This window comes from Aplidium turbinatum, chromosome 1 (assembly GCF_918807975.1).
Source record: "Aplidium turbinatum chromosome 1, kaAplTurb1.1, whole genome shotgun sequence".
In the NCBI taxonomy this organism is placed as follows: domain Eukaryota; kingdom Metazoa; phylum Chordata; class Ascidiacea; order Aplousobranchia; family Polyclinidae; genus Aplidium; species Aplidium turbinatum.
The window spans coordinates 15,751,239-15,895,417 of NC_137472.1; the positions used below are offsets into that span (position 1 = coordinate 15,751,239).

The 144,179-nt window shown below is 37.8% G+C and overlaps 8 protein-coding genes across 8 annotated transcripts; 3 read left to right on the top strand and 5 right to left on the bottom strand.

The window, feature by feature from the left end:
- Window positions 1-17,404: 17,404 nt before the first annotated feature.
- LOC145782728 (retinoic acid receptor RXR-alpha-B-like) lies at window positions 17,405-21,810 on the top strand. The gene is made up of 7 exons (XM_082594519.1): window positions 17,405-17,417; window positions 17,690-17,935; window positions 18,240-18,380; window positions 18,694-18,839; window positions 19,681-19,810; window positions 20,610-20,834; window positions 21,494-21,810. Exons 1-7 carry the CDS (start codon window positions 17,414-17,416, stop codon window positions 21,808-21,810), a joined length of 1,209 nt encoding a protein of 402 aa, XP_082450645.1. The 5' UTR covers window positions 17,405-17,413.
- A 10,216-nt stretch (window positions 21,811-32,026) lies between these two features.
- LOC145782823 (growth hormone secretagogue receptor type 1-like) lies at window positions 32,027-71,980 on the top strand. The gene is made up of 9 exons (XM_082594616.1): window positions 32,027-32,139; window positions 51,664-51,792; window positions 61,488-61,617; window positions 62,062-62,190; window positions 62,425-62,564; window positions 62,940-63,076; window positions 64,095-64,220; window positions 66,212-66,350; window positions 71,674-71,980. The coding sequence occupies exons 1-9, from the start codon at window positions 32,027-32,029 to the stop codon at window positions 71,822-71,824; spliced, it is 1,194 nt and encodes a 397-aa protein (XP_082450742.1). The 3' UTR covers window positions 71,825-71,980.
- A 2,552-nt stretch (window positions 71,981-74,532) lies between these two features.
- LOC145768510 (long-chain specific acyl-CoA dehydrogenase, mitochondrial-like) lies at window positions 74,533-92,791 on the bottom strand. The gene is made up of 4 exons (XM_082580020.1): window positions 92,210-92,791; window positions 88,171-88,392; window positions 86,175-86,435; window positions 74,533-76,959 (listed from the first exon to the last, which is right to left on the bottom strand). The coding sequence occupies exons 1-4, from the start codon at window positions 92,756-92,758 to the stop codon at window positions 76,687-76,689; spliced, it is 1,305 nt and encodes a 434-aa protein (XP_082436146.1). The 5' UTR covers window positions 92,759-92,791; the 3' UTR covers window positions 74,533-76,686.
- LOC145775212 (uncharacterized) lies at window positions 89,644-90,065 on the bottom strand. Its single transcript, XM_082586463.1, has 2 exons — window positions 89,917-90,065; window positions 89,644-89,821 (listed from the first exon to the last, which is right to left on the bottom strand). Exons 1-2 carry the CDS (start codon window positions 90,063-90,065, stop codon window positions 89,644-89,646), a joined length of 327 nt encoding a protein of 108 aa, XP_082442589.1.
- Window positions 92,792-97,229: 4,438 nt separating the features above from the next.
- Window positions 97,230-102,029, top strand: LOC145782912 (uncharacterized). Its single transcript, XM_082594699.1, has 2 exons — window positions 97,230-98,792; window positions 101,829-102,029. Exons 1-2 carry the CDS (start codon window positions 97,230-97,232, stop codon window positions 102,027-102,029), a joined length of 1,764 nt encoding a protein of 587 aa, XP_082450825.1.
- A 6,288-nt stretch (window positions 102,030-108,317) lies between these two features.
- LOC145783091 (uncharacterized) lies at window positions 108,318-110,306 on the bottom strand. Its single transcript, XM_082594902.1, has 2 exons — window positions 109,985-110,306; window positions 108,318-108,829 (listed from the first exon to the last, which is right to left on the bottom strand). Exons 1-2 carry the CDS (start codon window positions 110,304-110,306, stop codon window positions 108,318-108,320), a joined length of 834 nt encoding a protein of 277 aa, XP_082451028.1.
- Window positions 110,307-122,508: 12,202 nt separating this feature from the next.
- Window positions 122,509-129,623, bottom strand: LOC145783183 (uncharacterized). Its single transcript, XM_082595019.1, has 6 exons — window positions 129,378-129,623; window positions 125,811-126,014; window positions 125,433-125,580; window positions 124,151-124,286; window positions 123,099-123,284; window positions 122,509-122,644 (listed from the first exon to the last, which is right to left on the bottom strand). The coding sequence occupies exons 1-6, from the start codon at window positions 129,621-129,623 to the stop codon at window positions 122,509-122,511; spliced, it is 1,056 nt and encodes a 351-aa protein (XP_082451145.1).
- Window positions 129,624-142,299: 12,676 nt separating this feature from the next.
- On the bottom strand, window positions 142,300-143,884 carry LOC145769517 (mitogen-activated protein kinase kinase kinase kinase 3-like). Its single transcript, XM_082581168.1, has 2 exons — window positions 143,793-143,884; window positions 142,300-142,548 (listed from the first exon to the last, which is right to left on the bottom strand). Exons 1-2 carry the CDS (start codon window positions 143,876-143,878, stop codon window positions 142,452-142,454), a joined length of 183 nt encoding a protein of 60 aa, XP_082437294.1. The 5' UTR covers window positions 143,879-143,884; the 3' UTR covers window positions 142,300-142,451.
- Between the last annotated feature and the right edge of the window lie 295 nt (window positions 143,885-144,179).

Consider the following 144,179-nt stretch of genomic DNA (forward strand, 5'->3'; position numbering starts at 1 on the left):
GCGTTGACCCATCCAATTAAACTTCGTCATAAGCGTATCCGTAAATACTCCAGAAAGAATTTGCTTTACGCTCTTTTTGTAGTCCGTCGAAAAATACCGACTAAAATAAGAAATCTGCAAAACAACATTTATCATATAAAATTTAGACTTCACGGTAATATTCCATAGAATAAAAGTAGAGCGCACTCATACTGCAAGCTGTTAAATTTCATTGTTAACAGTCAGGGCTGTGGAGTCAGAGCCGTAACAATGTTTATTGTTTAGCCAAAGGAGTCGGAGTCTTAAAAATTGCACTGACTCCGACCCCTATATAAAATTGAGGAATGCTCTACATTGCGAGGAATTTTAAAATTATCCATTGTCAAAGTGTCAAAAACTTAGGGAAATGTATAATTTTGACCATTTCCAAACAAATCGTTGTTTTGCTGCAATCAATGCTGGTTGAAAGTTTCAAGAAAGTTGCTGCAGTACCGACATTGCAAAACTGTTTTAAAGAGGATGAAAATTCAGTAGACCTGAACGGTTTTATATGACGTTGATTTGGTGAACCATTGTCGGGAACAGCTTTCGCTAAATTCATGACACTCTGTAAAATCTGTTTCTTTGATGCATGAAGATCAATTAAAAACGAGAAATTCTTAGCAACTCTTTTGTACACATATAACTTAGCTCTTCTGCTTAAATGAGAGCGAAGAGCATCAATCACTGGAATAAATGATTTAATCCTAAATTTATCTCTTGCAGCAGATCGAAGTTTCTAGCAAGTCTGCAGTTGCATTTACACTGTCATCATCAATGCGCGATTGTCTTCGCACGGTGCGCCTTTGGTAAAGAGACTTGTAGGCCTACTGTAGCCTACTCCAGGCAGAGTAGGTTGGTCTTTGCTTTTTTCCCAATTTCATAGAAATTTTTTCGTTCCGTGGATAGAAATTGCTCGAGTGCATTGTATAGGTTTGCAAACCAAGCAGAGGCTTTGTCTGTCCAAGGATAAAAATAAGGCCTAATTCAAAAGCATAATACGCTTTTCCAAAAATGTTTGTTACCGGTACTTTAAAAAAACGTAGCCGTACGAGATGTCGAGACGAGTGTATACATTGGTGGAAATACTGTTGAAAATGTAAGCTTTTACTATCTGGCAGTGTCACACTACACTTAGCCTACATTTTTGTAGAGGCTCTTACCGCAGGGCCGCTTACCGAGATTGGCGGAGTAAAGCTTCCCGATTGTTGAAGTGTTGCCGGGGAATTATTCCATTCACTACATGCCGCTAAACGAAGAGCAGTCCTAATAAAATGCGTTGCTCAAGCGTACACTCCGAGAGTCGAACCAGCGCTGCGTGATCTTGAGCCGGGCGCATAACCACTGAGCTAACGGGGCGGACTTTTGTATTTGGTCATTTCAATCAATCAATCATTTTATTTTTTGTCATTAACGCGTCCGGGACGAAAAGATAGCCTACTAACTACAAAAATCGATATAAACCTACCTACCAGCACGTTAACGAACTGGAAAAGGTGGCAAAACCTTGAAAGGTTTAAAACGTGCCTGAATGAAAAATTATGTAGTAGGCTATATATCAGTAGTTAGCACGGCCACAAAACCCAAAAAAACAAATAGCAAAAAATAAAACAAAAACAGAGAGAAGTACACATGTAGTAATGAATGACAGCCAAATGAAAAGTGTTGTGAATTGAATTTGCCAGTTTAATATTGATGTGGATGAGCAGTCATAATAATAATAATCAAAAAAATGGAGGCAATTTTTTATGTTTAATTTCGTTTGTTTTCGTTCGTTTGTTTAATTCTGCATGTTTTATTGATTATGAGAAAGCATTTGATAGAGTTAACCATGAGAAACTGATTCATTGTTTGTCCAATATTGGTATGAATGGCAAAGACTTACGTTTTATTATCAATTTGTACTGGAATCAAAAAGCATTTATTTGCATGGAAAAAGATTTGTCTAAAGGAATTGATATCAAGCGTGGAGTACGCCAAGGATGTGTACTTTCTCCATGTCTTTTTAATTTATATACAGAAATGATTTTTCGATCCATTGATGATATGAGAGGAGTAAAAGTTGGTGGCTTGAATTTAACAAATTTACGCTATGCTGATGATACTGTTCTGTTGGCTGAATCACAAGAAGATCTTCAAGAAATATTGGACAATGTTAACTCAATTGGTAAAGAATTTAATATGAAAATTAACGCTAAAAAGACCAAATCAATGATAATCTCAAAATCACCAGACACTTCTCAGTACTCCAAATTATAATTGACAACGAAATTATACAAAAAGTAAAATCTTTTTCATATCTTGGTCATTTAATAACTGAAGATGGGAGGTGTGACCATGAAATTCTTAGACGGATAGAAATTGCAAGAACTACATTTGGAAAAATGAAAAATATTTTAACCAATCAACGTTTAAATTTATCAACTCGTCTCAGGATATTAAAATGCTATATCTGGTCGACCCTATATACAATTCCGAAACTTGGACAATGTCACAAAAAATGGAGAAACGGATCGATGCCTTCGAGCTCTGGACATACAGGCAATTAAATGTTAAAAATTTCATGGAAACAAAAGATCACTAACGATGAAGTACTCTCCAAATTCGATTCAAGCAAAATGCTCTTACAAACAGTCAAAAGAAGAAAATTGAAGTATTTCGGACACACAATAAGGCAAAATTCATTACAAAGATCCTTAATAGAAGGGAAGATAAACGGTAAGAGAAATAAAGGCAGACCAAGAATGATTTGGACAACAAACATCACAAAATGGACAAAATTAACTTATGAATGTGCAGTACGCACAGCTCATGGTCGAGAACAATGGCGCATTGTATCCAACCCTCCATACGAGGAAGGAACAAAATGATGATGATGATGAATTTCGTTTCTAGAAACACGTTTTGTTGAAATAGCGACCGAAACAATCCTCATGAGTTTGGAGAGGACTTGAAACAGTATGGAGAAATATTTCTTGTGGGTTCTGGCAACACTGATAGGTCACCAGAGGGTTACTTGGCAAATTGAACAGGTGAAACGGGGACGGGGTTGATGATTTTGTACTTTGTGCTCACCTGATGTGTGTTTAATTTGCGATTTAATCTGAAGAAGAAAATGTATTTGTTGATTTATGAAGAGAGAGTTTTTCTTGGCTATGCACTTCAGGCTAAACACCATTGGTCATTGGTAGCTTCAATGTTGATTGATAGAAAATTAAATTTCTTATCATTCACCAAAGTGGAAAGCTATTTTGTCTTTGTGACAATGGTATTTGAGTTTCACACACCTGTCTTGATTAGCATCACTGTCTAGGTAAACATGACCATAGAATCAACAAAAAATAAATTTTAATTTCTTCCTTTCAAAACCCACACTTTTTACAGCTCATGATTCTCTTCATTGTTACACTAAATAAATTTTTATCCAATTATAAATTGTCTATAAAAAATCTTATATATAATAAAACTTCTTTCTTCTCGATTCTTTGGTCATGTTCTTTAGTGTTTGTCTACTGTCCACCCTTCAGAATGTGGTGTGTCACAAAATATAGATAAATCTAGGTCAATAATCTAGGTCCACAAACTATGTCAAGGCTGAGAAGCAACTTTTTCACAGTGCGTGTAGTAAATGCCTGGAATAATTTACCACCAACAGTCATAAGTGCACTTAGCTTGAATGCATTCAAGGCAAGGCTTGACAAGCACTGGAGCAGCGATCCATTGAAATTTACCTTGAAATCATCTTATGATGTTATGTATTAAGCGACAGTACTATTGTGTATGTATTTTTCATGTATATATCACCGTATTATTTTCTGGTCTCACTAATATGTCTTCTAAAAGTTTATATATGTTATCAGATGTTATTGACAGTTAGAGTTATTAGTTATTAAACTAGCTGTTAACCTAATTAACAGCAAATGCGTTATGTATATCAGAATGATGAAAAAGCACCTCGGTGCTTACAACATCAAATATTTATTATTATTAATATATATATACCGTAATAGATAAATCAGCTTGATGGTTTTGAATAGGTGAATTGGCAGGTCAGGTATCGTCTGTTTTGTTTATTGCAAGAATAAAGTATTATATATATCATATTCATAATCACCGGTTATATCATGAGTTTTCTACAGGGTCATGCATATGTGAAACTACATGTCATAGATTTGTAAGACTTTTTAGTCTGGTTCTTCTGGCATATAGATCAGTCCACAACATCACAATACTTTCTGAATCCCTTTTTTAACCTGAATGTCGCAAGGCCATTATGGCTTCTTACATAAATGCTCAAAAACATATGGTAATTTCTCAAACACAAATGGGTGCAACCTAGTTTGTACCTTGAACCATTCGTACAGTCAGTTCGTACCCTGAAAAGATCGAGAAAAAAAACTAAAAAAACCGAAGTCGCTGATCGCAGTTTAGTAGCACAAAGCTAAAGTCGCTTTTTTTTTGTTCTGTTTCCCCAAACAATTTGAAACAAACTCGAGGTTAGGGTTAGCGGAAACTGCGGTTAGCGGAGACGGCAAAACTGCGGAAAAATGTTTGCGGAAACTGCGATCAGCGAGGGTTAGGGTTAGAGCATAGATTACTTTATGGTTAGGGTAAAGGTTAGCGGAAACTGCGGGAAAATGTTTGTGGAAACTGCGGAGAAATGTTTGCGGAAACTGCGATCAGCGAGGGTTAAAGCATAGATTACTCTATAGTTAGAATTAGAGTAAGGGTTAATGGAAACTGTGGAAAGAATTTGCGGAAACTGCGATCAGCAAGGGTTAGGGTTAGAGCATACATTACTCTACGGTTGGAGTTAGCGGAAACTGCGGAAAAATGTTTGCGGAAACTGCGATCAGCGGACTTCGGTTTTGAGCTATTTTTTCTCTCGATCTTTTCAGGGGGAAAATTTTAAAATGATTGCGGAAACTGCAATCAGCGGCTTCGAATTTTTTTAATTTTTTTCTCGATCTTTTCAAGGTACAAACTGACGGTGCGAACTGTTCATGGTATGTACTAGGTTGCATTCAACACAAATACCGTAATGCAAGATTTCGTTATTTCTTAAACAGGTTGTGCTGTTCCAAGATATTTTTTAAATTGTAATTAATAGAATTATGACAAAATTACATGACTAATTCATACGAAAGCATGGTTTGTGACAATAATTATTTTTCTGTTTTTTCACCTTCATTGGTATGGTGACATATGAATTGTATTATTCAGGTTGAATTTTGTTACAAACTACATAACAAAACCTTATTATAAGGTTTAACAAACTAGGAATCGGAACAAAACTATAAGAAACAAATCAATAGGTAGTTAATACAACTCCAAGGGTCGGATGCACCAAACGTGGTTAAATTAACCGGCGGTTAACTTCAAGCGGTGGTTAAAGTTACCACCAAATGCACCAACCGCTGGTTAGGTAACCGTGCGAACAGTCGGAATTTGCTGAGTCATCAGCAGCAGTCAACCAGAAAACAGTTTGTTATTGCGTTTTTAGTGGCATTACGTGTTTTGTTAATATCATTTTAAAGGTTACACAGTCACTTTTATCAAATAGAAGAAAGCATGGCAGCGAGTCGTTCCGTTTGATACCGTAGGCTATGTTCTTACATTTAACATGATGTAGTAGCTTTAACAATAGGCTAATTCATTTGCACAGCAGACCTAAGGCGTTCACTAAGCTATACAAAACTGGTGGTGGTTTTCCCCAGAAACTTGATGACCCGATTTTGGATGAAGTTGAAGGTGAGTGGATTTATGCATACATTTTCAACCTTTATTTTCATGCAGCCTTAATGCTAAGTATAATACAATATTGTATTTGTGGAACAGGTATGATAACGGAACAAATAAATCCTCTACCCACTCAATATGATGACGACGCAGTGCTTGATGCTGGGAATCTTGAAGTACAGGATTGTGGAGGTAAATAGCTGAATTACTTCACTGTAACCAGGGCCCAATTAACCATGAGACACAGACCTAAGCCCCCCTGGTTTTTGGAGCCCCCAACTTTTTTTATATTAGGTGTAGGTAGTGAAAAGCTGTGCCATGCCAACCTTCCATCATATGCAAAAAAGTCAATGCTTTCACAGATTTCAAGGAACCATTAATAAACTCTGCTAGTTCAAATTCAAGTGACTGTAACAGTCATTTTACTTAACAGCTGAAGCACAATCTTTGTGATGTCAATTTTTTTATTGCAGAATGGTCACAAGAAGCAACAGACCCAGTGGAACTGGTTTCATACATGATAGCCCTGTGGCAAACAGTACCCTCATAAACACCACACAAATCATAGAAGCAAGTACCGGTGCAGAGATTGTGGAGTCATTACACAAACGAAAGAAAATAACAATGGATGATCTGTTGAAAAGAAAAATGGAAATGATAGAGCATGAAATCGACTGCAGGAAGAAAGAACTTTATTGGAAGAGGGAAGAACATGAAGTGAAAATGAAAATTCTGAAATTAAAATTAGAGAAAGCTAAAAAAGAAAATTTACAGTGACCATAACTGAATTATTGAAATTCATTTTTAATGTTGATGTCGCGATGTACAAACTTGTTGTTTATATAATACAAACACGTGGTCGTTGTCGTCTGAGCTTCTGGGGCCGAGTGTCTATCCTTTTACCACCCCAGATTCACAATGTTCCCGGACTACACTGGAAGGCTGCTAGAGAGCAGCCAGTCTTTAGTTTCATCATCCATGACGCGCAGACCTTCCACTTCGTTAGGTGGCTTGAAGATGGTACAGTCATTGATGATGTGGTCTGCGGTCTGTTTCTCGGCACCACATTCACAGGAGGAGGAAGAAGCCATTCCCCATTGGTGCATGGTTGAGCGGAAAAGCTTGACGCCCGTACGGAGACGGTTGAGGCGCACCCATGCCTGTCTCTAGTGTCAGGCCGATGGGGCGTGTGTCGGCGTCAGGGATGAAGAATGGAGTCTGGTGGTGCTTGACCTCCATTCAGAATTCCATTTATGGTCCGCCTAAGTAGCCGCAGAGATGTCTTGTTCATCAGCTTCGTTGATCAGAAGTTGAGCGGCTGGCACGAATGGGTGTCTTGATTTCAGTCGGCGGGGGTGCCCGTTTGGGAAGGAAGAGATCTTGTGGTGGAGAAGACGGTTAGGCTCCAGTGCCCGTCGACCGAGGGACAGAGTGGCTTCTTCGCGACGAAGCTCAGCAGGTTGGATGCCAGCGAGAATGGGGAGATTGTCCAATGGTGTGGGACGCAGGCATCCGGTCACTGTGCGCAGGGCGCTGTTTATGGCAGTGTCGATGTTGTGGCAGTGAGCACTGCGGCACCAAACAGGTGCACAGTACTCTGCAGAAGAGTAGACAAGGGCCAAGGCTGCTATTCGCAAAGTGTCAGCCCTCGCCCCTCAGCTAGAGCCTGCCAGGCAGGGTTGATCTTTAATCAAAACTGGGTTTTGACCACTAAGCGGTTGAAACCTGGTTTTAACCGGTCAAAACTAGGTTTAAACCGGTCAAAACTGGTCAAAACCCTGACCTGACTGGTCAAAACCCCGTAATGAGTTGCTTGATCGTGTTCGCCAGAAAATCACTGAAAACGTGAGGGAGATGAGTAGAAGGTGAGGGAGGAGGGAGATGGTAAGGGAGAAGGAAAAGATGAAATTGACTGGTGAATGAAGCATTTGAATATACTGGAAAGACTTGTTAATTCCAATTGTTCAATTGAGGTGTTCTAACTTGCATAAAGTAGATAGGCATAAGGCATCACAACTTGTTTCTTTTCCGATAATCCTTTCTTGGCTTGACGTGTACTTTGCTTCAAAGAACGAATCATAAACTATCCTGTCTTTAATTTTTAAAGCATCTTAGAATATGCATTCGCATTGTTTTATTTTGACTGGATAAAATTTGATGGCAAATGTTTTTCATAAAAAAAAACTGTTGGAATAAATTCTTGTACTTCAGTTGGCTGTGCAAATTGTTCATCGTTCTACCAAGCATTTTTTGGTTCATCAGAAACTTATTTTTAGAATTTGAATTTTCTCAATAATTAAAATAACCAACTGATTGAAATATCAAAAACAAACAGAGAAGTTGAATATTTTTTGTTCCAAATCCAGCATTTAGGTTATGTTGATCAAAACAAAATATAGTTGAACATGACTACTAATAACATGGAGGGTAATACTTTTAATTCAATTGAAAAGCAACTTGATTCATACACTAAAGGGGTTTTGACCAGCAATAGGTGGTCAAAACTGCATGACCAGCAATAGGTGGTCAAAACTGCCCGGTTTAAACCAGGTTTTAACCGGGCGCGGTTTAAACCGATCAACCCTGCGCCAGGCGCTTCAGTAGTGCAGTGCGGGATGTCAGTTTCTTGCGCAGTGACACCAAATGGTGGCAGTATGTGAGCGATCTGTCTAGTGTCACCCCAAGATACCTTGGCTCGGGGCAGAAGGACAGAGGTTTTCCGTTGTTGTGGACATGTAGCTCACGATCAGCTTCCCGATTGTGTAGGTGGAAAGCATTTTGTCGTAAACATGTGGTAAAATAAAGCTAATGATAATTAAACTCAGCAATCAGCACCAGTGCACCAGTAAGCTAACTGAAGCGAAAACAAACAACTTCATCAAGTTAACCAATGGTTAACCCACATCGTCTGTTGGGTTAACTTTTCGGTTAAGTCAGTCAAGTTAACCGGCGGTTAACTCATTGTCAGCATTGGTGCATATCACATTTTGGTTAAATGAAAGTTAACCGATTGGTTAACTTAACCAGCAGTTAACCCCGTTTGGTGCATCCGACCCTAAATGTACAGGGTGCGCCAAAAGTCCTTAGACAACTTAAAAACTGAATAATTCTTTTAAAAGTTACCGTAATGAAACAAAATAAAGTTTTAACACAGCGTTTCTTAACCTTTTCTGACTCTAGCACCCCCCAACTACCATTAACATACAACTACTACAGTGCCGGCCAAAAGTTTAGTAGAGGCTAAATTTTTGGCATGCTTTCACATCGCTGGCGATATTCTTTGTAATGAAGTCTCTTGTTGTCTAACAAACAAACTGTGCTGCTGTTTTGATTCAGGGTTTGGTATTTGACTTTCATTTACCAACAAAAATGCAATTATAACCATACGTAAGTGAATTAACCTTCTTAAAACAACAGCACAGTTTGTAAGACAACAAGATCTTCACTGCAAAATATACCTCCACCGAACAATAAGCATGTCAAAAGTTCGGCGCCGCCATTAAACTTTGGCCTGCATTATTGAAAGGAAAGCAATGTTAAAAGGGTCTCGAGAGTCTGTTCACGTTCTGCAGTTGGATGCTTCAACTGGTGTTGCCGGAGTCTAGCAGGTTTCAAATTTGAGTTGCAAGAGACAAAATGTCAGGTCATACATTGTGCCCGGTCTGGCCCTCCATGATTGTCCAGGAATACAGTAAAGCCATACTTGACATATTCGTCACTCCATTTGCGAATCTGCTGATACTGGCAGAAAGACAAAAAAATGCATAAAAGTAAAATGACATTTCTTGATATTATACTGCATGCATTTAGCACCCCCTACTGTCAATTCCAGCACCTCCATGGGGTGCTAGCACCCCCGGTTAAGAAACGCTGTTTTAACATGCATTAGAGAAGACAGTTTGCAACATATTTATAAAATTTCATTCAATATAATATAACCTCCTCTTGCCTGAATAACAAGTTCAAGTCTCTTGCGAAAACGCTTAGCAGAGTTTCCTGGGGTATTTTGAGCCATGCTTTTTTCAAGGAGCGTTTCACAGCATCCATTGACCCACAAGACAAAGCACAAGCATTTGCCTCCAAAATGGACCAAACAGAAAAATCCATGGGGTTCAGATCTGGTGATGCCAGGGGCCAAAGTTGCTTGCTCCAGAAACTTGGAAAATTGTCCTGACACCATTTTTGGGTTTTGCTTGAAGTGTGTGATGGTGCTCCATCTTGCTGGAATGTGAATGGCTTCTTCTTGAAATGTTTCTTGGCCTCTTGAAGTGCCGGAGTCAATATCAACTCAATGTAAGAATTTGTGTTCACTTTTGCACCTTGAGGGACAAAAATGAGAGGAGATTTCCATGTCTTGGATATGGCAGCCCAAACCATGACGGATGAGGGCTTTTGACGTCTGAAAACCCTCTTTACAGAATCATGAATGTCTGCTGATGATTTTGCAAGAATTCGATCATTTTGTCGATTGAAAATCGACTCAACTGTGAACAATTTCTTATCAGAAAAAGTGATTTCATCTGTGTCCGTACCATCTTTCAGTTTGTTGAGGATAATCTTCGCTCGAGTCAATCGTTTTTTTTTTGTGGAGATCCGTGAGGTGCTGGCAGGTTTGCATTTTGAGAGGCGACAACTTCAACTCAGTTTTAACAATTCTTCTCATGGATTTTTCACTCACATCCATGTCATGAGCCATTCTGCTCGTGGATCTCTTTGGGTTGCGCCTAACACGAGCTTTGAAAGCTTTGAAGTGCAAGCAGTTTGTAGTCTTCCACTTCGAGGTTGATCTGCAGCATTTCCAAGTTCCTCAAATCTCTTCACAGTGTGATAAACTGTTGATCTGGGAGCTTTAATCAGCTTTACAATATCAGAGTTTGTCTTTCTAGCGCGGTGGAGTTCAATAATGGTTTCACATTTAGCCTTCATACTATTAAGTTCAATTAAATGTTATCACCCAAGTAATGAAATCTGAAAGATAGGGTTTATTACATTTCATAATGAACAAGAGCAACGAGGTAAACACTAATTTACCTCGTTGCAAAGTCAATTTACAAAAGATGTCCAAGGACTTTTGCCGCACCCTGTATATACACATACTGTTCTAAACACAATTAAGCCATTACCTCAAATATCGTCTACCATGCACCAACTAGGATGCCACCGATGTTGTCCCCTGAACACATCGTCCCCCGATGTCGTCCCTTGAAAGCAGTGTTGCCAGATGTTCAACTTTTTTGTCCATTTAAATGTAGGTAGAAATTCGGGTTGTTCGAAATGAACTTTTTCAAGTCAAAATGAAATGTTTGCCACCTTTTTCTTTTTTCAGCAAACATCTGAAAAAAAAAACAATTAGCCTAGAAATTAATTTTTATTTTTGAAAGGTTATCAAATAAAATCAGAGACTTTAAAAATGATTGTTTTTTTTGTTTTTTTTTTCAGTAATCCCACAAGTTGTACCAAACTGAACGAATAACTTAACAAACACCACAATATCTATTTAAAATATGAAAACCTACTTTCGCAATTCTGCTTTTGTGGCCTATGCTTCAGCAAAGAAAGCGTATTCCCAAGGTATATTAAGTCTTTTTGGCAGCGTTATTCATAAACACTCACTGGGAATGACATCAGCATTGACGCTCGAGCTGAAATGCAATGTCCCACCGCATATGAAGTCTACTCGGCAATGTTATTCATAATTAAATTACTCATCGGGGACAACATGGGCATTGACACTCAAGCTGAAATCCAACAGCTCACCGCATATGAAGCTTTTTCTGGCGGCGGTAATGAATGCACGTGTCGATGTATGAGAGGACGACATCGTCGCCACCCCACCAAATATGCATTGTAAAATGAAAAAACTTTAAGAACACAAACAAGCATTTGCAGTGCGCGGACTGAGGTGAATAGTGAATACTGGCACCAAACTAAAACTTCTCATGTAACAACAAAAGAGATTTCATAACAGATTTATTTGTATCACCATGTCATATAAACTTGCTCCGGATTTTCAATCCTTAAAACTGTGGCATACCCATGCCTCTAAGCTCCTTTTTTTCCGGCAACCAAGCATGCAAGTCTACCAGAGTTTCCTCCCGGCAGCCAAAAAGAAAAGGCAAAATTTTAAAAATTTCTGTTTTTAAAAATCTGTTTTAAAATTGATATTGTGGTTGTGCGTTCACTTGGGTAAGAACAATGCAAACAAGGCTCTAAAACATATTTGCAATTGTATTTAAATGCACTGCTTTCCAAGCAGATGTAGAGCTAGTTTTTGAGTTTGCGCTCAGACATTTGTGAAACTTTTGTATTACCAGCTACTTGGATTGTACTTACCAGCTATTTGGATTAGTATGACACCAAACCCGTGAGAAGTGATGTTTAATCGGTGGCCATTCGATTGGTGGACAGACATTTGGTCAACAGGACGTTTGGTCGACAGACATTTGGTCGACAAGACATATGGTCGACATGGCGTTTGGTCGACAGACATTTGGTCGACAGGACATTTGGTAGACAGGACATTTGGTCGGCAGACGTTTGGTCGACACGACGTTTGGTCGACATGACATTTGGTCGACAGACATCTGGTCGACAGGACATTCGGTCGACAGGACGTTTGGTCGACAAGACATTTGGTCAGAAATGTACGTATACGTTGCTAATTCTGCGGCGTAGACGTTTTGTTTACGCTAACGCTTGCGGCAACATTTTTTGGATAGTTTGCGCTTGAGGCTACGTCGTAAGGTTTTCGCAGTTTTTTAGCGCATAGCATCAACGCATACTTTTTAATGTCTTTTTTTTTCACTACAACACGCCAATACCTTCCAGCGCTGCAGTTGAAAGAATGTTTTCAATGGGCAAAGACATACTGAACAAAGACGGTTATTTTTCTTACATGTATTAACAAAAGAAAAATGATTGAATTGCAATTTCTGCAACAAAATACACAACGTAAGATTGTTAAACTCAACACTAGAACTAGAACAAAAGAAGCTGTTGTTCGCTAGCCTGCCAGAATGAAATGATACGAATAAAACAGAGTACTGCATCGCGGAGTACACGTGACAAAAGGAGAGCAAAAGTAATCAAGGAAGCATGCTAACTGCAGGCATTTGTGCATACTGGAACCAAAACACAGCAAAATGTCAGATGAACACTTTCAGATGCTTGTATTTCTTTGTGGAAATTCAAAATAAAACTTGTTTGTTTTGAGTGGTTTATACCGTGTGAATGTTTGGCACCTAGCAAACAAAATTAGTTTACGCTAGTGTATGCGCTGATGCCGCCAACTTTTTTTACAAGTTACGTTGACGCATACGGCGTATGATTTTTCGAACGTTTGCGTTTACGCTGACGGCGTCATTATTTTTTGTATGCGCGTACATCACTGCATTTAGTCGACAAGACATTTAGTCGACAAGACATTTGGTCGATAGGACATTTGGGTTAGGGTTAGTTAACCCTATTCCTAAGATCAATCATTCTGTCGACCAAATGTCCTGTCAACCAAATGTCTTGTCGACCAATTGTCCTGTCGACCAAATGTCTGTCGACCAAACGTCATGTCGACCAAATGTCCTGTCGACCAAATGTCCCGTTGACCAAATGTCCCGTCGACCAAATGTCTGTCGACCAAACGTCATGTCGACCAAATGTCTGTCGAACAAATGTCCTGTCGAACAAATGTCCTGTCGACCAAATGTCTGTCGACCAAATGTCTGTCGACCAAATGTCTGTCGACCAAACGTCATGTCGACCAAATGTCTGTCGACCAATTGACCGGGTACCGTTTAATCGCAAGAAACTTGGTCAAAGGCCAGAAACATTTTTGTTTCTTCTCTCTTATGCCTTGTAACAATATCGTATTTTTCTTGCAAAGTTAAATTTTTTAGTTCAATAAATCTTTTTGGCATTGGAGAAAATTATGACTCCCAGCGACCTTAAGTTATGTGTTAAATAAACGTTTTCTTTTATTAAGGAAATAAAAATTTCAAATGAGAAGGAACACCAAGTTTGACTTTATTTGATTAGCCCATCATTCCAGTTATTTCTTTAACCAAAAACAGCTTGCATGCGTTGTGGCAACTAATCAGGTGGCTTTGTTGCAGTTTGTCTTGTCAAAATTTAAGAAAGCCCATTTATATCAGCAGACGGGTATCCTGACATCAGGTTTATTACGTTTAGTTTTTCTGAGCATTGTAACAAATTCTGAAACAACACAGTGGCAGTTATATTGGAAGATGTGTTAACTTCTGGTTTCAATCCAATTTACTATCGCTTTTTGTGAGTGGATTATTGGGAAGATCTCTGGAGGTGTGAATATCACAGATAATTCACGCTGTTAGTGTTAGGCTATGTGTTGTAAGATGCTGTATAATCATGGAAGCAATAAACAGGGGTCTTAATCCGGATTAACCACTAATCTGCATGTTGTTTTAGTTAGTTTTCTGAAATCCCCATACAAATTCAATGATTAATTCAAGGGGAAAATATGTTTGCGGAAACTCCAATCAGCGACTTCGGTTTTGTTCTATTTTTTCTCTCAATCTTTTCAGGGGACGAAATGGGGGTACAAAGTGTTCAAGGTACGAAATACGTTGCATTTTACAAGTCTCCTCCTGGTGAAAAATACCACAACGTCATACATTGCAATTGGCCAAAAATATAGGGGTAAACTACTTTATTTTTGTTTTTCTATTCACACACTTCACTCGATGTGTCCAAGTCAATTCCAATCTTTAACATATACAGTAGAATTTGCCTATAACGGCACCTCTAGGGGATTGCAACAACTGATGTTATAGCTGAATTGACGTTATAGACGAACTACCGCAAACTGTTTCAAAACTGTCTTTTGATTAAAGAAAGTGGTGTATAATCCAGTCAGGTTTACTGTGTACCACCAAACTGACAAAAGTCACGCAGAAAATACAGCAAACAAAGAAATTGTTTTAAAAAAAAACCCTACAGCGACTGCCAACTATACACTACTATACGTACAACTGTTGCTTTGAGTTGTTTAAAGGTCAACTGTAAAGCTGCTTTTTACACGTGATAGTTTTTCACGCGGAAAAAAAGTTAATTCAGTTAATTAAAGTCCCTGCTGCAAACAACGTAGCAAAATAAAGGGAATACATTTTGCAAGCAGTAGCTCTAACTGGATTAAAAGACTGACCGTTCGTGGTGAAGGTGATGGCTTAAAGTGACGTTATAAATGAACAAAAGACGTCTGGGGACCAATAAAGGGCGCTGTTACATGCGAATTGACGTTATAGGCAATGCTGTTGTAGCCGAACTACAATGTACGTAAAAGATAGAAATTCTGCCGGGACCGAGCGAAATGTGACGTAGCCTACTAGGCGAATTGACGTTATAAACGAAGCCGTTATAGGCGAATTCTACTGTATATATATATTCACGTCATAACATTTATGATCAGGGCGGAGACTTGTACACCACCTCCGAAAATCCTTTATACTGGTAATTGATCTTGGATTCTATCTATAGGCATAAACAAAACCTTGACTTTACACTTTCTTTGCTTAATTTCTATCAGTGAATTAGTTTCAATGGGATTGGTTGCTTATTCTAAATAATGTTTAACTGTTTTAGACTACATTCAGATAGTTGGCTATATGTTTAACAAAGTCCACTCTAAGTTATAGAATATTTTCTGTTTGATTTGGATGCGTGGAAAAGTTTGCTGTTCTCCAATTAGGCTACTTTTGAAACGATTTTCTGTAAAGTTAACTATGTCTGAGCAAAGTGCTATGCTACCTGATTGTTTTAGTTGTTTTTTTTTTTGTGCAGGAAGTATTTTTCACCTTGACAACTTGTTATAGTGTTAATGTGATGCTGGTAATAGTCTATCTACTATTAGATTAACATTATTGTGATGTCTTTACCACCCGGTAGAATGCCTAAAAGCAATCATTCGCCGATGCCTAATATGTTTCCACAATCCAGCCAAGCACCTGGGTTACCAGCAGGATTATCATTAATGGCAATGCGAGGAATGCCTCCTCACCCACAGCAATTCATGCTTAGCAACCAAGCTGGCATGTTGCAATTACCACATGGTGTAATGGCACCTGTCACAGAAACCCTTTCCATGTCAAGCCCAGCTTCTAATCCAAATTTAGGCTCTATCGGAAATGTGAATGAACAGGGAAATATTAGAGTAAGTTTTATAAAGATTTTTTATGTTTCAACAATCAGTTTGGAAATAGTATGCTTGTGACAATTTAAAATTAAAGTCAATAGGATGTTAAATGCAAAACTCTTGAAAACGTTTTTAAAACTAAACTGTTTCATCTTTTATGTTAAACTCGAATCAAGACGCCATCCATAATTTGTGTACCACTTGTGAGTGAGTCTTATGTATATTTGTTAGCCTATATAACTGTTTTATGCATTGTGCCTTTTAATCTGTATTTAGAGAAATGTTCCACACTGAATGTATTGTATATACTTGTTTTAATTATGTAGTGTTCTTCGTTTAATGAAACTTGGCAATAAAAACTTCAACAATCATTTTTTATACAGATATGAATGTACAATTGTACATACAATGATACATGTATGCATAACGGCTGTATTTCGGTGTGTCTAATTCCATTGTTTTTTGTTGTAATAAAATCTTTTCTCTAGTTCTTAGATACAATATATTATATCAAGAATATACCACATAAAAATACGCTATTGGCTTAGTGATGGAACTACCTCTGGCTCTGATCATTTTTTTTAACTTCGGGCTGGAGGTGATCTCTGTAAGCTGCGTATAGTTGTGGTCAGGATCATGACCTTGGATGAATCTAATTTTTTTGTATCAATGTGGTACTGCAATAATGCAAGAGTAGGCTACACATATATATTACCGATAACAATGGCCAACCTCATAGCACCCAAGTAACAAAGTCAAATTTTCAGAATGTTTTTTCTAAACAAAGTTTATTTTAAACAATATCGTACAGAATATTTATCTGTACAACATGTTGTAAATTTGCAAAATTGAGCAATAAAGGATTAATTGAAAGTTTTTTTTTTGTTTTGTTTTTTTCATCACGAATACATTCTACTCTCCCGAAGTCATGTAATTTCCAAAATCTTTGTTGCACACATTCAATATAGGGCGCTTTGAAGAAGTAAGATTGAAAACTGGATCAAGGAAGCCAGTCAAAAATCTTCAACATCATAAATACAGTTCTATATTGGGTCTGGGTGGATAGAAATCATTGCCTCATTTTAAAACTACCCAACTGTTTAGGCTTACTCTTGAATGAATCCTTTTAAAGGACGCTAAACATTGCCATAAGGCACCGTTCAAAAATGCTTGGTGAGAGTGGTATACAACTGCTCGTTAGAGCATTGATTATACCAAAAGGCAGGTGTTGCAATTCTTTAGTTGGAACATCCTGCTTCTGGCCAAAATGTTGTCTCCGGTGCATCACTAGCTATTGCTTATTCGTCATCTCACAATGTTAAGAGATTCTATTTTAAGTAGGCTATTGTACCACAGTGGACTCAGTATACCATGGCTGATAGCCTGATATTATGAAAATTTTATTTACAGCCGCCATCTGGAGGTTTAAATGAAAATGGCCATCCCTTATCGATACCAGTTCAACATCAAATTCCTGACAGCAGCTCCAATAACATGGGTACTGTTGTTGTTACTTTAATTCTAATTTTCAAAAATTTCACTAAAGTGTTATATATATATTTAAACAGATTTGTTTGAAATGTTTTCTGAATGAATTTATCATTAATTATTCATTTGCTTGCATGGTATTTGGTACGTCTGTATTTCCATATGATACAGAAAAAATATCTTTTTGAAAATTTGTAAAGTTTTGTAGTTTCAAGTGTTGACAGCGAGTTCCACAATTATGCGAGTTTCACAAGTTTTTAAGTATTTTCTTAATAATTGCAGTTGTACCATACGGAAATATACAAGTTAAACAAGAATTGGGTGTTCCAAAGTTGCCTATGACACACAGAGGCTCTGCCCCTGTGCAATTTCCGCAGCTTTCTTCAACTGAAAGCATGAATTCAGCAACGCGACCAAATCCTTTCTCAATTAGCACAAGTGTTCCTTTATCGAAACATGTGTGTGCTGTTTGTGGGGACAGAGCTTCAGGGAAGCATTATGGCGTGTACAGCTGTGAAGGCTGTAAAGGTAACTGCAATGTAAAAAAAAATATCGCCTATGAATTTCAACTCTGTTTGACTTATTACCTAATCTCTTGCCAGATAGTTGAGGTTTCGGTTTAATTTGACGAGTGATTCGATCACAAAGATTCAGGAAAACATCGACTATTTCATTGAACTGGCTAACATTTTAAATCTATCACAATCTTGGTGAAACGTTAATGGATCTTTATTACCAGTGAATTTGTTTTAAGTGTTTATTCTCCAATGTTTTTGGTGTTATTTTACATTGTTGTGTTATTGTACGTTGTGCTAATATTATGTACTTCTAGGCTTCTTCAAGCGAACTGTACGCAAATATCTAACCTACACATGTCGAGATGAGAAAGACTGTGTGATCGACAAGCGACAACGAAATAGATGCCAATACTGCAGATATCAAAAGTGTTTGACGATGGGCATGAAGAAAGAAGGTTTGCAAATGGTTTATTCTAAAAAATTACAGAAAAGTTGCTGATCTTTCACATTATTGTGTCTAAATCATACGGGAAAAAGCAATTTTTTAGGTAAAAATCAAGTATGTGGCTGTTCATTTGGTCTTATAGCTGTTTTTACATGCCCCACTTTAATTATTTCAATAGATTCTTGTGAAATATTCTGTTCAGTCAGTAAGCACAAGCAGTTCTGGTAACAACTCCCCAAACCACGTAGTAGACAGGCTCATTTCTTCCATAGTTGTAGGAGGAAAAACTCTCCATCTTTTAACCCGTACTGTAACCCGTCCAGCTGTTCAAGAGGAGCGCCAACGGAACAAAGACCAGGAAGAGTCCCAGGTGGATTTATCCTCCGTGGACGAGATGCCAGTGGACAAAATTCATGAAGCTGAACTCTCTTGTGACATCCAATCGGAAGATGTTAAGAGTTTAGATGAAGTTAGTTGAACGTTTACTGCTTAAATAAGACGTTATTGAAATATTGGAAATTAAAAAAGGTTCTGTAAATCGGGGGTCTGCAAATACTTATTGGCGCAATCTTAGAATAAAGTTCTAAATCTTCACAACCCAAAACGTTTCGGGAGCATATATTTTATAATTTAAAATTTTACTTACAAGACTAATATACACAGAAGCAATTTCTTTGTACAAAGTTGTATGAAACCTAACGGTCAGCTTGTGGTAGTCCACTGAAGAGCGAAGGCCTTTCCCTTTTCTTGCTAATCCAGTTGATCGTGTGTTTTTGTACAAAAACGTAGCACATGAAAGAGTAAATGTTTGTAGGCTTATCTAATTGCAACTTGGGCTTGCAAGTTTTTGCAACTTTTTTACAACTTCAATCGGTTTCTCAAATAAACAAAACTATTACATCAAGTTAGTTTGAATAATTACCACTGCAACTGTTTCCATGTATTATGCCCAAAAGAAGAGTAGCCCAATATAGAAAACGTTCTGTTGTGATTTTCGCAGCGATTAAGTTGGGATTAACTTGTATTTGATCCATCGGTTTGAACTGAATAGCGACTTAAACCGATTGTAGAAACGTCTCAACCAAACATTACTCAATACTCCAGCTTATATGAAAATATAAATAGCCCATGCCTACCGTTTCAGAGGTAATCCATTCCTTTGCCAACTTGCCGAGTGCCAAGCTAGAATTACAATCAGTACCACTTTTAAAAGGCTTTGGTATAACCAGAGGTAGCATCGAACCCACGTATACCGATTCAGAGGCGGGCACACTAAGCCACTGATGTCTCAATTTGGCTTATTTTTTCAGGTTTCTGATTGTGAAGCCGCCGTGTGCCACGCTGCGGACCTACAGCTGCAAGCGATGGTCAAATGGGCAAAGAAGGTTCCTCTTTTTTCAAGCTTACTTTTAGATGACCAAGTGGCGTTACTACGGGCAGGTAAGCCTTGTGGGATCGTGTATTTGGTAATCACGGGTTTCCAAAGTTTCTTAACATTTTGATCTGTTGAAACAATGTAAAAAGGCAAGTTTTATGTGTCGCTTCGTCTGGACTTTAAAGTTAATCTCGTTGCGTGAGTCACACCAAAACACAGGTTTCGTTCAATAAACATGCAAATAAAGCAGAACGTAGTGTAGACACTGAAATGAGTAAGGCAGCCGTAGGCGTGTCTTAGCCGACTTCGCACGGGTGTCTAGCTCTTCTGCTCAACCACCAAAGTGTGTAGTCTCCTTAACATGTAGCTCTGAAGAACAGACTGCGCACAGTCACTGGTGATGCGATCTGTGACGTGATGAAAGCTAAGGTCGTCCACGTCATAACAGCTCTTTGTAATCATTTAATCTGAGCAAACACTTGCAACGTCAAAAAAGTGACTGTCAGCCTCAGAGACTCAAACGTACAAAAGAAACTTATTGAGATTTCATTTTGTGAAGAGTCTGTGAACATGCTGCGTGTTTGATACAAATTTTTTTGACTCGGAGTCTGCTTTTCTTAATAGTACCGAACGTCTTGGGGCAATGACAATATAACTGTCGATTTGGAGTTGTTTTTCTGACTCTTTTCTGGCTGTAAGCGAACCCAATATTGATCAACTCATTAAAACCCTCATGTGAAACCATTTATAGGGAAAGTGAACCCACCTGACCAACTCATTAAAACCCTAATGGTAGACTATTTTTAGGGTAAGTGAACCTCAGAAGACACTTCTTGAACCCCTGAATTCTCTCCTAATTTTCAGGTTGGAATGAACTCCTCATTGCATCGTTCAGTCACAAAAGCACCGACGTGACCGAGGGAGTTATCCTCGCATCTGGCTTGCTTGTACATCGCCAGAATGCTAACACCGGTTGTGTTGGGGCCGTATTTGACCGAGTCCTCACTGAGCTTGTATCAAAGATGCGGGATATGCATATGGACAGAACCGAAGTCGGATGCTTAAAATCAATCGTGCTTTTCAACCCAGGTAGGTGGTGTTTGTTCTATGCTCTGGTATTGAGTTCAATGTAGCTGAAAAATTTTTGCTTCACAATGCAAATCTACCGGATGACTTGAGAAAAAAATGATAACTTTTTGTATTGTTTTTTTTTCACAATTAAGCTTCCCGATTGGTTATCAAGTAAAAACCAGTGTTGTCAGGTTAACGTTTTAAAACGTTTTTGTCCAATTGAAACCCTTGGAGACATCATTTCGAAATAAACGCTACCGACGTTTAAATATTTTGTTAATGCTTTAGTTGTTCCTTGTTTGTATTGATGGACGATGGTTACCCCGGTGCTTCTCAAGTATAGAAGAACTGACTTTCTTGCTGGGCTAATATCCTACACCGTTCATTCGAGAGGCACCAGGACTGTTGAATTGAGCCAAAAACAGATGACTTTTCGATTTATAACTCTCCGACTTCGGTTTCAGTGTTGCCAGTTTTTTTTTTGTTTTAATTTGTGTCCCTTTTCATTTTTTTAATCGAATTTCACATTAATTGCGATCGGCATTGAACGGTGACTTCCAAAAAAATGACAAGAACAAACAAGGGTAAGCCAAATGGTGAATGTAAAGTAAATTATATTATTGAAATTATTATTTATGCTTGTTAAAAGATGTTTTGACCTGCCAATGTTTGTTCAGATGTGAAGGATTTATCGGATTCGTCTTACGTTGAGGGGCTGCGAGAGAAGGTCTACGCCTCTCTGGAGGTCTATTGCAAGACCAAGTATCCTGATCAAACCGGCCGGTTTGCGAAGCTTCTTCTTCGGCTTCCCGCTCTTCGATCTATTGGGCTCAAATGTCTCGAGCACCTTTTCTTTTTCAAGGTTATGGGAAAGCTGTCAATCGAACAGTATCTCACGGAAAAACTGAATTCTGACAATTCTGACGTAGGTCTACGTTCATCATCGTCGACGAGCTCTTTCGGTTACGGTTCGTCGAGTATAGCATCACTCTAACATGACCAGATGTGCGTTGAAGCATGAAGTCAAGCTTTTGTCGTATTTTTGTTAAATATGCGTAAAAAACATTGATTTCCAGACCCACAACTGCTCTCAGACCAATCAGCGTTCCAAATGCCTTTTCCCATACACTTTAAAAGAGTGTAAGTTGTGCAGTTATAGCCAACAAACGTCAAAACTGAAGAAAACTGCTTTCTATCACGTTTAAACACTAACTTTCATACAGCATAGCCACTAAAAAGACAATGTTTGAGCTGTGCGACGTAACAAACTTTTCCAAACTCTGCATTGAGGGAGTTTCACTTACTTGTGCTGCTCTGAACAACATGTTGGGAGTTCAGTTTAAAGTTGAAATTTGAAAAGTGAAAACTCCTGCAAGGGATTTGGGTCAGCAACTGAACGTAGGGGCTGAATGGCCCCAGACAACAAATCCGTCTTTTTTTGCATTGATTTAACGTATACAGGCGTTGAATCGATGTAAAAAACGCCTGAGTTGCTGTCTGGGGCGTTTTACCGTTTTGTTTTTCTTTCACAAACAATCGTGTTTTTTGTGAAAGTTTGTAAATCATTGCATTTTTTCAACGTAAATCAACGATCCCCAAACGTTGCTTTTACAAGCAGAGCTGGCACTTGGTAACATATCCAGTAGGGTGTCTCATTTTTGGGTCGATGTTTCATTTTTGCTCACACCTTTCATGCCGTGCATATTAGTAAAAAAAGCTGCAGGTGTACAATTTTAGCTCAATATTTCAATTTTTAAGGGGTCCTCAAATGATTTGAAATTTAGCCAATTTTTACCAACAAGGGCACTATTTAAGGCACATAAGGACTTTCTACATTTAGTTTTTTTCCTTTAATTTTTTGATCAATGTCTTCTTTCCTTTTTACTCTATCATATTTTAATTGGGAGCAGGCATAAAAACTTTGTTTTACACAATTAATAAAAAGGTAAAGCCAGCCTGTTTAATAAAAAAAAACTGTGTTTCCCGTTGCTTTTTTGATTCGAATTATTTTTGAGCAGTTGCGCCAAATTAGTATTAAATTTGAGGATTTGACAATAACTGCACAATGTCACATGAACCGAAGTGTAGCAATAAATTTGAACCATAGCGATCAATATACACAGGCTTCCTCAACGTGCAAATCTGTGACTACGGTATGTCTGGAGGCTGATGTAATTCTAGTTTTGAACTCTTGGCTAAATGTGTTTTATATCCTTTTGAAATGATAGTTTTGAGAAGTCAAAGTGTGATTATAAATCGCAAATCACTGCAAAACTTGTAATTTCGCATTAAAAGCATGACAAAACTTCACCTGATACCAGTGCTGCCAGACCCGCTTTGGATTATAGCGCAAGCATCAAAATCGAGTTAATTATTTGTATGGTAACAAGAGCAAAAAAGCAGCTCAAAATATATAAAAAGACTACATTTATCAACTACCATTCAAAACATTTCATGTTGTCATTCAAAGCATTCAATTCCATTTCATGTTGTGTTTGTCCTATAATTAATCAATTTCAAATCTTCCCATTTGTCATGCAGAAGCAGATGATCATGTCTACTTGCAGAATGTAGATCTATACACTATACAGTTTAGAAATGTTCTTGTTGTGACTTTGATAGACATGGTGTCTAATCTAAGTAGAGTAACAGTTTACGTAATCGCTAATTCTGCTGCTTTTCTTTTATTTTCCCTGTGTTCAAATCGGTAGCATCACGCACCAGTCCATCAATGTTATTAGTCAGGCCATACTATTCCTATAACTCTAAAATTTCTTTGCTTTGGCAACCTCCAGTTGTATTTTATTGTTATACCTGGCTTTGTTTACGTAACTTATGCGCAATGTGCAGTTTTTAACTGTTTGTTAAATGCTCATATTTGGTGTAACTGCTAAAATCTTGGTCAAATTTAAAAAAACATGGTAATACTGTTTTTCAGTATATCATGCTATCTTTATCATTATGCTAGAGTTGTGTTTCACAAAGCTTTTATGACTGCTCTCAATTAAAATATGGTAGAATAAGAAGTAGAGAAGCCATTGATCAAAAAGTTGAAGTAAAATAATAAGTGTAGAAAAAAAAGTGCCCTTTTTAAAAAAAAGTGCCCTTTCAAAAAGTGCCCTTTTTTGGTAAAAAATGGCTAGATTTCAGCTCATTTGAGGACCCCTTAAAAATTGAAATATTGAGCTAAAATCTTACACTTGCAGCTTTTTTTACTAATAGGCACCGCATGAAAGGTGTGAGCAAAAATTTGAAACATCTACCCAAAAATGGAACACCCTCATATCCAGTCTTCAAATCAGTTCTTTTTTACATCCATCTGGAGACTTTGTATTAATGTAAAAACGAACTGATGTGCTGGCCTGGTAGGAAAGACAGGTTGACCGTGAACAAGTTCAAATGGACATTAGCATTTGATTGGTTTACTGAAAGCTTTTAGCTTATTGTGTACAATGTACGTTTATGTTTGTTATAGTCACTTGGTTATTATGTTGGATTACCTCTGCACATGAGAAACCATGTCTTTATCGACAAGCTGTTGTAGGAAATCATCTCTTGAAGATTTTTCTGTTTATTACGATGAAAAGAGTGACTTATAAAACAAGAACTCAAGACAACAATGCAAAAGCTTTTTAAAACACCCTAGGATGAGAGCAACACGATGTTGCACTCTTGCTTTGTTTTAAAGGGATAGTAAAGGAAAAACCTGACTTGGCGATTTTCCACGTTCTTTGTGTTTAACTTGCTACCATAAAACAATTTTCAATAAAATTTTCCCCCATTGCGGCCTGATCAGCATTCCGCGCCCGCTTTTGTCAGAGCTTTCAAAATGAGCATTGGCGTGAGCAGCGAAGCATGCGACTGTACTGTCTACGTCACTATGGGCGAGCAATCAGTTGATTGCGCAATAGTTGTTACTGCGGGCGATTTAACTGTAGGCTATGCATGTATGTACATCAAAACAGCAGATTTCAACATCAAAACATCAGACAGTTTGCTCAAAACATCAGATCTGATGTTGAAACATCAGATGTTGTAACGTGGCTTTTGTTATTGCTGTCGATAGTGACGTATTCTCGAGCAGTGTTTGCACTTTTTGGTCATTTTGAAAAAAAATTAAAAAAATTGAAACATTGAACTTTGGGCCTTGCCAGTGCCATTGAAAACATTTTTTTTCGGTGATTCTTTTTGAAATGTATTCTTGAATGCTCAGTTTACGCATTTTAATGCTTAATTCCCGTTTGAAAATTTCATTTACTATGCCTTTAACGTTGGCCAGGACAGAATCATCTCAAATAAGCCGCTTTTACATGGCCCTTTTTGCTTTCCATAGGATTTTTTTTAAGTGATTTGAAATTTTTTACCACGTATAGCATTGTATTGTGTTTGTTTCATTATACAGCTTCGGTAGAGAGTTTGTCTTGTTGAACCATAGGCATACGAAGCCGAGCAACGTGATCAAGTTTAACATATTAAAGATTATTATATTTACAAAAAACACAAAACTACGCAACAATTAAATATCAACACAAGATGTCCTCTTCAGGAATAATATACATACAACTTAACTACATCTGAATAAAATACAAAGGTTGTTTCATTATGCCTTTGAAAACTTTTCTGTTAAGCTTTTCCAGTCAAAAAACCAGTTGTTTTTACATTTATTCATCATCTATAGGCCTCAAATCAATGCAAAAGCAACTGATTTTACCAGCTGGGCTTTCGACAGTAGCATTGCATTGTTTGGTTCATGTTTTGTTTTTATCTGAATCGAAAGTATGGTCTAGATGTTATCTGGTCTTAATGAAAAAGGAATCGGCCATTTTCTTTACAATTTTGTAACTTGCAAGTCATTTCAACGATTGTTTACACGATATTTATGTAAAAAAAGACTCTCATTGTGTCAAAGAACTAATCAATGAGGTTGATATTTATAAAAACAAATAATGAAATATAAGCAAAAGACTTCTTCTTCTGGCTTTATTCGCACTTAAATTGTAATCAAAGTCTAAAGAGTCCAAACGGTAAAAAAAAATCTGTAAAAAAACGTTTCGAAAACTTAAGTTAAATTGCGGCTGACATTGCGATGGCCATTCTACAATTATTGTGAAAACCAATTACTTAATAAAAGTCTTCTTCATGTCGAAAGGCTTAGATCAAAATTAAGTCGAAGGTATTTATTTTGGGCGTTCCACCAATTTTGTTCCTAAATAATGAAATGTTTCTGAAAAGTCGAATAACTCAGTTGGTATCTGCTTGGTGACGGTATGCTTTTTTCTTTATCTTCATTCACGAGGTATAAGCTTCAATGTATCAACCCAGGCAGCAAAATCCGTCATTTTTACATTGATTCAACGTCTGCAGACGTTGAATTAACGTAAAAAGAACTTATTTTTTTCCTGAGATGTAAGTAGTTAATTGTGATAAGGGTTGTACTTCTTTTGCAACGAGCCGCTGTTTGCATCTGGCTAACCACCTTCTTTGACCCACATCTTGATATCTACACTACAGAGCTATCGTTTATTTTTCATGCTTATTGTTTCTCGTGGAACAATTTCTGCTCAAATTTCTTTTTTATTACAGTGAGAAGAAAACTGAAATCCAGTCTCTGTTTTAAATGCTCTCAGTAACAGAGTTGAAATACTCTGATATTACCATATCTACTTATCTTAGAAGACATAAGTTGTTATATCAGAGTGGATCACTGAGCTATCAATGACGACAAAAGCACTAAGACCTAATTATTGCCTTTACTAATTTCTTGTGGTTTATAAAGTTGGTAGCAGCGTATGTACAGTAATGTCGTACAGATGACCAGTGTTGCCATGCTTTTTTGCTTAAATTTAGTTGTGCCCTGCCGTTACGTGACGTTGGACTTCATTCGTATTATAATGTTTAATGAGCAAAACAAGCCACCCAGACAGCAAATCAACCGTTTCTTTACATTGATTCAACGTCTGCAGACGACGTAAAAAACGGTTGATTTGGTGTCTAGGCATGTGTGTGTGAACATTGAACAAGCACGGGGATGAGATGCGAAACTTTAAAAGTATTTTGTCATTCAACTGCTTACTTTTTGTGTTGTAATTCTTCTGCGTCTTTGAGGAATCATAAAGGCTTCAAATGTGCGTCCGGTAATATTGAAACTTTGCCTTTTTATATTGATCTTATACGTCGATCTGTCTGTATGTTACTCTTTGTCACCTTCGTATATTTGTATTGTTACTGAAACAAGCAATAACCTGGGATGGGAGATAGGCTTCATTCTACTTATGGCTTGGCTTGAACGGCCAGATAGTTATTAATTTGTCTTCGTTGCTTATGTTGATGAACAACGGAATGAATACTCATTGCGCGAGTTCGATTCCCCGGATGGGCGCCTTTTTCTTAATAATTCAAATGTATTGCTCTCGCTTATTCAAGCGTACGCCAGAGTTGCCCTATCTCCAATAATATACTTGCTACTTGTCGCATGTGTGTAATTTTTTACGCACGTTTTTTGCAAAGCTTAGATAATTACGTCACATGTGATTTACTGACATGTTAAAACTAAGTTCTTTTGTAAACTTTGATTAAAGTTAAGTATTTTCACATTGGCTTGACGTAATTTAAAGTTCTATCAATGCAAAAGTAGGTTTTTTTTGTAAAGCTACCAATTTCTACAACCACCTCACAAAATGAGATTAATCGCGTTTGTTTGCTTGCAAATCGTGTAAAGACATCTTATTACCGGATTGTATCCTTAAGTTGCTTTGTTAGTGATACAGTCTCCGTAAGTACAAGCCGGAGCACTGAAACAAACTGTTACTGAATCATGTGACATGTTGCTATTATGTTTAGCTCGAATGCATAGCTGAAATGGTCATAGGCAGCTACTGAATCGTTATTTTGCTGGTCATATAAAGACGATAGACCTATGTCTCAAAATTAGTCCTTATCACATTGATTTAACGTCTACAGACGTTGAATCGATGTAATAGGCCAATTCTGTTAGTTGTGGTCTGTGACTTTCTCAAATCAAAGAAGTTTTGTGCAAATCGTCGTGTGTAGTTTTTGCTGATCTTTTTTTTTTTCATCTCGTAATTCACTAGAACAATGTTTCAAAGCCATTCATGTCAAGTAAAAAGGTAAACAAGTCCTCGGGAAAAAGTCACTGATTTTGAAAGATCACTTTTGTTCTAAAATCCATACGCTAACCCTCCGTGCAATGTGCAGCAATCTGATCTCAACATTATTCATTTGAGGTAGTTTTTCTTTGGTAGTGGCTACCCAACTGCATAAATCCTTGTCTGTGAACTTATTGACAATTAGTACAAATTACTAAAACATGAAATGAAAAGTTCATCTATTGAAGAGTCATTTTAAAAACTCACTATTCAAGGTCTCTACTCGAAGATTGAGAGTTTACAGGTGTGATACTTTAAAGAGGTCCGCAGCTGTAAAAGGGCGGGAAACCACCAATACTTAGCAATAACTTCTACCAAGCTACCAGATTTTTGTAACAGTCTCAGAGTATTTCCCAGCCAATTCCATGTATGACATTTCACTTTAAAAAACGGCTGTAAACAAGGTTGCTTGCATCTAAGGTTTTTTTCTTGAACTTTTGCTTTGCTTCATTTAAAAACGCATTTAATAACACAAGGGAGCTTGACATTACAGGTAAACCTTTCAAAGTGATATTATCTGAGTGATTTCAAGCCTTTTTCTTAAAACTATAATTAATAATTGCTTTATATTAGCTACATATGAGACGTAGCAGTCACGTTATTAGCCTACATCCAAACACAGCAGCCATTGGACTGTAGCCTACTAGTACAACCTTTGACATTGCAGTCGTGGTTTGGTCACATAAAACTAGATATTTACATCACCATCACTCTTCATCAACGACATATCTGTCTGGCCAACAAAAGTTGTTCCGTCAGCTTCGCTTTATTTTGTTTCCATCAGTTCTGTATGTCTGATGGCTTTTGGTCGTTTTTAAGCTTTTTCCCGTTTTTTATCCATTTTGTAACTCGGTGTATAGGCCTTCGAAATAAAGTGTTTCAATCTCGAAAACAAAAAATGTGTTATTCGCGTGTTGTAGGGCTTAAGACGCTTTAATAGTCTACATCAGAAAGTATGGTATAATCTGAAGTGCATAGCCTTCAAACTTATACTAATTTTAAGAAAATGTATATTATTTTGAAACTATTGCAGTAGAGTCCGATTCAACAGTCAACACCTGAAGTGGTTGGGGAAAACCGTCCAGTTAGAAGAAACGTCGAGTAAAGCAGTCTCGTCAATTTTTCACCCAATTAAGACAGAATTTGCCTGTTTTTTGGTTGGTTGGCTTTGAATCTTTATCCTCGGACTGACAAAGCCTTGATAGGTGATTCCATTCCTGGTAGTTTCGCATAGCTACTTGTAGAGGTTTTTGACGCAGGGCCGGTTACCGAGATTGACAGAGTGAAATTTCCGATTGTTGAAGTGTTGTTGCCGGGGAATTATTCCATCCATTAGGTGCAGCTGAATGTAGAGCCGTTCGAAATGCGTTGCTCGAGCGCACATTCCGAGAGTCGAGCCAGCACCGCTTGATCTTAAGCTTCTTCGTTCACGAAGTCACGGGCTGATCAACTGAGCTATCGGGGCGTTTGTTTATAACCAAACGCTAGCGTCTACGCAAGATAGAACACGTTTGGAAAAGATTTGCATGTAATCATAAAAAAGAACACACACTGTAAACAACAGTTGCTCAAGGTCCACAATGGCAACAGCCTAATAGCGTGTGTTTTTATTAAAGCGCTGTATCCATTGCAGATATGCGTTGCTGCTCAGCGCTAGCCCTTGATAAGTTACTGTATTCTTGGTAGTTTCACGTACATGCAGAGGCTTTGAACCACAAGGTGTCAATAAAGAGATAATTTTGCTATCTGTTCATGTTCTTTTGTTTCGAAACATCACAACGACAAACAACACTTTCTACCATAATATCCTAAACGTCCAAAAGAGGTAGACGTGACAAAACGCGAACGTAGTAAAGTGCTTGAAACCGAAATCAGAAAAATCTAGCACACTCACGACACATTAACTTACTGGTGTTAAAAGTGTTAATTTCCAAATTGCACTGCCCTTTCCCATTTTTAGGCTTTTAGCACAATAATTTGCATAAAAACTAGCTTAAAAAGTAAGTCTAACGTTTTCGACACAGCATTGTTGTAAGAAACAGGGCCATGTTAATCGCCCCGGCTAGGAGGGCCATTCATTTTAATCTGTAGCCTATAGGTTTATGTTTTTTGACTATTTAAAATAGAAAAAGGCTGCCACAAAAACTCGACATAATCAATACCTTAATTCACGCAAGGCCGTATTTACTGCTTCTAAAACCCTGGCTGGGGTCCCGTCCCACACATATTTACTTCGTGCAGCGTTTTTCGGCTTGTAATTTTGCATGTAGCCTACAGTAGCCTAGCATTTAAAGTAGAATTCGCCTATAACGGCACCTCTAGGGGATTTGCAAAAACTGACGTTATAGCCGAATTGACGTTATAGACGAACTACCGCAAACTATTCCACAACTGTTTTTTGATTAAAGAAAGAGGTGTATAATCCAATCAGGGTTACTGTGCACCACCAAACTGACAAAAGGCACGCAGAAAATACAGTACTAAACAAAGAAATTGTTTAAAAAAAATAGCCTACAGCGAAAGGTACAGGAAATTTACGCAATACAGCTCGTTACATACAGTAGTAGAAAAGTTCATTGTTTATTAGCGAAAAAGGCATTGATCTTGAGCTGTTTCGGTTTTGACACGGATTTGACACAGCTGTAGAGCTGCTTTCTACACGTGATAGTTTTTCACGCGGGGAAAAAAGTTAATTCAGTTAAAGTCCCTGCTGCGAACGACGTAGCAAAATAAAGGGAAGACATTTTGCAAGCAGCAGCGCTAACTGGATTAAAAGACTGACCGTTCGTGGTGAAGGTGATGGCTTAAAGTGACGTTATAAACGAACAAAAGACGTCTGGGGACCAATAAAGGGCGCTGTTACATGCGAATTGACGTTATAGGCGATGCTGTTGTAGCCGAACTACAATGTATGTAAAAGATAGGAATTCTGCCGGGACCGAGCGAAATGTGACGTAATAGGCGAATTGACGTTATAAACGAAGCCGTTATAGGCGAATTCTACTGTAATATGGAAGTTTTTTCCAATTTCGCAAATTAGTTTCGCTGGTTTGCTTGCTCAACCATATTTTATTCACTTAATCAGCGGTGTTGGGCAATGGGCATGCATAATTTCGAAAGTGGTAAAGGGAATAAAACGTTTTCTGTGTCTCACAAAAAAAACTAATAAAATAATGTAACATTATGAAGTAGCCTAAGCATTGCTCACTCAAACATCGTAGTTGATTAACAATTAAACTGAAATGGATAAATTTCAGTGTTAATGGAGATAAGTCATAAAGTGAAATGACCGGCGAAATATTATAGCTGAAGCGAAAATCAGGACACCTCGGATAAATTTTCCAAGTTCTGGCCTGCTGAAAGGCTACAGTCAGTAGTTCTCAACCGGGGTGCCGCGGCACCCTGGTGTGCCATTAACAATTAGCCTAATACTCCGGAGTGCCGCGAGCTATTTCTCATATTTGTGTTTTATCTAACTGGGATCATTGTTGCTGATGGAATTTTTATGCACGATTGTTTTTCTGACATCTATGAGGGAAAATTTTTGTCATAGGCTACTGTAAGATGGGGTTATTGTGAACACTTTTTTGGGAAAACTTTGACTAAAATCATCATTTTGCGACTTTGTAATACGATTTTGTTCTGATTTTATGGGCTGAGATTCATTGAAAAAGCAGTCTAAATTTGAATTTGCTGAATGCTTTATTTCATAACCTTTCCGCCATTTTTCTTGGTGTTCATAATAGCCCCAACCACGGGGCTATTATGAACAAACATTGTATTACTGTTTTTGTTCAAGATAGCACCGCAATTGGGCTATGTTGAACATGCAATCGATGAACGGAGCGACAGCATTTAGAAAATTTTTCTTAATGAGCTTGAAGTTGACTTTCGGGGCCCAATTGTTTCCTTTTGCCTCTCTAGAGTTTCGCCCTGTCATTACTTGGCAAATTTTCCTTGAACTCACGAACTTTCCTGCCTTTTTCGCAAAGAATTTGCTTGGCAAACATTCTGACATCTTCAGAATTTCGAAAGGGAATCAGAATGTCGAAATCAGAATGTCGAAATCAGAATGTCGAAATCAGAATGTCGAAATCAGAATGTCGAAATCAGAATGTCGAAATCAGAATGTCGAAAGGGAATCCCCATTCCGCAAGGTAAACCAGGTGCTTTGCCATCACAAGCTCTCGTTTTGGCGTAAATACAGTGGGATGTCCTGCTTTCGAATATCCTTTGCCTTTTCCATGGTTTGAGAGGGCCCCAAGAGGAATTTCATATTTCTCGCTAGCCTTTCTCAAAGACATCCCCCTATCGGCTACTTGTTTCACGGCACTGTAAAGGTCTTCACCGGAGTAACTTTTTGTTCTTTTTCTTTTGTATTCTCGAACCATGATGAAACATGCAAAAACATGGCATTGATCTATGGATTTTTCTAAATGTTGTCAAATGGGCTTGAACTGTCGTGTGCATATGTTCAAAAACAAAGTATGGGACTATTATGAACACTGTTCACAATAGCCCCCTAAAATCCTACAATTTATGTTCTTCACAAATTCATGCTATTTTTTTTTTATTAAACCATTACACTAAATGTAAAAGATAACAATGCAATCATAACATATTGTGCCAGGAATTAAAAAGGTAGTTTCAAGTATTTTCTAAAGGCGATTTCTTGGCAATACAACAGACTAAATAAAGCTTCCAAAAGTTATAACTTACTTCTTACTTTATAACTTTCTATGTTCAAGAGTCATATACATGCAGATAACCTGCAAATATTTTTAAATAATGTTACGGTACAGGATTTGCAAAATTTCAAAAACAAACGTTTTCCTAAAATGTGTTCACAATAGCCTCTAGGTTCATAATAGCCCCACTCCACGGTACCCTTTATAATGTTTCATGATTACAAATTCTTGGTGTGACATCCTTCTATTGTTGTGGCTTTGTGATGTCACTGACACTGTCTATGTCTGTAGGCTACAAGTAGTGTTGATGTCGATTCGTATGAAATTTCGATTCGATTGCGCAGTGGAAAATAATGATGGGTTTGAAAGTGAACAAGAATTTGCTTTAACTAAATATTCAACCACATACATGAGCAAGATCGAGCCAATCAACTACTGTACTAGGATTCGAAATGTTTAAAAATACTTCAATGCTATTCAAGCTGCCTTTACTGATATAGAAGCAGTGCTTGCTATAACATTAAAGCTGTTAATGCCAGGAAGTTGCAAATGTGATTTTAAAGAGCGAGATGCTATGGATAAATTGTGCGTTTTGTCTCACTTCAGTCACTACGCTTCGGTTTTAATTCTGTATGTTATGCTACAACGGTAATTATAAATGTCACATCACAGCGGTTATTGCGCAGTGACAAACGGTTCTTTTCAATGACAGCCTGCCAAGGTATGGCAACGCAGACAAACAAATAGGCTTAGTAACACTTGATTATTACAACTTACATTGATATTAAACAAGATAACATTAACTCATTTGCTTGGCTACGTAATTTAAATAGAGAAACTTAGGCCAAGTTATTGCTTTACCTAAAAAAATAGTAAATATTGAACAGGTCACCATACAGTCATACTCTTGAAGTAGCCTACTCGGGTACCTTTTGTTGGCTGGCAAGTCTGTGTTGAACATAAACTAGCCAAACAAAACTAAAAGACAATCTCATAAAAACAATTCAGGAGATATACGTAAAACTTTATACCTAGTGAAGCGAACAAAATAGTTTCTCAAAACAGTGGAAAACCCAAGAAGAACAGATGATAAGGCATCAAGACAAGGCTTTGGCTCCACGCTATGAGAGTAGGCCTCAGCCATCTTCTTAGCACGATCGAAAAACTTCAGGGGAAGTGTTGCAAGTCTAAACGCTGAATCAGGTTGATAAATGTTGACACTTCGTCCAGTATTGTGAAGTTTATTAGGAAGTTGCAAAGCAAATAGCCTATTGTAAAGCAGAACAGTCTGTGATGTCCCTGTAACGCTTTGCTCTATAAAGCAATTTCTTCGTTTTTCCAAAAATGTTTTTTTGCAACTGGGTGAAAATTGAGTGCGATTGGGCACAGCTGGGAGAAACTGAATTAAATATTAAACTAAGAAAAATTGGACAAGGTTTGCTATCTTGTGATGCATTACCTATAAGTTAGTAACCTAAATTACTTGCTCTTAGAAAAGCTTATGTTACCGAGATTCTTGATACAGAAAACGCTGTACAACTGCAGATTACCGTGTCATGCATAGCGCTCCTAATCGAGATTTCCTTTGATAAAACAAGGCTTTGGGAAATAAATAGCTCAAATTATTGCTGCCTCATCGATCGGATTGTTCATTAGACAACACCTGTTAAGATTATCACTCGGGTTGTTACGTAACACCTTTCAGTTTCCCAAACCAGTGAGGACCTTTAATCGATCATACATTGCACCGACAAAGCAAGTAAATATTGCGTGGGAAAATTTCAATGGAATGACAGCCAAGGGAAAAGTAGTCTATTGCAATCAGTGGCTCCGAGAGGGGGGGGGAAATCGGGCCAATTTCCCCCCTAGCAAAACATTGTAAAGGAAAAACGAGTATTTTTTTGTTTTTGCACTTTTGAGGGGGGCCCATTTTTAGTACTAAAGTAAAAATGTACCAACTAAATAATCAACAAATTCTTAAATGAAGTGCGTAGTTCCAAGTATTTCTCAATCATTGTAAATGTCACTCTCGATGCTTCTCTTCAAAACGTAAAATCTGAAGCTAAAATGATTTCTGTATCACTGAACGGTTTCGATTGTATTGATAGTTTCAACTTGAAAATTGGCGCTGTTTTAGCTAAGCGGGAACTATTTTTGTTTGACAACTGAACCTTAACTTCAAAATCTGCGTTGGCCAGGCATAGGATGTTGTATCCAACATAACTTATCTGGGAAAGTTAAAGGTATCATTCCAAGCACGATTAAAGAAAGTAAATCCTGTATATTTTTTGTTTATGGATCATCATCAGTCATTATCTCCGCCTGCAGCAGATTGCGCATCAACATGAGTTATTTGCTTCCAAGAGTGGCGATTTTAAGCCAGCTCGCCCAGTGTCGCCAAGTTGAGTCCGGTCCATGATTGGATGTTGTCTTGCCATCGTTTTGGTTGTCTGCCACGTTTTCTTTTTCCTTTTACTTTTCCTTTTGTGCAAACTCTGCTGATTCCGAATTGTGATCTTTTAGTGTGGCCGAACAGTTTTAAAACTTTTGATTTTATTAACTTATTGCTGCAATTGGATGTAATTTTGTCATAGTTAAAAGATCTTTTGTTTTCGTGTGGTCAAGTAGCCTTTTGTTGGTCATGCTTCTCATGATGTGATTTTGGAAGGTAGTGAGTTTTTTTCTTTATTTGAGTTTTTTGTTTATGGATGTTGTTGCTTGAATCTAGTTGGAATTCATAATGTTGCCTACAGACAGCGTTGTTCAAATGTCTTATCATTTTTGGTGTAATTGATTATCTGTAAGCTTGTGGCATCTTTAAAGTTATAGCCCAGTCAGAGGAAAAATTTTGAAAAATCTAAAGAAAGCTGTCCTATCGTCTTGCAAAGAAAATTGACTTCGAGAGGGTAATCAAGGCGTGGTGCAGTCAAACCCAATGCTTTACATCATCCTTCTGCAATTGAAGCTCTAAAGACATTTCTTAAATGCATCAAGTTGGAACCAACAAGCAGTGTTGGGCGCGATAACTCATTTTTCAGTTAAGCGATAACAATAATCGATAAATGAAAAATGCCTAAAGCGATAACGATAAACGATAAATCAAAAAAAGTTAAGCGATAACGATAAACGATAAATTATCGCCGATAATGTCCGATAACGATAATTTTTTTTTCTTGATTGGCGCTGCCCCATCCCATGCAGCACGAACTGTTTTCATCAACATGACGAAAAATCGAACATAATATACTGTACTGTAAAGGGACAAAACTTTTTGTAAGTTATGCATAAATAGAATCGCAATAGCTGCAGTGGGTATCGAATCTTCAACCTCATGATCTGGAATCAAATCACTGAGGTAACCGCCGTGCTTATAATTATACCTTCAGATACCAGTTGGATGCTTTTATCAATTGAGTTACACTGCCGCTTACGTGCAGTAGGCAAAATAATTAAATCAAATGAAAATACCATAAAAAATTCCAAACTTTGTATTTTGCTTTCTGCTTAAATAACATAATTATCGTAATTTACTGATAATTTCAAATAATTTTTTTTTTTCTTTGTGAACACCATCATTAAAGCAATGGCAGAACGCTGAGCTGTTGAGATAAGAATTACAATGTAGGCACTGTATTAGTGGGAATAAAAATATTTGATTGAAGTAGGCTATGTCGCATAGCGGCTACAGTAAATGAGAAAGGTTATACTGTATTTAGCATAATTTTACCACGCAACTCGATCCGCCTATTGTCATGCAAAAACTATTACAAGATGCAAAAAATGTGATGCCGGTCTGCATGTTAAATGCTTCAAGCAATATCATATTCCGCAATGACTTGTTTCAGTGATGTTGTGTTACTTTGCTAATTTTCATCTTCATATTTTTTTAACTTTCATTTCAATAAAATGCTCGATGACAATAATGACATGACAAGACATGAATAAGACATTTCTCATTTATCACTTTGAGCGATAAGTAAAATGTAATAACGCTTAAGCATTACGCACAAGAAACTTGTGAAATTTGATAACGGATTTGCCTAGCGTCTTATATATAGGACGGCTTTTTTCTCAAAAAGTACAACTACAATTAGGAAAAAAATAATTGTGATATGTTTTTTAGGTCATAATTATGCAATATTTAAATTTCCCGAAAATCTTTTTAAGTACTTTCACTTTCGGCACAAATGGGTTAACTTTTTCAGTTAAATAGCACTTATGCATTTGGCTATTATTTTTGGATTAAAGTTATATCGCCAAGCTAGAAAAAATCGATCTTACAGTCTATAACCGATCTTGTGTTGTTATTGTGTGTGAATTTTGTCTTTTAATCTGAGTTTGTGACGTAACCGCACGTCTCAAGGCAAGTTCTTGCAATTTTAGTTAATCTACTCATCTAAAGATTTAATGCGCTTAAAACAGTAAGTTTCATGTTTTGACAAGAGAGATTTTATTTTTTTACGACAATTACTAAAAACTAACACTTCCAACGAAAAAAGAAAACACAAGAATAAAATAGTTGATCGTGAGGTGGCGCGAAACACCATGTTTCCGATGTAAAAGCGGCCTCGTATTGCGACACTTTCACAAACCACTTGCCAATTTCTTTCGCTTCGCTTGAAAGGAAGCTATTCCGCCTGTGCGCTTACATTTTAATTGTAAAATTCACTCGCGATTGCCCATTGCAGCAAAACAACAAGAGACTTGTTGCATGCATTTCATTGCATTGCAATTTGCAACACTAAAAATTATTGTGTTGTCAGGGCCGTCGCTGCAGAGGGGCGTGCCCCCTCCCCTGATAACGACCTGTGCACACACACTTTAGGCACTGAAGAAGAACTGGTTTTAATTTTAGTTTCATTAACTAGGTGGCTAGTAAAAATATTACTTTTCATGGTTTTTCCACTTGTGTGTTGATCCGAAATAAAATTTATCGGCGATTAATTATCGGCGATAATCAAATATTGCCTTTGGCGATAACGATAAACGATAACTGAAAAAATAATTGAGAGATAACGATAAGCGATAAAAATTTATCGCCGATAATTATCGCCGATGAATTATCGTCGATAATGCCCATCACTGCCAACAAGAGCTTGATCGGAAGCTGAGTCAATGCTAAAGTAGCCTACAACTAGCAGTTTTAAATTTGTGACTGCTTTGTATTATGTGGATTACGGTCCTAAACAAGATTCACTGATGAATTTAATGAAATTAAAGGAAGATGTAATCTAAGTAAGAGAAAGCTGAGAAGAGTAGGCTACTACTCGCAAGCTAAAGTTGCAGTGGCAATTATAAATTTAAAAAAAATGACTTTGTTTTCCTGAGGATAGAACGCTTTTATAAATCCACTTAACTAGCTGAATCATTCGAAGGAAATGTATTCTACCGTACATTGCAAAGGATTCGATAGTTGTTGGAATTGACAAATGTATGAACAAACTTGAACATATCGACGATGAGTTTGAAGTTCCATGAATATTTCATCGTATGTCTGTTGTGCAGGTGCGGGGATGTGGGACAAATTTAAACCATTTGTAGGCTACAACAATGACATTTTTCAAGACACATTGGATGAGTTGGTACTTTTGACAGAAAGTCACACAGCAAACTTCAGCTGAAAACCATAACGAACCACCCCATAATCTCTACACAAGGAATCATTGATTGCAACTTTCGAAAGATTTTTCCAAATAGTTTTGTTATGATTTTTTTTTTGTATTCCGGTAGCTACCTCCAACGGCTGTGCTTTGAGAACGTGGTTTTAGCAATTACTAAAATTTGTAAAGAATAGTTTGCGTTCCAGTAGGCCTATGACTCAAAACCGATTGAAAAGCCTAACTATACATGTTGTGCATCAATTCAGACGTCGCAAAATTTTATCATTTGATGCTATGATCCGTAACTTTGCATTGCAAAAAGTCCAGAAAAGGTTGAATTAAATCAGGGATGTCCAAAGTAAGTTTGAATTAAATCAGGGATGTCCAAAGTCCGGCGCGCGGGCAAACTCCGATCCACGAGACGTTTTGTATGGCCCGTACCTGTTGTTGTGCGATGTGTTATTTTTGGCCTGCAGACACACAAAAATCATGTACATTCAACATGCAGTTTTCAGAAAAATTATTGTGGCTGTTGGCCCGCGAACACTTATTATCAAATCTGGCTCGCGTGGGAAAAGTTTGGACACTCCTGAATTAAATGCTTGGTTGAACTATTTTCGTTGCCTGTCGGCCTATTGTGTGTTTACAAAGCTTTCTAGACAAAATAGTTTGCCTCAATGGCATTTTTGCTGCAAATGTAATCCAGTGATTATATATTGATGATTTTTACATTGAACGAAGTTCTTTTCATGCTGAGAAAAGTATGCTAATTTCAGCTTAACACGAACATGCAATGCAATATTTGCTAAAAAATATTATGGGGCCCAATTTTCGTGTTGTTTCCCGACCAGTGCTGATTTCTCTCGGAGGCCCTGATTGCAATATAGCAGGCCATGTTTCTGAGTTAGTTTTAGTTTCAGGCTTCATTGGCTGCAATACAACAAGAAACTAATTTTCATATACCATACCACATAATCTTTTATCAACGATATTGTAGTTTAACATTATTCATAATCACTTGATTTAAAAACTGTTTGAAACAAATCCTAATAAACTAAATTTCCTAGCTCTGTTCCAAGTTAACTTTTTTGTGAAAATTCTGTCTTGCTTCTTGTAAGCATACAGTAGCCTACCGTACCCTAAATAATTTCAGAAGCAGCACAATAACAGACAGCTGGAAGCGAAAGACAAAAGGCTACAGTACAGACATCGGGTCAGATAACTTCATTTTAGTGTACGCGAAGCCAAGACGCATCTCAGCATCAGGAATATTTATGCTTGTTCCTAAAAACCTAACAGTTGCACACAACACTGTATGGCACCGCAGCCTTAGCCTTACTTGCTAGTTGCTTTGCTTGCTTCAAGCCAGGCAAATCATCAACATCGCGAACAATCATGCCCTTGTTTGCAACTTACGTCGAAACCCGAAACAGACTTAGACGTTTGAATAACTGTGTAGTCTATACCACAGGGATTAGTTCGGGCTCATCTTATTTTTATGTTCTACGCCTAAGACTTTACAAGCACAATCTTCTCAAACTATGAAATGTGCATACGCAGATAATATAAAAATTCTTTATTGGAAAAGGTCGTGATATGGTATAATAGAAGACACCTTAAACCACGACACCAACATACCTTCAACTTATATTCAGAAATTACATCTTGTTTGGTAGAACCAAAACATCTTCCTATTCTTGCAAATGTAATGCTGAGGAACAGACCGAAAACTACATCATCAACCATTGCATCATCTTCAACTCACCTAACTGAGCAGGTTGCGTTTCTTGGAAGATAATAGATTGATGACTCTTTTTTTACTGTTTTGGTATAAGTTTAGTCTAGAAAATGTCGCCAATCTGGTGTGGTAAAAGAATAGACCTGACGTCCCCAAAGTTCATACGAAGAATTAAGAACTACATAATTTTGTCTAAAGCAGAAATATTTTGAACAAAAGTTGGGCTTTCTTGGTATCAATTCCTTTCAGACCATTCAAATATCGTGTGATAGGCTACTACTTAATGATACCATTCCTTTACATCAATATAATCGCTTTAGCATTCACCTTCAGAGTGTTATATTGTAGCCCAAGGTTACTGAACTAATGTTAACGAAGGCCCAATTTGACAAGTTGAATATTTTTAGCGGTCCGATAAATAAGTCATTTTCCACGCAACCACGAAAGTTAAATTATCTGTACCAAACCACTTTTTTAGGTAAAATGTAACTCGAATTGGATTTCTAAAAAAGTGTTGGGGAGTCTGGGAGTCGAAGCCCCCCAGCAACTAGGATAATCACAGTAAAAATTGCTTCCTCTCAGTAGAAATATGTTTAAAGAAGCCCTGAAACGTGGCAATGAGGTTATTCCTCGAAAAGGTCAAGGTCCGGATTCGGATCGACCGCGGTCCGCCAGTTGAGTAGCCCTGTTATAGCCTATTGCCCAGTGACGTATCCTGGTTGGTTGATCAAGGGAAGCAATAAAACTCGTGGGGGATCAGAGTGTGTCGAAGGCACTTGTTTTGTAGGGGGTCCGGGGGCATGCCCCCCCCGGAATTTTTTTTGCAAAATTACACTCAAATAATGGATTATAGTGCTTTCTGGAAACACTTTTAGGGTAATATTTGTATAAAATTTATAAGCAGATAAACAGCTATTAACTTATTAATGGTAGCTCTTACGCACGAACAGGCAAAAAATACGGCTAAAATTGGAAAACACCAAAAACTCAACTACAGTTACCTACTGCTGTAGTAGCTTAAGCCAGAATTCATTTCAGTCAAGTTTAGCCTCGACCTCACATATCTTGTCTTATGCCAAAGTTTATCCAGCCAGGATAGCAGTGTAAAGCCAACATTTGGCTCAAACTTTTGCTTACTAGGCCGATATTATAACAATAACAGTGCTTTAAATTTTTTCATTTTTAGCCGACGACGCAATATCCAACAGAGCAGAGTTGCCAGACTATGATAAGGTCTAAAAGCTAAAATAATACAAAAATAGGCCAAAACAAGGAAAATATTAGACAAAAGGGCCAAATGGATATATTTACCTGTTTCTATTAAAAATAATAAAATGTGCATACTTTTTATGACTTGTAGCGAATTTCAATAAATTGTAGCAAAAATAATTCTGCAAGTATAGCCCGAAAAATAGCAAGTGTAAAAAGACTGTAGTGGATGTGTTTTAATAGGCCACATTACGAGTATTAAACAAATATAGAACATATATTGAACAATGGTGAACATGGTTTCATCTGGTAGGGTTACAATATTTGAGAAATATTGATTATTATGCATTTTGAAGAAGTAATTTAAAAAAAGCCTAATTCGAGGAATTTAGCCAATCTGGTAACCCTGCGACAGGGAAGCGATTGAAAAGTTGCTTCCATGGATTAGACAGGAGTGACGAACCTGTTTGCGGTCTCGGGCCACTTTTTTAATTACACATGAGTTATCGGGCCGCACAACTATTTAATCGTAAGAATTCTTTTAGAAGCGACTCAAAATATTATTCATGAAAAGTAACAAACGGCAGATGAAAGTAATAAAACCCACACAGTTGAAATTATCTTACGCAGAATCGAAACGTACAACAGTAAAAAATAAAAACAAATCAGCTTAAGCAAAAAGGATAGAGCAACAGTACTTGCACTGATAATGAAGACAGTTTAATTTTCGAAGCGTTTGCTTTCATATGAGTATGATTTCTTCTTTTTTGGCTCTATTCTTTTTGCTCAAGTTGACTAAATGTTTCGACCACTATGCTCCGAAACCACAAATCAGTTAATGAAATTTCTTTTTCAAACAACCAACAGAAGCCCATACGAATAATACAGCTGAAGCTATCTAATGCAGCATTGAAGCATAAAATATTAAAAAATAACATTGAAGTATTGAATTTTTTTGCTTAGTGAGATTTTTGGAAAGTTTTTTGCTTGACTAAGCGTTCAATATTAGGTCGAACAGACGATGTGGCAACTCTCAACTGCATACTAAGATTTTCATTTGTCAGCCTCGCTGTAGCAATGGAAAGGTGTACCAGTGAAGGCATAAAACAGCTTGGAGATGTCTTTTGTCTTTAATGCATGAGCGATTGTCAAATTATTTTGCGGGCCGCACAAAATTCTTTGACGGGCGCATGCGGCCCGCTGGCCGCCAGTGGCGCCGGCGGGGGGGGGGGGCAGGCGGGGCAGCTGCCCCCCAATGTTTTGGGCATCATCTTTTTAATTTTTTTTATTTATTAATACATAGTAATATATTTTTTTTTAATATTTGGATCCTAACCTCAAGTAAGTCAACTCAAGTTGCAAGGGGGGGGGGGGGGGGAGGGGGGTAAAAGCTCTCTCTTTAAAAAAAAGTATGGAAAACCTTGATGACTAAATTGTACAGTAGATAGAAAGATTTTCCACAGAAGCAAAGACATAGACTTTTTAAAGTTTTAACTAACGTCACATTGATGTAGAAAAATAACAACCTGTTAAATTTTTGATATCTCACACTCCCATGACTTCTTCCGCGCGCATTTTGGCATTGGTTACTTGCAGTGATTCTTTCACTTGAACAAAACGTTTTGTTTCAGCAGTTTTGAGTTGTTCAATTCTTAAGTTGTAAAGGAAACTCAATTTCTCCAATATTTATCATTTATGTTTCTTCTTTAATCTCAGCAGAGTATAAAACTTGTAAAAGTTTTTCATCCATACGACGTCATAAATGAAATTATATCTCAAATCGGCGTAATGACGTGACATCATCTAAACATTTTACCGAATAATAAATTAACAAATTCGATCGTCAAAAGTGGTTTGGTGGTGGTAAATATTACGTAAGGAAAAAAATGTGATAAGGTTGGAAGACATTACGTCATGTAGCCTATTTTCAATACAAATTGAAGTTTAAAATTTATTCTTTTGTTCATAGTCGTAACTCGTAATCCACCTTCAAAGCGGTACTATAAACTATAAAGAACAATTTTCGATAAGGGGGGCATCAAGAATAAGTCGACATGACTTTTAACCCTTAGAAAGTTGGGCTCCTGGAGTCTTGCTCAGTTTTGGGGGGGGGGGCTGTCGATTCTTCTTATGCTTTAGGAGTGATATCTCTGTTATTTTGGCACGGTTTCAAAATTTGGGATTCACTTTGTAAAATTATTTACGCTGAGCATATCCGAAAATTAAAACTATGTGAATTTTAGAACTGCTCATATACGTTGTAATGTTGAGGTCACTTATGAGTGTAATTTGTAGCGTGAGTTTACACATTATTTTTTGGCAGAGTAATGAAGAACGTGCATTGTAATGTTGTGATTATTTTTTTTTACATTATTTTACATACAGCCAATGCCCTTCACGCTGTGAAACAGTTAGGATTAACGAGACATGGGCCAAATTAATTACTTTCATCCAGCTGGGGGGAAAATTTTTCACAATAAAATATGAAATATTTCAGAGGATGTGCTGAGAAATGCCTTATATCTTTCAATTTATAACCTTTATTCGCTCAAAATTTCAGCTCAATAGAGGTGAATAAAAGTTAGGAAAAGTCAAGAAATCTCGTAGTCGCAGCCTCAGTGGTTTTAGAGATATAACTGTTGATACAAAAAAAGTTGAATTGACAGGCCCCCCACAACCTTCAAAGGGTTTGCTTTGAGTCAACAGATCTATGCCTTAAGGTTTACGTCAGCTCCGGAGATCAGTAAAATATAAGGTTGTCATCTTCGGTGCAACAAGACCATTGATTGATTGGTTTAGTGAGGATTCGTAGTCCCATTGCTTTCATTTTGAGTGATCATACTGATTTTTAATTTATTCCTACAAGACGTTACATAATGAAAAAATATATAACTAAGGTTGGAAGACATTACGTCATGTCTTTTCAATTCAAAATGAAGTTTAAAATTTATTCTTTTGTTCATAGTCGTAACTCGTAATCCTCCTTCAAAGCGGTATTACAAAGAACAATTTTCGATAAGGGGGGCATCAAGAATATGTCGACATGACTTTTAAGGTTTACGTCAGCCCCCGAGATCAGTAAAATGTTAAGGTTCTCATTATCGTGATTGTAAGCCGCGGGAAATTTTTTCTCTAAAAAACAGATTCCCAGGAAGCTAAACATTTTTTCCAGCCCTGGTAGAAAACAAGAGAAATTAAATAATATACCACTGTCTTGCATGTCTTGCACCAGTGGCGTAGCCAAGGGAGGGGGGTTCGGGGGTTTCAACCTTTCAAATTGAATTTACGGATGTTAATACATTGTTTACAAGAAAAGCTTTAGCCTATGATGTAATTTCTCGTCAAACTGTGCAAGGATGCAAGCCATCTGCAACTGCCGAGATCGCTTGTTCGATCTAGATTAACATCTAAACGGCTATTCGTTATACAAAACTTGAATATATCAGAAATAGCCTAAAGTAATTTCATTGTCTCAAAGCTTTTTGTTTGACACTCATCAAGATGTATGACCTCTGTGACGTTACATTTTCTAAACTTTGGGTTGACTTAAGAGCATAAAAGTTAGTGACTTACCAGAATAAGATCGCTTTTTGAATCAACCAAGGAGAAACTTGATAAATAATAAAACTGAAATAATCTCACAAAAAAAAGCAATCAACCTATGTCTCTAAAACAAAGTTTGCCTACTTTTAAACGAAATTGCATTAAAAGAGCGAGTTTTGCCAATACCAAACATTTAAGTATTTCAGTGTGGAATTAGCAGCAGGAAAACATAGAGACTTAGCTTTATTTCCGAAAAATGCCGAAGAAAACATGATCTTATCCTTTTGCTATGCCACCGGACAGCACCATTTTACAGAAATATTTATACCCACAATTTTGTTGAAAATGCTCTCAAAATGCACCAAACTGAAAGTAATTTTTCAAAATTTTCTGGGGGAGGCCCCCCAGACCCCCCGCCGCTATGTGTCGCCTTCGGCGAATACGCCATCGGGCTGCGCCCGCCGGCTGTCAACACCCCCCCCTTTCAAAATTTTTGACTACGCTACTGTCTTGCACTGTCAATATTTTGCCCCCCCATTGTTGAAGGTCTGGCGGCGCCACTGCTGGCCGCAGGTTCGTCACCTTTGGATTAGAAGATACGTAACTCGCGCAAACTTTGCTCTGCTTTTTTTCCTTAGTCTCTCACTTGTTTCTTAGTGTAGCAAAAACGAGAGCAAGGGAAGCGATACGAACCTTCGCGTCCGTATAGCTTCCAACTTTTTTTAAAATTAAAACCGAGCTGAAATCACACGGTGACATGAGTTAGAAACCGTTCTAATTTGTATTCAGGTAAAGAAATTACGAAACCGTTTTACTGAAAAATATAGTTTTCTCTTTTTTGAATTTTGACAGGGGAAGCAATGCTTCCCTTGCTTCCATTGAGAATACGCCCCTGCTATTGCCTTACTCGAACAGTTTCCTTTGTTGATTTTTTTTGCTTGATGAAAGTTATTTCTTTGAATCTTGCCGCATGTACTGCCCACTCTGTTTAATACTTTGTACTTCTGTACACTTCTGTACACGTACACGTAACACTTTGTACACTTTTGTACAAATCGGCTGCCCAGAAACTTTTGTACTTCCTTAATCCTTAGAATAATATGGTGGCCTTAAAAGTGATTTTTGATTTGCTAATGAGTTTTCTGTTCTTCCGGTTGCATTTTTCGTTCTCTGGGGCAGAGGTTTTATCCCTTTACCACCCCAGATATACCCTGTTGTGTCTCTGTTTGTTGTCATTAGCCTGTTTTACAGTTACCTGGACCCACCACGAAGTGTTGACAACATGAGTCCCTCAACACGAGTTTCGCATTTTTTGTTGAAAAATAAACACTTGACAAATTTACACAAGTGTAAATTACGCAGAGATATAGGCTATAGGCTACCGATTTTTATTATGGTTAACACACCTTTTGAGGTTTGGCCGAGTCTTGTCTTTGATTGACAGTAAAATCACATGGCTAAACCACGCTAATTGAAATAAGTACATAGAATCAATCAAGTTGCGGTCAATATTTAAAGCCGAATAGTTATTTTTGTTTTCATTTATTTTAATTTGAAGGACATCCTAAAATTTACCAACAGTTTAAACAAAACAAGTGGTAGGTATAATTACCCAATGCACTACTTAGCCTAATTTATTGCCTCTCAATTTTTTATATCGTGGCAAGCTAAAAGGTCAAAAACATGTAATAATTAAAACATATCTGAGAACGATTATTTCAAAATTGTGACGCACATCAAACTATTACATGTTTTACCTTCTGATGTACAGACCCGGAAATTAAGACAGTAGTTAATTAAAAATGATATAAAAATGGTAATTGCTCTTCAGGTGTTGCCTCAAGAAGAACGTATAATTACTATAGCTAAAAACAAAATTTTATCTTGGCTAGGCTACACTACATTGCTGTTAATAAGCATTGTTTTGATGTAAAATTCATTTATTTTCCACTGCTAGCGGTTACAGAGTCATGTTGTTTTGGGATTTAAAACATTTCAGAATGTACCAATGAGTTGTCGGGCAAAAACGTTTGAGCAATAGATTCAAGTATTTATTGACACATACTAACAAAATTGCTGGTAAGATTCCAATATTGAAGAGCTCAGAAGTATAGGTTGCACTGTTGCAGTACCAGAAAGATTAGCATGCAGTTAGCCTAATCTTAACGGGGCAAATATGAAATAAAAATGGTAGCCTAAACTAAAGCCTTCTGCCCATAACTAAGATGGAATGGAGTTAAAATGGCTTTCTAGTTACTATTTTAATTCAAATAACAAGAAAATGGGCACGGACTGCATAAATTTCTTTGGTGAGCGGCATTTTTTGAACTGTAAGTTGTGCCCCTGTACATGATTAAACTTATGTATGTTTTTAATGCTTGATTTAAGACAAAAAAAATTGAAAATAACTATTTTGTATTGTTATATATAGATAAATTTAGATATAAAAAACATGTCATATTAGTAGAGCAATTTTGCTTTTGAATTTCCGTTTTGAAGAGAGTTCTGTGGTACGTCTTTACTGCTTGTGTTTGCTTTTATACGTAAGATAAATCGTCCAATAATGCACTAAATTACAAAGCTAGTTAATAACTGGTTTGAACTAGATTGATTATGTTTTGATCTTGATTGTGAGGTCATGTAAGTGGATCGCTTCAAGAAAGAAAAAAAGTTTTTTGAATCAACGTCATTCTTTCATCTTTGGAGACGTTCACGAAAAAGTGCCTTCTTAAAAGTATTTTACGTTTCGATTCAGTTGTAGTCTTTAAATCGTTAGAAACGACAGTGTGTTTTGATTCTGAGGAAAATGATTTTTTTAGGGAGTGGATCACAATCCTTCTTGCCAGAAAGAAACGTAAGCATGGTATTTGACGAAAACGCAAGTTGGACAACACCAAGGTATTCTTTACTGCACTTGTTTGAGGAATTTCATGTTATGTTAATTCAATTTTAGCCTATGTCTCAAGTTAACCAGCAATACGTTGCTAATTTTTTATCAGGCTGGCTCTAGTGCACAAAGAAACAATATAAGACACTCTTTTACGTATCGTAACAATATTTTTATGCACGTAACACCAAGCTGTTCTGATCCAACAATCGGGATGCTTTATCTGTGATTATATGAAGACCTCGTTGGTGCAAACCGGTTGAAGCCGGTCACTGGCTTTACGTAGCCTACTTGCAAGCCATTGAACATGAAATTGATGGTTATTTAAGAGAAAAGCAATAGATTTGTAATAGCCTATCTATGTATCTGCAAGTTTCTTTTCCTACTTCGATCAAAGGAAAGTTTTAAGTGACAACGAAGTGCCAGTCAATGCTGCAGGTAAAATTCACCAAAATCAAAAGGTAGTAGGATTTTCAAGAGGATTTGGGGCTGAACATATGGTCATGTAACATTTCTAAAAAAAAAAAAACTAGAAAGAGCATAGGCTACAACTTTTCAAATTGTTTTTGCTCGCTTTTTAATCTTAAACCCATTACAATAACCTAGCAGCAGCGCCAGTTTACCTAGCAATTAACGAAACCCAAATAAGTGTTATAGATGTATGAGATAAAGTATGTCTTGTTTATCACAAGGAAACAAGGGAAGGTTGAAACACCTTGGACAGATTTTTGAAATTTATTGGTACCATACGTGGAAACAATGAAGAACAGCGCAGAATGCAGACAAACGGTTTTGATCATTGCGTTGCAAAATTTGTGAAAATTTTCTAAAAGTAAACCCAACAGCCCCCCAGAAACATTTTTGTTTCTTTCGATCTTAACTTTTACTCTTTTCATTTGCAAATACGTTCGTCAATTTGTTATACCTAAATTATTCCCCTTTTTATTCTTGATTTGCTACTCTTTGGATTGCAATCAGACTTAGCACGTGAAATGAAACAAGACACAATACGTCCATATAGCCTAGTTTCAGAACTCCCTCATTAAAGCCGATGAAAGCCCGCAAGAAAAATTTCACCTCTTGTTAGAAATGTAAGATTTTTGTTACAAATATGGTGAACTTGTGAGTTAAGTCCAGCTTGGAATGTAGGCGGTTTTGTTTGTCAACAACAATGCAACAAAATTGTGTTTTTCTTGTGTAAAACAGTGTAAAGTTTATCATTAAGAAGATAATCTGCGCACAAGGCTGGAGATCAGTGTAATATCTTTTTTGTTGAAAGTAAATCTTAATAATCACGAGCATCATCGAAGTTACTTAATTTTATTTTTAAAATTAATCGCGAGTACCGTTCGTAGAAGAACTGTTTTAAGCCGTAACAAAACCGCAAAACTACTAAACAGAATTAGCAAAACCAAATCAGAGAGTGCACTGTGTTTTCTTGTAAAAGGAATGCTCAATAGAAATGCAACAAAATGTTGCTTTTGAAATGGTGACACGGGAAGTTGTACATCCACAATTAAAATATATAATGTCGTAGCCTTTGTTGATTTTTGCCAAGTTTTCAAAATTTAAAGATAATAAAATCCCAAATACTTTGACATATCAATTTTAGATCAAACTGTTGAGGACAATATAAAATTTAAATAAAAATTAGTCGTTGTATTTTTTACAAGAAATTATTCACAGAAAAGCTATATTTCCTCCTCCAGTTGGAAGTGCTTGACTGAACGTAAACGTAACATTTTATAAAATCAGAATTTTGTAAAACATTACTTTCGAAAGTAAGCAATGCTTTATGTGCATATGATATTCAAACTTGCTCGTGAAAGATTTAAGCCACTCATTTAAAATCGTTTGTTCAGTTTCTGCCCTTGGTTTTAGCTTAAACAAAAAATCGTAGACAATGACATTTTTTCGTGTCTTGCTTGTGTAGCCTAATTATTTTTAGAAAGCTATTTGATTTAGCTGCGTAGCTTTGACTCATTAAGTTGGCAAAAGATCTGCTTTTGTTTTTTCAAGATGAATCAATTCAGTATTTGTTTTGGGTTATTAAGTTTGGAAAAAATAACCAATTTCTTGGAAGAATTTAATTATTTGTGTCTGTGGTTTATTTAAGAGTAACCAGTAGTTTATTTGCTGTTTGAGTGTGTAAAAAAGTTCCTGAATATTAATTAATGTCAAAATCCTTCTATGCAAGTCATTTAAGCAGTTCGAAAAATGTGTATTTTACCCCTAAATATGTTTCAGTCTCGTATAATGAGGATACAAAGGAACTTTTATCACAGCTAATCTGCAATAAAAAGATTAAACGTTGAGCAAAAGATGTTGTTAATGCGTTTAAATCAAATGCGTTTCATTTACATATTTTATCAGAACGTTTCCGACAAATTCAACGTGAGCTTACAAGACTTACAGCAAGCTTACAATGTTTTTTCATCATAAAATTGAAACATGGAAACCTGATAAGCCAGACCCTTTCAACAACAAAAAAGTCTTTACTCAAACAAACTTAAATAAGTTTATCGCCGTGTTTTGACTTTTGTTATCCAAAGCAGTGGCGTAGCCAAAATGGGGGAATTGTAACTTTCTCCACTCTTTGAGACGTGTGTGACGTTACGGCAATTGGGTAAATGATAATCATATTGATGCAATTTTGGTAGAGAGGTGACTTTTTTTAACCATAGACAGATGAAACCAAGCAACCACACGGCATTTAACATCATACAATTAGAGTAAACATAAAACTATAAACTACGAACGTTTTCGCCATATTGAGAAGGGCTAACTTGAGTATGGCCGAAAACGTTTGTAGTTTATAGTTTTATGTTCACTCTAATTGTATGATGTTAAATGTCGTGTGGTTGCTTGGTTTTATCTGTCTTATTGATATTGATCCAATTATCGTAACGTCACGTAACTCACAAAAGGTTGTGTCATTCCTAGACCCTTATTTAACGGCCATTGGCTTGAAGAGTTGTAAAACTCAAAATAGCAAATTATTTTTATATGCATGCGTTAATTAAAAACTGTTATATGTTAATTAGATGAAACGTTAAAAAGACCGGAAAACGAAAAAGTAAAACAACGGTTTAAGTTTAAAAAGAAGATCCATAAGTCTTAATTTCTAAATTTTAAGTTTTTATATTTTTCATTAAAATTACATGACTGGCTGAGTGGCTGAATAGTGAAAACGCTTGCGCGACGCGCGAACGAATTTCATTTGCGATTCGCAGCATTTATGTGGCATAACTTTCTAGTTTCCATATGATTTTAATTCACCCTTTAGTTATTGTAGCGATCATTGTTTTGGTACATCAACTGTCTCAGCCAAAACAAGTTTCCTGTTTTTCATCATTTTCTAGCTTTAGAGACATTGAAACTAGATAAAAACGTCGCTTTTCACTGGTTGGAATAGGCAAAGGTCTTTTTGTCCATCTTGCATAATACTATTTACTTACTAAGCAGTGTATCTGTATAGTTGTACTTGCTGCTACTAGTTATGCTACTTTAAAGTATCATCGGCTGAGCCTAACAACGTAGATTAGCAAAATAAAGCACAACACCTAACTTGGCTAATTAGCGTGACGTTGCGATGCAAATAAAAGATGAGGTTCCTGTGAGCTAAATATTTCACGATGTTTTTGGGGATCTTAAACTCGGTTTTCACTTCTTTTTGTTAAGAAAGTTTTGTCCTATTTACTTCTACTCTTAAAAATAATAATTATTATATTTCACTCATAACAGAAGCGGCACAGAAAACTAGAACAAATTGTCGAACACTCTGAACTCTAATGCGATCAGTCACATTATAATCATGTTCAATCCAACAGAATGGCTTCTATCTGATTTTAGCAGGAGACTGAGCTAAAATAAGCTTTAGCACTCATATGCAGTAGTAAAGATGGGATCAGAACTGACAATGTCGACCAAACAGTGGAAGCAGATGCAAATTTTTGTTATTACTGTATTTTCACATAGACTTCCAACACGCATAAAGTTTGTTTTATTTTTTACAGTCCTTACAAGCCCCCTTACGATTACTCAGCGATACTGGTATCATCAGCCATAGTCATCCCTCTGAGCGTGATAGGGATTCTTGCCAATGTCATCACCATAGTTGTCATTTTACAGTCTACAAAGCTGTCGTAAGTATATACTTTTATAGTGACTTTACTTTTTTACCTAAAACTACAATTAAAGTACACACAGAAACAAAACAATATTCAAAAACAATTTACATACGTAAAATTTTCAGTCTGAAAAGATTACAATTTGAGAAGTGTTTATTGTTTTTATTTACATGATGGAGAAAAGCCCAACCGGTAACTGTAAATAAATTTAAAGCAGTGAAACCCCGTTGCTTTGACTCATATTAAACAGCTTCACTGATCCTCTCTGGTACTAACTCCTAATGCGTCATAATTGCACTTAAGTTTTGAAATACACGCCTTCTCTACCTTGTATCAGATTGCTGGTGTGGATGCAAACAGTGTACAGTAATAGTAGCCTACTTCGGATGTTTAAAGTTAGACTTGTATGCTTTTTTAGTTGACACAATCATTCTTAAGCAAAATCTGTGCATTAAAAATATTTTAGAAATCTCATTGCTTATTATTAAATTAAATTATTTGTTTTTGAATTGTGTAGCCTATATCTAGAATAAATGGCATAGTAGCCTAAGCTACATTCAAACATGTAAAGTGGTTAAAAATTTCACTTTCTTTTCACATATCACAGCAATTCACAACCTCAGGAGAAGGATGTACAAAAAGTTTACTAATGCTCAATTATAAAACGAATTTTTCTAATAGAAAACATAAAACAGCTGCTTATAATCTAAGCCAGTGGTTCCCAACACATGGGTCGCGACCCAAAGTTGGGTCGCCTGATTATTTTTTTGGGACACTTGTTTTTCAGGCATATTGTATCTTCGACGAAAAAATAACAATAAAAAAAATTTAAAACGTGAAGAGATCGATCACAAAACTGGAAAATATAAACACAAGTCATGAAGTGTTTCATGTCGAGACATCGGAAAGCTTTGTAGCATGATCGTAGTGCAAGAAGTTTTAACAGTTTTCGTTTTTATTATTGTTAATATTATTATTAAATGTAAACCCAACAAAAATTTCAGTCTCAAACATAAATTAACTTGCCAAAATTACGGGATATACATTGTAACGTGCACTATATATCACGAACACTATGTAGGACAAACCATGACAATTTTTTCCACACGTTGGGCCACACATAGTCTGATGTGGTAAAACGCATCAAAGACAAAGCCCCAAGTGCTGTATGGACTCATTGCTTTCTCCACAGAGAGGCCTTTGCTGCAAAAAAGCTGTCTCAAGAGCGGCAAGAAGTGTTGAATGATGTTGTGAAGTGTGTAAACTTCATCAAAGCAAGTCCACTAAATCGGCGTTTGTTTTCGTCTTTGTGCACTGACATGGATTCTGATTATTATCAAGCATTGCTGCTGCACACAGAAGTGCGATGGTTGTCACGAGGTCGTGTCCTGAAGCAAGTTTGTAGTTTGTGGGAGGAGATTGCTATCTTCCCGAAGCAACAGAACTTGTGAGATTAGCCGAGAAGTTTTTGCAAGCAGATTTCAACGCAAAAGTTGCTTACCTTGCCGATATATTTGACTCTCTGAATTCTCTAAATTCATTTATGCAAGGCAACGATTTAACGGTGATTGATTGCGCCGCAAAAGTTTCTGCTTACGACAAAAAACTCATATTCTGGAAATGTTATGTCACCAGAGATGTGTACGATACATTTCCTCAGCTAACGCAATATATTTGTGGCAAGGAAGTTGATATTAAGCAAACCATAATTGGACACCTGGAACAGTTTGCCAAAAAGTTTGTGCACTACTATGGAAAATCTCTAACACTTAATAGCCAAAATGATTGGATAATTGATCCATTCGTTGGAAAAGATCTGCCTCAACTTCCCATCGATGTTGCAGAACAGTTTATGGACATAACGACAGAAGCAGCAAATCGTGTTTCTTTTGCGTCCTTCAAAGACAAATACCCCAAAGATTCTGCAAACATCCACTTTTGGGCTTCCATGTACAGTACAAAGTGTGTCCCACAGTTTCAAATTTAGTGATTCAAAAACAGATTCCATTTGCAACAACTTGGCTTTGTGAGACTGAATTTAGCGCCATGTGTGTATTGAAAACTAAACAGCGAAACCGGCTGGAAGTTAAAGCCGACAAGTGGCTAAGCAAAATAACGCCTCGATTTTAAAAACTCAATGATAGCAAGCCAGCACAGCTATCTCATTAGTGATTTGATAAACATATTATTTTCGGAAAAAGTTACTGCTTTTGTAGTGCTGTTTGTTTGCAACGCCATCTTGTATGGCTTTTAAAATACTACGACAAATTGCTTGGGTCGCAAGATTTTACCGAACTGAATTTTTTTTTTTAAATGGGTCGCCTTAAAATCGAGCTGGGAACCACTGGCCTAAGCCACGCAAGCTTTTACATAGGATTTCCAATTGCATGCTTTGTATTCAATTCAATTTTACTTTTTATTGCTGGCGCGAAAATGAAAAGAACAATAAAGTAAACACACGAATTTGACACCAACAAAAGGAAAAGATAACTAAACCAACACATTTAAAACAGCATCGATAAAACAGTGTTATGAAATTAATGTTTTTAATTTGCACAGCCACCAAATCTACTTACTAGAAATTAAAATGCAGAGAACAAGAACAGTCACTCCCATAAAAAAGCAAACAAAAAAAAACGATAAAGGACAACTTATTGTGATGCTAAACTTAGAGTGAGCGGTCGTTATAACTGTAGAGAGAAAAACAAAACAAACAACAACAGCAGAAAAACATACTGAACAAAAAATAGAAACAAAACTTGGAGGCAGACTTACACCAGTTATCACTTTAAACAAGCTGGCTAAAGGAAAAATAAATTCAAGCAAAATTTGACTGAGTGAAGCTTGTACAATATTTGAAGATCACTGGTATAGCCCACAACACCAATCCGAAGTTCGTTAACCTTTAACATACCAAGCCTAGCTCACCAACGTCGTTTACCAAGGTGGGGTCCTCCAAGGACCCCATCGTTTCTATTGCTTAAAGTATACAGTATATACAGGGTCATCAATAATTAACGTTACAACTTCAAACAAAGGTATTTAACAAACGGTAGATAATAATTGAGTAATGAACATATAATATTATTGTCAAATAAATAAATATTTAAGAAAAACAAGGTTTCTCAATGTGTCGGCCATTTGCGTCGATAACAAGTCGGAGACGCTTCGAAAAGGACCTGCAATAGTCACGAATGACTCTTTGAGGTATTTTGGCTCATTCTTTTTTCAGATTAGCCTTCAGCGCTTCCAAACGTTGGTGGTGCTTAGTCGAAACCCTGCTCTCCAGGTAAGACCAAATGCCAAAGTCTAGGGGGTTCAGGTTTGGGGATGAAGGAGGCCATTTTTCCTTGGAAATGAAAAACGGCAAATTGGCTGAGCCAGTTTTGCGTTCTCTCCCAATAGCCTACATACAATCAGTATACCGGCACACCTAAGCACAAGCCAACTTGTAGTATACTTTCTTCATCCTTACTTAGTGTAGTGAAACCATCTACAATTCCTCTATTAAGAAGTTTATTACGCTAAAATGCAACTAGGTTGTTCTGACGACATAAACTGCAAACTGAATTGAGGCTGAAAATAAACACCAGTAAAGACGACAAAGGAACTTAAGGCAACGTAACAAAGCAATCAGCAACAAAGCAATCAGTAACAACGTAAATTACAATGCAACTTAAAGCAATAACATGTCATTCACCCCTTCCATAGATTATCAATAGGGATCAACAAAAATTAAAGGCGCTAATACATTAAATACATTTAATTAATTTACAAATCTGTTTGGCGGTCGCCTTGAACGTGATGAGCGCCGGGGCATGGGGCGCTCGCTAGAATCAGTCGGTATATGAGTTTCCGATGACGGGGCAGGTGCATCTTCATTGACAGGCTCATTATTAGTTGTTATTTCTTCGGGAAATTCCACAGATGGATTGTTTATCCCTTCGTTTGGACTCCCGGGATCCGGCAAACTAAGAGTCGACTCGTCAAGGCCACCACGAGCAGTTGGAGCGATGTCACGAATTGACACTGTGGTTTCGCGTCCGTTCGCGAAACGAACGTGCGCGTAGTTCGGAGTTGCATGAGTCATTTCCACTTCTTCGACAAGCGGTTCATACATGCTAGCACGAACGTGTCGTCTCAATAAAACCTTTTGAGGACATTTAACCCAAGTAGGTATGGAAAGACCTAGACTTGAACGACGCTGAAAATTAAAAAATCGCTCGTGTGGCGTCACGTTTGTTGCAGTACATAATAAAGAGCGCATAGAATGTAAAACATCAGGTAGAACACACTTCCATTTAGAAATAGGAAGATCTCGAGTTTTCAAAGCAAGTTTTACAGAAGTCCAAATTACGTCGTTGTATCTTTCGCATTGGCCATTAGCCCGTGGATTGTATATAGAAGTTCTGCTGGTAGGAATACGCAAACTGTACATGTAAGACACAAAATCCTTAGACATAAACGATGCACCTCTATCCGAATGCACATAACCACATTTACCAAACATTGCAAAAAGACTAGACATGCACGAGATTACAGTTTCAGTGTCTACTTTACTACAAGGAAAGGCGAAAGGAAATCGAGAGTACTCATCTACTACAGTCAGAATGTATTTGTTATTCGTAGCAGAAGGTAAAGGTCCTTTGAAATCGATGCTTAAGCGCTCCATAGGTTGCGTAGCTTTTATCAATGGAATTTCAATTGGCTTGTAGAACTTAGGTTTCAACTCAGCACAAATTTTACAAGCGGATCTCATTTTACGGATGTCATCAATAGAATAAGGCAAATTCTTTGTTTTAACATAATGATGCATGCGAGTTACTCCAGGGTGGCATAAGGCCGCATGAATTTCATACAACGAATTGTCCATCATAGTTGCACAATACACTCTAGATAAAGTGTCGGGAGCAGTATTATACTTCCCTGCTCGATAAACGATTTCATAATCGTACTGTGATAGTTCCAGTCGCCATCTCAAAATTTTTGCATTTTTTACCTTGCCATGGTTGTTGCTGTTGTACATGAATGCCACCGATTTTTGATCTGTGACAAGTTTGAATCGGCGTCCCGCTAGAAAATGACTCCATTTTCGAATGGCTTCGATAATTGCCGTCGCTTCTTTCTCTATGCTTGAGTGAAATTTTTCACTTTTGTTGAGTGTCCTGGAAAAAAAAGCAACGGGTCGCCCGTTCTGATTTAAAGTGGCTGAAATGGCAATGTCAGATGCGTCAGTTTCTACTGTAAATGAAATTTCTTCATCTATCACCCCAAGCGTAACTTGAGCCAATTCAGCTTTCAACGTCGCGAAAGAGTTTAGGGCTGCATCATTCAGAGGAAAGGTAGTGTTTCGAATTAAAGGCTGAATCTTGTCAGAATAACGCGAAATCCATTGCGCATAATACGCAAATAAACCGACAATCCTCTGCTGTTGTTTACTACTTTCTGGAGGCGGGATTTTTAGTAAAGATTCCACTCTTTCGGGGTTAGGACTTAAAGTACCTTTAGAGATTCTATATCCAAGCAAGTCGATTGTATCTGCCGAATAAGTACTTTTTGCTTCATTGAAAGTTAGATTGCATTCTCGAGCTACTGCAAGAAATTTTGATAAATTTTGATCGTGCTCTTCTTGGGTTTTCCCGCAAATGGTAATATTGTCAAGATAAGCGTACGTACCTTTGCACTCGTAGTCTTTGATAATGTTGTCCATTATCCGTTGAAAACCAGGTACTGCATTCGTTAGACCAAACGGCGTTCTCTTCCATTGCCACAAGCTTCCATCGGCTTCGAAAGCAGTGTAATTTCGATCTTGCAGAGGAACTTCTACCTGGTGGTACGCACTTTTTAAATCTAGCGTTGTATAGATGCTGTTCCTAGCAACATTGTTCACTACGTCTGACATAAGAGGTAAAGGATACGCGTCCAAACAAGTGAATTTGTTTATGGTTTGGCTAAAATCGATGACCATATACGCTTTTTGTGATTTTCTTGAGTGACCACAAGAGGTTGTGCTCGCCATGGCGAACGACTCGGCTCAATTAGACCTTCCTTATAAAGTCGCTGCACCTCTGAAAAGATAAAACTTCTATCGGCTTGAGAATACTTTCTAGGCTTTGTAGCAATCGGATGGCACTCCTTCCTTAAGTGTTTGAAAAGCTGTATTGAAGTTGACGTTTTAATAGCTTCTAATGCTCCGATCTGTAACGTTGGCATAGGCCCTCCAAATTGAATATGCACGCTTTTGTGCTGTTTCATAAAAGTTTGTCCGATAATTAGGTCGGTGAGCAAATTTTTCAAAACAGTGACTCCTACATTATCATACTCTTGTCCAAAAAGCGCGACTTTTACGTTACAGATTCCTAAACTTTGCGATGAACATCCTTTCACGGCTAAACCAATGCGGCATTCACTTTCTTCAAGATTTAGTTTTAGACGCTTTCTTAAACGGTCGCTCATGTGACAAAGGGTAGAGCCAGTGTCGATGAGAGCATTGGCTTGAACTCCGTTAACTGTAACAGGGACGTTGACCTTTGCGTGGGTGTCGAAAGATTCGGTTGCCATATTCATAATGACATCTCGTGGAGAAGAAGCAGATGAATAAATATGTTTTCGGTTTACCCTGGAAAGACGACAAACTTTTGAGAAATGACCTTTTTTAGAACATTTGAAACAAATAACTTCACGAGCAGGGCAATATCTTCTACTATGTCGCCTATTTCCGCAATAGTTACACTTTTCAACCAACGCGGCGCTAACATCTGAGCTTTCTTCCTTATCTGAAGAATCTTCAATTTTAAAGGTAGGACGTGTTTCAAAAGCTGTTGCGCCACAATCAAGTGAAGACGGAGTCTGGCTCGCAGTCATTTCGACACGATTGCAAAACGTTTGGGCATCATCTAAGGATCGAGCTTTATCAAAAGTTTGTTGTAGCGAAGCATTTTTGTCCTCTAGCAAGCGTTGTTTAATGTGATTTGACGAAATCCCAGCGATAAACGAGTCACGTATAGCTTCCTCTTTATGCGCAACTGCCGATACGGCCCGAAAGTCACAGGAGAGGCTCAATCGCTTTAAGGTCTGCATGTACTCGTCTAGTGATTCATCTGGCTTCTGCTTCCTAGTTTTTAAAACAAATCGAGAAAACATGGGGTTAGAAACCTTTTCAAAAAGGCGCTTCAGTTGTTCGATAGCTTCATCATAATTTGTTGTCTCACACACCAGTTCATATACTGAAGCGTCTATATGATTTATAAGCAAATTCAACTTGTCTTCAGCTGAAACTTCTCCGAGCTTTTCTACATAAATTGTAAAAGACTTGTACCAATGCACCCATTGTCGTTTAGCGTCTTTACTTTGCGGGTCCGCAGCTAAGAGTCTAGGGCGCAAGTCTTTTAGATCCATACTTTATTAGCGTAATAAAATGTAGTGAAACCATCTACAATTCCTCTATTAAGAAGTTTATTACGCTAAAATGCAACTAGGTTGTTCTGACGACATAAACTGCAAACTGAATTGAGACTGAAAATAAACACCAGTAAAGACGACAAAGGAACTTAAGGCAACGTAACAAAGCAATCAGCAACAAAGCAATCAGTAACAACGTAAATTACAATGCAACTTAAAGCAATAACATGTCACTTAGATTACAGTTTATACAGCTAATGTAACAAAGGAAGATTGCTGAAATTGTAAGTAAAGCAGATGCCATTTTTATGACACTGTAACAAACCCCTGTTTTTATCCCAAGTGTTATAAAAACTAAAATTTTAGTCCTAGCATCATATAAAGTATAATATATCAAATATAGTTATTGCAGTACTATCTGAATCCTTAACAGCCTGTAATAATATATGTGTTTCTACAAATTACTTAGACAAAGGATCATATTCATAAACACACAGTTCATTCACTTCACATTCTTTTGCACTTGTCACAGTTGTGTTGGTGACTCGGTGCTGTTCGCAAATGAAACGTTTGCATTTGGAGCATATAATGTTAACTTTTCTATCGTTGTTTCAAGGACATTGAAAACATCTTCCTCTCTTCCGTCTCACTAGCTGCCTAGCTGCCTTGACGCTAAGAATATATTTGAAGCTTCAGTGTTTCGAGCTACAGAAACTCCCATACCTTCAATAGCTCTAACGATGTGAAGCTGAAAACCAGATGGATTACATGCTCTGCGCAAGACATCAGGTTTCGTCAATTCTTTGCCTATAGGCCTATCCACCAAGAAATGATATCCTCGATTAGATTTTCTACTGTTTCCAGTCTCTGTTTTTGAACACCCAAGTGCTATAGGAATTCAGGGCTCCAATGTCAAGCACGTTTATAAAAAGTCGAAAAGGCCATCTTGACGTTCGTTTGGCACAAGAATATTCACTCACCAACTTGTCTGCATCATCCACTCCACCTTTTGTGCGGTTATATTCAAGTATCATGTTGGGTTTCTTGTGATCCTCATTAGACAGTGAATCATCAAGATACTGAGAAGATAGTAAACGAACCATCTTGTTTTTTTAGGCACATAGCTTACAACTGACAGTTTATCTGAAAAGATAAAGTTTGATGATAAAACATACCGTCCCTTCCCAACTTCCATAACTGAAGGAATATCTGACTTTTTTCTCAGTGTTCCTGTCTTGGTGATATTTATCTGAAGCAAAAATTCTGCAGTTGGCACTGATGTAAAAAATTTATCTGTGGTGACACTTCTTCCAGTTGCAAACAGTGATTTCATCATGTCACACAGTACACACAACTAGACTTCCTTGATTTTTCTTTAGTGCACTCCCAGGAAGTTTTCCAGTATAGACTTAGAGATTATAGAGGTAAAGTGGTTTTCACGTCTTCAGCTGCCCACACTTTAATTCCATACCTTGCTGGTTTTGATTTCATGTACTGTCTCATTGGACATTTCCTTCGGAAAGAGATTAATTGTTCATCTACCGTTACTTCTTCAAATCATAGAGTTTTTTTGCAGTTTTCTACAAATCCATCCAAAATTTCGCGAAAAGCTGCAAGTTTAGCATTTTCTTTTCTTTGACCACGTGTTGATTTGTCATCAAATTCTCAAACTCTGTCAAAATGTAAGGACATTTTCGCGTGAAGTTAACTGAATAACATTCAGCCTTTGTAACCTAATATACCAAGGGGGGTCCCATCAGGACCCCAGGTAACGTTATGCTGTTTTTTGCATATGTTTCAAATAATTTTTTAATTTTTGTTGCACTATACTGAACTTGATTAAATTTATGACACATACAAAGATTAGAAGAAAAATTGTTGCTATAGGTAAGGCGAGAGATAAAAAAATTCACCTCTGGGGTCCCTACGAGACCCCGCTTGGTATGTTAAGGGTTAAAAACGGCCTCTTGATTAAATCAACATAACATTAGCACTAATTCAAACCGTTCTCCTAAAATAATGCAGTCTATATAAACTTGCAAGTTTAAATGATATAAAACTCTAAAGTGTTTGCTTGAAGTCAACCTTATACCATCGATGGTATAAAGATTAACTTCAACCAAAAACTTTAGAGTTTTATGTCATTTAATGAGTCGTTGAAGTTTTAGATTTGTGATCGCCCATAGAGGAAGTTTCTTAGTGCCTGATCCTTTCTATGACTTTAGCATCTTTTCAATAGCTTGCAAGTTTATCAGTTGTAAGCTAACCTTTGTTTCTCGCCAAGTTACTTCAACTTACATTTTTGATAGAACTGTGTTCAATTACTTGATGCTGAGTCTTTGCGTTTCTGATCTCATGTCGGCGTTCATAAGCCCTTTGTTTCTATACCGGCGCATTTGGGGATTTGATGAGTGGAATGCGTCACAGTTCCTATGCAAGGTGAGTAGCTGGAAGAGAGCAGTGGCGTCTAAAAGATTGTATCGTAAACAGTGACGCATCCAAGGTTGGGCGATCGCCCCCCCCCCCTCCTTAAACCTAAACAAAGAAAAGTGTTTTTATTCACGATGTCATTGCAATGCCGGATCAATGTAAACACATACACATCATTGTGTTTTGTTGAAATTGCTCGCCCTCATTCCTAAGGGCTAAGGCTAGCTAACTGCTGGATCCGCTCCTGATCGTGAATAGTCAGTTGAAAGCTAAAGTAGTTTCGCCGTACGCATTTCTGATACAAATGCAATATTTTCACACAACAAAATAAGCTAAACAAAGGTGTACCAATTTATGTAACTAATTTTCCAGGGTGGAGTTGCAATTTTGTCTCTTTAATCTTCTGCAATAATCTCTGCTCAATGAAATAGAAATAAAAAATTGTTGTTTCAGTTTTATTTTGGAACCGAGCTTTGGACTTCTTACGTCACGTCCGTTCACATTCTCATGTTTGCATTGCTCCGTTACATTTCAGTGAGGTCACCGTCGCAATATTACAGGATACATAAAGTACAAATAAAGGTGTTTGAAAGCTTTACATCATAGAAATTTATTTTATTCGGTAAAAATACTTTTGCTGCAAAAAACTGCATCAGTTACAAAATTGTTCTTGACAATTTTCATGACAAACGTTATGGCTACGTTGTAATTTGGTTTCGTGTTTTTATGGTTCAAAAAGAAGTAACCTTTTTGCCAAAGCTAAGTTTACATGTTTTTTAGCATCACACTACAACAAATTCTTATTTCTTGTTTTAGAAAACGATCCTGGTCGTTTGGTTGTTGACATTCTTTGCCGGGTTTGTACCATTTTCCATTATGCTCGGTTCCCATGAGCGTGACCGAATGGCTCAAACCCTGGATGCAAAATGGCCGGCGTGCACATTGAACCTAGAATGGTAAATATTTCTGGTGGTACCGCAATTAAAAGTTTTTTAAGACTATGTAAATCAATTTGCAAATATTCACAGAATATTTCTAGCAATCAACCTACAATAGGTATAATCTGTTATGCTGAATTGCAGCTACCGATCAGATCCAATCAAAATAATAATAATTGTAAGTATTATACTAATATCGTACCTATAGCAAGTAATAATTATTATGTTAGTAATTATAATGAAATTATTTTTTGTCATTTTGTTACTGATTCTAGTGACTGTAGTCTACTTTTGTTTAACGGTTTTATTGAAAATGTTCTCATAGGGTTTACTTCTATTACTAAACAAAATCGTTAAGTAACAGGTTATGCAAAATATTTTCTTGGATTTTAGGTTATCGATATTCAGAAGATACACTGTGGCTGCATATAGCTTGTTGTTCTACATACCAATGATATTCGTTATACTGCTCTCAATTGCAATCGTCTGTCAAATTTACAAGAAGAGAAGAAATAGAGAAACAATTATCAGTGAGTAATAGAACAAGCTGCTCATTCAGGTCACAACGCTAAGTTTGTAATTGCTGTGGGGTGTGGCCCTATCTAGTTTGTAACGAGCTGGGGTTTTCGAAACAAGCAGGGACGTAACTCGAAATGAAACATTTATGGGAGAAAAAATTACTGTTGGCAAATATTTTATTGTTAGACACAAAGAGTTTGATTAAATATATAGCTGCTGAATGCATCCAAATATTTATGAAACGTCTTTCAACATATAATACAATGTCATTAAAAGCTTTCATTAAAAACATGTTTTTACAAAGCAAAATAAAATTTTGGAGAGCGATTGTCCCCTCTTCCAAGTTCCCTTGGCTACGTCACTGGAAGCAAGTATTCTGTGGTTAAAACGACTTTTATCATATAGAATTTAATTTGAAACGCAACGAAACAGTAGCGAAGTATTTTTTCAAACTTTTAAAATTTTATGAAACATTTTGTTTTGAACACTCGTCATCCACAACGTTAGAAAAATTGCTTCAATTTTTGTCCGAACGAAGCAAAACTATGACAAAAGTTTATCTGCGGCCAAGAGATTGTGGTTTCTATACCCAGACAGCAAGTTAGTCGTTTTTTACAACGTAAAAATCGTTTGATTTGCTGTGTGGGGAACAACCATACACTTAGTAATGATTAGCATTATGTCATTCAGTTAAAAAATGAGTTATACTAGACTAATTGAGATTGGCTTGTATTTCATAGTAATATTCGTCGTCATTTTAATATTGTTGCTTAAATATAAGTTTGATTAAAAAGTAAACTGCTGCAGAAACATTATAACAACAGCAAAAACAATCTTCCGACCACATTAAGAGTTAGGCTATAGAATAAAATTCCTTCAATTTTTCTTATGTAGCCTATTCTTTTCATGACTGTGGCCATATCGGCATGGTTGGACACAGACTGCCTTAGACTCGAGTGTACGTATAATGTAGATAGATTTGGTTTAATTATTCTAACTAAAAATAAACCCTGTCCTTCTTTTTTGAAGGCTCATTCAGAGGAGTTATTTCAACAGTATCTCTCGAATCAAAGAGGAGAAGAAAGGAAAGACAAGTAATGCTGCAGCTTGCGCTGATAGTAGGTTCATTTCTTTTGGGCTACATCCCCCACACAGGTTTGTGCAAATTATCACACAAAGTTCTAGTTTTAAATGTTTAGCAGAGATTTTGATTGACTGATTGTTGAAATCTTTTTCCTCAGACTAAGAAAGCTTCTTTGAGAGCTTAATCCTGGCAGTTTCGTAGGCCCTATACTCGCAGGAAGTCTATAGATTCTGAAAAAGAAAAAAATCTCTTGATAGGCTAGACTACGAACTCATTTAGTGCCATGAAACGGAGAATTGAAGCAATCATGCATTCCAATAATTATTGTTATTTATTTGCATCAGACAAAGCTGTCCATATCAAAAACAACGAAATAATTAACAAACTGCAACTGCAATATTGAAAACGGTCTTATAACGATGCGTACGGTTACAATCTTGATCGTAAGGCTTTGTAGGCTATGACTTGGTATAGCCTACTTGATTAAACTATTCCTCAAAGAACCGATATCGTTATATAGGCAATATCGCATGACGGCGGCATGGCCAGATGATGGCCACAATTATACGTTTGGCAGCCATGGATGAATTCTGCCACAGCCACTAAAACCTCGAACCAACCAGACGCTACGTTGTCCGTCGCGTGGAAGTAACTACCGCAGTAGCGGCTTGTCCTAATAGGCTGCAGCATACCCTCGTAAAATTGATGCATGTTATTGCAATGTAGCCTACAACATTTTTGCAGCCTATCAATTAAAAACAGCCACGAGCCGCCATTAAGTTATTAGAAGCGTCATTGTGACCATTCTAGCTCTCAGCCAGAGAGTCAATCCTTGGTTAGTGGTTTGACCTTTTTTTGGTAATTACAGAAGAAAAAAGAGTTATGACATCGGTGGGAATCGAGCTCACGTCGTCCAAACGACAGTTTCCCTAACTCGTCAAGCCATGCGGTCGACGGCGAAACCTTCACTTAATTTACTTTCCATCATCCGCTTTTTGCACTTTTTCACGTCACAGAAAACGTAACTTACGATTGGTTGATTGGTTTGAGGTTTAAGTGGTATAGTGGCAGAAATTGTTTATGTTAAAGTGACTACCAATACATTTGCTGATATTATAAGTTCAGTTCAGTTTATTCATTTTTTCTGCTGGCGAATAAACAAAAATATACACAACACTATAAACAGAAAGAATTCCCAGAGCAAGGAAGGCTGAGAAAGACCAAATGGTCACCAAAGTCAGCTGCCACCCAAACATACAAGCAAAACACAAAAATTAAGGAACATGATACTGGAACTTATCGTAATACATTGAAATAACAAAAACAAAGCAACGTAAAGATTATGCATAGCATTGCATCGCTTTCGTAAAAAGTTTCATTTGCTTACTTGTGGCCAGTAGATTTGAAGCCACAATCTCCTTTATTTTAATTTTGCCTATTTACAAAACCTTACGAGGACTGAAAAAACGTTTTGAAGATTAAGTGTAACGTATTTGTAGCTCTGGGCTACTTGCTCATGATTTGGATTACTGTATTAGGCCTAAGTCTAATCCATATCCTACCAAAGTAAACAAGCCTTGTTTACTTGCTGAACTTCACACTTAGTGTGAAGTTTAGGTAGTCTTTGAAGTCACGTGTTAACTTCAGTATTCCATCCATTAGATGTCTCTAGATGCCCTGTAACAAGACTTCAACAATCGGAAACTTCACCCTGTCAATCTCGGTAACCGGGTCAGAGTCAGTGATTCAAAGCCTCTACAAGTATGCGAAACTGCCAGGATTAAGCTCTTCAAGAAGCTTTCTTAGTCCGAGTATAAAGATTCAATCAATCAATCAGAGCTGTCCTTGACGTGCATTGCTTATCTGCACACGCCCTGAATTGTGAACTGCATAGTGAAACTCCACAGTAGTTGTATCAACAAAGTCTAAGCACAATCTTACACAGTTAACTTCAGTTACAATTGTGATTGATCCAGCTCTGCTTTGAACAGACTAAATGTAGGCTACATAATTTTAGTTTACTGGATATTCAAGCCTAAACTTTGTCTGAATATATTTACAGTTTATCACTTTTTCACGACTTCCTTCACACCTATAACCTACAGCGACAAAGTTTTCGATTGGTGGTTCGGAATGATTGAGCACATTTGTATGCGAGTCAGCGAATGCCTGAACCCAGTGTTTTATAACCTCGCGTCAAGGTGAGATAACATGGATGAATAAGATAAATCTGTTCTTTCTTAATCCGCTATTAAATTATTATAAAACATTATTCTACCCACTAGATGCTGCTATAGGCTAAGTAGAGAGCTGTCGTTTAACCGTACCTGTTACTGGCGTAGACTCTATGGTCTCGCCCTCTGCTAATTCAGCAATTTCACATAGAAGCAGTGACGCTAGAAACCTGAGATTTCTTGACTTTTACTTTTTTTTCTTGCCCCAACTTTTTATCTCGATTATGTTGGTATCGGATAATTGTGAAGTTCACAATAAACCTTTTGTCACAGCCAGTTATGAAATGCAAGAAATCTGCTGATATTCAATAGCTTGATTGACAGTTTACTATTAGCGTGCGGCTTCATTTTGTGTTTGTCACTCATAACGCGATGGCGCTAAAATTCCATTCTGTACCCAGGCAGCAAAATTTGTCATTTTTACATTCATTCAATGTCGATTTTGCTGTCTGGGTAGGGAGTCGCGATCTGACGCGATATGAGTCATTCTTTGCTGGCAGACAATAATTAGGAGGGTAATTTGTTATTTGCGCAAATTGCTTTGTAGTGCAAAAAATGCATGGAATACTGTTTGCACAGAAACGGAAAAAAATTGATGAAATTCTGTGATCAACGCAAGAAGACTTTCAAAATAAAATGTGAATTGAAAAATTTGACCACGAAATGGCGAAAATAGGTCAAAAACCGAGTCTTTATCACCTTTTCTACCTAAAATACACAATCACGAATATATTTTGCGTAATAAATTGATTGAAGTGATAAATAAGGCGTTTGACCAACGGCATACTTTTTCCTGTTATTATTTGATATAAGCCGACGGAGTAATTAACAATAAGAGAGATGTAGACCTGATGGTCTCGGCCAGTAACTCTTGTCGCCAAAAGGAAGCAGTAACAGATACGGTTAAACTGCGTATCTCAACACGTCCGAATAGCAACTTTCCAAAAAGTGCCATAACAAAATTTCGAAATTGAAATTGAAATTATGAAATTGAAAAAAATACTTTGAAATTTGATTAATCAGAGTCGCCCTGATCAGTAGGGTATAGGCACTTTAACATTTATTACTTTGAACTTTGTTTGGTAATTACTGATTGCAGTGGCGGCTCGTGCCATGGGGCTGCAGGGCTGCAGCCCCACCTAAAAGAAAGAGAAGAGGAAAAATATGTTTTCCACTGTATTTGTCCGACCCGGTTACTTTTATCACTTAAAAATTGCGGATCGAAAATTAAAATATTAAAAGATTCGTTTGGCAACACCGACTTTGGGCGAACTGCTCTGCAGCTCGGTAGGCACTTTTACGTATTGCACTGCCCGAAGAGGCAACAGCAACCATGCGTATCGTATATGACATTACTGGTGTTTTAGTCACAACTTTTCTCATAAACTCCATTGTTTGCAGTCACTACGATTCTTCTTGCACTCAGTTCAGTTGAAGAAGAAAAAATAGTATTAGCAGAGGGTGGGAATCGAACCCATGCAATCGAAATTATTACTCCTCTGCCCTAACCATTAGGCAACGTTGGTTGTGGCGATGCATGCAGTTAAATTTCTTTGTATCAAAATCTTTCGATAAAGACGACCAGTTAATCACGTGTTGAGTCATGTCACGCATGATAGCGCTACCAACGTCAACGATGTCGTATGTCACGCATGGTTGCGGTTACCTTTTCGGGCAGTGCAATACGTAAAAGTGTCTACCCTGCAGCTCGGTAGGCACTTTAACATTACCCACTGGTCAAAGAGGTACGCAATCATGCGTGACATGTTCATTCGCGATTCAGCTGATTTCAGTCATGTGACTCGTGACGTGTTTTCTGATCGAAAAATTTTGATACAAAGAAATTTAACTGAATGCTTCACCACAACCACCGTTGCCTAATGGTTAGGGCAGAGGAGTATAGTAATTTCGATTTCGAGGGTTCGATTCCCACCCTCTGCTAATACTATTTTTTCTTCTGCAACTGAACTGAGTGCAAGAAGGATCTTAATGGTAGCAACTTTAACAAGTCGAAATTGTGACTAAAACACAAATATTGATTGAACATGTCACGCATGATTGCGTACCTCTTCGACCAGTGGGTAATGTTAAAGTGCCTACCCTGCAGCTCGAGGTTCTGGATTTCAAGCGCTCAGATTGGCTAAAAATTATCCTTGAAGCTCCACCTCTTTTTGTATTTTACAGCAATTTTTGAATCTGTTGGGGCTGCATGGAAAACAGCCCCACCTAACCGAATAATTTTACAGACTTTTTAAAGTTACGTTTCGCTGAGGTCCAAAATTAAAACTTAAATCCAGTCTCATTGTCTCACAACAATCACTCAAGTTTCAAATCATCATCTCAACCAACGCTTCAAGACAACTTTCTACTTTCACTTTACTACGCTGAAGAGATCGGAAGATCGAAACACTGGCCTTTGTCCGTAGTTACTTTTCGTAATGTCTTTTTAGACATTCTTTTTGAGTCAATAATACTTTTAAAGAAATAAAAAAGAGTCAAAAGGCATGTAAATTTCACTCTGTGTGGAGCTACATGTACTTGAAAGGTTAACTGTTATTTTTTTATTCACTTTTTAAAGTTAGTTTTTATTTCGCAGAGTAGCAATGAGCCATGAATGTAGAAGTGTTAGCTGTAGAGTTAGGGTATTCAACAGGTTATAGGAAGTGCTAGGGCAGGGGTGGGCAACCTTTTTAACACGAGGGCTAGTTAGGAAAATGTAATGCTTACAGGAGGGCCGCACATCAAATAAACACTAATTCATATTTTCAGCAATGGAGTTTATCTTATTACAATTTTGTACAAGAATGTCATCCTCCTGCAGTGAATTCAATTCAAGCTAGATTACTACAGGCACAAAACTTATTTCACAGGTAGCCTACAGGGGAGTGAAAAGATGGTCGTATCACTTCTTAAGCTTCGAAATTGTGTAAATCGAGAAAAAAATAGTCTTAATTTAAATAGCCTATTTGAGGAAAAATAGCTGGAAGAAGATGAAGGGCTGCACAAAAAATGGAAAAGGGCGCACGTTGCCCACCCCTGTGCTAGGGCATCTCAAAATCACTTGAACCTTGTATGCAACGGCTTGGCTAGTCAAGACTAAGCTCAATACTAGTAAAGTTTGTCTCCAAAGCAATAGGCTACCGGTACTGTTAGTTTTTTAAATACAGCTTAGGAATACATCAACTATTCAACAAAGTTTGAATGCATTTTTTCAAAATTTGGGGTAAAAACATGCTCAGAACTCACCAAATTTAGTGCGATTTTTCAAATTTTTCTGGGGGAGACCCCCAGACCCCCCCGTGAATTGTTTGCAGCCCCACTTCTCACAGACACTACCAGCCGCCACTGACTGATTGATTGATTGATTGGTTTATTTTGTTGTGCAATATTATAACAGCAAAATCATTAAATGATGCAGCACGCTTAACGAACACAATTGAAACAAAGAAAAATAACAAATGTACACTGCATCTTTGAAGTAAGTAAATCACAACGGGAAGCTGCGAAGTGACCATGACGGTCTTCGAGTCAAGCAGCCACCCTCAGCCAAGTCGATGATAAACATTTAATAAACATTACACTAAAATATCTACACTTACAACAAAGAGTCAAGACAGAAACAAACTTGAAGAAGAAAGAGCAATAGGAATCAAGCCAACATCGAGTGGGAATCAAGCCAACATCAATGAAATGACTATCATCGCCCTAACCCTCTGCGCCAAGTCAGCCGATGGCAAACCGATCACTTAATTTAGCTAGGAATTGCGTTTTTCCTTTGTTCTTCCAAAGTCTACATAGGGGATTTTTTATGGTACCTTTTGGAAAGTGGCGTCCGGATACTCGGGCGTAGCCAGCATCAAAAGTAGGGGTTGAGGAAAATAAGTATTATTGCAAATGTCTGCGAGCCTGGCAACAAATCACCGAAAGCGGAGTACCCAGTCGGAGGCCTCCTCGAGAAAATTGAAAAAGCGCTATAAAAATGCGCATTCTGAGAGTAGGCCTACTTTCAACCAAAATCAATACCCTGCAGCCTCCGTGTATTTTTCCTCACTATGTTTTGTTTTTTTTCTCATGTAATTCCATATGGATGTGTTACACGTGTGCATATCTGAAGCAAAAAAACAAATAAACAGTAGAACTTTATTAAATGATGCTGTAACAGTGTATAAAATGTTTATTTAAAATACCTCGGAGGAGGGGTGATTTTTCCTCCCCCTTTGACTACGCCTCTGACTATCACTGCTTTGTCTTGCTAATTTTTGTACGCAAAGTAAGATGGAGGGCTCTATTCATTGCACTTTTGGGGCAGAGAAATATGAATTTTTGAGTCTCAATTGGAAAAAGATGAGTTGTGCGTTTGAGCAACGCACTTCAATGACAGCTTTCCATTCAGTGGTAGCATACCTAGTCCTAGTGGGTGGAATAAGTGACAAGTCACAACTAAATTACACGTTAACAACAAGGCAAAAAGTTTTATCTATCAATTCGTTAATAGGGCCTGCATCAGTGATCCAATACTTCTACCAACTTCCCAAGCTACCACGACTGAGCTCTGGAAAGGCATTTTAAGCTCAAAGATAAAGACTTTTTATAAATCTCTCTATGAATCTCTATCCTCACATTGAGAAAGCTTCTTTCGAAGTTTTATCCTGGCAGTTTCACATAGCCTATTTGGAGAAGCTTAGGCCTATCACTGACGCAAGCCGGTCACAGAGAACACTATAGTGAAGTTTTTGCTGCTTGTTGAAATGTTATCCGTAAATTATTTCATCCACTAATAGCTGCTGAATGGAGAACTGTCCTTGAACTTTGTCGCTCAAGCGCACACTACGAGAGTCGAGCCAACGCGGCTTAATTTTGAAGTTTCTTTGTTCGTTATGACAGTCGCTTAACCAACTGACATATCGCCTATCGGAGGGACAATCTTGTTAAAACAATTGCTTCTGGAAGGTAACGCCTAGAACATCACACAACTAAGGCGAAAGAGCCATGTCCATTGAGTCCTGCTGTCTTTGTCATGAGTTACCAAGGGGCTGGGGGTGGAACTTGCATACCTGGGACTGGTGTACAAGTCCTTCTCACCCCCCTTGGTAACTCATGACAAAGACAGGACTCAATTCAATTTTCTCTTTCGCCTTAGTTGTGTGATGTTCTAGGTTTTTCCCTTCTGGAAAGGTGGTTAGGCTGGTGTTGCCATAAACTTTTCTAGCAAAAGATAGCCTTTTAAATCTTTTCACAAATCTACAGAAGTCAATCTCTTGACCTATAAATGTACATTGTTTTTACGCAGCCTAATGAGAAGAGAAACAAAGAAATGTTTAAGAAAAATATTTTGTTGTGGACAAAGCCTATCATATGGATCTAGCCATTCTCCAAACTACAATAAGAACCATTCAACTCCTCTTCCACCTGGAATATCTGCTGATCAGCTTGAGCTGTGACTGTTATGTAAATTAACTTTATTGTTGTTTGGCTTTTTTGTTGAGCAGTCATGCGTGTTACAGACGAAAGTTGTTGGCTAATGACTTTATTCATGTGTTTATCCTACGTTAGCCTGTAGGCTATTTATTTTATTAATAAAACGCAAAATTCTATTTATGGCGGCTACATTGTTGTTTTCAGAAGCATCCATGAATAAATTTCGGTTTCAAATGGTGATTAGGCCTGTCATTAGGTAGCATAGTGATTTATCAAACTTTTTTGGAGCGATCTGAATTTGGTGAACATTTCGTGACCCAAGACAACGATAAATTCAGCACACTACTACGTTTTCAATATAGGCTAGGCCTATCGCTATTCATTTAGCCCAGGTCTAATTAATATCTTTGGGAAAGGAAAAAAAACTGTAGACCTACAGTTGCATCATAATAATTAATAGGCTACAGCCGGCATATTCCATTAACAAATAGAAAATAGGCTACATTTTCTTGAAAAGACAATGAAGTTGAAAAATCATAGAACGAAACAGCAAAAGAAAAAAAATCTTATTTTTTCAAGTCAGTCTGCTGTTTCCCCACTATGAAGTACAATGCTATTCACCACAGCCTATATTGTTTCATTTTATTTTAAATTTTCTGAAAACTGGAAACTTAAAAATCATTTCCAAATCCTATTACTAATTGCTAGCATTCGCGTACGTAGCCAGGAGGGGGGGCAAAAGGGGCCATGCCCTCCCAAGAAATTCAAAGTTTGGATTCCGAAGTTGAGCCCTTTGTTGAAAATAAGCTTATAATAAAATTTGTAGAAATTTATATCGTTTTCCAAGACATCTGGCTACTAACACCCCCAAGGACTTGTTTCAGACACACAGAAAGACACCAATAAATTTTCTAAATCGTAAATCGCGCCAAGTTTACGCGATTGAGCCTGCATTCCATCAACATTCTGGTTCGCCATTTTTAATAGTAACCAGTGATGTACGAGTATACAAAAATATTGGCGCCGTCAGCGTACACATTCGAAAAACCATACGCCGTAAAAGTGTCAAAGCAACTTGTAAAAAAAGTTGGCGGCGTCAGCGCATACACTAGCGTAAACTCATTTTGTTTGCTAGGTGCCAAACATTCACACGGTATAAACCACTCGAAACAAACAACTTTTATTTTAAATTTCTCGAAGAAACAAGCATCTGAAAGTGTTCATCTGACATGTTGCTGCGTTTTGGTTCCAATATGTCTTTGCTCATTGAAAACATTCTTTTAACAGCAGCGCTAGAAGGTATTGGCGTGTTGTAGCGAAAAAAGGGCATTAAAAAGTATACGTTGACGCTACTTACGCTAAAAAACCGCGAAAACTTTACGGCGTAACTTCAAGCGACAACTATCCAAAAAATGTGGCCGTAAGCGTTAGCGTAAACAAAAAGTCTACGGCGTATACGTACATCTCTGATAGTAACCAACATATTTTAAAACAAACTTCTATAACTCCAGAAATTCCATCATTAGCCTACTCCACATCCGGAGTAATTTACCCCGTGTACCGATCACTGCAATACGCTATCAGTAGCCTACATCATTGAATGGGCATGCCAGTATTCAATTTTAATTTCTTTTTTATTAAACTTCATGCATGTATGAACATTAGGCTACTTAGTGAGAGCAAAACGGTTGCTTTCAAAACTTAAGAGTAGACTACGGTAGGTTATTTCCCAGTCAACTGTAGCCTTTGAGCGTAGCTTCCGCGCTGTTAACTTAGTGCTGCCATTGTTGTACTCATTGATTTAGTAGTTTCTGAGCAGCATACGAGGATTTGCGCATTTTTACAGTTTAACAAATGAATTTACTATTAAAGCCCTAAAATACAATTTAGCCTACTTCCTCGGGTTAATCGACTTGAAATTAGGAAATGGGGGCCTAAAAAATGATATTTGCAAATCCAAAATTACTTTTTATTTGCGAACAATTTCATCCCTTAATGATACGTTTCCATGACCAGGCTTCTAGCTTTCCATGACTAGGATATCGCTTCGAAGTTGAAAATTGGATTGAAAGCTGGACCAGTGATGTCACTTGCTTTGATGCACTTCTGCGCCCTGTTATTAACTGCTGTAGAAAAACCACCAAAACGATGCAACGGTAAACCCCTGGTTCAAGGGACAGCAGGAGTAGCAACGCGTGGATTTAAAGTACTTGTATAGGCTATAAAAAAAAGAAAGCAGGACTTTAAAAGTAGGATGAAGTAAACAATCTTGCACCTGGTATCAAAATATGTAATATAAAGACAACGTTTTTTTGCAGTTTGTTTCAAGCATAACAGATGTCGTTTCATGCTTTTTGTGGAACAGTAACTTCAACGCGAGTTTGTAGCCTGTTTGAAAGTAGCAAAAAAGAGCTTTGTAAATTTCTTTTACAACAACATAGGTATCAATTTGTTGATCCTTGCATGGTTGATACAACGGCTAACTTGATGGACTACCTGATGTATAGGCTACCACTTACGCAAACGCATTCTAAGGACTGTTCTCCGTTCAGCGGCACCGAATGGATGGAATAATTCTCCGGCAACAAGACTTCAACAATCAGAAAACTTCACTCTGTCAATCTCGGTAACCGGCCCTGCGTCAAGAGCCTCTACAAGTATGCGAAACTACCAGGAATAACCTATCAAGGCTTTCAGTCCGAGGATAAAGATTCAAAACCAAATCAACTTATTTCAGTTACCAAAACCGCAATTAATATATTTTTGACTCGCCACTAAAAATAATCAATAGAAAAAGACAAACAAGAATTAGGATTAGTAACACTTTTTATACGAGCTTTGTATGTTGTACATTTGTACTAAGGGGCCGAAGCTTGTCTCCAGACAGCCACTTAATCTGATGCACAGCACAAGGCAAAGATCTGGCTTGATCTGCAGCAGAAGGAATGGCTAACTGGCTCGATTCTTTTCATCAACTAAGAGCAAATGTGTTAACCAATAGGTGACGCTGAGAGACAATCACAGAATAGAATGTCGTTCGTCTGCTTATTGAAGGCATTGAAACTTTGTTGATTTTTACAAGTAGCAAAAATCGTCCTTTTATGCAGTAATTCAACATATATGTAGATTCTAAATCAATGTAAAACGGGCCGATTTTGCTAGATGAGAATGTGCTACATTCAGTAAGCATTCTTGCTGATAGTAAACAAAAGAAAATCCAAATATGAAAATTAAGCTATTACTTTGAGGGACATGGAATTAATTTGAAGACAATAATCGGTAGAAATTAATAATAGCGAGATATTTTAGCACAGCACAAGACAAAAAAACGTTAATCACCAAGTTTACAGTCCCTTCAACGTAAAGATATGAAATATTTATAAAAGGTTGACAAAATATAGTTGCAAAGGACAATGAGTAAAAATTTAGTTTATCTAAGTAGTTGAAAAAGTTTTGCAATTAAATGACGTCATATCGAAGATACCCACTCATTTTGCATTGGTAAACTATAAATGCATGTTGAATCAATAACAACGTATATTTATTACGAAATTTCCATTGACAAACACAAACAACGATTAAAAGATTTAGAAATTCAAAGCGTGTGGTACGTTAATAGGCTCTATGTCTGCTAGTAGACAAAATTAAACCAAAGGCTGGTGCTAGCTGAAGAAACGAAAATGGGTAAACTCTCAGCTAGCAAAATCCGTCTTTTTGACATTGATTCATCGTCTGCACACATTTAAAGCAAAAAAGACAGATTTTGCTAGCCAACATGGCTACATTTTCAATTCAAATGCAGTAACCCTGACGCCAAATACAAGCATAAGAAGTTCAATTTTCGCTGGGACTGTTTCAGAAAGGCGATAGAGGTTCTTGTTTCTCAGTGTAGAAAAACGTCTAAAATTTGCCTCGTCTAAAATAGTGTCACTTGAAAGCATTAAAACTACAGCAAAGGATTAGGTTAAACGCAGCTTCGCCGTCACTGCAAATCACCATGCGTCATGGAAACCTATTCGAATAGCGGTGCCCAAAGTGCGGCCGACGGAAGCAATATTTGCAGTCCCCGTCTGTGGTCTACAACCTTAAAGCTTATGCCGAATTTCAGGGAAAAAGTGAGTGAAAATTTTAATGTGGCCGACCAAGATTCGCAAAAACCAAAATGCGACATGTGGCTACAAAATATTGGGCAACCCTGCATTAGAATATGGTCCGATATGTTATATTCGATTCTGGATCTATGACAGGACAATGCATTGTGACTAAATATGTTCGTCACGGTGATAAGTAACTTTTATGTCATTGTGAGCATTGTCTAGTTCACATCCAAAGTTCCAGAGATAGGACCAGAATCACCAGTCAATGTGACATATCAGGTCATAGCCCAATAGTCGGTCACGCATAAGTACAGTAACGGTTGTCGCGCATACCATTAAGCAAACATTTTCATTGTAACTTAAACAAAGTATTTCAAGAAATGTTCGTATCCGATGGCAAACATACTTTCGGTAATGATTTATTATTCTGACACTTGCCCTACACGCACACAGCATTGTTAAATTACGAAAGTAAAGTAGTCCCCGCTTATTAAGCCGGACGATTTTGGGTTTATTAACCGGAGGACGATTCTCTGACACTCTTATAGATTCAGTAATTCCAGACCGGACCAAATTGGGCTTAATCAGCGAGGACTACTATACTAAACTTCAAAATGCTTTACCAGACAATTAGCACACAAATCTGTGTTGTTTTTTTGTTAAACAAAAATAATCACACATTTATAAACACGCTAAGCGATGATGCATTTTGTGATTGATTTAACGCACTTCAACTGTTAAACAAACGCAAAATGACTGATTGCGAGAAAATAATTTTCTTTGGAGTTTCAAGGATCCTTTTGGATGTCTCTGGAAATAAGCTCCTTCATGATTTCATTACTGCCTCCATATATGGTTTGGACACGGGCGTCAACGTAGGCCCTGGCAATGGGGTACTCCCACATGTACCCCCAGCCCCCGTGAAGTTGGACACAGCGGTAGGCAACAGTGTTATTAAGGTCGGTAACAAAGTACTTGGCCATCGACGCAGTTGACGTGTCCAGCTTGCCAACGTTGTGGAGTTGGTTACAGGAATCGACAAATGATCTCGCCACTGCAGTCTGAAAAAGAAACATAAGATTTCAAAGATAACAGAAAAAGTGTTCAGGAATATACCGTAACCTAATGTGGTAGCATGAGTAATTGAGTATGGGACATTTATGCGCATGCGAATCGCTGTTAGCTTGGAGTACCTAGCCTTATTGATGCAGTTAAGTATTAAGATTAATACATGGTTCTTTTTATTCGGTTCTGTTGGTGAAAAAACGGTACAGCCATCACAAATAAAAATGTAGTTCGCATAGCAAGGATGGCAGCGAATGACTAAAAGTTCACCAAAGAGGTCGTGCATTTGACTAAGAAGTAGTCATAAAATATAGTCTGAGAAGCAGAAGGTTAAATGTGATAGAAATAAAGTGATCTCAGGTGGAAGCTTGTTAGCTTTCAGACTACACAATACAAGATTGCGTTCGCCATTTTTAACGACTTGATCTCACAAAGTAATAATAATCGAAAAACCTGTTACATTGAAATTTCGAAAACTTTAATATAACAAAATTCATTTTTTATTGTACAGGAATTAAAAAAAAAAAAATTAATGTAAAATGTGATAATTACAGGTTGCAGCTTGCTTGCATTTTAGGCCACTTAAAAATACCAAAATACCGGAGAATTACTTCTATAAAAAAAGCAAACAAAAAACTAAGTGATACCACGTAGGTTATGCTTTCGAATTTTATAGCCAATCAGATAAATTGAATGACTTACAATGATAAATTTCCCACCATTATCTTAGGCACTTGTTGTGCATACCATTCTATCGATGAACAAGTGTAAAGACACGATTTACTCCCATTAGGTGAAAGATTACCACCACTCCCAATTTCAAACTAGATTGCATACAACTACAAAAAAGAACGGAATGGCCCGTTTCGGCTAGTCCGATTCGGCTGATCCGATTCGGCTGATCCGATTCGGCTAGTCCGATTCGGCTATTACCCTTTTCGGCTACAGCCCGATTCGGCTAGTCCGATTTGGCTGATCCGATTCGGCTAGTTCCCTATTGGGCTACAGTCTTTAGCGGTTAGTTCCCTATTCGGCAATTTTTTGAAAATCCAACGATAATCCTTCTGTAATCCAACAAAATCCAACATCGTTTCTTTTGCATTCCGACAAATTTAGCGAAAAATGTTTGAATAATTAAATTTCTTTTACAGTTGAAATTATCGAAGCTTTAGATGAGTGGGGTTTTGACCTAACCATTGAGATCTTAAAACTAAAAAGCGAATTAAATTTATTTTTGAACTATTACTGTTTGCTCAGATGAAATTGACATGTATCATGCGTCGCCGTCTGCATGCAAACTTAGAATATATTAGAATCCTCAACTATTACAAAATTCTAAATCCAACGACGCTTTCTGTTTATTTACTGTAGAGAATTTTGTATTTTGATCTCGAAGCTTTAGATGAGTGGAGTTTAGACCTAACCACTGAGATCATAAATCATATTTATGACACCGGTTACATCCCTAGTGATATGGTACGTTCCATATTCATAACTTTACCAAAGAAAACCGGAGCAACAGAAACCAAAACTACAATCGGAAATTTCAACAGCACAATTTTTATTTGTTCCAGACAAAGGGACCACAAAAGGAATTTTTACATTAAAAATGATAACAGAGAGATGTGTCCGATCTCCAGATCTTATCAACGCTTACAGTGAGATGATTTTGAGAGACATCGAACATATGAATGGAGTAAAGGTTGGGGTACAAAATGTAACAAGCTTGAGATACGCTGATGAATGATGATACAGTCCTGATAGCAGAATCTGCAAACGATCTACAGGACTTATTAAATTGTGCTGTCAATAACAGTACACGAATGGGTAAGAGTTAAATTCAAACACAGAATGTATGACCGTATCAAAAATGAAAACTTATCCAAATTGCAACCATACATTCAATGGTGTGTTGCACTCAATGGTGTGAAACAAGTTGATAAATTGAAATATCTTGGGTACACTATAACTTGCAATGGCAAAGTGACACTGAAATTAAAAAGAGAATCGCTATAGCAAAGGATACTTTCAGTAAAATGAGCGTAGTCTTCAGGAATCGCAACATGACAACAAAGACCAAAATTAAACTTTTGAAAGCATATGTAATATCAATTCTAACCTACGGATGTGAATGCTAGACAATAAGTAACGATATGATAATAAGAACAGTTAGAAGGCGCCAGATGCAATTTGTAGGTTATATTTACCGACAGGGAGATTTGGGATGGGAAAAAGAAGCAGTGGCCGTCAAAGATTAACTTATTTAAACAGATTGAATCAATGGGCCACAAACACAACAGTTAAAACGAACGATTTTATACGAATGGCAAATGACAGAAAAGATTGGAAGACCATGATCGCCAACGTCTGTATCAGATGAGACACATAATCATCATCAATCGTTTCTTTTGCATTCCGACAAAGAAAAATAAATTGAATTGAAATTTAGCGAAACATAAAAAGGGAATTGAATTTATTTTTGGACTATTAAATTAAAATGTTGCTCACATAAACTTGACATGTATCCTGCGTCACCGTCTGTATGCAAACTTAGAATATATTCGAATCCTCAACTATTACAAAATTCCAATCCCTAGTTTAACAAGTCAATACAATCAATACGGTACATAACAAGTAGGGTGGGTCGAAACGGACTTTTTCTCCGATTTCATTGCTACAAACTTTCTTTCTTGCGAATAATCATAAAACGACATTCCTGAAAGTTTGAGCTTGATCGAACATCGTCTTCATTTCTAAAAATGCTGATTCTTGCCAGTGTTCACTACCTGTGAAATAAGTAGGGCCAGTAAAAGTCATTAAAGTCATATTTTTTTGGTAATGCAGAAAGTTGTCAAACCGATAACAGTGAAACAACGACGTTTCTACAGTGTCTATTTAAGAAGTTATAAAGTCATAAAAAGTTATATTTTCTGTTTTAGATCATAAAATATGACTTCATTTTTACTTCAAAATACAAAGATTGAGCCGGAGTAACTTTGTAAATGCAGTTCAAACAGCTCCTGTAGACATTGAACTTTGATAATAATTTGTGGAAGGGAGGCAATGAGAGTTCTCACGCTGAGTCTCACTTAGCATTGGAAGCAACATTTTTATTACTTTCTGTAGCCTAGTAATAGCGCTTGCTGTTTGATGTTAATTTGCATTGTGACATCATCTTGACACATTATTTTGCAACACACAATCCAGTCTCTGAACATTATATAAACACTTGCAGTAGGCCACTACGTCGCTAATAAGCTGAACCGTCGTAACTCCAAAAATGCAGTTTTGAGAAAATTGAATTTTAAAGTTCACGCTGTGTTTGCTGTACATTGTTTGATCTTTCTAAAAGTTCTCTAACGGAAAAACATGAAAACTATATATACATTGTCTTTCATGGAGCTTTGTTGTTGAAAAAAAGATAATTCTTTTTTGCAAAAATTGAACGTTAGAAAAATGAGTATGGACATACGATAGTTTAACAATAAAAAATTGTCGAAATGTAGTTACAATAAAACAGCAAAATTGTTATGCGAAATAGAAAGAAATATAAGTAAGCCTTGAATATCAACATGCAAAAAACGATTGAAAGAAAAATTACCTAAAAGAAAAGGGAGTGTTAACGTGAAACGTGTAAAATTACTTTCAGAGCAGAGTATCGTAAGTCCCATTTTATTATTTTGCAAAACTATCGTAACTCCAATTTGCGATAGTTCATCATTCTGTATCATCAAAACTAAAGCAGATGGACTTACGATGCTTTAACAAAATAAACTGTAGTTTATAAAGATATCAAATCAACCAAAAACGCAATTTTGAAAAATTTGGACTTACGATAGTTCAGCTTAACGGCGACTAAGTCAACCAGTGCTGAGACCTCAAGAGTCAAGGGTACTTTTCGAGTACAGAGCTTTGACTCGTACTACTAAGTAGCTGGTTTGGTAGGTAGGCCTACACATAGGCGCCGACTTTTATTTTTGCACGGGGTGGCAGATAGCACAATATGGCAACCTATAAACTTTCAAACTGCATGTTTTTGTTTGATTTTTACTAAGCATTCGAAAATTGCATTTTTTTAATTTGAAAATAGATATTCATTTAGGGGGTGGAGCTAATTTTATTTCCGAGTATTTTATAGCTGTCATAATTTATAGCGATATTAAGCAGTTTAAAATTTTTCAAAAAAGATTTTTGGGAGAGGCAATGGAAAGATCGTATTTTATTGATTAATAAATCCCATTGTAAACCTAACAAATGTAACAATGACTTATGAAAAGTAACAAATAAAACGATCCCAACAACAAGGAAACAAATCGTAGCCACGTGTTGCGTAATCTTCACGTAGCTTGCTTGATGTTACGCAAGTATCATGCTTGTGACAAAAACAATCATTTTCTTCGCAATACTGTATTGGTTCACCTCTTGCTTTACGTTGACTTGAAGCGAAAACCAATAATCAAAAAAAGATTTAAACGTCCGTTCAAATTACATTTATTTGCAGTAAGTAATGTAACCTAAACGGGGTGGCTGCCATCATGCCATAGAGGTTATGGGGTGGCGTGGCTGGCCACCCCGCAAGTCGGCGCCAGTGGATGCATTAGACATTTGAATTTTTGTAGTGATTTTCAAGTGAAATAGAAGTGTTTTGTTAGTTGTTCGAGTGTGTTATTGTTCAAAATACATGTAAAAACTTACATACGAGTTATTAATTAGAGATTAGCATAAATTTGATGCTTAAAACAAAGTCATATACAGGGTGGTCACTAGAAAAGCAGAAAATTTGAAGATCAAATTAAATGATGAATAAAATGTGTGCTCACTCATTTCTATTTTAACATGTTTTTATTTCTTTTAGGTTCTAGGTTCTTTTACGTTGTTTTAAATTGATACTTTCTAGGTTCTATTTGATTTTAATTTTGACACCCACATACGTTGTTTTAAATTGATACTTTCTAGGTTCTATTTGATTTTAATTTTGACACCCACATAATGAAAGAAGGCAAGAAACAGCTTTCAGATTTTGGAAGGCAAGTGATAATTCTTTTCAAAAGTGAAAATCCGACTTGGGGACTGACAAAATGTCAAGCTGTGTTACCAAATTTTTTTTCAACGATTACAAGGAATCAGTTTAATAACGTTGTTGGTACTTTGAAACGAGAAGGACCTGAAACGGCTAGTATACGCAAAAAAGGAACGGGTCCACAGAAACGAATTTCAGATGAGGCACGTGCCACAGTAAAAGATTTAGCTGTTTCACCTGTGCTACATGGTGCAATGAACAGACGTCATTTCAGTCAAAGAGAAATCGCTCGACATCTCAACATATCAAAAACATCAGTGTTTGAAATTCTGAAAGAAAGTGAACTGAAATGCTATCGTCGAATAAAATGTAACTTCCTCAGTGAGCGACATCAGGAAATGCGCAAAAGCAAGTCGCTTGCACTGATCAATCGCTTTGAACCAGAGTGTGCTTGGAAAAGAATATGGTTTTCGGACGAAGCAAAGTTTTCATTGCGACCGCCTTTGAATACACAAAATGATCGCATTTACCGAGAAGTGCGTGTAAAAACTGACATACCTGAGGAAGATCTGCTTGTTGAACATGACAAATTGCAGCCATCTGTTCTTTGTTATGCTGCAGTTTCATGGTATGGTAAAACGGAGCTTCGATTTCTTGAAGGGTATAATCAGAGTTCGGCAGGCAGGAAGAAAAAAACAGTAAACCAACAAGTTTATTGTGAGGAGATGTGTCCACAGATGTTCAGCGATATACGAAATGTAATGGTCGACCAAATATGGACATGGCAGCAGGATGGTGCCAGGGCTCACACAGCAAGGGCTTCGGTTCAGTTTCTTCAGCAATCTACTCCTGATTTCATTGAACCGGAAGATTGGCCTTCCAAAAGTCCAGACTTAAATGTCATGGATTATTGCATTTGGAGCTTGTTATTAACAGAGCTTCAGAACTGTCGATGTGACATAAAATCTATTGATGATTTGAAAACGAGCTTGGGAAGAGCCTGGAACGATATCCCACTAGTTACCCTTAAAAACGCTACACAAGCTTGGATTTCTAGGTTAAGACAATGCTCTGAAGTACAAGGACGACATTTTGAACATCTATAAGTGTAATATACCGTATGCCTTCAAAAAACTTTGTAAAAGTTATTCTTTGTAAAAATAAATAACAGTTTGACAAATTTTCTGCTTTTCTAGCGACCACCCTGTATTATCATATATTTCAAAAAATAAAGTCATATTTTTCAATTTTTTAGGTAAAAAAATGGCCCTAGTAATAAGTAATAGCACAACGTCACTATCAAAGCAGTTGTTATTATTAGGGTAGGGCAGTCCGTGGTGCATTCCCAGGTCCAACGTCAATGCAGGTGAACAACGGTTGCAATTATTACAATTCAAGTACTTGACATTTCTTGGCACATTTTCTCAAATGATCAAAATATAGTCATCATAACACACATTATTACCTGATTTGTTGCCACACAAGTGTTGATGCGAGCCTTGCATTTCTCATCACGTCGGGAACAACGCCAGTATTTCTTAAGCCCGTCTGGACTATATTGAGCTAGTTGAAACATGTAGCCATCATGTAGAAAAACCTCACCTTTGCGCTGCGTACTAATCGATTCCTCTGCCATGATCAAGTAACATCAACTGAGAGTCTAACGAAGGAACTAACCAAAGGAATTTCAGGTCATGTAACGCCGAAACCCAGGTTTACTCTAAACTGCCACTTAGGTTTTAACTTCATCTTTTATTGCAAACGCTATTTGGCAACTGTCTTTTTTTCGTTGACACGTTTTCGCTGAGACTTTATCTCATTAACCCCTATTGGTAATCATGAAAACTGTTGTTCTCATGTAAAACACATATTTTGAACGAACCCAGACATCAAAACTCGTCATTTTTACATTGATTCAACGTCTGCAGACGTTGAATGAATGTAAAAATGACAGATTTTGCCGTCTGGGAAGGCACTCAAAGGTAAACACTGGATAAAATGCAAGAATGCAAAAGATACCATATTGTCGAATTAAAATACAAAATTCTCTAAATAAACAGAAGAACCGGACATACATTTCTCTGTTATCATTTTTAATGTAAAAAATTCCTTTTGTGGTCCCTTTGTCTGGAACAAACAAAAACTGTGCTGTTGAAATTTCCGATTGTAGTTTTGGTCTCAATCTCATCAACATGATTCGGAGTAAGCTGTTTGTTACGTAATTCACAAGGCTAATTGTTCTGTGGAGTGACCATTCTGTTGCTCCGGTTTTCTTTGGTAAAGTTATGAATATGGAACGTACCATATCACTAGGGATGTAACCGGTGTCATAAATATGATTTATGATCTCAGTGGTTAGGTCTAAACTCCACTCATCTAAAGCTTCGAGATCAAAATACAAAATTCTCTACAGTAAATAAACAGAAAGTGTCGTTGGATTTAGAATTTTGTAATAGTTGAGGATTCTAATATATTCTAAGTTTGCATGCAGACGGCGACGCATGATACATGTCAATTTTATCTGAGCAAACATTGATAGTTCAAAAATAAATTTAATTCGCTTTTTAGTTTTAAGATCTCAATGGTTAGGTCTAAACCCCACTCATCTAAAGCTTCGATGATTTCAACTATAAAAGAAGCGATATTACAACATTCTCTAAATAAACAGAAGACGTTGTCTATTTTATGTGAGCAAACAGTTCAATTTAATAGTTCAAACATTTTTCGCTAAATTTCATTTCAATTTGTTTTTCTTTGTCGGAATGCAAAAGAAACGATGTTGGATTACAGAAGGATTATCGTTGGATTTTCAAAAAATTGCCGAATAGGGAACTAACAGATAAAGACTGTAGCCCAATAGGGAACTAGCCGAATCGGATCAGCCAAATCGGACTAGCCGAATCGGGCTGTAGCCGAAAAGGGTAATAGCCGAATCGGACTAGCCGAATCGGATCAGCCGAATCGGACTAGCCGAATAGTAGCAGACCCAAAAAAGAATACGGTAACGAAAAAGGCTAATTTCATTTTTATGAGAGGCGTGCCTGTTGGGACGGTGTCAGTGGGGGCATCATTCGAAAGGCGTCAAAAGGTCTTGTTTCGACCTTAAAGCGCCATGAACTTCCAGTTCCAGACCGTAGGTACGAACATGATTTGAATCAAAAGCCTTCTCAAAACCGCAAAAAAGCCAATAACCGCACATGCTCCATTCATTACAGATGTCTCAGCAGCAGACAAAGTAAATTAACCTACTAGATTTGACAATATCTACTAAGCGCTGCACGTAAGTTGATACAGCACAGTATAAAAACATATGTTATCATGTAAAACTACATCGATAAGAATCTTTAGGCTAATCGGAACTTCCTGCTTGAAGCTAATAAAAGCCCAAGTGTCGCTGATCAGTTCTCTGGTTAATTAATACTCTAGAAAAACATCACAATGTATTTCGTCGATCAACTGATCATTGATCTTAAATTTAAACCGAGATAACAATAACATCACATATTAACTGTTGTAGTCTATACACCGTTTTAGAAAACAACAATCAATATCACTCAGTTTGAATGCACGGTAGTTAGTATGGTACCAAGCAAAGCAAATGGGCTATCATGAGTGAACACACTGAACAGAAATGAATTCATCGTCTGGACTCTGGAGCAGTATGTGTAAGTGTGAAACAATTTTAACATGCATCAAATTAGTCGCAGTCTGGTAACAAACGTAACGCTTGTAGAATGTTCTTGAGTGTGAGATGGAGGCGAGAAAAGTTGAACCCACTTCATCAGTATTGTTACACTAAGTGGTATAATCTTCAGCTGCTCACGTCATTGCTCACAAATATTTAAAAAATATTTAATATTTTAACTTTGTAACAAGCATCAGTCATTAACACAGAGGTGGTGTGCATTTAAATAACGGAATTTACTTCATAGATGTAGCTCTGGGGCACTGACATATTTCAAAAATAACCGCTTAGAAATACTGTGTCATTAAGCCACACTATTGAGAGCCTGAAACAGAGATTATAATCCGACGTCTAAATTGCATACGGTCGCAATGCCAATGGACATGCCTCAAGTCACCGGGTTAATGGTTTACTTATAAACAAACCTTGTACATCAGTGTGTGTTTGAGAGGAACGTAGTTGTGAAACAAAAGGTAAATTTTATACACACAGTCTTTTTCACTTACTTCTGTTTTTATTTCGGCCAATTTGTGTTGAATGGTTTGAAGTTTAGACAAAGTTTTTCCGAAGGCTTTTCTTTGTTTCACGTAATCTCTGGTTTCTTCGAACATAAATTCACAAGCAGACATACAAAGATTTGCAATGAGAAGCCTCTCTTGTGGCAATTCTTGCATAAGTTGGTAAAAGCCACGGTTTAAACCAGCTTCACCGCCAAGCAAGGCACTAGCTGGAAGCCTGCAATCCTCAAAGAACAATTCAGCTGTGTCCTAGAAAAACAGGTAAATATTTTGCAATTAACAAAAAAAAAGATTTGACAGCTTTGGGTGTAGAGTAGAGCAGTTGTGTACAAGGAGAAAACTGTTGAACTAAGAATCTAGCAGGGGTGATTACATGTTCTTTTATTTCAAGGGAAGCAGTAAATAGATCAAATTCTAATATGGAAATCTGACATAACAAAAACCTGAAAACGAAAAGCTTAAAAATACAATTCTTTTGAGCAACAGTTGAATACAGCTTAAGATCTAATGATCTATGGAGCTGACAGTTGGATTCTAACAAAAAGAATGAAGGGCCATCTCAACGGCTCGCGAGCCAAGGCTCTCTTGATGATGGCATCTAGTTCATAGAAAGTTTCTATTCAACTTTTATTACAATTTAAAGCTGAAAATACGCTCAAAATGCACCAAATTAAATGTAATTTTTCAATTATTTCTGGGGGAGGCTTTCCAGACCCCTCCCACGCTGTTTTTTTCGTCTTCAGCAAACACGTGGCCTCACTTTTACTACTCACCAGCTGCCAGCCACTATGTTTGGTGCATTAAGTGTTAACCCTATTTTAAAACGAGCTGTTTTCGTACGCGGAAAGCACATCACTATCTTAGCCCGGTGCTAATTAATCGCTAATAACGGAGCTATGAAAATCACAGAGCCAAAATATTTTACAACATAATAGCCATGTGTATTAAGTGCGTATAGAAATTAAATTTTTACCCAACAAATTTATTCAAATAAAATGTTTGAGATGAAAAAACGTCAGAAAGTCGGTTTTTATTCTACTTTCCAAAAAATAGCTTCAAAATTGAAATTTTTGAATTATATATCTATAACATAAAGTAATGCTAAACTAAACAAAAAAATTACTTTGGCTCATAAATAAAAGGCATTTTTGAACGTTTTTACATTTCAAAGTACTTGCACTAACATTAAATTATATCTAGCAATGCACGAAAATGTCTAGCCACCTAAGACGAAATGCTTATTGTGAAGGGCAGGAAGGTAGAAAAATGACCAGTGTAGGTTTAGAAAATTCGCAAAGAAAAAAAACTAAAAGTCAAGAAATTTTACATTTCTAGCATATTTCCTTCTGAGAAATATTTCACTACTAGAGTGGGGTGTCCTCATAAAACCCCGTGTCGCTACAGATAGGGTTAAAGCATTATATTGCATGCTCTCAAGGAAATACACTTATGTATTGTATAAAATGTAGCTTTCATGGCTCTCTTACCTAAAAAGGTTCCGAACACCTGAGACGGCAGATCATTGCTTTAAAAGTCAACAAAAATTTTAAATATGCGTATTTGGGAACCAAACTACAGCATTAAAAACAGGACAAGCAAAACCCTTTATCAACTAGAAAAAACACTAAATTGCAGATGCATGAACTGCCAAACTTGATGAGGGACAGGGATGGAAAGACAGTGTTAATGGTGTCCAGGTACACCTGGGCATTATATATAGCTTAATTATACTTCAACTAAAAAGTAACTTTATTATTTTTTATAGCTTCATACCAAATGAGAAAGTTCAGCGTCACATAGGTAGAAAAAGTTTTCTATAGCCAAGATCTTACTTTATTTTCTCAGCTTCAGTGGTATAACCATATAATCACTTTTTGTATGAGAGGCCGTGATATTGAACAATACCGTATTTTATCATTTTCACTTCCCTTGAATAACTTTCACTGAAAAAACAATGAAAGAAAAAATAAGATTTTGTGTATACCTGGGCTTTCAGTCCCATTTTCTTCAGTTTCTTTCCTTTGATAAAGCCTGGGTTGTCACCATCAACAAGGAATAAGCTGATGCCGTGGGCAGTAGACTTTGCTGTCTTGTCAGTAATGGCCACAACCACCACTACATCAGCCATCCAACCATTTGTTATGAACACCTTGCTTCCATTCAGAATCCAATCATCTCCATCTTTTTTTGCAAAAGTACGGACCCCCTAACAAAAGATTTAATAAAATATGAACAAGTTTCAACTCTTGTTTCAGTCTAAATTTTTCTGTAGTAAAAAATCTCTTAGAACAAGTACCACCAACGTTGAACAGAATTATCAAATTCAGCTTTAACAAAGCAATGCCAAACACATGTCATGGTTCACTTTAATTTCAAAATAAAAAGTTTGGAAATTGACAATTAGCCTACCATTCTCAGTACAACTGTGATGTGACTGTGAACTTGAGCAGTTGTGAACCCAGCACATTACAGTTGAGCAAGTGACAACTGAGGTAGCAACATTTCAGCAAGTGGCTCAAATTGGCAGTTGAACTTAAGCAAGTAAAAACTGACCAAGCCGATACTTGGCATGTAACAAGTCAGCAAATTCACTTTAGCAAGCAATGATGAAGCAAGTCCGATGCTAGATAAAAATTTCATTTGCTGACTTGGGTAATAGGTAGCAGCTTAAATGTACTTGCTGAGTTGTCGCATGCCGAGTGGTTCAAGTACCGGTGCACACAGACTTTGCTAAATCTCCTTAAAGTGCAACTGCACGATCGAATTAACATTGGCTAGAATCCATTGCCAAGACATCCGGTACCTGCTGAAAAACTCACTTCCTTACAATTGAGACCCACAGCCGAGAAACCGACCCTTTTCCCACGCTCTCTAGCGCTTCTCTCTCACGCTACCTGGAAGTGGCAAACTCATCAATGCCACCTAGTGATATGACGTCAGTAGGAGTCGAGCTTAGTGGAGACCAAACTAGCCGAGATAGACTTGGTTACTAGTGAATGAGCAAATTTATAAGGCATCCATAATGAAAACGCATCTTTCAGCCAGCATTATACAAATTTAGTTGTTCATGCCTGTGTGCCAGGAGTGGTTTGCGAAGCTCATCGCCGAAGGCTAGTTTCGTAGATTACAACAGCCAAACTTGGTTATATCGAAAACATTTTGTATTGTATGACATAGTACAGTCGACTAATATCATGCGATGACGCTTTAGCATTCATTGGGACTGTCTTCGGCAGTGTTGACATCTAGGTTTTTTAAAAATAATCTAGATGAAGCTAAAAAAATACCAGAATAAACCAAATTGAAGCAGAAATAAACTAAAAAATAAACCAACATACAATACTGATGACAAATCGCATTACGACACACAAATCGAAAACAAACCAAAAAAACACATCAAATCGAAAAAAAAATAAACCAAACGGTTGCAAATAAACCAGATTTGGTTTTTAAAAGACTAAAATGGTAACACTGGTCTTCGGAACCCAGCATAATCTCCATCGTCGCTGGGGTACTTTCTGCGGATGAAAGAGACAATGCAGGATGGCAGCACGACTCTGTTCAACTTGCCCAGAATTTCTCCATGATCCAACAGCCACTCCAGCACGTGCCTATAAGCGACCAGCCTGAATTGCCTGAGAGATATAACAGCTTCGTTTAAATATGAATGGAACAATTACGCAACCAGTTGAAAGGCTGCTGAACAGTAAACAAGCTCAAGTAAACTCACTCATTTGACAACTTTCCATCACGTCCTCTGGGCTTGCCATCTTTTTCCCAATTCTTCCTATCAACCCTGAAGAAGGTTTGTAGGACTGCTGGATTGACCATTGCATGGAAGTCGTCCAACACAGTGATGCAAGAGGTGCTCTCCGCCATGCCGTTAAGCACCCTTACACACTGCTCGATTTTGTGGTTCGAATGTCACATAACATTGGTTGAGACATACCGTACCTTACCTCGCATTGGCCTATGACGGCTTTGGTCTGTCCCTTAACCAATAATTTTAATGGATAAATCAACAGACCTGGCTTATTTTTTTTCAAACTCGAGATTGCAAAGAGCCTATACTGCCTGCCTTCACATAAAAAGCACGTGCAACAAGATCGAAGCAGCGGAAAAAAACCTCCTTCCTCTAGGACAGTGGTCGGCAACCTGAAGCTCCGGCGCCGCATGCGGCTCTTTAGCTCCTCTGAAGCGGTTATGACGTCAGTTGGAGTCAGACAGGTTCCCTCCAGATTTGACATGATTTGGTAAGGCCTATGCGTTTGACTATGATAATGAAAAAAAAAACGGCATCAAACCGTTGTTTACTAGTTGTTGACCCAACTCTGATCGAGTGATACTCTGTCAGAAAATAATACACTTTTTTTACAATTTTTGTTACTCAAGTTTTGACTTTATCAGGTCAGTTTACAGCTTTTGGCGTGAACACTGAACAGCATACACTTTTTTATCAGTAGCCATGCACAAATAAAAAATAGAAAAGTTTTAGGCAAAAACAGAGATGTTACTCAGCATGAGCATTGGAACTTATGCAAAGATCGGAGCAGAGTAAGGAAGCTTTCAATAAATGGAAAACAGCCCCATGCCACACCAATGCTGCTAGTTTTGTGGCAGCTCAATAGATTGTAAGCGAGGAAAGCCGTACACAGATAGAGATGACGGCATAAAAAATAATTGTTTGGTAGCAAAGAAACTGTGGTCTGATCTACTTGAAACACATATATTATGTTTTGTGGCTCTAAGCTGGTCATTTCTGCCAAGATATGTAACAGAATCGCTCTTTTGTTAAAAAAGTTTGCCGACCACTGCTCTAGAACAAACACAACTAAATGACTTGCAAAAGCGAGTGTCGCTTCTGTCTGACTCCAACTGACGTCATAATCCGCGTGTTGCGCAATGCAAGCCGCCATTACAGAAACGTGGCCAAAAATATAAGCGCGTGAAAAACCATACTTTTGATACATTTTATTGAGATAAATATAGAGTTAAAAAGATAAGGGCGAGGTTGGTATTTATAGATTGAAACACGCTCTTTCAGATAAAGTGTGGTCAAAGCCATCGTGCAGTTACACTTTAAGTTAGAAATAACCAATTGTCCGGTTTGGAAGGCAATTGCTTCATGCATACATTGTATTATATATACATACAAAGCTCTTAGTCTTACAGGTCCAGGCAAAAAACACAACATATGTACTTCACCGGAATGGCCCGTTTCGGTGAGTCCGATTCGGTGAGTCCGATTCGGTTAGTCCGATTCGGTGAGTCCGATCCCTTAACGGGGGATTTTTTCAATTTTTTTTTTTAAATTATCGGGTACCGTAGCCTAATTATCATTGCCGTTTTAGGGTTAGGGATTAGGAGTTAAGGTTAGGGGTTAGAAGTTAGGAACTCACCGAATCAGACTCACCGAATCAGACTCACCGAATCGGACTCACCGAATAGTAGCAGACCCGTACTTCACATGCTAACCAAAACATATCAAAAGTTTTTAATTGCATTTGTTCAACTGGTATAAACACTGAACACTTTTAACAAATATATATTGCTAATATAGGAACACTCAGTGTGTTGCTAAAAAACAATATGGCATTTAAATACAGTAGTAATAGTAATAGTATTTAGAAGCAGGGCTGTGGACTCAAAGGGATTTTGGTACGTCCGAAGTCGGAGTTATTGAACAAAAGGATAAAGAATATAATTTTTGTTCATTATGTTTTTGAAATTATTGTTTCCTGTTCTCCGTATTGCGCTCAAAATTTTTTCTAAAAAATAGAAGTGTTTGTTTTTGTCTTAAGTTCCTGCTTTAATTTTGATCACAACTTAAGCAAAAATAAATTGCAAAAAAAGTAAAAAGAGCAAAATTTTAAAATTTTGCCAACCTTAAAAATTTGGCAACAATGAAGCCAGAGTCGGCCAGTAGTAAACCGAGAAGTTGGAGTGTACATTTTTTCCCTATTCCACAGCCCTGTTGACATATTAATCATATACAATGCTATCACAATATTCATCGTTCTTACTTGCAAATCACTTCCTGCTCCTGGTTCTGTCATTGCAATTGCACCGATTCTTTTCCCAGCTGTCATGTCAGGTATATACTTTGCAATTTGTTCAGGTGTGCCATACTTGGTAATGTAAGGCATCACTATATCAGAATGCAGAGCAAACCCTGGTCCAGAACAGTTGACATACCCCTGCTCTTCATGAACTATCGCAGAAGATAACCAGTCTCCTCCTATACCTCCATGTTCTTCTGGAGTGTTGACTCCAAGAAATCCTAACTTTCCAGCTTTTTCCCAAACCTCTCGGCTCACTTGTCCTTCTTCTTCCCATTGTGTGTGGAAAGGCAACACTTCTTCTTGGAAGAACTTACGAGCAGATTCTCTAAACAGATCATGCTCTGAAGAGAAGATTCGACGAGTACCAATGTCTGTCAAACGACCAGTTTGAAATCCCTCTGCACGAAAGTCATCTGAATGATGAATGGAGGAAACACTAAAAAACTTCTTTAAGTGTTGCCCGCTGTTAGATCGACTGACTGACCTCAAAAGAAATGGAACAATAGACATTTTTAACTTGGTTTATTCCACAATAAATATATAACTCTCTGTGTAAAAACAAACAAAATTGTCCTGCAATAAATACAATCCAACTATTTTGTTGACTAAATTAGAGTTCATTTTTGCAAAGGATTTTAAAATGAAACCAAATCTAAAGGGCTTTGAAATGAATTTGTTGTATCTAGGCTTACACCTGGTAAGTGAAGACTTAGATTAACAGCAAAGGCTATAATTACAATATGTTCACTCAAACATGACATGTGTGTGAAACCTAACACATGCATAAAAAAAAAATTTTTGAAACAAGTACCGGTAGCCTATTGTTAATTTTTACAGTCACAAAACTTACTTGTTATTTACAAAAATGTAGTGTGTTGAAACAGTCATTTCCCTAAACTACGGTAGGTTAGCAAGTTTGAAAGAAAATTCGACTCAGTGATACGAAACAAACAGTATATACAATTTAATTTTACTCTTGCTGTAAAGATTCTGTGCAAGTTTGTTTGGCAAACATGGTCATTGGTCACATTCCCTTTTGACAAACAAAAACTCACCCCGGAGAGAAATTTTCAAATTTCAGCAAAATTAAAATAAACTTCAAAATCTAAACTGCGTCATTCATATTTGAAAAGGCATCATAAGCTAAAAGATTGGGTTTTGCTCAACTTAAACAGGTGTCACAATAAAGCATTAACATTGAACAAAAAAATTTTCGGGCTGTGTTGAATTGATGTCTTTTGGAATCTCAACCACAGACACAACACACAATCTGATGAATTGACAAAACTCTTGAATTTAGAGGTTATATATATAAATAGTTTTTTGTTCAGACTGAGTAGGGTATGAGTATATAGCCTAATCCAATCTTTGTGTTCACTTTAAGGCATCTCTTTAAATAATTACTCACCGGGGACGACATGGGGATTGATGCTCGAGCTGAAATCTAACAGCCCACTGCATATGAAGCTTTTTCTGGCGGCGTAAATAATTGTGCGTCCCGATGTATGAGGGGACGACATCAAGGGTATGACATCGGCAGGGGACGACATTGTCGCCACCCCTCTTGGGAGGTGTTGAACCGACTACTGCTTCTAGTGTCGCACTAGTGTACAAGTGTCGCACTAGAGCCCTTACAATTTGGGGAACTGGTATACAAGTCCCCCCTTCCCCTTTGGTAACTCATGACAAAGAGGAATTGACCAAAACATGTAGATTGAAGTGTGTGAACAGTAAAGCAAAGGTAAAGTAGTTTCACCCTATCTATATGTTTGGTGGTCGAGTCCTGTCTTTGTCATGAGTTACCAAGGGGGGGAGGGGGGTCTTGTATACCAGCTTTCAATTTGGCTATAATGCAACCGGCTATAAGTTTCTAGGCTATATATTTATAAATTATAAACAGTTGCAGTTAAACCTACCTATGTTTGTCATAAATTTCTACAATTTATGATGGAGTTGCTTTTTACTCATATAGTAGCCTATCTGATTTTTGTTATTTTGTGCAGCACAGTAGGTACCGTACCATTACTGTAGGTACGGTATCATAGGTGGTTTAAAAGTTGCAAAAAAATGACCATGTGAAAATTGATGCAAAGAATTAAAATTGAAGAACTTGGACTTGCTCTCAGCTAGCTAACATCATCACTTAAATCAAAGCTGTCAAAGTACAATCTTGTTGACCACAGCTCTGTAGGCCTATTTAAATTTAATTTTTGTAACTTGAACCGGTCTCCCAACATGAGTTACATAAAATCGTCCAAGTTATTAGCGTTGCCAGAAAAATATTATATCTTCTGCCAAATGGTGTCTAAACAATTTCACCAACCAAAAACAACATGAAAACATAAAACGTTCAATCCCAAAACAAAAGTATTGAACGTTTTTCATAAAAAATAAAGTGCAGTTGAAAAAAAAGCAGAAACTCGGCTATTCACTTCCGCAAGAAATACAGTTTTAAGTTTGTGATACTCAAATCCTTTCTGATGTTAGGCTATCAGCTGTCTCTGAAAATAACAGTGGTCAAAAAATACTTCAAAATACCTCATTCATAATGTTGTTTCAAAGAAAATATCATAACTCATGTCTCCAAGAAACAATCACATTTTCAAACTGACTTGAACAGAGCTTTTCAAATATGATGCATTAAATATCAAAACTGGCAACTTTTAAGAGCTGTAGAAAAACTTTATAAAAAAGTACAACCAGCAGTGCAGAGAGATCAAAGTACAAAAATTCACGCTTGAGTGCATGTAACCCTTAATTGACGTCGGCTCTCGGCAGATCCATACAATCAATCAATCAAGTTTATTTTCGGCATAGTTCCACATTCATTTTCAAAGTACACATCAGGAGATATAACAAATAGCTTTTTTTTTTATATGGAAACTACACCATGGAGGCACCGAAAAAACCACGCGGTTATGGAGACGGAGTAGAGTAGGCTATTGGTTAATTGTTCAGTTCAGCTTAGTCGATGTACCAATATACAAAACACAAATAATTCGCACAACAAGGATGATAGCAAAAGACCACATATGGTTGGTATGAATCTGTAGCTCCGCCTACCGCGGGCTCTGCATAGGCTACGTCTTTTCATAATTGGTTCTTGAATCCGTGTGGTCTTACAGGCTCATAGTTCTTTCCCTGTGTTGCGTACAAATCCTCAGGCTGGAATTTGACAGATCGCGTGCTTGCTCTCTTGCATTACGTTGCATTCGCATAATATTGCATCTATCTGCGTTGTTGGTCTGCTGTGTGTAGGCTAATCAATTGACTAGGGTGGCAATTGACTAGTAGACCGTATGGTCGTCTCGTTGTCTCCCTGTCGGTATGGGAACTTGTGTAAATTTTGCATTGTGTATATTATACACTTGCATATTTCAAACATGTACTATGTTCCTGTTACTGACAAATAAAACATTGATTGATTGATTGATTGAATTAGTCGGGGAGGCCTAATCTAAAAACTGGTTCTTCAGCTCCAACGTCCAGAGTCTTAATTTGGATTACGAAAACTGGTAGAAGTCTTAACTCTTGGCATGCAAGCTTATATAATAGATAAATAAAACCTAAAAGCCACCTAAAACCATTTAACATCATATAGGCCTAATAACATTTAAATAAACTAAAAATTACAAACGTTTTTGGCCATATAGGCCTACTCGTGTTAGCTCTTTTTAAGTAGGCTAACCAACTGACTGCTGTTCTACATAAAATGAAATTACAAAACTGACCTAGGCCTACATACACCAAAATCTAAAAGAAAAAAAGGCATGAGAATGAAACGGCAAGGCAGAGGAGAGGCAAAATCACATGACGCTTACTTGCGTCATCCAGGCTATGTGTGTTTTTTCACAGGCAAATGAAACAAATGAAAAAACACACAAATAAAACACACTATGAAAAAACACACATAAATGACGCAATTAAGCGTCATGTGATTTTGCCTCTCCTCTGCCTTGCCATTTCTTTCTTATGCGTTTTTCTTTTTTTCGATTTTTGTGTATGTAGATGGGTTAATCCTGAAAAATGGGTCCCACAGGGATCAGTCCTGCTGTCTCCACTTCTCTTTGACATCTGCACTCACGACCTGCCAAGCGCGGTCTTCGCGGAACACGCATAAGCGGACGACCTGGCGGTTCTCCACTTCACGGAGTCGTGGAAAGCCTAGAAGACAGCCTGAGCCAGAACTTATAAACTCTCTCAGCAGGCCTTTGATGTTTCACATGAACCAACAGAACACGTAAAACAGCCACTCTAACGCATGCTCTCGCAGTCTCGCTGCTCTCCTGTATCACAATTGTTGAAGTTGCACCGAACAAGACCACAGATATAACCTACTGCAGGTCTTCTAGTTCTAACTTCTAATAAGACCAGACTGTACGTAATCTTCAGAAAATGACTGCTGTTAAGTTTTTTGTTTAGGTTTATCCTACCTACACTATATCAGTGGGTTTGCTTGTGGCATGTAGCCTACATTGTAGGGCTACAATGCAGAAATTGCAACATGTGCAAATGGAAGCAAATTTTGAGATAAGATGGAGGGAAAGATGGAAAGGAAGATGAAATGGAAAATGGAATGGAAATGGCATGGAAGAAAATCTCAAGATGGAAAAAAACTTCTTCCATTCCATAACATACCCTGCTGATGGGTTCATTATTCACATATAGTGTCAATTGTGTTCATTTTATAGCCTACCAGGTTTAGACTTTTCATGTGTGTCTAAGCCGATAACACACATGAAAACATTGTTGTGCAAATGCAAAATGCAAAAATAATATAAGTAACACCACAACAAGCGCTAACATGAAAATTGGCGTAGTATACCGTCACCCAAACACCAATATCCAACGTTTTGTTGATGCGCTGGACAGTGTGCTAAGTAACTTAAACAAAATGAATCAAACCTACTATATATTAGGTGATTTCAATATCAATATTTTAAACGACGTTCTCCCTTCACCGGTCACAAATTATCTAAATATGCTAAACAGCAATGGTACTTGCCCTATAATTACTCAGCCAACAAGAGTTACTGATAAATCGTCAACACTAATTGATCACATTTTATCGAACGATGTTTCTCATTCCGTATTACCTGGAATAATTAAGTCTGACATCTCTGATCACTACCCTACTTTTTGTATAATTTCCCATGTTGACAACTCGCATCAACACAAACCTCGTTTCTACAGAGACAAGCGTAACCTTGATTCGGCTTCCTTCATTGAGGACTTGAACTCCCAACTAGGCACGTTTCTGTTGGGTATTAAATCATTACAACCTCAGGAACTGGATTATAAATATAGCGAACTATTACAGATTTTAAAAAACGCAATTGACAAATACGCTCCACTGAAAAAAATGTCAAGGAAAATGTGCAAGTTAAAAAGGAAGCCGTGGATTACCAGTGGGTTGTTTACTTCAATTAAAAATAAGCAAAAAATGTACCAATCGCACTACCTGAAAGGGAATCAAACAGACAGGCTAGAGTACAAAAAATACGCAAATAAGCTCACTAAATTGAAATACATTTCCAAGCAAAATTATATACATTCGGAAATTGAACTGAACAAATCTTCCCCACGTAAAGTATGGGAAGTCATTAACTCACTGCTGCCAAATAAACAAAAATCAAAGCAAACAATCAATTCCATTAATATTGATGGAGTGTCATCAAACAAACCCATCGAAATGGCGAACCAATTCAATAAATTCTTCTGCAACGTTGGAAAAGAGATCTCTGACAGCGTTCCGCTTGCCAACGATAACAACTTCACATCCTACCTTACAAACCACGTTCCTTCTTCTATTTTTCTTGAACCAACGACTGGCGATGAGGTACTCAAAGAAATCCGAGCTCTAAAACCCAACAAAGCAACTGGCTACGATGACATTTCAGCATATTTCATACAGATCGCCTCCGTGATTATTGCCCTGCCCTTCTCAAATCTTATTAACTATTCCTTTCAGTTCGGTATTTTCCCTGATACATTTAAACTTGCCAAAGTTGTACCCGTCTTCAAATCTGGAGACAAACTTGAGGTAAATAATTATAGACCTATCTCCCTTTTATCGTCTTTCGAAAAAATTTTGGAAAAGCTCATATATAAAAGGGTCTCTTCCTTTCTAGACAAACATTCTGTCCTTGCTCCTACGCAATTTGGATTTCGGTCTGGCTCCTCTACTTCATATGCCGCTATTGATATTATTAGTGCCACCTATGAACACGTAAAAGGCAACCTGTACACAGGTTTGGTTCTCTTGGATCTCAAAAAAGCCTTTGACACAGTATACCATCCCATTCTACTATACAAACTCAACCACTATGGAATCCGAGGTACAGCAAACGAATTATTCTCCTCCTACCTAAAAGACAGAATGCAGTATGTCGCGATTAATGAACAGGAATCTGAACAGAGATGCATAACACACGGTGTACCTCAGGGTTCAACGCTGGGTCCATTACTGTTTTTATTGTACGTAAACGACTTACCAAACTGCACGTCTTCTGTTCCAAGACTTTTCGCAGACGATACCTGCCTGGTAATTAACGCTCCTAATCTAACCTACTTAGAAAAGGAAATATCGTCTGAATTACTTAACATCAAGAACTGGATTAATGCCAATAAATTAGTTATCAATCCTTCCAAATCAAATGTCATTGTAATCCCTCCTAAAAAATGCAGCTACCCAGAAGATATCAATGTACTTTATAATTGTGTTCAGATCGAACAAGTTAAGTTTGCCAAATACCTTGGCATTATTTTTGACAATGGTCTAAATTTTGAACCTCATATTAATATGCTCCACAAGAAACTTTCTATATCTGTAGGGATATTGTCGAAACTCAAATACATTCTTCCAAACAAAACATTATTACAATTATACTACGCACTGGTACATTCTCATATCGTATATGGGATAACGATTTGGGGTTCATGCTGCAAGACACAAATGAACAAGCTTAGCACCTTACAAAATAAGGCTGTCAGAATAGTAGCAGGTGGCAGGTGGTCTGATCATGTCACACCTTTCTATAAGAAACTTAACATACTCAAGCTTAAAGATTTGTACGAACATGAAATTGCTAAATTCATGTTTAAATTTGATACGGATGTATTGCCTCTGCCTTTCGCACACTACTTTGAAAAAACCAAACTCATGTATAATGCACGACTTACTAGACACTCTTCCAATGATTGTTATTTTGACCCACGTTACGCCTCATCCCGACTCCAGCGCAGCATTAAATATGCCGGAGTGAAAGTCTGGAACTCCTTACCAACGAGCTTGCGTAAATTGTCATTTTATTCTTTTAAAAAACAACACAAATACTCACTCATCGCCAAATATTAGCACGATTAATTTTGTATTACCTTTATGCTACCGATAGACTACTAAATATATTTCTCTATGACCATCTTCTAACACCTTGTCTCAATTTTCGTTATTGAATTATTCTTATCGCAATTTTAGAACTTCTATTAGAATCTGGGGTATCTGCTTGACTCGAAGACCCATGGTCTCTTCGCAGATTCCCGTTGCTGGAAATTCCTTTTTTATTGCTGTATTTATTGTATTATATTTACCTACAACGAAATAAAATCAATCAATCAATCAATCAATCAATCAATGCCAGAATTTGATGAATGCAAAATAGCAGAACCATCTTTCCGATATAGTTCTTCAAGTGTTGTTGCCGGAGAATTATTCAATCCACCAAGGTAAAGGTAAAGGTGGTCCCATACTTGATTCAAGTGTTGGGTATGAGAAGATAAGGTTCTCATTGTACTAAGCCTTCGGCACTAAGGAGAGTAGGGTGGCCAGTTCCTTTCTCTCGGCTACCTTTCCTGCAGCAATTATGACCACCCAATTCATTACACCCTAGGTAGAGGTGATCGGTGTTTTCAACAACCAACCGAAGCCGGGAGTCGAACCAGGTTTGGATAATTGGAAAGCCAACGCCTTATCAGTTGCGCCGTCCCACCGCATCAATCCACTAGATGCCGCTCAATGGATAGCTGTCCTGATATGCGTAGCTCAAGGGCAAACCTCGTGAGCCGTACCAGCGCCGCTTGATCTTGGGTCGGACACTTAACCACTGAGCTAACGAAGCGGACTTTGGTTTATTCTATACAATAGGTGACGCTGAATGGAGAGCTGTCCAGAAATGTGTTGCTCATCAAGATCATTGCAAGAATACAAGCGCTTGCGAGAGAATAGGCTACTTGAACTGACCATAACAAGCTCAAGAAAAACAAGCATTAATTAGGCTTTAATCAGGGATTCATAGTAAGGAATCGTCAACTCGCCTAAATTAGTTTTTCTAAAAATTTAAAAATATTTGGAAACACTTTCACACTCTGCTTGTCAGATATCCAACCGAGTTGGTCATCCCTACACTATGAATCTCTGGCTTTAATAAACTTAAAATTGATACATCCATAACGCAGTTCTGAAAATAAGAAAAAAAGAAATAATACCGGGCGAACCGTTTGGCTTCTGATGAAGGTGCGTGAAGCAAAACATGTGAGGCGGAAGAAACGTGCAAGTACAAGCCACAGTATGTATATATATAACAGGGTGAAGACTAAATTAAATCGATAACACGGTATGCATTGAAAACAAGAACGGGGTCGAATCCCCTCCGCACGGCGCGAGCGCTATCAGTCCCTCTGTCCTAAAAGAGCGGCTGGTCGGCTCTGACGGTCGGTCGAAGCAGAGGTCTCGTGCAGCGGACATCCGGCCACGATGATTCCTAAACAGCACAAGAAATGTGGGAGGTTCCAATTATAGACAATGGGAAACACAATCTACACGCTACGCAATGACGATCCAATCACTACGGTTATTATAGGTTAATACTGCGGAAACAGATAATGTCTAAATGCAGTACGCGAAGCTTAAATTGTGAAATTTGATGAAGCATGTCAGAGGGCACAAAGCGCACTCTCTCTACAAAACGGAGGGACAGTCCGAATAAGGACCGTGCGAAGCAGTCGCACGAACTGCCACAACCCGCGGCGCGAGAGTAAAGCGTCATGACAGCAAGACGGGAATTCTAACTAAACGGGGAAGGTGAAAAAAACGGACAAACGTTTAAATGAAACCAGACCAGGACTGTAGTGCCAGCAGACGACCGGGGGAAGCGACGAGGCTTGAAGTGCCTAGCCTCATGACAATCTGCAAACATAGAAACTGAAAGATAAATATACTGAAAGCATGATAGCTATGCGAAGCGGCTGAACGTGGAACCGGTCCAACAGGGCAGGAAGCGGTGGACAGATGAATGCGAGCAGCTGTGACGAAACAAGGCCAGTAGGGCAGAAAGCGACGGGCAAGCTAGTCGCAAGCAACATGCCGGCTTATATCTATGACAGCTGGGCAACAAAAGCAGGACAATGCCTATAGGGCAGAAAGCGACAGGCAAGCTAGTCGCAAGCAGCATGTCGGCTTATATCTAGGACAACTGAGTAACGGAAGCGGTGGCAGAACAAGCCCAAAAAGGCAGAAAGCGACGGGCAAGCTAGTCGCAAGCAGCATGTCGACTTATAGGCCTATCTATGATACCACAACAAGCAAGTTCCTAACAGCAGTGGCTACAAGGATAACAAGGTGCTACGTGAACAAACGACTCCTACGGATGACCAATGGTCAGACAAGGATTATAACAAGGTAAAGGAAGTGTACTGCATCGCACGCCTGTACGAGGGAAGCGCAGCTCCTAAAGACACAACTCCTAAAGCTCCTAAAGACAACTACAGATCAGGGGACTGCTAAACGAGGGAGTGATTAACTGAGGAAATGTATGCAGTTTCAAGTCTTACCCAGGACTAAGAAATGGTTGAGAGCTACTGTAATTCATTCGATGACCGTGTGCAAGAACGATGATTAGCTAAAGAAAGATGGAATGAATGAATACAGTTTCACGTCGTGCTCAGAACGGAGAGCTACTGTAATTAATTTGATAACTATATACGAGAACCAGTGGCGCCGGCAGGGGGGGGGCAGGCGGGGCAGCTGCCCCCCCAATGTTTTGGGCATCATCTTTTTTTTTTTTCATTAATACATATTAATATATATTTTTTTTAATATTTGGATCCCAACCTCAAGTAAGTCAACTCAAGTTGCAAGGGGGGGGGGGAGGTAAAAGCTCTCTCTTTAAAAAAAGTATGGAAAACATTGATGACTAAATTGTACAGTAGATTAAAAGATTTTCTACAGAAGCAAAGATATAGACTTTTTAAAGTTTTAACTAACGTCACATTGATGTAGAAAAATAACAACCTGTTAAAATTTTGATACCTCACACTCCCATGACTTCTTCCGAGCGCATTTTGGCATTGGTTGCTTGCAGTGATTCTTTCACTTAAACAAAACGTTTTGTTTCAGCAGTTTTGAGTTGTTCGATTCTTAAGTTGTAAAGGAGACTCAATTTCTCCAATATTTATCATTTATGTTTCTTCTTTAATCCCAGCAGAGTATAAAACTTGTAAAAGTTTTTCTCCATACGACGTCATGAATGAAATTATATCTCAAATCAGCGTAATGACGTGACATCATCTAAACATTTTACCGAATAATAAATTAACAAATTCGATCGTCAAAAGTGGTTTGGTGGTGGTAAATATTACGTAATGAAAAAAATGTGATAAGGTTGGAAGACATAACGTCATGTATTTTCAATACAGATATGAAGTTTAAAATTTATTCTTTTGTTCATATTCGTAATCCACCTTCAAAGCGGTACTACAAAGAACAATTTTCGATAAGGGGGGCATCAAGAATAAGTCGACATGACTTTTAACCCTTAGAAGGTTGGGCTCCTGGAGTCTTGCTCAGTTTGGGGGGGGGGCTGTCAATTTTTCTTATGCTTTAGGAGTGATATCTCTGTTATTTTGGCACGGTTTCAAAATTTGGGATTCACTTTGTAAAATTATTCACGCTGAGCATATCCGAAAATTAAAACTATGTGAATTTTAGAACTGCTCATATACGTTGAAATGTTGAGGTCACTTATGAGTGTAATTTGTAGCGTGAGTTTACACATTATTTTTTGGTAGAGTAATGAAGAACATGCATTGCAATGTTGTGATTAAAAATTTTTTACATAATTTTACATAAACAGTTAGCATTAACGAAACATGGGCCAAATTAATTACTTTCATCCAGCTGGTGGGAAAATTTTGAACAATAGAATATGAAATATTTCAGAGGATGTGCTGAGAAATGCCTTATATCTTCAATTTATAACCTTTATTCGCTCAAAATTTCAGCTCAATAAAGGTAAATAAAAGTTAGGAAAAGTCAAGAAATCTCGTAGTCGCAGCCTCAGTGGTTTTAGAGATACAACTGTTGATATAAAAAATTTAAATTGACAGCCCCCCCCCCCAACCTTCAAAGGGTTTGCATTGAGTCAACAGGAATATGCCTGGTTTACGTCAGCTCCGGGATCAGTGAAATATAAGGTTGTCATCTTCAGTGCAACAAGACCATTGATTGATTGGTTTAGTGAGGATTCGTAGTCCCATTGCTTTCATTTTGAGTGATCATACTGATTTTCAATTTATTCCTACAAGACGTTACGTAATGTATAACTAAGGTTGGAAGACATTAGTAGCCTACGTCATGTCTTTTCAATTCAAAATGAAGTTTAAAATTTATTCTTTTGTTCATAGTCGTAATCCTCCTTCAAAGCGGTATTACAAAGAACAATTTTCGATAAGGGGGCATTAAGAATATGTCGACATGACTATTAAGGTTTACGTCAGCTCCGGAGATCAGTAAAATATAAGGTTCTCATTATCGTGATTGTAAGCCGCGGGAAATTTTTTCTCTAAAAAACAGATTCCCGGTAAGCTAAACATTTTTTCTAGCCCTGGTAGAAAACAAGAGAAATTAAATAATATACCACTGTCTTGCACCAGTGGCGTAGCCAAGGGAGGGGGGGTTCGGGGTTTCAATCTTTCAAATTGAATTTACGGATGTTAATACATTGTTTACAAGAAAAGTTGTAGCCTATGATGTAGTTTTTCGTCAAACCGTGCAAGGATGCAAGCCATCTGCAACTGCTGAGATTGCTTGTTCGATCTAGATTAACATCTAAACAGCTAGGCTATTCGTTATACAAAACCAATGGCCGAGTGGTTAGCGCGTTGGGCTCACAGTCGAAAGCCTGCATGTTCGACTCCAGCCACCCGCACTTGCTGTTGTTTCTCTAGGCAAGAAACTTTACGATAATTGCCTCTACCCAGTGATCGATTTCGAGTAATGGGTAGTACCAAATTTAAGTCATAAGTAGAGTAGACAACCGGAAACAGACATTGCCGTCGGCTGCAGCGTGGGTCAGGTGTATGTTGGAAGGCGTACACCGATGCATAGCGCTCAAGTCCGCTTTCCCGCAATGCAGGATAAAGATAAACAAACAAACAAACAAACAAAAAAACAAAAAACTTGAATATATCAGAAATAGCCTAAAGTAACTTCATTTTCTCAAAGCTTTTTGTTTGACACTCATCAAGATGTATGACCTCTATGACGTTACATTTTCTAAACTTTGGGTTGACTTGAGAACATAAAAGTTAGTCCGGAATAAGATCGCTATTTGGATCAACCAAGGAGAAAATTGATAAATAATAAAACTGTAATAATCTCGCAAAAAAAAAAGCAATCAACCTATGTCTCTAAAACAAAGTTTGCCTAATTTTAAACGAAATTGCATTAAAAGAGCGAGTTTTTCCAATACCAAACATTCAAATATCTCAGTCTGGAATTAGCAACAAGAAAACGTAGAGACTTAGCTTTATTTTCGAAAAATGCCGAAGAAAACGTGATCTTATCCTTTTGCTATGCCACCGGACAGCACCATTTTACAGAAATACTCATACCCACAATTTTGTTGAAAATGCTCTCAGAATGCACCAAACTGAAAGTAATTTTTCAAAATTTTCTGGGGGAGGCCCCCCAGACCCCCCGCCGCTAAGTGTCGCCTTCGGCGAACACGCTATCGGGCTTCGCCCGCTGGCTGTCAACACCCCCCCTTTCAAAATTTTTGACTATGCTACTGTCTTGCACTGTCAATATTTTGCCCCCCCAATGTTGAAGGTCTGGCGGCGCCACTGACGAGAACGATGACTAAGCTAACTAAGGAAAGGAATGGATGGATGGATGCAGTTTTACGTCGTGCCCAGGACGACAAACCGGTTAAGATAAATCATAGTCTTTCAAGTATGCGGGCGCAACGATGTTCCTACCGACACGGGAGACGACGGAACTGCAATGACGCTCGCCAACGTCCACAAGTGGAGTCCCGGAGCATTGCGCATATTCATGTTCTACGGTGAGACTAGGTCCAGTCTGAGGCGAGAGCGCCTCCGAGTTTTCTATTCCTACTATGGGGTGAAGCACCGCGGCTTTAAGTCTATCGATCGATACCGTGTCAGCCCTGCCATTGATGCTCAGGGTGAAGTACTTATCACTGCGGTTGAGATGAGATACGGTCCTTGGTATGACCGTTGCAGGCTGCTCAACACTCTGTCCGTTCGGACGAACACATGCGTATATGATAGCAGGGCGTCGTCTAGAAAGGTGGCTCGCTTGCTGGGATGCCTAGGGCGAGTGTAGCGAAGCGTTTGCATGAAGTATGACAGGTTCTGGGCATACAGTGAGTGTTGAATGTCCTCCCCCTCACGAGCATCGAAGAATTCGCCGGGAAGCCTTAGTGAAGTGCCCATAATCATTTGCGCGGCGGAACAGGATAGGTCTTCCTTCAGCGCAGAACGCAGTCCTAACATAACGAGACCCAGATTACTACACCAGGCAGCGGGGTTGCGCTGAGTTTTTAAAGAGACTTTTAGACTCCGGTTGAAGCGTTCATTGATACCGTTGGACGCAGGGTGGTATGCCGTGGTGTGCACAATTTTACTTCCCAAGAATGTGGCCATCTCGTGCCAAAGGACAGAGGTGAATTGCCTACCACGATCCGATGAAATTACTCAAGGGGCTCCGAACCTGGAGACCCAATGCAGTATGAATGCGTTGGCACAAACCTTCGCGCTGATCTCTGGCAGGGGTATGGCTTTCGGCCAGCGAGTAAATCTATCGATGACGGTTAAGATGTAACCGTAGCATCCTGAATTCGGAAGGGGTCCTACCAGATCGACGTGCACATGTGAGAAACGAGCACCAGGAGCGTTAAAGTGTTGTAGTGGGGCAACGTTATGGCGTCCTATTTTGGTTTGCTGACAGGGCAAGCATTCCCTACACCATTGCCGTAAATCGGACCTCATTTTCGGCCAGACGAACCGTGCGGCTGCAAGATTGCGGGTTGCTCTAATTCGCGGATGAGCCAAGTTGTGCAACGTTTGAAACACGAGGGACCTGTACAACTTGGGCACTAAAGGTCGACACCTCCCGGTACTGATGTCGCAAATTAAGGAGACCCCGTGGTCGGGCAGAGTTTTTCTTTCTACGAACTTACGACCTTCCAGGAGTACCTGAAGTGCCTTAAGGTGAGGTATATTGCTAATAACTCACGGTCGAATGTAGAATAGCGTCTCTGAGTATTATCCAGACATTTGGAAAAAAAAGCAATGGGCTTCTGTTTACCATCGATTTCCTGTTGGACCACGGCACCGACAGCAGTGGAAGATGCATCCACGACGAGAGAGGTCGCGGCGCCGGGGGCTGGATACGCTAACAGTGAAATGCTCTTTAAGCCTTCCTTAGACCTGTCGAAGGCTGAAATTGCATCATCGGTCCAAGGTATCGGTTTCTGACCGGATAGCTTGGGAGTTAAGATGCCGTGTAGCGGCTGCAAGAGCCGTGCGCAGTCAGGAATAAATTTACGATAGAAGTTCACCATGCCAAGATACCTCCTGAGCGGCCCTGCTTGTAGTGGGCGCTGGAACTTCTGGATTGCTTCCACCTTTCCAGAAAGGGGTTGAATGCCTTCAGAGTCGACTTCATGACCTAAGAATTTTACCTTCGGAACACCAAACACACATTTTCCCTTATTGAGAATGAGCCCGTAGTGAGTCAAGCGTCGAAAAACTGCCCTCAGGTGGATTACATGTTCTTCCTTATTTTTGGAAAAGATTAACACATCATCGACATAACAAAACACGAAGTTCAACCCACGCAAAACCTCGTTCATGAAGCGTTGAAACGTTTGGCTAGCATTACAGACCCATACTTAATTTACAGAATTCGAAGCCGCCAATGGGCGTAACGATGGCAGTTTTTGGAATGTCCCGCTCGGCGACACGAATTTGATGGTAAGACTTGAACAAATCCAGACTAGAAGATAGTAGAGCCATGCAACGCGTCGACGAAGTCATGCAGGAAGGGTAGCGGATAAGTGTCGCGCCGGGTCTGACGGTTGAGATTTCTATAGTCCCCCGTGATGCGGTAGCGACCTGTGTCCCCTTTTGGGACCATGTGGACAGGAGAGGCCCAGGGAGAATTGGAAGGACGAATGACACCCAGATCTAAAAGGTGCTGTATCTCCTCGCGCAGATGTATTAACTTTTTGGGTGATAACCTGCGCACGCGCGACGCTGTGGGAGGACCAGAAGTGAGAATATGATGGCACGTTTCATGTTTAGACGGACGATGATAGTTTTCCAGAGCAAGAACTTTCGGGAACTCGACGTTTAAGAATGCGTAAGCGCCTAGCTCGGCAACATTGGAGTCCTTGCCTTTCAGTACGCTAGAGAGTGCGGTGTGTCGCACACGATTAACATAGTTATCACGATTCGGCATAATCAGGCGCCTATTAGGAATATCAATGGACAGGCCAAAATGTAACAAAAAGTCTATGCTTATTATGGGTACAGATAGATCAGTGAGCTTATAAGTCCATTCAAATTCGACGGGTAGGCCAAGTGAGAGCCGCTTGCGCGCGCTGCCGAACACCTGAATGGGCGAGCCGTTTGACAGCTGTAAGAACACTAGAGGATTTAGCACCATTAAAGGAATGGCAAGGAAGTATACTTAGACTACTACCAGTATCAATAAGAAAAGTTAGATTCGTGTGCGGGTCATAGAGCCGAAGGATCGCGGCGGAGTTTAAGTTGATGGTCCCCACTTCGCCCGCTCTGCTGAAGTGGGACTCGACACGTTTTTTGCTCCTTCCCAGTTGCAAGAAGGGGCGCAGCAACGGGTCCTAGGACCAAACCTATCTTGATAGAAACAGAGTGAGGGGCGACCTCGAAGATTGTCCCGTGAGGGTGTGGGCCTCCGAGCGGCGAGAGAGGAGGACGCCCGAAAGTCAGGCGTCCTGAAACTCCCAGAAATCTCACTACCGGAAGAGTTCATCCTGCGATCGAATGACTGTACAGACTCAAACAATGCGGAAACACGCCTATCCAAAGATTGATTAATGTCTGCCTGCGAGGAAAGACTGCGTGAACCCTGTACAACGGCATCATCGCCGCTTGAAATTTTAACTATTTCATCCGCTCGGCGCGCCAACGTCTCCAAATCATCACCCGCATGCGCGGCTAGAATGCGCCTAACGTCAGTCGGCAATTTGCCCAGAAACAATTCACGCAACAAGGATGTTGTGTGCGACGCGAACACAACAGGTGTGGTAGTTAATTGCGCCGGTGACATCACGATTTTCCTAATCCACCCGGCAGGACTGAGCACTGTTAAAGCACGCCAACTTGAAGAAATCACTCGGTTTCCAATGACTGCTTCGCAGCAATGAAGTTTATGCGGTTTTTCTGTCAAGAAATAACACAACATAAGACACTAGTCACAATTCAGCAAGCACAACAGTCGAACTGATAAACGTACCAAATTTGTTGACAAACAGTTCTCAATCCACTGTACGGTAGCCTACACAAGTTCCACAGGTTGGCCAATGACGCACTGAATAAATAAATTCGCGATGCTACCTTTCACAATTATTACGTAGGCTACCGTACCGTACAACCATAACGCTAGGCCAATAATCATTAAAAAACAAAGAAACGTGGCAATTCACTTGGCCTAGTTAAGATCGGTTTACGAGAATTAATTTCCATTAGGCTGACAAATTATTGGTCAATAATTCAGTAGTGAACATGAATCCACAATTCACGACACAAATCAATTGATCATACAATTCAGAATAACAAACATACCGGTAGTATGACCGGATCAGTAATGCCAAATTATGCACTTGTACGCAAAGGATTCTATAGTGATTGACTCTGCAATATTTAACTTTGAAGTATTAGCCTAACAACAATTTAGGCACATCAGAGATACGTTACGTTTGTTTACGGTAGAAAGTCAACATTCAGTTATACAAAACATTATTACATCCCAAGTACGCTCACCAGTAAGTTGAACTTTGAGAGATAGCAAGCTGCAAATATGGAATTCAGCCTACACGCAAGTAAGTATTACCATAGCAGTTGTCAAACTTAAGTCCTGTAGAAATACATAACAGAGAAGCAGCTAACAAAGCATAAACATCAATCAATCAACTTTCAGTCACAAACTACAGTAACTAACAAGTTCGGCTAGCTGGCAAACTAGCAGCAAAACCGAAAACGTCTCGAAAGTTCCATAGACAATCTCGTGGTGAGTGTTGTCATTTGCAAATCAGCGATAACAATGAAGGGGAAACGACGCTAGGTGGCGAATACACAAATCAACGGGAGTAATGCAGTAAAACGAAAGGCAGGCTTTTCAAAGACCTGTTGAAAATCTAACAAAGGATGTATTTTCTCTAGCGGCACTACCCAAAAGTCGTCTTATTTTAGCTAAATGAGTCGATGGCCTTTCGGCTCCGAGAGGAGTTCTGTGGAACAAGGCACTCACACGGTCTCCCTCAGTGAGACCAAACTCGGGCAGGAGGGCTCGTTTAAGCATGGCATAGGGGTCGGCACAACCGTCAAGGTCGACTACGGCGTCGGCGACCCTATGCAATTGCTGCTCGTTGAGTGCCTGTATAACTAAGTCATATCGTTCGTCAGTATCATCAATGGCCCTATTTCTAAAGAAGCTTTCGACTAACTCGATCCAGAGGGGTACGTCCGTCTCAAAGAACCTCGGCAACGACATGCCATAGGGCCTGGGATGCCTGCAGACACCACAATCCAGTGTCTGAAGGGAGTCGTCTGGACGGGGGCGAAACACATTGTCATCGCTGCTTCAAGACGCCCCGATCGCGAGCCACGAGTAAGGCGACGACCAAGGACGACAACGACGAGGGAGATTAAAAGGCTTATGGCCGACAAAATAGCATAAAAATAGTATATAGACATTGTAAATTAACACTTAACTTGAGTCCAGGGTCCAACTCGAACTTAAACAGGACACAACAGTGATGATAGTTGTCGCAGTCGTTGTTTAAGCGTCCGGTGAAGAGAATCGTACAATACTCCACAGGAAAGTAATCCAATATAATCCAATGTAAGTTTCACGCTAATCCAGAATCACGTCGGGGTCACAATAAATATGTAGCGGACGCAGTAGTTAGCACGCGCGCTCATATGCAGCCGTCCGTGCTGACGGCGACATTCCTGGGCAGAACCGAGATCAGAACTGGCGAGGAATGACCAGGACACGATAGTCTTCTTCGCTGTCTTATCTTTTGACTGGCTTGACGGAATAATACTTGACACAAGATAGAATTCTTTAAGACTGCGTTGTTTATTAACTTGACCACTAGTTCCAGAAGAACAGAAATCCAAACATAGCAAAAAGAAGACACCGAACTATTGACAATCCCACTACCGAAATACTGGTACCCGGTCAGTTGGTCGACAGGACAATTGGTCGACAGACAATTGGTCGACAAGACAGTTGGTCGACAGGACGTTAGGTCGACAGAACGATTCATTTTAGGGTTAGGGTTAGTTAACTAACCTTAACCCTAACCTAACTCTAACTCTAGCCCTAACCCTAACCCTAAAATGAATCGTCGTCGACCTAACGTCCTGTAGACCAACTGTCTTGTCGACCAATTGTCCTGTCGACCAAATGTCTGTCGACCAATCGACCGTGCACCGAAATACTAGCATGCTGGCGTACTACATTAGGAACTTCATCACAACAAAAAGAACTTCAACTTTGGGGAAAAGAAACTTCGTTTACGACTGCACCTTGATTACAAGTAGAATAATAGCGAGTCTGAGTTGAATAATCCTCGAATCGTCTCGAACAGTATAGTGAAGTATAGTAAAGTCTAATATTGCAGTCTCGTCTAGTAACGTCTAGTATAGCAGTCTCGTGAAGGATCATGGTTGCAGTTGCTTAAAAAGAACTCTAGTTTAAATTGGAGAGGCGCATCCACAGGCATTGCCAATTCTACATGCGATCATCTAACGTAATACAACGGTGGATCCACTAGTCGCTGCAATACAGTGGTTCTGCAATTCAGGCACAATGCAAAGATTAATTACAAGACTGCATTCCGAAAGTACGTGGTATTTGTTGATTGGGAAGGAAGATTCTGGAATACGACATGATGTCACAGTGACGCGCGTTGCGTCAGAGAAAATTAGCTCTCGGGCGCCACACAAAACTAAATAACTTGCAAGCTAATCTGGCAGCCGCTCAAGAATTAAGTTAAGTCAGCTAAAACTAGTAGTTGGGCTACAAGGACTGACAACACCATAGAACGCTAGCTTTGTAGAACTAAGAAAGGAAGGCAAAGCGCTGAAGGCACAAACGCGGAGCACTGATTGAGCGTAAACCTACAAGCAGCGCAGTGCTCTTTTGCACGAGTTAAATAAGTTACAAATTTACCACACTACTGGAAATACTATTTCCTAGCGATTGATTGATTGAATCTTTATCCTCGAACTGGAAAAGCTTCTTGCAGAGCTTAATTCTGGCAGTTTCGCATACTTGTAATCATGCATGCTTTGAATCACTGACGCAGGCCCGGTCACCTAGATTGACAGAGTGAAGTTTCCGATTGTTGAAGTCTTGTTGCAGGGGAATTATTCCATCCATTAGAATTAGATGCCGCTGAATGGAGAGCAATCCTTAACATGCGTTGCTCAAGCGCACACCCCGATACCAAAAGTCGAACCAGCGCCGTTTGATCTTGAAGCTTCTTGGTTCCAGAAATCACATGCTAACCAACTGAGCTTTTGTGCAGAAAGCAGCGTAGAAAGGTGGTCTGAATATGGTTGTAATGCTTGTGTTACAAGTACAACCATATCCGACATTGTCCGCCATATTCATCTATGCCTAAAATAGACCACCTAAGTTACATGCCTTGAATTTAGAAATACAATTGCTGTGACGATTTATATCTCTTAAAAATTACTTTGATGGTATGAAAGTGGTCACAGCGGAAAACCATAATATCTTCGTGGGAAAGTTGTAACATAAAATTCCCGGATCCTTTCGTCTGTATGCGATGACACCGAAAAAATACTCTTCTGAAAACGTCTTTTCACGAATTGTATTTCAAGAAGAAATAGCCACAGGTTGTCGAAAATGAGGAGCAACGCGGTACGCCACTAAAACTTGTCACCACAATACAATTTACTAGGATAAAAGACGGAAATTTCGTCTAGTTGATAAGCACAAGCAAAACAGTTTTAATATTCGACCAACCTTTCAAACGACAATATTCTAAAATGACGAAACTGACTTGAAATAGGCTATTTCAAATGCACGTAACCAGCTTCTGTGACGTAACAGTGATAAACATTGTGAAGCAATTTCCACAGGTGTTGAAAAGGATTGTGCAATGTTTTACAAGTGTTACGAGGGAATTGTACATTGTACAATCTTGGCTCATTTTTTAGCAATTTCCATGACGTAAGACACCAGGTTCAGTAGACCATAACGGTTTTATGTGACGTTTGATTTGGGGAACGATTGTCCGTTACAGAAAGAAAAAATTGCAAGGTCATTGACAACTATGCTACGGTAGAACATTTACAGTACGGTACTAAGTAAAATCTAAAAAATTTTACAAACATGCTTTTTAGGGTGGGCCAAAATTGGGCGTTTTTCAAATTTATCTTTCAATCGCTTCAATAAATTGGTAAAAGTTGCCATTTTCTATATGGTTAACGATGGAAAAATTTTTTTTTTGAATAAAGAAGTTTTTAGGGTCCCGCAAACGCCCCAAAGTGCTACAATTTTGTTAAATTTCGCAAAAAAATGACTTAAAACGCCAATTATACCATCTAAATTATCGCCAATCGTTCTTATACTTGACAAATATATGGAGCAACTTGATACACAACATGTCAAAAACATTGATTAACATGGCTCAAATACTTAGTGAGATATTCACGTTTAAAGTTTTGAAAATTTTAACCACATGGTGGCGCTATAATTTTATATTTCCTTTAATAACTGGTGGCACACTGAAGCTACCGACATATACAAGGTATCAATGGAAAGGTAATTAGCACGGCTAAGTGATTGTGTATTGAACTTGGTCATGATAATGTTTGATGACGTCATTATGACATAATATATTGGAAATTGAGTTTATATGAACGATTCATTTGTCTTTTACAGTAGGCTATATCGAATTCTTAAAGTACAACTTTTAATTAGTGATATTTTCTTCCCAGTTTAAAGTAACATTTTTTTTTGGATGCAGGTAATCGGAAGTACGTGGTTTGTAATTATACACTTATGCAGACAGTAATTGATACTAATGCACAACACTATAAGTCAAGAAATCAGCCAAAGTTTTTTTGGTTACTCGTTCAAATGCAGTAGCTGCAGATCGTTGGAATTTTCTAACTGCATCAATCACTTTATATGTTGCTTGTAGCTGCTTTTCATTTTATGGATTTGTAGGACCATGAAGAGATGTTGCCATGCCAAGTGCTCTTTCGGCACAATCATTTACCACTGACAGATTCTTGACAACAGATACGGTATATTGATAGTCTGGTGATTCAGGCCATTTAAACGCTGACAGTTTTAGCAACTCTTCAAGGAAATGTAGAAGATCAAAAAGTCTATATGTGTCGGCCCCAACAAAATCTTTCAATTGCTTATTGGAGAATAAAGAGCATTGTGGCATCTCCTGACTTTTTTGAAGAGGTTTTCCTTTGTATTTCAACAAAGCTGAGCGCATTGCTTCTTTGGTTGAGTTATCCACTGATGTATCGAAAAGAGCAAGACCTACCAGCCGTTCACTCAAGTACCAAGTGTGATCTTGAATCTTATCTAGAGAGAGAGAGAGAGAGAGAGAGATATTGTTTATTTGCCTTTCTAATACGACTCGATATAAAGAAACACAATTACATACAAATCAAAATATGGCAATAGAAAGGTCTGGCAGCACCGAACAACCTTGCGGTTAACCAGTCAAGGTGCTGCCTGTCATCAGTCATCTTACATTGCAGCATCAGACATTATAACTGTATCAATAAAATATAATGATGGATGGAACAGTAGCTTCGAAATCGAATTGTATATATAAGGTTTTGTAGAATATTGAATCAAGACCAGCTGGGAAAACATGAGCATATAATGAATCATATCGTTTAAGAACACAAATACGAGGTTACATGAGATAAAATAATTTAACTGAACGATTTTAACGATTTAATAAGAACTTAACAAGGTAATTTTATAAAGTTTTTTAAACAAAGCTAGGTGTTTGCTTTTAATACATTCATCCAATTCACTCCACAATTTAGTACCCCGATGTGTCAAAAGATTGTGTGCCACGGATTTGTTTATTTGTGGAAGAAAATACTTCATTTTATTTAGTTGTCGAGTGTTGTGCGAGTGAATATTATCAAGTTTTATAAAACGATCTTGCAATACAGGCGGTAGATTATTATTGGAAACTTTATGCATAAATTTTGCAATTTCGAGTTTGTAAATATCTTCACGTTGTAAAATATTCAAAGATTTGTATAAGCTAGTGACGTGACTGAATTTTGTACTTCTAGTGATTGCGCGAATAATATTATTGTGTCTTACGTCAACTTCCTTGATTAGTGTTTTACCTGCAGTACCCCATATAGTAATACCGTATTGAACACGACTATATACTAGACTATAATATAACATAAGCAATGTTTCCTCTAACACATAGTTACGAAGGCGATAAAAAATTCCGGAATATCGAGCCAACTGCAGCGACAAATGTTTAATGTGTGAGGACCAGGTTAGATTTTCATCGACATGGATTCCCAGGTACTTAACTGTTTTCATTCTTTCAATCACTGTTTGGTTTATACACAACCTGAAATTAGTTTCAACAGTACGCTTAGGTACTTTGTTTATTAAAATGTAGCTTGTTTTAGAGTAGTTTAAAGAGAGTTTGTTTCTTCGTAGCCAAGCATCAATTTTTTGTAGTTCAGTATTGGTTTCTGTTTGTAAAGATTCCAAGTCTTCACCACGTAAAGCTAGATATGTGTCATCCGCAAAAAGCACGGTAGAAAATTTAGACATTAAAGGAAGATCGTTAATATACATTAGAAAGAGAAGGGGTCCCAATGTTGAACCCTGAGGGACTCCACAAAGGATTTTTTGCAAGCTTGAAGCAGAATTAGACACTTTGGTATATTGGTATCGATTAGTAAGATAACTTTTCATCAGCTCAAGAGCAGTGCCACGTATTCCGTAGCAATGTTGAAGTTTATTTGTCAGTATGTTGTGGTCAACTGTATCAAATGCCTTTGACAAGTCAAGGAATATGCAACAGGTATAGAAATTTTTGTTCACATTGTTTAACAGATCGTCATACAGCGTGCTTATTGCCATTGCAGTGGATGTATTTTGACGAAATCCAAATTGTTGAGCACTCAAAAGGTGGAATTTTTCTAGATATGTGTAAATTCTAGTGTGAAGAAGCTTTTCAAATATTTTACTAAATGGAGATAGCAGTGATATTGGTCGATAGTTGGTGGAATTATGAGGATCACCTTTTTTATAAACCGGAATAACCTCAGCAATTTTTAAGGCATCAGGGAACACTCCAGTAGTGACGCACAAATTAAATAGTTTACTTAGGAAGAAAGAGATCACAGGGCTGGCATATTTTATAAATTTAGTTTCACAGTTAGATTTCCTTGTTGACTTTTTGTCTTTCAAATTAGAGATTAACTTATATATTTCTTCTGGACTTGCGGGATCAAGAAAAAGAGAGTTTTTGACACTGTCTGGAGACGAAGTTATATTACGCTGGTCTTTTGATTGTTTAATTGTTTTTGCCATGTTTGGCCCGATGTTAACAAAAAAAGTGTTTAGTTCCTCTGCTATGTCTTTTGGAGACGTCAGAGGTTTGCCATTTGTAGTAATTACTTTAGAGGGCATTGTTGTTTTTTTCTTTTTGATACTGGATAATTCATAAATACTTTTCCATATTTTGTTGGAATCGTTTTTGTTTTCTGTTAGGGTGTTGTGATAATATTTACGTTTAGCAGCCTCGATAGTACGGTTTAGTAGATTACGGTAAGTTTTATATCGTTCATGCATTGCATGCTCAAATTTTTTATGTAGACGCTTAAACATGGAATTTTTCGTTTTAATTGATTTTAGCAGTCCCCGACTGATCCACGGTTTAAGCTTGAGGCGCTTTTCTTTACGGGTAGCTTTTCTGTAAGGGGCATGATTGTTTACTACTTCAGAGAAAATGCTTTCAAATTTATCAAAGCATTCATGCACTGAAAGATCGTTGAGATTATTATTATAATTGAGTTTACGGTCTAATTCGTCAATGTAAAGTTCAAGATTAAAGTTATGCATGTCACGAACATAGTATACATAGTCATTATTCATTGTTTTTATTGGAGTCTGTATCAGGGTAAATACAGGAAAATGATCAGAGAGATCACTCACAAGGATGCCACTTAACATCTGGTTGTTTATGTCCGACGTATAAATATGATCAAGTAATGTTTTAGAGTTCGGCGTTAATCTAGTAGGTTGATTAATAAGGCACTTGCAAGAGAAACTTAAAAGCATATTTGCATACCTGCGATACGAATCGTTTGTTAATATTTGACACAAATCAATATTAAGATCACCTAATACATAAAATGGGCTTTTCTTACAAGTTAAAGTTTGAAAAATATCTGATAGAGCTTCGCAAAAGTTGTCTACATCTTGCACAGTGTACACAGGGTGACGATAAGTTACACCAATCGTTACGTGGTAATTTCCCGTTTCTACGTTTACCCACAAACTTTCAGAGTTTGGTAAGTTTGGATCAAATTGTTTGCAAATTGAAAATTCAAGAGTGTCCTTAATGTACAAACCCACTCCACCAGCTTTGGTTGAACTATCAGAGTGGATAAAAGCGTAACCGCTGATTCCAATATTGGTGCAAATTTGATCTTTAGTTAGTTTCGTTTCGGTGATAGCAATGATATCAGGTTGTTGTTTGAATTCAGATAAATAGTTAACCAGTTTATCAATATTTTTTTGTAGACTTCTAATATTGATGTGTAATAAAAATAAAGCATCGAATTTTTTTAGAACAAGGTTATTGTTTAATAAGTTGGTGTCCCAGTACTTGCTGTCATTGAAAAAAGCATCGAATCGCCCGAATTCGTTTGACGTATTGCCAGAGGAAGCAAGCGATGCGTTTAAATCGATTCTACATTCAGGATTAAGTGTGCCATCTTGACTTAGAGTTTCACACAAATCAAAGTTGTCGTTAGGATTGCAAATGAACGTGGCTGGTTGACTTGAACGCAAAAATTCAAGAGGATTATAATCAATCGAGCTAGACATGAGCAAGCAATTTCAGACGCATTCCTAGAACAACACATTAGTTCAGGGCTAGTCGCTTTCTATTTCGGTGTCAGAGGCAGTTTCCAATGAAGTATTTACGTTTAGTAGCAAAGGTTGATAATTTAGCTTATTAAAGTCAATGTCAATTCCAACCTTAAACAAATCATCATAACTATTAATATGCAGGTTGGACAATCTTTAAAAACTCATAGGGCAATATTCCTTTAGCACTGCAGATTTCCTCTAGTGCTTTGATGAAAGCCAAGTCATTTGAGGGAGCTTTGGAAGCAAACATACATGTTAGCCACGCTTTCGCATAGTAAACGCTGTAGAATGTTGTCAAACTCCGGAGTCTATGTCATGGGCAAAATATAGCTTAAGCATTGCTAACTTCATAACGTAGAGAACTTTAGACATCCATCTTGCATGATGGTAGGCAGACGGTGCCCGCAGCTTAAATGGCATATATTTTCGTGGAAGAATACCACCAAGATACACGTAGCAAAGTTGGGCCATTTCTAAATAATCATGCCTTAACACTGTGTCATTTTCCAACCAACTTTTCAAAAATTGTTTAGCTTCTTCAATGTGGCGGAATAAAGTGCGTGAAAGTTTCTTCTTATCCAAGAGTTCGAGATTTTGTGCACCTGTATTAATATCATTCCAAGCAGAACACAGCTTCTTAAAAAGTGGTTCATAAGGCGCTGTGGTCTTATGAACCTATAATGAACCTATAAAGCTCACCGATAATGTTAAGCCGTATTTTTCATTCACTTGCTGCCCCATAAAGCAATTCGTAAACATGATGTCGGCAGGCTAATTTCAACTGTGCATGAGATAAGGAAGTTTCTAAGCGTTTCACAATGCCAAATTTTACACCAGTATTAACTGCGGTAGTGTCAAATACGCATGCGATTATTTTGTTTAGTTCTATGCCCTTTTCTATTAGCAGATTAAGAATTTTGGAGTGCTCTTCAGCTGCAGGTCCATTTTTCGCAGGTATTATTCCGAGTAATATCTCGTCTCCCTCAGAAGTGGTTGGTAGCACGGCCACTCGCTCCTCCTTGTCAGCACAGTGATTGAGAGCTTTGAATATTTTCCCGTCTCAGTGAAGTGTGAAAAAATCAGTAGCTGCAACAAGTTCATTAGCTAAGAGATTTCTTTCTCCTTCAGTAGAAAATTTCATCCGCTTTCGGCGTACAGTATTTACAGAGAGAATTTTGTTATTAAGACTATTTTCTGTCGTCGCGGCACTTACCATTTCAAACACTTGCCTGTTCGACAAAGAATATTTGGCTGCCAGGCTGCAAACTTGGGGTGTAAGAACTTGCTTTTTCTTGGTTTCCGTTGTCTTGCTTGTTTTTGCCGACAAATCCCCCAAATAGGTTTGATCCAGATCTTCTCCACTTTCTTCTGAAGAAGTACTGGATTGCAACAAATCTTGCGGAAGTGGTGTATCTAAAGCATCTTTAAGTTTACGTTTTATACCTTCATCTTGTCTCGTTTTCTTTCTTTTCATTTTTATTTGCTCTTGAATATTTAAAGAACCCAAAGTGGCTTTTCGATTTTTACCCCGGATTGCTTCAAAATAATGCCAGTCCTCCATTTTCTTAGGGTTGGTAGACGTTCTCAAATCGTCTTCTACGTTTTTCTTAACAACCCATAGCGTATCTTGCAGATCATCTAAAAATTTCTTTCTGTTTCTCTTTCTTCTCCTTCTCTGTGCTTGCATTTTTTCAAATTTTCATACCGGTCTGTCAACTTCTTGACCATGTAAGTTATAGCATCTGTGGTTTTAAGACCGATTCCTGTTTTCTTCCACCATTGTTTAATATCTTCGACAACTAGAATTATTGCTTCTCGTTTCGGGGAAGTACCTTTAGATTCTTCTTGCTTAATTGTGTGATAACCATGGAACTGAAGCAAGACTTCTTTCCCACATGGAGGATACTTTCCAATAAATCCAAGTCTATGGACACCAGCGTTGAGATTTAGCAAAGGTGATTCGTCAATTAGCCATATTTTTTTTGAATACATTTTATTTGATTAATTACAGAAAGGCAATTTTAAATAATTTGACGTCATAGTGACGTCATCAAATATTAGTTTGGCCAAGTTTAATACATGATCGCTTAGCCTTGCTAATTACCTTTCCATTGATACCTTGAATGTGTCGCTAGCTTCAGTGTGTCGCCAGTTACTAAAGTAAGTATAAAACTACAGCGCCACCAAGTGGTTGAAATTTTCAATATTCAAACATCTTCTCCACATGAATATCTCACAAGGTATTGGAGCCATGTTCATCAAATTTTTTTAATATGCTGCGCATCCAGTTGCTTCATACGCGTATCAAATATGAGGAAGATTGGTGGTAATTTAGAAGGTCTTATTGGCGTTTTATGACGTTTTTTTGCGAAATTTGACGAAACTGGCGCACTTTGAGGCGTTTGCGGGACCCTTAAAAGTTTTTTAATCAAAAAATTTTTTTTACCATCGCTAATCATATAGAAAATGGCAACTTTTTCCAATTTATTGGAACGAAATTCCAAAGTCGTTTTTTTTGGCCCAACCTAATGCTTTTGCACTTGGAAAATCAATTTTTATTTGTTGAATTTTTGATATAACTCCAATCGCTTCGGGAAAGAACATATACATGCACAAAAACAAGGAAAACACTAGAATGTAATCACTGACTATAAAGTTACATTATGACAATGGAAGAAAATTTGAATATTACAACAAGTAGTGAAATTTAATCTATAGCGACCGGTTTGTCTACTTACTTATTGTTTTAACGTCATATATATAAATCGTGTATGTGCAGTGGCGGCTGGTGAGGTGTGAAAGAGGTGGTGCTGCGAACGGGCGCAGCCCGGCCGCGTCTTCGCCGAAGGCGAGTAAAACGGCGGGGGGTGTGGGGGGGCCCCCAGAAAATTTTGAAAAATGACACTTAATTTGGTGCATTCTGCGCGCATCTCCAGCTCTAAATTGTAACGAAAAGTTAAGATAAAACTTTTGCGGTTTGAACTTTTTCCTTTTGTTGGTTTCGTTGCTGTGTTTTATTTCCACTATATCGTTTCTTTTGTATTAAGACAAGGAAAAATAAATTGAATTGGTGAATTGGCTGCAGCCATTATTGTGACAGAAAGCGTTGCTAAATACTTTTGCAATGTAGCCTATTGTTCTGCAAGTAATATAGATTGGAGAATCGCCAAACACAATTAATTAAACTAAATCGGTTCTAAAAAATAGTTAAAAAAGAACCAAATAACCAAACCCCAAATATGTAGACAAATACCTTTGAAAATGGGCAATTTTTTTGAATTTGGCGATAAAATCGCCAATTTGGCAACCGTAGGCGCGCTGTTCAAGACAGCGCCAAAACGGCGAACGTTAGCATTGCCAGACTGATAAACTACGTCATTGTCACGTGACTTCGACTTGGTTTGTTTGCTTTTATGACGCTCGCGCTTCGACTCACGGAAAATCGCAGCGCCACACAGAGCGAAATCATAGCAGTCAAGCTTGAGTGGAAGTCATGTGACAACGAGGTGGTTTCCCTTTCTGAGAAGGCGTTTCCAGTCGATAAAGCGAAAAAGTTGGAAAGGTCTGCAAACCTAAACAAATTTAACAAAAATAATGAAAAAGCACGACGTCGACGTGTTTTACTTGCAAAATGAGCCCAAAAAATTGGTGGTACTGCAGCGCCACAGCACCATTACACGAGCCGCCACTGTGTAGCCTACCTATGTGAATTATCAATTGACTAATTTTTCAAAAGTAATGTAGTTCTAGCCATTCTGTATGCAGATTACCTCCTTTATGTAAAATTTTCCACATCTGGCAACCTTACGTTCTGTGATTGTAACTTATTAGATTCACTCTAGAAAGATGGCCAGGAACGGGTTCTGCAGACTTTTTTATTCTTAGGATTCGGCTGGCGCGCACCAAAATCCTATCACTGACAACAGCCATACTGATGTTGCTACCATACCCGGTCTGAGTAATTATAACCTGCAGGTTGCTGTAGCAGATGAGATTTATTAATCAATCAGAAGGCTAGATTTGAATAAGCTGATTGCATTCATGCGACTCATGCATGTTGAAAAGTAGGCTAAATTAACTGAGCGTTTTGCCGTGGTCAGCGTGGCCTAGGTTAGGGTCCGGACATAGTTATTTCGGTGACGTGGATTCGATTCCCACCACTGCCATTACTTTTCTTCTGTAATTAACAAACAAAATTCAAAGCAAGAATCAGCTCTCTGCCTGAGTGTAAGAAGCCGGGTCACAATGACTTCAGTCCGCTGGTAGGCTAGCCAGGGAGAATTGTTCTATGTTTAAAGCGTCTACCAGTCAATACACTCCATCTGCTTTAGCGACCTGCAAATTACAAATACACATCGGGTTTCTCCTAGTTTGAACAACTTGTAGTAGGCCTAAGCTAACCCAAGATGACAAATTAAGTTGTAGTTAGGGTACAGTTAGTCTACATAGTTTTTACTTAGTGTACTGTTTATAGTGCTATTGGTTGTAGCCTAAAGGTAGTAAGCGTATATAGCGGTAACACAGGTAAAATCGTGACTTAAACTACTTCGACACTTTGAGACAGTGTGGATTGTGAAATTCGTATTGTGGATCTTGACCCTCGTGGAGTAACTTTTTCTCGATCTAAAGTGACACGACCGCAGGTCATCATTTCAATAAACTTCTTCTTTGTGCTAATAGTGATACATGCAATAAGCAATAATGATAACAACTAATGCACTTTATTAATTCTTTTAACTGTAGTTCTTAGTTCTAGTCTATGCAAGGCATAGCTTATAAGCACCCTTTCTTGGAGAAAAGGTCCTTCGTCATGCATTCATTCCAAAGTAGCCTAACCTTCAGCATGGACCTGTAACGTATCAAAATATAGGCCTAGCTAGTGGTTTCTTTTAGTTTTAGCGTCATTTAGCGTCATAACGGCATAACGTCATTTAGCGTCATAACGGAGCCCGTAACCTTCCCAAGGTGTCCGGAACCTTGAAGAAGCTACCACTTAGGCTTTGGCTATAGGTTTTTTTTTCTTAGAAGTGTTTGATTTGAGCTCTGAAGATCTTAATGGCACTGGGGCCAAATTATCCTTTCAATGGCGCTGCTAGTAGCAGTCTATTTGTAAGTTAAAATACCTACTCTTTTACGCTGTTGAAGCAAAACAGCATGCACATCAAATTGAAGAAAAGATCAATCTTTGGAAAGAGATGAATGTAAACTTCTGGAATTCGCGATCCGGTAAGGTTGATACCGGCCAATGCGAAGCAATCTGACAGCACGGCCAACAACGCGAAATTTAGACAACGAGCAGCAAGTTGGTTGGAGCTAAAAAAAAAACATTGTGTTTTGACGAGCTTGTAAATATCTTCAAAAGAACGAACAGTAGCAAAATTATGTTTTTCTACAAGTCACTCTGCTTTGGTTTCACAAATCATAACTGTGTCTGATAAAACAATGGGCCAGTACCCAGTATAATAACTAAGCTAATGGAGGCTAAAAACATAGTTTTGTTTTTAAATTATTTTGCCTAATTTTGTGCTGTGATACCAAGAATGATAGCCAACTACACAAACATGTCAAAACAAATTTTGAGTGGCTCTATAATAAAAACCTTCGTTGAAAAGCAAAGTGAAAATAAAGAGAAATCTTGTGCACAATTGTTGAGCAGAGTTGCCAATTTAATGTTTAAGTGCAAAACTTTTTTTTTCGACCGCCACTTGCTTTTTTTGTTTTTAGGACTGTTTTAGAGCTAGTCTTGAAAGTACAATTTTCTAAACAGTGATGTTGGTGCTTGAAAAGTAGCTAGTCTAAACTCTGCTTTTTCTTAAATGCTGTTAAATTTTTATTTCTTCAGCCAAAATTAATTTTAATTAAAATTATTTAGAAACATTACGTGTTTAGACTATGAACATTACATTACGAGATGCGCAGCTCCGCTCTTTAGCAATATTAGAAGGATCCATTTGACATTTTTTATGTCTCGATACAACCAATTTCTTTAACAAAGTAGGCTATAGCCTACTGTAGAGTAGAGTATGGCTAATGACCGACATCGGGAACTTCCACTTTGAACAAAGTATCGTCTGCGACTACGTAATGGTTCTAAAAATTAATCAACTTTACTCGTATTAACTCCCAATGGTAAAGCTTTTTTTCCTGAACCACTTCACATGATTGCCAGCACAACTAACCTGGTCTTCTTTCCAGTCGCTTGGCGATTGGCCTTCTGGTGCAACTTCAAAGTGGCATAGAACAAGATCACGTAAGAGGTCTGAGTCACTATCGTAAACCCCATCATCAGAGCCGGGAACAACGTCAGAGAAGACACTAAAAAACAATAGCCACATCAAAAATATGCAGAAAAATATAAAGCCAAGGATGATAAACATGCAAGACTAAATGCCAAGGTACAGTACGCTAGTTGTTGACCCAGAAAACTTTAAAATATAAGCCAGTTAGTGCTAGGTTTTTTAACCGTATCTGTTACTGCTTCCTTTTGGCGGCAAGAGTTACTGGCCGAGACCATCAGGTCTACGTCTCTCAGGCTTACATCAAATAACAACGGAGAAAAAGTATGCCGTTGGTCAAAAGCCTTATCTATCACTTCAATCAATTTATTTCGCAAAATATATTCGTGATTGTGTATTTTAGGTAGAAAAGGTGATAAAGACTCGGTTTTTAACCTATTTTCGAAAATTTCCTGGTCAAATTTTTCAGTTCACATTTTATTTGGAAAGTCTTCTTGCATTGAACACAGAATTTCAACAATTTTGTTTTTCCATTTCTGTGCAAACAGTATTCCATGCACTTTTTGCACTACAAAGCAATTTGCGCAAATAACAAATTACCTTCCTAATTATTGTCTGCCAGCAAAGAATGACTCATAAGTTCATAACGCGTCAGATCGCGACTCCCTACCCAGACAGCAAAATCGACATTGAATCAATGTGAAAATGACGGATTTTGCTGCCTGGATACAGAATGGAATTTTAGCGCCGTCGCGTTATGAGTGACAAACACAAAATGAAACCGCACGCTAATAGTAAACTGTCAATCAAGCTATTGAATATCAACAAATTTTCTGCATTTCATAACTGGCTGTGACAAAAGGTTTATTGTGAGCTTCCCAATTATCCGATACCAACATAATCGAGATTAAAAGTTAGGGCAAGAAAAAAAAGTAAAAGTCAAGAAATCTCAGGTTTCTAGCGTCACTGCTTCTATGTGAAACTGCTGAATTAGCAGAGGGCGAGACCATAGGGTCTACGCCAGTAACAGGTATGGTTAATACAGGAGTTCAATATCAACTAAATGAAAAACGAACTAAGAAATGAATCCACATTTTTTATTTATAAACATAAAAGTTCAATGAAAGAAATAGCCTACCAACCTCGGTTAATAGGTCCGCGTGGAAATCAACTGACTAAGGTACCATGTAGGCCTAAATTTGTTTTGGGCAATATTATAGCATACCTTTGTGATAGCAACTTCCATCAAGGTATACTGCCAACACATTGCCTTTCAACCAAACCATTAGGCCTACTAGAGGGAGTAAAAACGAAACAACTGTCAAAAGGAAAGATATCTTGCTAAGTATTGGAAGCCAACGGGGAAGCACAGCCTGAAAAAAAAAAGTTTTAACGTTCGTTATACAGTATTGCTTGCATGAATAAAAAAAATGACAATCTGGCATACCGTAGTGACAATCTGACATCTGGCATAGCCCAAGAAGTCGACATGAGTAAAAATTGGCCGTCATATCCAGGCTTTGTCATATCCCGGTGGTTGCAGATTTTGATATACTGCATAAATTACAATATATAAAAAAAAAGAACTTAATTTCTTCTGTACCTTTAAAACCGGAGATGAATGCAAAAGATACTGTCTTGCCCACATGTACAAATAGACTGACACCATTGCAAGGTTGTAGGAGGTGGATCCGGTTACCCGGAGCATCAAAGAACACAGATGATCGTCATATTGAAAAGGTATGAGCAGCCGAAGGATCATGATGGTGTTAGCAAAGAATATCACGAAACCGGATACAAGAAAGCACTGTGAAAATAAGTTGCACATTTTTTGTTCATAAACAAAAAAGTTCAGTAAAAGAAATGCCAACCTCGGTTAATTAGTCAGCGTGCAAATTAATTGATCCGATTGAGCAAATGCTGTCTTTAATTCTAGCAGGAGAAATTGAATAAGAAAACTACAATAACAAAAGCCTTCTAATTTTGTGAATAACAAGATCAAATTTCTAAATCTATATTTTATGGAATGAGAGTAGCCTATGTTCTGTCCTCAAAACAGTGGGAAACTGTTGTAGTAATAATGTGTTCCCATCGCAGCTGAAATGCAATAGCCAATTATGTAGGATTAAAAAGTCTCTTTTACAGTAGCCTATACCTAAACGAAGTGAGTAATTGAAAAAAGTTGTCTATAGCAAATTAAACGTAATATCAAATTCTGAGCTTGGAGAAGTGCCAAAGTCTTCATTCGACTGGAATGCATTTCTCGAAGAAACACACTGCTTTAGGAGCCATCCAAATAGGTCTAGTTGGTTGGTTGGTTTTAAATGTTTATCCTCAGACTGACAAAGCCTTTGATAGATTATTCCTGGTAGTTTCGCATACTTGTAAAAGCTTGAAATGATATTTTCAAAAAATCTATTTAAAAGACAACTTCCAAATGAAGTCCCAGGGTACTATTTAAATACATTGCTCATCAATGTAGCCTACTTTGATAAAATCCTTCAGCGATTGTCCTAATCTACTGTATAGCCTACATGAGTTCTGTATCATATATTAAATAGGCATTTGCTATATTATATTATAATTTACTATACATAGGATGGTCGCTTGATCTTTTTTGGTGAAAATTTATTTTAACAATTCCAGTAAATCTGCCAATAACCGGTACTACCGGTAACAGGTAACCGGTAATCGGTAACGGTTAACCGGTATATTAACAATCCCGGTAACATACTGCCCCGATAGCTCAGTTGATTTGCGCGTGACTTCTGGAACAAAGAATCTTCAAGATCAAGCGGCGCTGGTTCGACTATCGGGGTGTGCGCTTGAGCAACGCACGTTAAGGATTGCTCTCCATTCAGTGGCATAATGGATGGAATAATTCCCCGGCAACTAGCCTTCAACAATCGGAAACTTCACGCTGTCAATCTCGGTAACGGGCCTGCGTCAGTGGTTTAAAGCCTCTACAAGTATGTGAAACTGCCAGGATTAAGCTCTCAAAGAAGCTTTTCCGGTCCGAGGATAGAGATTATCAAACACTTATTAAAGCCATCAGTTGAAGTCCAACTAAACGGTTGCACAGGGAGGATAATACTGCAATACCCCAGTCCGAGGATAGAGATTCAATCAATCAAACATTTATTAAAGCCATCAGTTGAAGTCCAACTAAACGCTTGCACAGAAAGAGTACTGCAATACTATAGGTGAAATAGGTTAACAAAATAATTTAATAATACTATTTGTTTAGGAAGAAAATCGTTGTATCTCTTGTTTAAATAGAGGATTAATTTTGTTTCAATACTAAATTCCGCACGATCGTAAACAATTCTAAAAATAGGCTACATAAAATTTCAGAGGTAATGTGGTGATTTAATTAGTTTCATCAGAAGATATTATTGAAAACTGCTGTCCATTTGTTTATGACGGTAAGTGCTGTCGCCCGGTAGACGTCGCTACAGTAGCATCTAGACTAGAAGCCAAACACTGCAGTCTAAAATGAGGCCTCAAAAAGATCGCCATACTGGTGGATTTAAAGCTAAATTTAAGAGATTTGGCGTCTTTTTAAAGCATTTGGCAGGCTACTTTAGGCTTGTCAATGGGCATTTTGACATATTTTTGGATTTTTTTTAATTTTATTTTTTTGCACTTTAACCCTACCTTAGTACGAGCTATTTTCGTACGCGAAAAACACCCACGTCACGGGCTATCCTAGCCCTGTGCTAATTAATCGCTAATAATGGGAGCTGTGAAAATCACAGAGTCAAAATATTTTACAAGATAATAATAGCCATGTGTATTTTACGTATACAAATTAAATTTTTACCAACAAATTTATTGAAATAAATTGTTTAAGATGAAAAAAACGTCAGAAAGTCGGTTTTTATTCTAATTTTCCAAAAATAGCTTCAAAATTGAAATTTTTGAATTATAACAGAGTAATACTAAACTAAACAATAATTACTTTTGCTCATAAATATAAGGCATTTTTGGGCGTTTATACATTTCAAAGTAATTGCACTAACCTTTATATTGCGTTAACATTAACATATAAAACTAGCATTGCACGAAAATGTCTAGTCACCTGAGACAAAATGCTCATTGTGAAGGGCTGGAAGGTAGAAAAATGACTAGTTTAAGTTTAGAAAATTCGCAAAGAATAAAAACTGAAAGTCAAGAAATTTCACCTTTCTAGCATATTTCCTTCTGTGAAATATTTCACTACTAGAGCGGGGCGTCCTCATAAAACCCAGTGTCGCTACAGATAGGGTTAAATAGTTTTAAAAAAAAACATTTTTTCAATTTGCAGTAGCCTATTTATAAAATATCAGGTTTAAAAAGGCAACTTTGTTCGAATCCTGATGATGCTTTTCATCAGATCACTCTGCTTTTCATAACATTGCATTTTGGGCTGATTTTGTCAACACCATGCTTATTACAATAGCACAAGCTCTATGAGTCTATGGTGTTGTGGCCGTGCCATATTTTAACCTAATTAGACCATAGAGCAGGGCTACTCAACTGGTGGACCACGGTCCGAATCCGGACCTTTTGGGTGTAGATCGTGGACCTTGAGCTTTTCGAGGAATAACCTCATTGCCACGTTTCAGGGCTTCTTTAAACATATTTCTATTGGGAGGAAGCAATTTTTACTCTGATTATCTTAGTTGCTGGGGGGCTTCGACTCCCAGACTCCCCAACACTTTCTCAGAAATCCAATTCGAGTTACATTTTACCTAAAAAAGTGGTTTGGTACAGATAATTTAACTTTCGTGGTTGCGTGGAAAATGACTTATTTACCGGACCGCTAAAAATATTCAACTTGTCAAACTGGACCTTTGTTAACATTAGTTGAGTAACCCTGCCATAGAAAATTTTATTATTTTAACCTTAGAAAATCCAATACAGTAAATAAACGCCAAATTTTTCAAATTTATGGCAATATAGCAATCCCTTTCATGCCTCCTTGGATGGCAGCATTTGGCTTCCTGTCCAGATGCTATTATAGTGACGGTCATTGTCACTCTTGCAGCTCTTTAGTTTCATGCTCAAAAGTATACCAGGACTCACGCTAGTCATAATATTAGCCTACAACACAAATCTGCAAACAAAAATTTCGAATAGACACTGTATAGCGACTACATTAATAAACTAAGTAACTTGCAGTAAATACCTTTTTCAAAGCCGGCAAAGTCCTTATAAAAGAACAAACTGAAGAACGGCCGTTTGCATTTGAGGTCTTAAATGTTTTCCATGATGTAGATATGATGAAAAGCAGCACCATGAATTCCATAACTTCTATCAGACCGATAATTGTGATGACGACAATTGGTTCTTTGTGTTGCACGTTCGTCATCAAGACTTTTCTATTTTCGCTTCTGTTGCTGAATCCATATCCACTTCCAATCCCGGACATCATTTTAACAATCAATGAAAGGGTTGGTTAATTTTGATAAAACATTATATTTTTATAGCCTACAGTATATTGCTTTAAAAACATTTAGCTTTTAATAAACATTTAGCTTTAATTCCTTGAAGTTTGATTGCTTAAAAAGGTCCCATTTCAAGCTCCATCAAAAATGCCAGTAATTATATCGATATGGATTTTGCAGGCAAAGCTTTTGATGAGCAGTCGCACTGTAGGTAAAAGTGTTAAATGATTTTACGTTTTTAACAGTTTTAAAGAACAAATACTTCAAACTGACATGATAACTCAATTATAATTTTCCGTGTATTATTATCAAATATATTAATCCATTCGATATATTTTCAAATATAAAATAAATTAAGAAATTTGTCTCAAAAAAGATTTTTTGTGTATTGGTGCATGTCTGCGTCAAAATCAACAAAAGAAACAGTCAATTTTTTTCATCTTCTGATGCTCATTTTTCAATACTGAATGGAAAAATATTTTGATCAATGTTTATTTTGGAAATGGTCGCACCAAACAAACGTTTCTCTGTTGAAAAGAACACTCTCATTATGAGTCTGCTGTCAAAATAAGATAATCTGTATGCTGATTTCTCAATCAGGGTTGAAATTAAGGCGGGGGCTGACAGAGCTGCAGGCCCAGGCCCACCGATAAAAACTTACTAAAACCAACTGACGTGATCTATCATGCTTACTTTCAATTTATTTTTAAATAGTTTTAACTAAATCAACCGGTGCTTGCAAAAGTATCCTCACAGACCGACTCTAGCGCAGGGAAAAATTAGAAATGGGTTACTTCATATGTTGCTATCAATATAAAACTGCGTAGAAGCGACTGAACATTTTACTTTTTTCTTGCTTCAACTGCATTAAAGTAAGGGTTCAAAAATAGTAATTAAGTTGACTATAAATAGGCTATATTGTTCATTTTTTATTCAAATATAGCGGGCTACATTTCCTTTGCGAAGATGCACATTGTATTTACAGATGGTTCCAAAAATCTGGTGTCAAACAGAGACATTTATTGAAAGGTTGACAACTTGATGAAATAATTAAAGATTTTCGTGATCAAGGACATAGGTTCAGAGTGTTTTTTATGAAATATTAATTCTTAAAAAAATGTTAGATTCTGACAATGAACCTAGCAGAAAGTTCATCTAAATCTAAAGCGGTTTTTTAACCTGGAAAGTTATTTTAATATAAATCGGAGAAGGCATAAGTCAAGAAGTTTATTGTGTAAAAACGTGAAAAAATGCTAATAAACATTACAAAAGCAAAAAAACTTAGCTTACTGGTTGGTTGGCTGTAAAAGAACTAATATCGGAATAAAAACACAAGCCAAAACACACAGAAACAACTGATCAAGTAACGCAATAATTACTGTAATTAACCCTTATCCTTATTTCTATTCGTATTTTATCGACTCAACGTATAAATCAAATTGGTAGCCTGCTCTTGCTATGACTAAAGCTGTCCTTCAGCTATGATGAAGAGTTGCGAGAGGCTGTGCTCACGTACAAAAATATTGCAGTTATTTTAACCCTATTCGGACCAAGCTATTTTTGTCAGCTAATGGTCTGACGTGTGGACTTATTCCATCCGCACTTTCATTTTCTAATAACTTTTGATATAAAAACGTTACGAGGTTGCTTTTTTTGCAAATTTAGAGCAAATTTATTGACAAACTGGTTACAATTTTAATTGGACACACATCATACCAGTTTCTGCAATTGCTTTTTTGCTAAAAGAAGTCAATTTTTTTTAAATTTGTCTGATGTCTCAGCCATATTCTCTATGAAATCGCTAACCTCTTAGTCATACTTTCTTGACATGACCTACTTTCTTCTGACAACTTACTGCTGACACAAAATCCAACGGTAGAGTTAATCCCTCTTAATCCCTATTCAAATTTACGCTGATTAATTTTTTACTAGTTTTGCAGACAATTTTGGGAGTAGGGTGTCAAAAACAGCTGATAACTAAAAAACTGTACTACACAAAAATGTCATTTTATTACTAAACCAAAGATAAATAATTTTTAGGAAAAGTCCTAAAACTTCAGTTAATTTGAGCCAGTAGCTTTTATGTAATCGATGGAAGTTTTAGGTATGGACGGAACCCGTCCAGCCGTCACTCCGAACAGGGTTAATTTATATTTTATTTAACAAAACACACGTCGTCTTATTTCTGTCAACACTTTGTTGACAAAATATTTGCGACGCAATACACACCAACCAGAAACACAGTTTCATACATTCAGTTGGCCAGTTGAGAATTTTTGCTCCAAGAATTGAATCGACCTCTACAAGATTTCATTTCCGTGTTACGTTGAATTGCTAGGCCAGATGTACAGTATGCAAAAAGCAAACAAAATCATGATGCGATGCTTGTGGCAAAGACTTTTGTAATACATGTGACCATTGTTAGAAAGTCATCTTATGCATAAACAACTTTCGAGCAGTGCTTACCAGTATTTCATTTTACTTATTGCCATTGGCGTCGACAAAGAATTTGTCAGAATAGGCTGCTGTGGAAAAAATGAGATCCAAGAAGGTTTGCTGCAAGAGGATCAGCAACCTGCAAGGTGTTTTTTATTCGTAGAAAATTCATGTTATCCGCAGCTACAGCGTTTTAGCTTTTTTTTACAATTTATGTGATATTTTACTTCTTACAGAATTAATAACATTTTATTTAGTAACGAAATCCGGCCAAGAACTGCAGCTGAGCAACGTCGTGGAATGTCAAAATTGCATCTGAGGATCCAAGTCTCTTTCATAAAACGGTTTCTCGAAACTAACATTCAATTAGATTTAGAAGGAACTCATGTAACTAACCAGACAAAATAATTAATAAAAAGTAATCTGAGGGAACTCTAAAGTTCAAAAGTTAACTATTGAGGAATAGTCCATTGTATGTAAAATATTAATAATTTTACTTATTGCAAAAATAGCATTTATATTTTAAGAGTAAACTAGCTATTTCCACAATCCGTCAATTTATAAGTTCTCACCTTTATTTTTATTGTTTCGAGGGAAATGGATGCAATTGGACTTCAAGGATTATGTCATTATTTGTCAAAAGCAATATTTACGTTTTCCATTTCTGTCAAACCACTTGAAATGAAAGACAAACACAGCAATCATTTCCATGACGAAACACTATTATGACAAGATTATAAATAATTTGTTTTGCACTGGAACACAAACAAACTGATAGGCTATTTAAAGAAGGGGAACTGTCATAATAGTCTAATCAGTTGTTGCAAACTGCAGTCTTAGACTATGCGCAGACAAAACTGTTTTGGCTTCCACGATTTTGTGAATTTGGTCCATTTAGTTTTATAATGTTTTACGGAAAAGCTAAATAAGGATAAGCGAAGTTCAAAGAACCTTCACAAACTTTAAATTTATGTCACTGGGAGTTGGGGATTCTACTCGAATGGCACACAAGTTTAATCTCCATTCAGTTTAGGTCAAAAGATGATGGTTCATTTTGCTACGATTCCACGTTTGTAGACGTTAAATCAATCAAAATGGACTAGTTTGGCTAGATGAAGAATTAACAGGCCTACTTGACTGTGCATAAAGAAAAAACAGGATCAAGCAAAAGTAACAACGACTCAACTCTTCTCAGATGCATTATTCTGACAAAGTCAAACAGGCAGGTTTAAGCATTCCGTAGGTTTCCAGGGCTTTCTTACAGCGAGAGACTCAATTTGATAATTCATCAATAGCGCAATAACCATAAGTGCAAGGTTGATGGGTGCCTCATTAGCCAGCGAGATTATATTCGGAATGTCGGGTACCAATTCTGATCTGCTGAACATAAATGCAACTGCAAGCCTACTTTTGTTTACCAAATCTTCAACACCGCCATTAGTCCACTTCTTTTCTAGCAGCACCGCGTTTGATCAACTTTTCTGCTGATCCTTGATCCATTTATCGTTTCATTTCAAGTTTTGTTTCACTTTGTTTGAAGTGCGTTGAGTAGCATCGTGATTGTTTTTAGTGAAAATCATTCGAAATACGTAGCCTACTTCTTCGTCGTGTGAACCTTCCTCGCCACTCCAGGGGTCGAAGGGATCTGCCTTTAACCACACTTGAGCAGGGGTCTAGATGTTTGGGCAGGTGTCGAGCAGCCACTGAATAGATTCGTCATCCAGTTCACGCATACCTTTTGGCGAATGGTAAATGGCGCGTTGCAAATGGTGTGGTCTGCGGTTTGTTCCTTCTTGCCACACTCACAGATCGAGGATGGAGCCATTCCCCAAATCCCCATTTGTGCATGTTGGAGCGGAATAATCCGACGCCAGTGCGCAGGTGGTTGAGCCAGGCCTTCCTTGGCAAAAGTATTCCGGTTGGATGGGGGCCGGTGTCGGAGATGAAACGTAGTCTACTTGTGAATATTCATATTCTTATTTATCCTTACAAAAAATAAAACACTCTCACCTTCCTCCCCAGATATCCATAAATTGTAAAAATATTGTGAAAAGTGGAAAAAGGTCTAATTGTATCATTTTGTACTGAATCTTTAAATCAAATTTTTCACATTTTTACGTCTTCAATCGAAACAATTTTGCCAGCGAATTTATCGCTGATGGGTCACGCACGCCCCAATGAAAAGCGGGGTTTGAACCGGGTTGGTACAAGATTTCTAGTTTCAGAGTTAATGTTCCTTCAGTTTGAGTCGTCAAATCGATTGCAGAATATAGCAGGCACTGAGGCACCTATGATCGATTGATTGAAACTAAGTTTTTTACGCGGCACGCTAATATGTTACATGTTGCCCACAACATTGTTCTGCCATTTCCTCACGGTTGAGTGCTTTCCACGCGCTAAATCACGTGACCTGTTCAAGTTTTGAGAGTGTTGCTGTGTGTGGATGGCTTTGTGCTAACATAAGTTGTAGCTTTAGTCTACAGATATTAGGCCTACATAACGAATTATGAAATTTGTCAATTTGACAGGCTATAAGATGTTTTTACACTTTGCAGTGTTTACGTTTATTTTTGTCCAAATGGGATGTAATCTGATGGCGGAACCGTGGCCACCTAAAGGAGGCAATTTTGCAAAAAGTATCAGTAGCATCCAACTTCAAACCCACAGAGATGACAGCTTAGCAAAACCCACCACCATACGAGAAGTTATTATTCCGGAAAAGATAGTGAAAAGACAACATTGGTCTCGCTGTCTTGATCCTGGCAGGAAACGTGGTAATTGCGTGTCTGACAAAAGTAATGACAGAGAAGATCGCTTTGCATCTCTGCCTTACGACAAATCCCATCACAAAGTTCGACCAAGTCCAGCCATTGACATTAGAAGAACTAAAGGTTCAGTTCTATCCATCCTTTCCAAGCTAATAATCCATCTTCAAAAGAATAAAGATAAAGATCAAGCATAGGCTAGATGCCTGAGCAAATGGTAGATTTTTGTTTTTTGTTATAGGATGCTAATGCACTGGGAAATTTGATTTGCAGTATTCCAACTATTTTTTGTTGTTACTTAACCAAGTTTATACCTTGTAGTGAAAGAGTTAGTCTAAGTGGATGGGAAGACAAGGAAGCTAATCTTCATCTCTACCTTTAAGCTCGCTTTAGCTTTGTCCTATAACCCTCATGCTCTTGAGCTGCGGTATTAAGAATGTAACTAACCCTAAGGGATTAATTACAATCCAGCCATTGAATGGCTACTCTCCAGTCGTTGCAAAGTAACTGACCTAGCCTGCATAAGTTCTTTTACCAGCTAGTAGCCTAGTTGTGAAGTAAGTGTAGCTAGTAGCTAGCTTGTCCGCCTCGTTAGCTCAGTGGTTACTCGCCGGGCTCAAGATCACGTGGCGCAAGTTCGACTCTCGGGGTGTGCGCTTGAACAACGCATTTTCAGGATTGCTCACCATTCAGCGGCACCTAGTGAATGAATAATTTGGCAACAACACTTCAACAATCAATAATCGGAAAACTTCGCTCTGCCAATCTCGGTAACCGGCCCTGTGTCAAGAGCTTTTACACTACAAGTGTAGGCTATGCGAAACTACTTGGAATAACCAATCAAGACTTCGTCAGTCCGAGGATAAAGATTCAAAACCAACCTAGTAATATGTCAAATGCTGATTCATTATAATCTCTAAAAACAACCGAAAATTTGCCTATCTAGATTTTACTATTGTTTTTACCCATAATTAACCTTTGCTTATTTTTCAGTCTACAAATCACTAAATGGCAAAGCAACTGCAACACTTCGACACTCATAACGAAAAGCGCAAGCATCACCTGTTTAAAAGATTGCGCTATTTGCAGTCTTCTTAAAATTTAACTGTTTTTCTTACACATTGAAACTTAAATTGATGTTTCCATTACTTTGTTGGTGCTGAAATCTTGTGGTAGATTACCGGTAGGCCTAATTGTTTTCTTTAGAAGGGGACTTTGATCGATTACGTTAGCCTACTTTGAAATTTTGGGCAATTGTGAAAATAATTGCAAAATACAGTAGACTAGGCTAATCGATTACTCTGTAAGTTACCGTTGTTTCTTCAAGACCTTGTCTTGGTAAATGCAGGGATATCTAAACAAGGGGATACGAAGGCTTTTATTACGTCTGACAATAAAAGGGCTTTTGTTTATCGTAGATAATCTGTGTTTATCGTAAAATGACAACTGGCACCAATAGTAGTTTAATTAATCTTGTTATGATAACTTGCATTGCGCTATTAGCATCAGACTTGGATATTCACAGCATGCTCATGGTTGCTTGTTAGGCCTAATTCAACTACCCATATACTTGCTTTACATCTAGCCTACTGCAAAGGCTTTGTTAAAAAAACAGCTTAGGCCTACTGGTAACTTTTCAACTGTCTTTCCAAACAAGTATCGTATTCTTTAAATATGCTCCACGTAACATTTGCTAACTGTCTTCTGTAGCTCATTGTACCAGCTGCACTACAAAACTTTCTACGATTTTAAAAAGAACCACATGTTTAAAGCACTGCAAACTACCGCCCTGGTAGTGTCATGAAAATAAAGCAATCGCTACGAGCCTTCATATCCTTTTGTTTAGATATCCCCGGGTAAATGGTGATCACATCTTGAGTTATGAATCAAGAAACGTCATACTCTCGTTAGGCTATGAGCTGTACCGTAACTGTGAGTTTTTTACACTTGTTTACCGACCACTCTTTTAGCAAAATCTAGCGACCTGCTTCAACGTGCAATTCTTTGCTGTACAGTGTAACAGTAAGATTTATTTGAACATGCTTTGACCGCTGCTGTTCTAGCCAACCATTCAAACCGCGCTACTTTCAACGTTTGCAAGCCGGGAACAACTGCTTCAACACAACACCTTAGTTTCATTTCGAATCATGTTTGCAAAGAATTTTGTTTGAAAACAGACCACTGCCGACTGGTTGCGTATTATGAAGTTTTCGCTGGCTATTGTAACCTGTAAGCTTAAGTAACCAAGTGAGCTGTATTTTTAACCATTAGAGATCGTTGAATAGGGAGTTGCTCTCGAATTGTCTTCGAGGTAGCCCAAATGCACATGATGGAAATTGATTTATAGCCCATTTCGTTTTGTTTATAAACCCAGGTGTCTATCTACAGAACAGAAGACTACATTTCTTCTTCATCTATGCTCGCCCCGATAGCTCAGTGGTTACGCACCGGGCTCAAGATCACGCGGCGCAAGTTCGACTCTCGGGGTGTGCGCTTGAGCAACGTATTTCAGGACTGCTCTCCATTCAGCGGCACCAAGTGAATGGAATAATTCCCCGGCAACAACACTTCAACAATCAAGAGCCTCTACAAGTAACTGGTGTCAATAGACCTTTCCCGCAGCCAACCAATGAAGCGTGACGTTGAAAACAAACCACTTTCAAGAACTGAAATCGTAGTAGTGAAGCACAGTTTTTGAACGTTTTGATTGAACCATCGCCCATTTTAATCGTACATTTTGTACTAACAGCACTTTTTTGACTGAATATTACAATTAGGCCCTAAGTTATTTATTTTCAGAAAAAATTTGAATTTACTACAGGGCCTAACTACCGCCGGCACAGCGCTATAGCCTACTGCACGGGACCACTAAACGAAAGGACCTCGCATTGATAAATTTTCGTTCAAAAATATTTGAGTTAACAACTAAAGTAGGTAGCCTAAACGTGTTATCATTTCAATTAGAATCTACACTCGTCACTCCAGGTTTCTAGCCACTTAATGTTTGTGTTTGGTTCGGCTTCTTTTATTCTTATGGAACTAATATACTGACACAGAATGAGACAGCATAGGCCTATGTATTTTTGGCAATTATTACTTTCTGTCGAAATAGGAATAATCACATCACAAGTTTGCAACACACACGCATTCATTTTAAATTGGACTACAGCGCAAGTGGAATCCCCAATATTATACTTTTTGGTTAGGCTAATACAATTTTATTAAATTATTATTAGCCTACTAACTGTTGTCTAAAATTTTAGTAAACTTTTTAACATTGTAAAACTCTAATTAAGTAGGCTACAAACAATTTATAGTAATGTAGCAACTGCATGGTTGAGTGGTAAAAACGTTTGAGCGACATTCGCAAAGGACGTCGGTTCGACATCGCTTCAGAGATTGCGGCTGTGTCTCGGCAAAGTCACTTAATGGCATGCTAAAATAATGATACCAGCTAACTCGACAACTAGGCTATATATCTCTTCGTTGCTTCTTATTGTATTGCATTTGTGATCGCAGTGAAGGCTACGTAGGCTACTCTATATGTTGTTGCAATGGGAGCTAAAAAACGTGATTAGGCTAGCCTATTACTGGACCATGTCAGCTTTACTGGGTGGCTTATATGAAACTGGGTAGGCTAAACAAACAAATAATTGAAATCCTTCTGTGGTCGGAAAAAAAGATTAACACGTAGCTTCGATTTCATATCTAAAGTAATCACCAAACTTCTGCGGAAATCCAGTTTTTATTGGATGAGTTTGGGGAAATGCAAAGTGTGTGCCCATACGTCTTCATCAATAGGTTGACCCGTTGGGTAATTGAGCCAAAAAGCGGCCAAAACAAGGTATAAGCTTATAGTAACAATAAATGTTTGTCAACAGCTGATTGTAGCAAGAATTGACAGCGATAGACACCGGTGTTTCGTGGTCTGTAGCTCCTGCGAGCTTTACATACGTCATTTCTACGTTCTACGATATTCACAGAAAAAATGTAGGCCTCATAGTTGCATCGGAGCCCCAACTGACGAAGTTAGGCTACGGCCTTGATTGAATGGCAGTCCAGCTTATTAGCCTGCTTCAGTTGATTCCTATTCAGTGCAAGTAGGCCTAGGCCATAAGTAATAGGCTGCATTGCTTTCACAAGTAAAGAAGCAAAAAAAGGTTACAAACTGAAACCCACTTAGCCTACTTATTGTAGCAAATAAGACAGTAATTCTCACTTATTATTATAAAGACATACCGTAGTAGCTAAAGCAGAAAGAAATTTTAAGTCTATCAGAATTGCAGACCAACAGCGTTTTGCTTAGACATTAACACACTACCGTACCAGCAGTTCCTTCAAGCGCCATAGCTTATGCGCAGTTACTAGAGCCCATTAAATAAGCGGCTTATCATTGTATCACTTGGCTTGTTTTTCATATAAAAGTAACTTGAATGACATTTAACAGTCAGATTCTTGTTTTTTAACGTTGATTCCATGTTTTTACGAAGACTCTACTAACTACTCAACACGTTATCAAGTATTCACAAGCAATTTGGTGCTTGCCAATGAAGCAGCCAGCGTGATTGTTTTTAACGTCACGCTTCATTGCACAGAGCTGCGGGAAAGGTCTATTAACTGGCAGCCATATCTTGCTAAGACATATTTGCATGCTCTTAACGGGGTTAGTTAGATTTTAACGGGGTTAGTCATATTTGCATGCTCTTAACGGGGTTAGTTAGATTTTAACGGGGTTAGTCATATTTGCATGCTCTTAACTGTAGTTAGATTTCCCATCCTGCATTGTAATGTCCCTATATTGAAAACAGGTTATCTACATAATCACTTATGCAGTCACTTATGCAGGTGACGAGAAGATGTGATTCACTTGGCTATTATGGTTACTATCAAAGTTCGTCTCCTGTTCGTCTTATTAAAATTCTCCTATAAACTCTGATTGGCTTCTCCTTCTGGTCTCAGTAAGATATCAAAAGCACAGACAAATTGCAGAGCTGTATTCAATAGCAAGATAACTTTCTTAGGATGAGTTAAGGTTTCAAAATAACACCGACAAGCAAGCATAAATCAGATTAAGAATGGCAAGCACTTTATCAAGAAAACAATACTTTGCCACACATTCTGTGTTGAGTTCAGCAATACATCACATAGTTAAAAGAGATGCAATATTTTCTGATAAATTTTAGGCAGTGACGCTGTGTGATTAGTATTACCCGAGAAATTCTGCTTTGATGAAGGTTATTGAAAACCATTCTATATCCAAAACCCAAAAAAATGAGAAATAAAATACTTTTTTATTGATTCAACGTAGTTTAACGTTGAAGCAATATTAAAGTGCTCCGTTTCCCTAGCTGACTTCAAAAAAACTTTGAGAAAAGTGGCAGTTACAGCAAGAAACAACGCACAGGGCGACATGCACGCAACAAGTATAGAGAGATACAATAAATAACAAAAAGAGGACGGACAAAAAAGATACGCTTCTGGCATATAAATTCCACTTGCGCAACGTATGTTCGCCGTTGCCCAGCATTGAAAGAATAAAAACGTTTCTAAAACTTGATGTTGAGCAGACGACACTAACACAAAGTTTAAATTATAAAATTCTGATAAGATTGTGTTGAACAGAAAAACATTTGTTACTACTCAGACAGCAAAATCAGTCATTTCCACACAGACTCAACGTCTGTGGACGTTGAATCAATGTAAAAATGACGATTTTGCTGTCAGGGAAAGTGTGTGTCTGAGTGGACCTTCAGAGTTCACGGGTAAAGTTTTGAAAAAGTTCAAACTTTCTCAGCCACGAAGTCTGTAGCTTAATGGTTTAAATTCGTTAACATAAAGCTTAAAATCGAAAGAAAACTGTATGGTGGGACATGGCCACCTAAAGATACGGCCTGATTTGTCACATTTTGCAGAAATTTCCAGGTTTTTCTAACTTTGGGCGAACGTTTAAATAAAATTTTCTAAAAATTATATTCTTACGCTTTCTTTATTCTTTTCCCCAGATGACACAATAGGTTTTAACATTCTCACATGTTCAAAAACAAAGAAAATTTGATTTCGATGATTTTAGTCAGACTGTTAATTTTCAATAACAGTCTGATTATACGTTTTTCAACTTACTTTTTCTCATTTGCTACTGCTTCCCCGAGGCAACAAAAAAGTTTTATGTCATTAGGAAACAGCAAAAAGTAAAAACATCTCAAAAAATGTCAGTCAAGCACTAGCAGTAGCTGTAACCAAAATCTGCAAAATGTGACAAATCAGGCCACATCTCCAGGTGGCCATGGGTGGGACAGGAACAAAGAAATTGGAGCAAACCTTTCTTTAAAAGTAGGTTTCTTTTAAACCTTTCTTTTCTTTAAAACCGTATTTACTCGAGTGTAAGACAAGAATTTTGCACCAAATATTTACTCACAACATCAGAGCACGGTTTTTAGAAGAATAACTTCAAAGTGCGACTTTGATGTTGGTATCTATCATTTTACCAGGCCTGAGTTAGGGAATGCGACTTTTACTCGAATAAGCACGGTAACGCCATTTCAAATAGTCTGTTTCAAAATTTTCATAAAACCACAGAAACCACGCAGCTTGAACCAAGATCAATGCTATGTCGAATTGTAATAGTTTTATTATAAGCCAATTTTCAATAGAACATTCCGGCGAACTTTTTTTTTAATTTTTGTGATTTAACAGCGTTTTATGATATCAGCAATGTACCCACATCGTACGTGCATCGAGAGATCCATATTCACAACCAGCATACAGTTTTACGGTTGAAACTTTGAGTTTAAAAACTACTTGAGAAAAACTGTGTTTTCGAGTAACAAGAGGATGATGTTTTGCAAACTATTGAACATCACGCACTAAACGATATTAGTGTGAAAAAAATCAATCAGTTTACGAAAAAAAATACGTCTTGACCTTTTAAACTATGCTCAAAATATCAAAACTGTTCCTTAGTAGTTTTTAAATTCAGGTATTCAATTGCGATAACTAGTAAAAGCAAACATATATCAATAATAACTGTTTGATTTTATTTGGGAAATATGTAAGTGTTCAGAGAGTTGAAAGATACAAAACGTTATCACAAAACCAAATATAAACAGACGCCAAATTTTGACAAAGTCAAATGTTATGACTTCATAAGCACGTTGAAAAAAGGGAAACAGAATAACTGACGTAAATCTAACATCAAATTACGTCAGATCAGAAACAACGTATACTTGGTGTGTGCTGTTAGCATGAAAATTAAAAAAGTTTTCATGATTTTTAACGACGTATACGCCAACAGCCCGCGTCCGAACAATTGCTGGAATTCCATCTTTCGGCAACCCAGAAAGCAAAATCCGTCGTTTTCACATTAATTCAACGTCTGCAGACGTTAAATTAATGTAAAAATGACGGATTTTGTTGTCTGGAAAGCGATGCTGATTTTTATGTTAAAACTTAAGATCCTAATTACGTAAAAGCCTGAAAATGACTTTAATGCAAAACGCACAATGTCACCTAAAGCAGCCCTCAAGACGACTCGCAAAATTCACACCTTTCGCGTCGAACAGATCCCGAAGCAGCAAAGGCGTCAACGTCCGAACGTTCCAGAACAATCGTCAGTGATCAGATGCCTGATGCCATGTCTTCGTGGCCGGCCAGTATGTAGAGGTTTGAAAGCTCGCTCGGGTTGTCAGTTGGTTTGCTTTCAAGGACAATCGTTCTTGAATTAAACATCAAGGGAAATTATCGAGCCATTTCTTTGCAATTTTTTTCTTGTTACACAAAAATAGGCCTAAACAGATGTGACCTGAAATAATGTTTCATTCAAGCAGTGCAATTTGAAACGATTATTTCTTGGAATGGTAAAACAAACAAAGGGGAATGATTTAATAAAGTCAGAACAAAAATTGTACAGAATTTCTTTCAAGACATTTCTCAACGTAATGATCAATCATTCAGTGACTACGGTTGGTCAGATTTTAAAGGTTTAGAAAGTTGCTCTGCAGCCATGCCCCGGAATGTACTACTATAATTTATACATACTCTTCTCATAGAATACACGCACTACTTCAAACTTAAATTTGCTGCGAGTGCTTACCGGGTAATCAATGTTCTAACCAGAAGTTAACATGGTAATTGAACAGCTTACCAACACTTAGTCTTAAACTCAAAAAACCCAGGTCAGTAAACTCTTGATCAGTTTCTTGATTCTTAGGTCAATGAGGTTCAGATGAGACCCTAGTTTTGCCAAACCAGATTGTGAGGTAGACCTTATCACGTGACGTTTGACATCACGTCAGTTCAACACAGCTCCAAAGCACGTGGCTGTGTCTCGGCAACACACTTAATGGCATATGATGATGAGAACCAGTTGACTCGATGACTACATGACCCTTTGCTGCTTCGAACTATCTGTTGTGTTGCATCTGTTACTGCATGCTGTTCCAATCAGAGTAATATGAAGATTAAATGTTATTATTTTGTTTGAATAGCTGCATAGCCGAGTGGTGAGAGTCCTGGTTCGACGTTCAAAAGGGCGTCCGTCAACACCGCTCAAAGGTATGTGGATATGTCTTGGCAAAATACTAAAGGCATGTCCTAAGGTGGACATGAAAATTGGCTAGCTTGCCTTCCCGTTCACTCAATCGAAATCTTCAACTACCAGGCATAAAAAGCCTGAACAAAGAAAGACAAGATATAAGCGTGTGAACACTTTCTGTGCACCTATTATTATTGTATTGTGTACTGACAGATCTTTATTGTATTGTGTATTATTGTATTGTATACTGATGGATCTTTATTGTATTGTGTATTATTGCATTGCATACTGATGGATCTTTATTGTATTGTGTACTGATGGATATTTATTGTATTGTGTATTATTGTTTTGTGTACTGATGGATCTTTATGCAGTTTTTTTACTGTTGTCAAGTACAGGAGTAAAGAGAAATTACATGAGTATACCTGTAGCTGCTAAGAAGTCGGAAGATTCTAGTTTTGTCGCAGATCTCTTGGGTGACCTCGTTACTCCGGAAGCTCCTTCCTTGCATTCCGTGCTCGTGGAAGGCGAGGATGTTGTCTTGGAGACAAACTGAAATTCCAGTGTCCGGTTAAACCAAGATAAGTTGGTAAACATGAGTCACAAAAACATTGCTATGAATGTGAAGTTTGTTGTAACCAAGCGAAGGAAAGTCGTCAGGTCAGGTTATGTATACTGAAATAACTTCAGCTTAGAGATTAACTTAGATTAACAAATTTCATACATAATAATCGGCCTTAGCAAATCAAATCACTAAAGTAATCTTAAAAATCTGTTTCACCCACAGTGGGATCTTGATTCAAATAAAAGAA

Coding starts and splice junctions, on each gene's coding strand:
- LOC145782728 (XM_082594519.1), top strand. Junction 17,936..18,239: donor CAGCTGTGAAGGCTGTAAAG/GTAACTGCAATG, acceptor ATGTACTTCTAG/GCTTCTTCAAGCGAACTGTA. Junction 18,840..19,680: donor ATGTTAAGAGTTTAGATGAA/GTTAGTTGAACG, acceptor TTATTTTTTCAG/GTTTCTGATTGTGAAGCCGC.
- LOC145782823 (XM_082594616.1), top strand. CDS start 32,027: ATGTCGAAATCAGAATGTCGAAATCAGAATGTCGAAATCAGAATGTCG. Junction 51,793..61,487: donor TTACAGTCTACAAAGCTGTC/GTAAGTATATAC, acceptor CATTTTTGATAG/AACTGTGTTCAATTACTTGA. Junction 66,351..71,673: donor TTTTATAACCTCGCGTCAAG/GTGAGATAACAT, acceptor GTTTTTACGCAG/CCTAATGAGAAGAGAAACAA.
- LOC145775212 (XM_082586463.1), bottom strand. CDS start 90,065: ATGGCGGAGAGCACCTCTTGCATCACTGTGTTGGACGACTTCCATGCA. Junction 89,822..89,916: donor GATGGAAAGTTGTCAAATGA/GTGAGTTTACTT, acceptor TATATCTCTCAG/GCAATTCAGGCTGGTCGCTT.
- LOC145768510 (XM_082580020.1), bottom strand. CDS start 92,758: ATGTCTATTGTTCCATTTCTTTTGAGGTCAGTCAGTCGATCTAACAGC. Junction 88,393..92,209: donor GAGCAGGAAGTGATTTGCAA/GTAAGAACGATG, acceptor ATCTTTTGTTAG/GGGGTCCGTACTTTTGCAAA. Junction 86,436..88,170: donor AAATGGGACTGAAAGCCCAG/GTATACACAAAA, acceptor CTGTTTTTCTAG/GACACAGCTGAATTGTTCTT.
- LOC145782912 (XM_082594699.1), top strand. CDS start 97,230: ATGCTAAACAGCAATGGTACTTGCCCTATAATTACTCAGCCAACAAGA. Junction 98,793..101,828: donor TCGCAGACGATACCTGCCTG/GTAATTAACGCT, acceptor TACCACAACAAG/CAAGTTCCTAACAGCAGTGG.
- LOC145783091 (XM_082594902.1), bottom strand. CDS start 110,306: ATGTCGTTGCCGAGGTTCTTTGAGACGGACGTACCCCTCTGGATCGAG. Junction 108,830..109,984: donor TAAAATAAGACGACTTTTGG/GTAGTGCCGCTA, acceptor CCACACCTGTTG/TGTTCGCGTCGCACACAACA.
- LOC145783183 (XM_082595019.1), bottom strand. CDS start 129,623: ATGATGTCCGGGATTGGAAGTGGATATGGATTCAGCAACAGAAGCGAA. Junction 125,581..125,810: donor ATTCATCTCCGGTTTTAAAG/GTACAGAAGAAA, acceptor TTTTTTTTTCAG/GCTGTGCTTCCCCGTTGGCT. Junction 123,285..124,150: donor GCGACTGGAAAGAAGACCAG/GTTAGTTGTGCT, acceptor TTTTTTTTTTAG/CTCCAACCAACTTGCTGCTC.
- LOC145769517 (XM_082581168.1), bottom strand. CDS start 143,878: ATGCAAGGAAGGAGCTTCCGGAGTAACGAGGTCACCCAAGAGATCTGC. Junction 142,549..143,792: donor CGACTTCTTAGCAGCTACAG/GTATACTCATGT, acceptor GTTTAATTCAAG/AACGATTGTCCTTGAAAGCA.